The 144,179-nt window shown below is 45.6% G+C and overlaps 2 protein-coding genes across 8 annotated transcripts; both read right to left on the bottom strand.

The window, feature by feature from the left end:
- Positions 1-64,396: 64,396 nt before the first annotated feature.
- On the bottom strand, positions 64,397-64,882 carry PRRT2 (proline rich transmembrane protein 2). Its single transcript, XM_030210800.1, has one exon. The coding sequence runs from the start codon at positions 64,880-64,882 to the stop codon at positions 64,397-64,399; it is 486 nt and encodes a 161-aa protein (XP_030066660.1).
- A 6,743-nt stretch (positions 64,883-71,625) lies between these two features.
- Positions 71,626-139,285, bottom strand: MAZ (MYC associated zinc finger protein). 7 transcript variants are annotated; one of them, XM_030209854.1, is made up of 7 exons: positions 138,763-139,285; positions 138,469-138,591; positions 136,185-136,903; positions 135,966-136,029; positions 78,627-78,798; positions 74,769-74,976; positions 73,422-73,512 (listed from the first exon to the last, which is right to left on the bottom strand). In XM_030209854.1, the coding sequence occupies exons 2-7, from the start codon at positions 138,499-138,501 to the stop codon at positions 73,503-73,505; spliced, it is 1,206 nt and encodes a 401-aa protein (XP_030065714.1). In that variant the 5' UTR covers positions 138,502-138,591; positions 138,763-139,285; the 3' UTR covers positions 73,422-73,502. The 7 variants fall into 7 exon arrangements, with proteins under 7 accessions (XP_030065718.1, XP_030065719.1, XP_030065714.1 ...); XM_030209853.1 differs by having other exon boundaries at positions 138,803-139,285; XM_030209858.1 differs by lacking the exon at positions 138,763-139,285 and having other exon boundaries at positions 71,626-73,512; positions 74,822-74,976; positions 138,469-138,747.
- Positions 139,286-144,179: the final 4,894 nt, after the last annotated feature.

The following is a 144,179-nucleotide window of genomic DNA, read 5'->3' as shown; positions in this document are numbered from 1 at the left end:
TCATCGGTGCCATAGGTGCTGTCGGTACCGGGTATCATCGGTGCCATGGGTGCCGTCGGTACCGAGTATCATCGGTGCCATGGGTACTGTCGGTACTGAATATCATCGGTGCGTCGGTACCGAGGAGTATCGATACAAGAATCCCCTCGGTACCGGGTATCATCGGTACCATGGGTCACGTCGGCACCAGGGTATCATCGGTACCCATGGGTGCCGTCGATGCCGAGTGTCATCGGTGCCATGGGCAGTCGAACCTATCCAGGTACCAGGTATCATCGCCCATCGGTACCGAGTATCATGAGTGCCATCGGTACCATAGTATCAGGTATCGTCCTGGTACCGTGGATACATGGGTATCAGGTATCATGGATGCCGTCGGCACATGAGTACCAATCGATACCAGATATCATGACAGGTACCATCGGTGCCATGGGTGCCATTGGTACCAGGTGTCATGAGCACCGTCGGTGCCATGTGTACCATCGGTACAGTCGGTGCTGTTGGTGCCGGATATCATGGGTACCATCGGTACCACATGTCATGGCTACCATCCGGTACCAGGTATCATGGGTACCATCGATACCAGATATATGACTATCATCGGTACCAAGTACCATGGGTACCATTGGTACCGGGGTCCATCGGTGCCATGTTGTATCATCGGTACCGTCGGTGCCATGGTCTAGCAGTCTGGTTTCGATTCTCTTGCATTTCCAGACTTTGTCCTTGGCTTCGGGACCATGGGGTACCATTGGATGCCATGGGTGCTACCGCCTCCTGCGGCATCTAGCTTTTCACCTGGTCTCCTTCACCGATGCTGCCTCTGGTATGGGTGTTCGCACCCTACTGGGGCAACTTCTCGACCCATAGTAGCCTCCATATCGGACGTGTTTGGATCTGAGCTGCTCTGTTTGAGTAGTTAGTTCAGTTCAATGATGGTCATCTGACATTACAGTGGAGATTGTGAATCCCAATGCCCAGATGCTAGAGGTCCTGGACTACTATCTTCACCTGAGTCTTCTGCACTCAGAACAGATAGGAGTTCTAAGAACTTACTTCGGCGCCCCCGGGGCCAGAGCATACATCCTTAGCCTCTTTTGGAGAATGGCGTACCAGGCTGGCATGATCGCATCCCAAATCAAGTCTTGTCAGATCTTTACGAGCATTCCCACCGGAGTAGGCTAGACCTTTTCACCAAGTGGTCAGGTAGCACACGGTGTGTCGCAGGTTCTGTCCAAGGGCATTTTCGACACTTGTAATGTAACACCTAGATTTCTGCTCTAGGTACAGTGATGCGCAGACTCTCATGACTGTGTGCCTCTCTCCTGGAGGAGGAGACTCAGCAGAAAACTGTAGATATGCTGTGCATACACTTCCTCATCTTGGAAGTTCTTTAGAGAGAGGAGTAGTTTTCCTTGTGCCTTAAGGGGTCGTACCTATACTCCTACTTCTCGACAGCCGGTTCGGGCCATGCCTCAGCACGCTCGTTCTAGTCAGCGGCGTGCACCTAATCAGGCCCCTGCAGCTATTCCCCAGGAACCAGAGGGGTTTTTGACTGGCTCCAATTCAGTATAGCCACTAAAAAAAAAAAAAAAAAAAAAATGTCCGTACCGGCCAATCTGCCTGTCGGGGGGGAAGTTTACATTTTCTCCACCAAAGGTGACTTCCTTTATCCTCCAACCGGTGGGTTTTTTCAACTAGTTCGGTTAGGATACATTCTCAATCTGGAATCAAACCCTCCACATTGTTCATTGGAAGCTTAATCCTTTAGCTTCCATCAAAAGTGAGTACTTGCAGAGGAACTCTCTGCTTTTCTCAGCACCAATGCAGTCGAGCCCGTTCCACCAGGGCAAGAAGGGTTGAGATTCTATTCCAGGTCTTTCCTTGTGGGTTGCGTCCCATCATAGACATAAGGGGCCTAAACAGATTTGGTTCAGGATGCTTTCCCTGGGCATCCTTCTTCCCATACTTCAGGAAAACGATTGGTTATGCTCTCTGGATTTACAGGATACTTATACTCTCTTTGCATCCAGAGTATGTTTTTTTCCTAGTGCCTGGCTGTTGTTGCAGCGTATCTTCATGGACTGGGAGTGCATGTGTTCCCTTAACACGATGATTGCCCGTCTCAACAGATTACAGCACAGTACATATTGAGACTTCTAGACACATGGCTTCCACAGTTCATGTAACTCCCATGGCACTTTTGCACATGACATCCGCTCAGTGCATCCTAGCTTCCCAGTGGTATCAAGTTTAGGGTATCTAGAGGATGTAACCCAACTGTTCGCCAGTCTTCGGTATTCCCCTCAGAGGTAGTTAATTCTCTCTATTTTGATTCTGAGGCATCTTACTCAGTCAAAAGCTGCTGACAAAGGTTGCATCCCTCCTGGCTATCCAACCAAATTATTTTAATTCAACAAACAATCGGGTTGTGATGTACTCGATAACAAAGGAGTACTGGATCTTGCCCTCTGAGTCAGGATGCCATGCAGATGTAGAAGTGGGCCCGCAATGCGGCATGTTTTCTCCAAGCCACTTATCTAATTGGCGTAAACAGCAGTCTGGCCGACAGGCTGAGCAGGATAATGCTACAGTTGAGCATGCCTATAGTTCGAAAGACCCCTCAGTGGATCTTTTTGCTACTTAGTCCAATCGCAAAGTCCCTCAGTTCTGTTCCAGGCTGCAGGTTCACGGCAGGCTACCATCGGATGCCTTTCTCCTTCTTTGGGAGACAGGTTTTCTGTATGCGTATCCTCCCATACATCTGGTGGAAAAGACTTTGCTGATTCTCAAGCAAGATTGTGGAGCCATGATTCTGATTGCTCTTTTCTAGCTGCGTCAAATAGGATTCCCTCTTCTTCTGGAGTTGGAATGTTTTCCAGCTCTCATTACGCAGAACGAGGGGGCACTTCTACATCCCAACCTCCAATCTCTGGCTCACACGGTCTGGATGTTGAGAGTGGAGTTTCGTTGAGTTTTCCAGAGTGTCTCCCGACTCTTGCTTGCTTTCAGAAAAGATTTCACAAAGAGGTGTTATTCTTTTTCATGGAAGAGGTTTGCCGTCTAGTGTGACAGCAAGGCCCTAGATCCTGCATCTTGTCTTATACAGACCTTGCTTGAGTTCTTTCTACACCTGTCTGAGTCTGGTCTCAAGACCAACTCTGTCAGTATTCATCTTTGTGCAATAGAGCTTATCATCAACGTGTGAAAGGTCAGCCTTTAGCTGTCCACTTCACGAGAGGTTTATTTCTCCCCCAATATTGAGAGAATTACTTGTATGTGTCTAGGGGAGATTATTTCTGTTGGGCTTAGCACCCACAATAATTTTGACAGTTGGCTCTTATGCTTCGGTCAGAGTTCCTATCACTCCTTATCCAGTATCTTGGGGTCCCAATGTCGTTTTCATCCAGCTGCTGCAAGCTCAATTCGGGCCACTGGATTCCTGCCATCTGAAGTATTGGACCTGGAAGGTCGTTTTCCTTAGTGGCTGTTCCTTCAACTCGTAAGGTCGGTGAGCTTCGGTCTCTAGTAGCTCAAGCGCCTTACCTTACTTCTCATTTTAACAGAGTAGTTCTCTGCATGCAGACAAAGTTCTTACTGGCGCTGGTATCAGAGTACCAGCTGATCCAGTCAGTTGTCTTGCCAACATTCTTTCTCCCTCATCTTACAAGCCCTGGCGAAAGCAAGCTCCGCACTTTTTGCGTGGAGCAGACGAGCTCCCTCGGACGGTCCGCCCAGTTGTTTATTTCTTTTAATGCCAGTTGCTGTCGGAAACTGCATAATTTCTTCTTGGCTAGCAGAGTGCATCTCCTTCATTTTTGTCCAAGCTGGACTGACTCTAGAAGGCCATGTCACGGCTCACAAAATTAGAGCCATGGCTGAGTCGGTGGCTCATCTAAGATCAGTCACTATTGAAGAGATCTGCAAAGCTGCGGCGTGGTCATCAGTCCACACATTTTCATCTTACTACTGCCTTCAGCAATAGCCGACTCGTCAGTCGGTTTGGGCAGTCGGGGCTGCAGAACTTCTTTGGGGTTTAGAATCCAACTCCAACCCTCCTAAGCCCATTTTTGTTCTGTTCCAGGCTACACTCATTTAGATATTTCTTCTTTTCAGGTCAATTTTTATTCTGGCCTCGCCGTTGCGAGACTCAATTGACCACTGTTTGTTGTGTTGTGTAAGCCTGGAAAGCTAGGGATACCCCACTTGTGAGAATATCAGCCTGCTTGTCTTTGGAGAAAGAGTAGTTACTTACCTGTAACAGGTGTTCTCTGAAGACAGCAGGCTGCATATTCTCACAAACCCTCCCACCTTCCCCTTTTGGAGTTGTCTCCTCCATCTTTTGGATTTAACTGATGGGCGTGTCCGCACGGCGAGCGGGAAGAGGTGTGCGCACATGCGCAGTGCGTTCGCTCGCGCGACGGAACGCCGTAGAAGAGATTTTTAGATTTTGCTTTAAAATCCTCCGGGGCCGACGTGGCGTCACCCACTTGTGAGAATATGCAGCCTGCTGTCTTCGGAGAACACCTGTTACAGGTAAGTAACTACTCTTTATTTGAATGTTCTTCCATGCTGTCTATATTATACTGACATTTATCATATTTTTGTTATATGATTGTTCTGCAGGGCTTTTAAATTTGTATTTTTTGATACTGTTATGTTAGTTCTATTATTAGGTTTAAAATTTGCTATTTCCAAGATCACCTCATTTATTGTATTTATGTTTATATTTGGTCATATTACTATTGTTATTCAGTTAACAATGTTGTAAGTTTGATGTTAAACTGTACCTGCTGTACACCGCCTTGGGTAAATCTCTTTATAAAGGCGGTTAACAAATCTCAATAAATAAATAAGCGTGACTTCTATAACAGCAGTTCCACGCGGTTCTGCTTTTACAGAATACTAGCTTAAGTTCACATTCTCACGCCTAATTTTAGGCTGGTGTAAATGCTGGCACCGAAGTCCCGGCAGTTAGGCACAGCGATGATCGTATTATATAACCCCATGCCTAATTTCCAGCATGCCCCTGAACTGCCCATGCCCCTCCCATAGCCACACCTACTATGGAGATGAATGTGATAGAAATTAGGTACGGGGTCATAGAAAAGGGCGTAAGGTATGTGTAACTCCTAATTGGTTGCAATTAACGCTAGTTAAGGTCAATTGATCCTTAGCACCAATTCAGAACCAATTAACTTATTAAGTTATGCACAGAAATGGAAACCACATGCAGAATTCTGCACCTAACTTTGGGTGCCATATATAGAATCTGGGGATTAATAGCCATTGAACGTATCTCTTGTTACTGCAAGATGCCAAAGAGCAGAGCCCATATGCTGCTCTGGACCTCATCAGACAGCGAGGAGTTTATTTCCACGGTACATCTTGTCAAGTCTGAAGGCACACTAGCATGCCATAGTTTGGAAACACTGGTACAAAGAAATATGTATAGGCCACTAGAAATCTACTTACAGCCAAAATTGATGACACAGCAGGACACAATGATGACAACTCCTCCCACTAAGGCTACAATGCTGAGGAGCTTGGCAACACGGCCCAGTCTTTGGGCCCCATCCACATCTCCTTGCTGGTAGCTGTTCCGAGACTGCAAGGGGCACAGGAGAAGAGGAAGAGGGGTCAGAACTCATCCAGGGGTTTCACAGTTGAGCTAACTCAATGCAGCATATTATCATTTCCATAAAAGCTGCACTGGACTTCTGAAACCAGTCTGGACTGACATTTTAACAGTATTAGTAATGTTCTCATACAAACCACACTGGATTGACATTCCAGGATAAGCTTAGTATAACCATCAAGATGTTCCAGATATAACTAGTGTTAACAGTACAAAAAAGAGAGAAGAGCCTCACACGAGTGGACAAAAACTAAAAGGACAAAAAGAATGGGGGAAGACCAGCCAATTTCCAACACAAGTGTAAATGTTTATTAAAGTCAGTGCTTTTTTTGTGCCGGTACGCAACGGTACGGCGTACCGGCACCTTTTTTTTTTGCTCCCCCCCCCGCCCCGTGAGTCCATGTCCCGCACGCAGTGCCAGCCCCTCATTTTCCGGCCGCTGCTGCTTCTCCTGTTGAGCAGCAGCGGGCCGCTACACAAAGAAAAAGATTTTAAAATAAACTTCAAACCTGGCTGAAACGCAGGCACCCCGGCACTGTAGACAGCCATTAGGCATTGGCTGTTGCCCCGCAGCCGCTCCTCCTCTTGCCTCTACGTCACTGCGCTCCTCCGGGGTCTTCCTCCAGGGGCAGTGGACGTAGAGGCAAGGAGGAGGAGGGCCGGCTGCGGGGCAACAACCAATGCCTAATGGCCTGTCTACAGTGCCGGGGTGCCGCGTTTTCAGCCAGGTTTCAATTTTTTTTTTTTTAAATCTTCTTTTTCTTGTGTGTAGCAGCCGCTGCTGCTCAACAGGGAGTAGCAGCAGCGGCCGGAAATAGGGGCTGGTGCCGCGTGCATCGCGACTTTCGCGCCGTTCGCGGGAAACTTGGCAGGGAGAGGGAAACCAACAGAGGGAAGGATTGGGGAGAAAGAGGGAAAACCAACAGAGGGACGGATGGGGGAGAGAGAATCGAGGGAAAACAACAGAGGGAAGGATTGGGGAGAGAGAGAAAGAGGGAAACCAACAGAGGGAAGGATTGGGGAGAGAGAGAAAGAGGGAAACCAACAGAGGGAAGGATTGGGGAGAGAGAAAAAGAGGGAAAACAACAGAGGGAAGGATTGGGGAGAGAGAGAAAGAGGGAAAACAACAGGGAAGGATTGGGGAGAAAGGGGGGGAAAACGGAAGGATGGGGAGAGAGGGAAAAACAGATGGAAGGATGGGGAGAGAGAGGGAAAAACAGATGGAAGGATTGGGGAGAGAGGGGAAAAACAGATGGAAGGATTGGGGAGAGAGGGGAAAACAGATGGAAGGATGGGAAGAGAGAGGGAAAACAACAGGGAAGGATTGGTGAGAGAGAGAAAGGGAAAACAACAGAGGGAAGGATTGGGGAGAGAGAGGGGAAAACAGATGGAAGGATGGGGAGAGAGAGGGAAAAACAGATGGAAGGATGGGGAGAGAGAGGGAAAACAACAGAGGGAAGGATTGGGGAGAGAGGTGAAAAACATATGGAAGAATTGGGGAGAGAGGGGAAAAACAGATGAAAGGATGGGGAGAGAGAGGGAAAAACACAGATGGAAGGATGGGGAGAGAGAGGGAAAACACAGATGGAAGGATTGGGGAGAGAGGGGAAAAACAGATGGAAGGATGGGGAGAGAGAGAGAAAAACACAGATGGAAGGATTGGGGAGAGAGGGGAAAACAGATGGAATGATGGGGAAAGAGAAAGGGAAAACAGATGGAAGGATGGGAGAGAGAGAGAGGGAAAAACGATGGAAGGATGGGGAGAGAGAGAGGGAAAAACAGATGGAAGATGGGGAGAGAGAGAGGGAAAACGAAGGATAGGGAGAGAAAGAGGGAAGACGCTGGATGGAAGAATGCAGAAAGAAATAGGGGAGACACTGAAGGATGGGTGATAGAAAGCAGAGCGGCTGGATGGAAAAGGGGAATAGAGAAAGACTGGAGAATAAGAGAAGGGGGCATGGGGAGAACAATGGTGAGGAAAGTGAAAGCCACAGGTAGATGAAGGAAATTAAAGATGGATAGTAAGAATGAATTAAATCGGACAGAGAGAGAGCCTGAAAAATATTGAAGAAAGCAAAGAAAAAAGGAGACAAAAATGACAAATGGCACAGAAGAGTTAAGCGAAAACAAGGAAAGGAGATCACAGACTGGGACCAATATGGAAAGAAAAAACAGTCACCAGACAACAAAGGTAGAAAGAAATCATTTTATTTTCATTTTAGTGTTTGTAATATGTCCAATTTGAGAATTTACATTGGCTGTCTTATTTTGCACTGGGTATACTGGAGCTGTAAGAGCTTACAGAGATTATTTATAATGAAAAAAAAATCACGTTATTTTTTCTCCTATAGTACTGTAATATTTTCAATGATGTCTGTTTATATGCGCCATGGCTGGTGTAGGGGGTGTGGTTAATGTGGGTGTGGCTATCTTAGGGGTGGAGCCATATGTGGTGACCCCGCCCATAATGAGTACCGGCACCTTTTTTTATACAAAAAAAGCACTGATTAAAGTGTACAAAAACTGTATGGACTCAACGCAGTCCTGCATTTCGGCGCAACAAGCACCTGTTTTCACACAATTCTGTAAACAAACATTATAAAAACGTTGTAAAAATACATAATGAAAAACACACACAAAAAAACATGATGCATTAGAAATAAAAAAAGGGGTATTATCAGTGAAAATGATATATACAATAAAAAAAATAATAAAATCATACCGTTTTTTGTACACATTAATAAACATTTTACCCTTGTGTTGGAAATTGATTGGTCTTTCCGAATTCTTTTTGTCCTTTTAGTTTTTAATGTTAACAGTAAACATGGCTTTGGGCTGGTATCCCAGTACGTGCTCTGACCCCAACAAGGGCAGGCCTCAAGTCACCACAAAGCCTTAAAAGCATCCATAAGGCTACAACCTTAAAATCATCTCCAGGAAAACTGCATCTTCACTTAAAAAACCCCAGGGAATTCTACTGCAACAGAAAGAGAGGAAAACCACAGAGCACGTACCCAGAGCTAGAAGTACTGAGAAAAAGCATTAAATGCCTTCAGTCATTACTCTTGTAGGATGAATCGGTCAAAGAAACATTCCTTTTTCGCCAGCACTAGCTTTCTGGCATCCACCTAGTCTTCAGCAAAAAATTAGTGAGATGGAAGCTCTAAACAGAAACTCAGATGGAAAGAAAAATATTGATACAAACGCTGCAAGGAATCTCATTGCAAGCTATGCTAACAGCTTTCACAGGACCCCAAGTTAGTCACCTGGGGAAGACAAATGTGTCTTTTCCTCCATTTTAATGCATATCTGTTGTTGCTTTGTGAATGTTTTAATTGTACGCCATCTAGATCCATGGATAGACTGGTTAATACATTTTAAATAAATATACATATTATTTATGCCCCTCTTGTAATGTAATATCTATAATCAGTGCCGGAAATGGTGAAGCATGCTGCAACACAGAACAGAAGCTAAAGAACAAGATAACATATACAGAAACCAGCAAGAACAAGGCAAATACCTTGTAGAGAACTATTTTTCAAGACCAGGCCATTGCTTCTATGACTTTATTGTCAGGATACTGAAAGTGAAATTCAGAACTATCCAAGAACCCAAAATATTGAAAATATAAATGATCAGACACATAATAATTTAACAGAGACATGGGCTTTCTAACCAAGTTCAGTTGTTTCTCTGTCAGAGGGTCAGCAGAACATCTTTCTGGTTGTAGAATCAAGCAAACCAATTCCCCCCTTCCCCCCCCCCCCCAGAATCTCTAGTTGGTGATGCTGTATCAGGGAAAATATTGATGGGGCCCTGGCCCTTGTGACTCACCCCACACCTGCCTATGCTCTGTCGCCTTATCATTCTTCTAATACAATATTCCCTCTTCCTCCTTCTCCTTTACACCACCATTATAATGCAATCTGTAATTCACTTATATTTATTAATTAATTTACAGGTATGTCTTACCTGTATAAGTGTGTTGTTTAGGTGAAGTACAGGTATATTCAGGCATAGTTCTTTGTTTTGATCAGCTCCTTTGTTTAACATAAGCTAGTATCAAACCAAATGGTGGCAGATAAAGACCACTCTGTCCAGTTAAGATTCTGCCATTTTGGGTAGATGAGAATATAAATTCCCATATGCAACACCAGCTCCCTGTCATTCTCCATTTCAACGCATGTGTCAATTCACTGCTGCCTCGTCAGCTGTAGTGCAGGGGATGGATGGATGCCAGTGAAGGGGAAGAAGTAGAAGACAGAAAAGGGTAAGAATCAATGGGCAGATGCTGACAGAGAGACAGGGGATAGATGTCAGGGGCAGAGTTGGAGAATCAAGGCAGATCTTACATAAGTACACAAGTATTGCCATACTGGGACAGACCAAAGGTCCATCAAGCCCAGCATCCTGTTTCCAACAGTGGCTAATCCAGGTCACAAGTACCCGGCAAGATCCCAAAACAGTACAATACATTTTATGCTGCTTGTTCTAGAAATAAGCAGTGGATTTTCCCCATTTTAATAATGGTCTATGGACTTTCCCTTTAGGAAGCCATCCAAACCTTTTTTTAAACCCCACTAAGCTATCTGCTTTTACTACATTCTCTGGCAACAAATTCCAGAGTTTAATTACACGTTGAGTGAAGAAATATTTTCTCCAATTTGTTTTAAATTTACTACTTTGTAGCTTCATTGTGTGCCCCCTAGTCCTAGTATTTTTGGACAGAGTAAACAAGTGAGGTAAGGGCAGATGCTGGGGGGAGAGAGGAAGAGGTAGTGGGCAAATGCTAGGGGAGAGGCAGTGGCGTACCAAGGGTGGGGGAGGTCCGCCCCGGGTGCCAGTGGGTGGGGGGTGCTACGCTCTCGCCGCCTCCTTTAAACAAAAATCGGTGAAGCAGCGTCGCAGGCAGCGCCTCGTCTGCCCTGCTTGTGAAAAAATCAAATCTCTCCTTCTCCTCGTCTTGAAGTCGACTCGGGCCTTCCAATCAATCACTATGTCCCGCCCGGCGCCTGCCCTCGCGGAAGTTACCTTAGGAGGGCGGGACATAGTGATTGATTGGAAGGCCCGAGTCGACGTCAAGACGAAGGAAGGAGATTTGATTTTTTTACAAGCAGCAGGGCAGACGAGGCGCTGCCTGCGATGCTGCTTCGCCGATTCAGACAGTAGTGAGAATGGGACTGAGGTGGGGAAGGAGGGGCGAAAGGGACTCAGGTGGGGGTGTTTAGAGGGGAAAAGGGGAGGGGAGAAGGGGACTGGGGTGGGGATCTCAGACAGGGGAGGGGAGAAGGGGACTGGGGTGGGGGTCTCAGACAGGGGAGGGGGAGGGGAAGGGGAAGGGACTGGAGTGGGGATCTCAGATAGGGAAGGGAAGGGGAGGTGAGAAGGGACTGGGGTGGGGGTGTTCAAAGGGGAAAAGGGAAGAGGAGAAGGGGACTGGGGTGGGGGTCTCAGACAGGGGAGGGGAGGGGAGAAGGGGACTGGGGTGGGGGTCTCAGACGGGGGAGGGGAGAAGGGGACTGGGTGGGGGTGTTCAGAGGGGAGAAGGGGAGGGGAGAAGGGGACTGGGGTGGGGATCTCAGACAGGGGAGGGGAGAAGGGAACTGAGTTGGGGATCTCAGATGGGAGACGGGGAGGGGAGAAGGGGACTGGGGTGGGTTCAGACAGGGGAGGGGGAGGGAGAAGGGGACTGGAGTGGGGATCTCAGATGGGAGAAGGGAAGGGGAGGGGAGAAGGGGACTGGGGTGGTGTTCAGAGGGGAAAAGGGGAGGGGAGAAGGGGACTGGGGTGGGGGGCTCAGACAGGGGAGGGGGGGGGAGAAGGGGACTGGGGTGGGGGTCTCAGACGGGAGAAGGGGAGGGGAGAAGGGGACTGGGGTGGGGTGTTCAGAGAGGAAAAGGGGAGGGGAGAAGGGGACTGGGGTGGGGATCTCAGAGGGGAGGGAGGGAGAAGGGGACTGGGTTGGGGATCTCAGATGGGAGACGGGGAGGGGAGAGGGGACTGGGGTGGGGGTCTCAGACAGGAGAAGGGGAGGGGAGAAGGGGACTGGGGGGGGGTGTTCAGAGGGGAGAAGGGGACTGGGGGGGGGGTCACAGACAGGAGAAGGGGAGGGGAGAAGGGGACTGGGGGGGGTGTTCAGAGGGGAGAAGGGGGCTGGAACTGGGGGCTGAAAAAGGGGCAGAGAGAGAGGGGACAGATCCTAGATGGAAGGGGGAGCGAGAGGGAGGGCAGACCCTGGATGGATGGGAGAGGGAGGGCAAATGGTGGATTGAAGGGGCAGAGAGAAAGGGCAGAAGTGGAGTGGATGGAAGGGAAAGGGCAGACAGTGAATGGAAGGGGCAAGATAGAGGGCAGATGTGGATGGAAGGGCAGGGAGAGAGGGCAGACATTGGATGGAGGGGACAGAAGAGAGGGCTGACACTGGATGGCAGAGAACGAAGACAGATGCTGGATGGAAGGAAGACGGTGAAAAGAAGATGAGGAAAGCAGAAACCAGAGACAACAAACTGTAAATAATATATATTTTTGTTTTTGCTTTAGGATAAAGTAGTATTGTAGCTGTGTTAATAAATGTTTATAATAGAACATGTAAACAAGGTAATCTTTTTATTGGACTAATTTTAATACATTTTGCCTAACTTTTGGAGAACAAAACCCCCTTCCTCAGGTCAGGATAGGATACTGTAACAGCACTATACTGTACTGACCCGAGGACGGAGGTTTTGGCCTCTGAAAGCTAAATGTATTAGTCCAATAAAATGGTATTATTTTACTTTCTATATTTGTTTTATTTCTATTTGTTAATTTGTAAAGTGGTGATTGGTACTTGTTAGTTTTTTTCAAATTTACATCTGCTGTCTTTATATTTTGCACAGTACTAGGGGACAGTTTCTGTTTCTGTGGTGTTGCATTGTATGCAGAGTCTGGCATGGGGGTTCAGTTTAATTTTTGTCTAAATAGAAAGTTTATGATTACTTATTCTATAGTGGATTAGGGTGTATCTGTGTTTGTGAAAAAGACATGGCTTTCAGTTGGCATTGACTGTGCAGGATCTACGATCTGTACTATTCTGTCTGGTTTCGTTTTACAATAGGTGAATTGATGTTCTAGTGCTCACTGTAGTGTTTAAGATGCTTTCCTTTTCCTTGTGTGACTCGTAGAAATGACTGCTTATGGTATGGTAGAATTGCTCTATAGGTCCTGAGTGTTTTGTATTCGGCATGCCTAGTACTATTTTGGAGGGGGGTGTTAAAAAATGACCATCCCCGGTGTCAACTACCCTAGGTACACCACTGGGGAGAGGCATGATGAATGGATGCTGGGAAGAAGGCAGGAGGATGGATACTAAGAAGAGAGACATGGAAGGTTGGTGGTGGTAAAGGCTAACAATAGGACACCTCAACTCTACTCATTTGGAAAAGCTCTGTGCACCACAGTGGTGCTGTGCTGAGTATATATAGGAGTGGAGAAGTAGCCTAGTGGTTAGAGCACTGGACTTGTCATCAAATCTCACTGCTGCCTCTAGCGATCTTGGGAAAGTCATATAACTCTCCATTGACTCAGGTACAAATTAGGGGTCCTTTTTACTAAGCCATGGTAAAAAGTGGCCTGCGGTAGTGCAAGCGCGTCTTTTGGGCGTGTGCTGGGCCATTTATTTTTACCGTATCTAGGAAAAAGGGCCTTTTTAAGGGGCCAGAAAATGGACATGTGCTAAAACTGAAACCACAGCGTGTGTCCATTTTTAGCCAGAGACCTTACTGCCACCCATTGACCTAGCAGTAAGGTCTCACATGCTACCCGTGCAGTAAGCATGCAGCGCATTACCACTGGGTAGGCACCCCGTGATGGAAAATAGAAAATATTTTCTACTGTGTGTTCTTGGTGCATGCCAAATTCAGAATTTCCGGCCAGGGCACACGGCAGCCAGGCGGTAATGATGATTTGGCAAGCGCTGGACACACGTAGGCCCCTATGTGCCTCTGTAAAAGGGCCCCTTAGATTGTGAGCCTTCCAGGATCAGAGAAATACCTACTGTACAAAAGAACATAAGAATAGCCATACAGGGTCAGACTAATGGTCCATCTAGCCCAGTATCCTGCTTCCAGCAGTGGCCAATCCAGGTCACAAGTACCTGGCAGAAACAGAATTAGTAGCACCATTCCATACTACCAATCCCAGGGCAAGCAGTGGCTTCCCCCATGTCCATCTCAATAACAGACTATGGACTTTTCCTCCAGGAACTTGTCTAAACCTTTTTTAAACCCAGATATGCTAACCGGCAATGAGTTCCAGAGCTTAACTATTCTTTGAGTGAAAAAATATATCTCCTTCTATTTGTTTTAAAAGTATTTCCATGCAATTTCATTGAGTGTCCCCTGATCTTTGTAGTTTTTGAATGAATGAAAAATCGATTCACCTCCACCCGCTCCACACCACTCAGGATCTCTCTCTCTCTCTCAGAGGGAGGTGACGGACAGGAGGTATATATATATATTATATATTTAGACAGAGGGAGGTGATGGACAGGAGGTGAAGAGAGAAAAAGATGGTATGTTGCTGGGCAGAGTGAGAGAGAGAGAGTTTCTAGTAAAAGAGAGGGGTGGTAAGAGAAGAATGCTGTGCTGGAGTCACCACTGTTAAAGGAGAAAGCACTGTGCCAGAACTTCTACCACAAGGAGAGTGCTGTAGCTCCTGCTAATAGGAAAGCAGGGGTTAAGGACAGAGAGGGTGCAAGGCTGAAGATTTGCCTAGGGAGCCCAGAACCCTTGCGCTAGCTCTGCCCACCAACCTTTCCATGGAGTGAATTGCATTTACCAGTATCCTCTATTGACTATCACTCAACCAATTTCTAATCCAGTCTGCTACCTTGGGACCCATCCTCAGGCTGCTCAGTTTATTTCAAAAGCTTGGAGGGAATCCAAGTAAACACCAAGTGCACATCATTGATATAATTTTCTATTCACCAAATCAAAAATATCAATCAGGTCTGCTTAATCCAATATGCCTATGGTAGAAAAATAATTATACTGCCTTGGATTCTGCAAGCAACTGGATTGTAGACAGTTCACTGTCTGTTCATTTTCGCACCACCTATGTAAGATTAACAAGCCTGTAATTTCTCCTCTCTATTGCATCTTCCCTTTTCCAGTCTTGTGGAACCACTTCCGTTTCCAAAGACTCCTCAACAGTGAATCACCCAGCCAGCCACTCTGACCTCCCTTAGTATCCTGAGATGCATCCCATCCCATCTTGGTGGCTAGCATCATGGATCTGGAGTCTAGATTTGAGTATTTGCTTTTCTAAACCTAAGCTCCAGCTGAGTTACAGTCAGATTCAGTATATACAATACAATACAGTAAAATTTATATTCTGCTATTTTCCCACCAGGGAGCAATGCAGATCACAATAAAATAAAAGTAGGCCATCACTAGGAAAAAAAAGTTACTTGTACAGACACTATGTTAAATGAAAATAGATGAGCCTTCAACAGTTAACAAAATCTTAAATAAGAGCCTATCATTCTAAGCTCCAATGGAAGGGTATTCCAATATACAATATTGGCACAATATACAAAACTAGTACCATGATAGGTCTTAAAACTAACATTTGTCACAGCAGGAAATTTCAATACACGATTGGATCTAAGAGAATAGACCGAAAAATCTACTGCAAATAATTCCACTATATAATTGGAAGAAATCCATAAAATAGCTTGAAAGTAAAAATACAAAGTTTAACTTCTCGTCTCAACTGGAAGCCAATGTAAAGCACACAAAATAGGACTCACATAACTAAACCTGCACCCACCATCAATCAATCTGACAGCTGCATTCTGCAATATCTGCAATCGTTTCAATGATGACTTTGAACAACCAATATATAGAGCCTCTTTTACAAAGCCGCACTACCGATTCTCGGGGCGGCAAATGAGAGGAAGTCCATTCAATTCCTACGGCTTCCTCTCATTTGCTGCACGGGAATCACTAGCATGGCTTTGTAAAAGAAACCCATAATGCATTGCAGTAATCAATTTGAGACCACACGTGCCTGCACCATCGTCTGAAAATGAGTGGTATGCATCAGATGTTTTAAGCGCTGGAGTAGTCATGGTAATTTTGGGATTGCCACATGTTACCCATGTACTAAAAAATAAACTGTATTTTTTAGCACTGGGGGCAGAGAGTCGGCATGTTCCCTATATTACCACTTGCTAACTGATTAGCACATGCTTAGTACGTGAGTCCTTTTTTTTTTAATTTATTTTTGTAAATATTCACATTTCAAGAAAACTCTTGATTTGGAAAATAGAGGGGCATAGGTAATATAAGTTCAAATTATACAAATTAAACAAATATTCAAATTATAAGATATATGTTATTCCCCCCTCCAATCTCTAGTCCACAATCAGGCTCATTTTTGAAAGAGAAGGACGCCCATCTTTCGACACAAATCGGAAGATGGGTGTCCTTCTCACAGGGTCGCCCAAATCGGTATAATCGAAAGCCGATTTTGGACGTCCCCAACTGCTTTCCATCGCAAGAACGACCAAAGTTCATGGGGGCGTGTCGGAGGTGCAGCGAAGGCGGGACTTGGGCGTGCCAAACACATGGACATCCTCGACCCATGATGGAAAAAAAAGGGCATCCCTGATGAGCACTTGAACGACTTTACCTGGTCCTGTTTTTCTTACGACCAGGGACAAAAAGGTGCACGAACTGACCAGATGCCCACCGGAGAGAATCGAAGATGACCTCCCGTTACTCCCCCAGTGGTCACTAACCCCCTCCCACCCTCAAAAAAATCTTTAAAAATATTTTGTGCCAGCCTCTAATGTCATACTCAGGTCCATCGTAGCAGTTTTAGTGGGTGCAGTGCACTTCAGGCAGACGGGCCCAGGCCCCCCCCCCCCCACCTGTTACACTTGTGGTAAATGTGATTTCTCCAAAACCCACTATAAACCCACTGTACCCACATCTAGGTGCCCCCCTTCACCCGTAAGGGTTATGGTAGTGGTGTACAATGGTGGGTAGTGGGTTTTGGAGGTAAGGGAGCTATGTACCTGGGAGCAATTTTTGAAGTCCACTGCAGTGCCCCCTAGGGTGCCCAGTTGGTGTCCTGGCATGTCAGGGGGACCAGTGCACTATGAATGCTGGCTCCTCCCATGACCAAAGGGCTTGCATTCGGTTGTTTCTGAGATGGGTGTCCTTGGTTTCTATTATCGCCGAAAGTCAGAAACGACCAAGTCTAGGGATGACTATCTCTAAGGATGACCTAAATTTCAAAATTTGGGCGTCCCCGACCGTATTATCGAAACGAAAGATGGATGTCCATCTTGTTTCGATAATATGGGTTTTCCCGCCCCTCCATCATGAGGTTTTGCGAGGACGTCCTCAGCAAAACTTGGGCATCCCTTTCGATTATGCCCCTCCACATGGGAGAAATAAAACAAGGTACAATTCCATGAAATACGTTTTCTACTGATTAAAGCTAGGAAATAGAAAGGAGAACTTAAGTGCCATCAATAGCTATTACGGAGTAGATGTTACTAATACTGCTGCTGTAGATTAGAAGCAATCCTCGAATCTAAAAAGAACTCAAATGAGTGGGGTCATAGAAAATATATTTAACTGAATTAACTTTCAATACACATTACAGGGAAAATTAAGCCAAAATAAACCACCCAATTGTATAACCCAGGGACAAAGTTTTAGGAACAATTGACGCCTCTTTTGAGTTGCTCTTGCAATATCAGGAAATATTCTAATCTTGTAATTCATAAAGAGTTTGTTCCTATGACGGAAAAATTGTCGCAAAATCCAATCACGATCTGGTTCCAATACAAAAGTCACTATTAAGGTTGCTGGTGTAGTTCCCGTCACATCATCTTGAATTATTTGTGTAAGGTTCAACATATCAAATGAGACTTCTGCTCCTTGTTCAGCTTGATTGATGCTTTCTTTTTTATCCTTTTTATATGGTGGAATATAGTATATCTTAGAGACTGATGGATAGGCCTGCTCCGGGATTCTCAATACCTCTGATAGATATTTCTTAAAAGTTATTAAAGGAGCAATAGATTACCTGAAGGGTCAGGAGCTTCCTCAGATACAAGAGGCACAACGAGAAATGCTTAACGCGGAGATTAATGAGGAAGAAGTGAGATGGTGTATTAGAACTAGTCCTTTTTGCAAGTCACCGGTAGATGGCTATACATCCGAATTCTACAAATTAATGGTAAATGACATAGTATCATGCTTGACGGAGGTGTTTAATGCCATAGTACGGAAAGGGCAATTGCCGGAAACATTGCGAAAAGCACAGATCATTGTGCTGCTCAAACCAGGTCGAGACCCAGATAGAGCGGGCTCTTATCGACCTATTTCTTTATTGCCGTTTGAAGCAAAGCTGATTGCTAAAATCTTGGCAAATCGTTTAGCTAGAGTTTTGCCATCATTGATCGCAGAGCAGCAAGTAGGGTTTGTCCGCGAGAGGTCAGTAGCACGTAATTTGCGGAAGATAATATTAGCACTAGAGACAATCCATAGAGACTCCGTACCATCGTTGTTAGTGAGTTTCGACGCTGAAAAGCGTTTGACCGTGTTACTGGACCTTTATGTATGCGGCATTGGAGGCTTATGGGATAAATGGTTATTTTGTTGAAGCCATTAAGGCTTTGTACCGGGAGCCAGTGGCAGAAGTATTGATCAATGGAATAGTTTCGGATGTCTTTCCGATAGAGAGAGGCACACGGCAGGGTTGCCCACTCTCACCTCTCTTGTTTGTATTGGTCATGGATTCACTGATTAGAGACATAGTGCACATGCCAGAGGTGAGGGGGGTACAGGTGGGTCAGGAACAATTTAAATTGGCAGCTTTCGCGGATGACTTGTTGGTGATTTTGCAGGAACCTTGGATTTCCCTAGCAGCACTTTTGGAGATATTCGAAGAATTAGATAAATCTGAAGCTCAGACTTTATATATGTCTGATATAGAGTGGTCTCAGCTCAATTGCCCTCTGAAACGAACGGAAGAAGTCTTTAAATATTTAGGTATTCAATTGCCGGGGGATCCGCGGAGGCTGTATAAATTGAATATTACCCAGTTGTTCTCAGCTACCAGTATGCTTCTGGAGAGATGGAGAGAGCTGCCGGTGTCACTGCTAGGCCGAATTTCATTGTTCAATATGATCATCTTTCCCAAGTGGCTTTATTACTTTCAAACCTTACCACTATGCCTCACCAAAGCGATTGGAATAAACTGCTTGGTATGCTTTCAAAATTTTCTGGCATAGGAAAAGGCCACAGATTAGTATGGAAAATCTGATGGATGGATGGAATAGAGGGGGATTTGGCATATTGAACCTATGGTGGTATAATAGAGCCTGTATGATCCGACACCTGAGAGACTGGCTAAAGGGAGAATCACGTTGTACCCCATTGCAGATGGAGCGGATTGGTTGCGACCTCTGCATTTTAATTATGTACTGCAGGCTGAAGCTTTAGATCTGCCTATTTATATTCGTAGAAGTATGTTGGTGAAGCCGTTGCGGACGATATGGGGGGAGATGGCAAGGCTCTGGTCCTTTGATGCACATATTAGTAGATTGCTACCCATTAGAGGAAATGGAAACTTTAAACCAGGGTTAGAGAATAAACGTATCCGGAGCTGGGGTGATAAAGGACTTCACATGGTGGAGGACTTTGTAGACAAGGATGGGCGCCTTAAATCCATGGACTTCTTGAATCTCAATTCTAATACATGGGCAGATACATACGCCTTTAAACAGGTTTCTCACTACATTCTCACACTGCCTACACACTTTTTGGAAGTTGATGTGACCTCCAAATTTGACGAACTTTTTGATACGCCAACAACTGATCCAGCTTCTATCTCAATGTTGCACAAAAGGTTATTAATGAGTAGACCACCAAAGAATCTCGAAAAGTTGGCCAGGAAGTGGACGGCAGATATACAGAAACAGATTAGTATAGACGTATTAAGGAGCAGCTTGAGGCAGATCAGGGGACGGATTAGTAGCGCGGAATTGAGGGAATGCCAAGGAAGAAGTATTTACAGGGCATACACTTCATTGTCGAGATTATATCAAATGAGTAGGGCGGAATCATCAGCTTGAGGTAGGTGTGGAGATCCCAATCATAACTATTATCATGCTATGTGGGCTTGTGCAGCGATATCCGCTTACTGGGAGCAAATAGCGAAGTTCTTAGGCGACATCCTGGGGCGGAGGGTGACATTGACACCGGAGACGGCCCTTTTGGGGGTCGACTTACTGAAGGGGAAAGGTACCGTTAGTCATAACCTGCTAATCTTTAAAGCATGTCTCGTGGGAAAAAAATGCATTTTAGTTAACTGGATACATTTAGAGGCACCATCATTTTGGCAATGGCGCAACAGGTGGCATGCGTTGCTACTAATGGAGCTGCGAGATTCATATTATAAACCCAAAACACAGCGTAAATTCTACTTAATATGGGAATCATATATTAATGCTTTAGCCCCTAGGGCCCGAAGTTCCATCCTTAATCGACTGAGCTTGGACCCAGCGAAGTTAGCTACGGGTTTTAGATAGTGAATAGGTCAATTTCCCTGGGCTATTGGAGATATGTAGCTGCCTGGAAGGGGGGTGGACAAAGGGGGGAGGGAGGTTACAGGGGGGAGGAATATTAGAGGGGTAAGGAAGGGCAGACGGGGAGTTGCGGGGAGGGATATAGAGGTATGGATAAAAGAGAAATAGCTGGGAGTAGGGAGGGAGGAAGCTAAAGAGAAAAGTGATGGCTACCTCTATGTTATGATTACAAGTTGTTCATTTGTTTCCTGATGTATCTTGAACATAACGTATGAATATTGTATTGTTTGTGATAGGTCATCAATTAAAATTGTTTAAAACTAAAGGAGCAATAGATATAACTTTAGAAAAATTAATCAACCTTAGAGGTTTAGCCCTTAGTTGATTTTCTAAATTTTCATTTTTATAATAAGTACATAAGCATCACCATGCTGGGACAGACCAAGGGTCCATTGAACCCAGCACCCTGTCACCGACAGCGGCCAAAAGAACAAGCAATTTGTCCCGCCCATCCTAGAAATAGTGTATTATTCCCTTGTCCATTCAATAACATTCTATGGCTTTTTCCTCCAGGAAGCAGTCCAACTCTTTTTTGAAGTCCGCTAAGTTAACCGTCTTAACCACCTTTTCCGGCAGCGAATTCCAGAGTTTAACTATGCGTTGAGTGAAGAAAAGTTTCCTCCGATTCGTTTTAATTTTACCACACTGAAGCTTCATTGCATGCCCCCTTGTCCTAGTATTTTTGGAAAGCGTAAACAGACGCTCCACATCGACCCTTTCCATTCCACTCATCATCTTATAGACCTCTATCATATCTCCCCTCAGCTGCCTTTTCTCCAAGCTGAAGAGCCCAAGCCTCTTCAGCCTCCCATCCTCTGTATCATCTTTGTCGCCTTTCTCTGCACCTTTTCCAATTCCACGATGTCTTTTCTGAGGTGCGGCGACCAGAATTGAACACAATACTCGAGGTGCGGTTGAACCATGGAGCGATACAACGGCAGAATAATATCCTTATTTTGTTTTCAATCCCTTTCCTAATAATACCCACATTCTATTTGCTTTCCTAGCCGCAGCAGCACATTGAGCAGAAGTTTTCAACGTATCATCAACAACGACATCTAGATCCCTTTCTCGGTCCGTGACTCCCAACACTGAACCTTGCATGACGTAGTTATAGTTTGGGTTCCTCTTTCCCACATGCATCACTTTGCACTTGTTCACATTAAAAGTCATCTGTCATTTAGACGCCCAGTCTCCCAATCTCGTATGGTCCTCTTGTAGTTTTTCACAATCTTCCCGCGATTTGACTACTTTGAATGACTTTCATAGGCATATTTTCAAAGCACTTAGCCTTCCAAAGTTCCATAGAAACCTATGGAACTTTGGAAGGCTAAGTGCTTTGAAAATATGCCTCTTTGTGTCATTGGCAAATTTGATTACCTCACTAGTTACCCCCATCTCTAGGTCATTTATGAATATGTTAAAAATAGAGGTCCCAGCACCGATCCCTGAGGGACCCCGCTAACTACCCTTCTCCATTGCGAATATTGACCTTTTAATCCCACTCTCTGTTTCCTTTCAACCAGTTTTTAATCTACAGTACATAAGTACATAAGTAATGCCACACTGGGAAAAGACCAAGGGTCCATCGAGCCCAGCATCCTGTCCACGACAGCGGCCAATCCAGGCCAAGGGCACCTGGCAAGCTTCCCAAATGTACAAACATTCTATACATGTTATTCCTGGAATTGTGGATTTTTCCCAAGTCCATTTAGTAGTGGTTTATGAACTTGTCCTTTAGGAAACTGTCTAACCCCTTTTTAAACTCTGCCAAGCTAACCACCTTCATCACGTTCTCCGGCAACAAATTCCAGAGTTTAATTATGTGTTGGGTGAAGAATCATTTTCTCCGATTTGTTTTAAATTTACTACACTGTAGTTTCATTGCATGCCCCTTAGTACTAGTATTTTTGGAAAGCATAAACAGACGCTTCACATCCACCTGTTCCACTCCACTCATTATTTTATATACCTCTATCATGTCTCCCCTCAGCCGTCTCTTCTCCAAGCTGAAAAGCCCTAGCCTCCTTAGTCTTTCTTCATAGAGAAGTCGTCCCATCCCCGCTATCATTTTAGTCTCCCTTCGTTGCACTTTTTCCAATTCTACTATATCTTTCTTGAGATGCAGCAACCAGAGGAGTGGAGGAGTGGCCTAGTAGTTAGGGTGGTGGACTTTGCTCCTGAGGAACTGAGTTTGATTCCCACCTCAGGCACAGGCAGCTCCTTGTGACTCTGGACAAGTCACTTAACCCTCCATTGCCCCATGTAAGCCACATTGAGCCTGCTATGAGTGGGAAAGCACAGGGTACAAATGTAACAAAAAAAATTTGAACACAATACTCAAGGTGCAGTCACCCTACCTCCAATCTCATGTTCCTCTGTAACAACATATTTTCCTTAATCAAGTTGGATTGAGTTTGTTGAAGAGATTTTATATTGTCATTATTAATTTCTATTGTTTTTTCAATATTTAATATTCTTGTTTCCAAGACTGAATTTTTTTCCAAAGGCAATTTAGTAGTTTGAGTTACCAGTTGCAATTTCTGTGAAAGGGAAGTTTCTAAGCTCATAAGAGCTTCCCAAATTGAGTCTAGAGTAACAGTGGTTGGTTTTACAGGCAAAAAGGACTTACTGAGTGCAGCGAATTCAGCTAAGGTTTCACCCGATGGCTGCTTCGCCTCTACTGCTCTGGAGTCTGCCAAAACATTGGCTCTCCCCAGTATTTCTCCTCCGTTGCTGACATCCAGCGGCTCCATGCTGCAATCTGGCTCCACTGAAGGAAACACTCCTTGGTCGATCTCACAAGGGGTTTCCTGTCCCTGTTGCAGCTCCACTGCTGGCATTCTTGGAGGCCTCTGCTCGTCGGGGCTAAACAAGATCTCTGCCTCAAGTTGGGGGAGCGGGACACCTCCCACCGCTCCCTCCAGCAGCGAGGCTCCTGGTCCCGAAGAACTTCCAGGCGAAGCGGTCCATTGGCCTCGATGGTCTCACAGGTGTAGTGGGGCTAACACACTGTTTACCCCTCCTTTTTGGCATGAGCACAGGAAAAGAGTTTCAGCAATGAAGGTAATCTGGTAACGAACCGCCTTGCAGCGTTCTCCTCAAAACGCCATCCTGTTTAGTGCGCAAGTCCTTACCACCTACATAATGGGTGGCCAAAGGGACTCACGCACTAATGGCCACATGCTGATGTGGGTAGACCAAATGTATTTCCAAACAGTAGGTTTATTTAAAAAGCATAATAAATGTATTCAAATGACTCAACGCAGTCCTGCATTTCAGCGCTAATTGTGCCTGCTTCAGGAGTCAAACAAGATGTCTCTGTATAAACAACATGAACATAACTATTATATTAAGTATATAAAAAAATCAAATGATCATTAACAAATTACATAATTATAAAATAAAGAACAATGTTTAAAATAAGCAATAAAATATACAATGAACAAAATAATTTAAAGAAATAATTAATATGAAAAAGTCAAACATATGTATAATTATTAAAAATACAATGTGTAAAATATGTGTATTTATATAAGTTTGTATAAAATACTAAGCTTAGGGCCCTGTTTACTAAGGTGCACTAGTGTTTTTAGCGCATGCTAACACTAGAGATACCATTTATTCCTATGGGTGTCTCTAGCATTAAAATGTGCTAAAAATGTTAGCACGCCTATAGCGTAGCTTAGAAAACAGGTCTCTTAGTATTTTATATAAATTTATATAAATATATATTTTTTAGTTATGTTTTGTTTATGTTGTGTATATTTGAGTCATTTGAATGACTCTATTGCACTTTTTGCATAGACCTACTGTTTGGAAATACATTTGGTCTACCCTCTACTTTTTCTCTTTTTTTCACATTTTTGTGGTTTATTGTCAGGGGGATACTCATAGGCGGTCGGTGGCGGGGCGGGGCCAGGGGTGGAGCTTAAATCCATAATTGTCTGATAACACACAGAAAAAATAAATAAATAAAAATAAAAGTCACAATACCTTTTATTAAATTTAGATATTAGATATGTATATGTCAAAGAATAAGTGGTTGCTCAAAGCATATTCTAAGCACAATCGCTCAACTGCAAAACACTATGCACAACTTTGTGCAAAAACACACTCAGAACCTTACTGTACCATAAATATTACACTGGGCAGAACCTAATACACCAATATACCACCCATACGGAAAATGCAGACCGTCAACACTATGAAACAAGGGATCATATCATCACAATTCTCATGTAGAGCCACAAAACACCCTAATTCATGTTTAATGTGGGATAAAAGGCCATAAATAAGTAAATAAATATAAACTTTTAATGTTGAGCACCTGATTCTCAAAGTGGACATATTCCAAACACTATAATGAAAATAAAATGATCTTTTCTACCTTTGTTGTCTGGTGACTTCTTCTTATCATGCTGGTCCAGTATCCAATTCTGCTGCTACCTGTCCTCAGTGCAGGTCAGGAAGTCATCCTCTTTAAATATCTCCCTGGCAACCCAAAATGATGTGCTCAAAAAAATCATTGATTGTGATTGATATAGTAACACCCTACACAGATGTAGAGGAGTATTACAATAGAGGGCCACTGTCAAACCAGGACAGTCATAGAGAGGAGCCTTAGCTTGATGAAAAGCTGCTTCCAGGGGAGGGGGGGAGGGGTATAGCCCAGCCAACATATATCAAATAGTCATGGTAGTATGAGCATGCTCTATAATGTGGCAAAATGCGCAGACTACCCCTTCCTGAGGCAGAGGAAGTTCAAGAGCAGACAAAGGAGAATGTCAAACCACCTATACAGAAAGAGCTAGCCCATCTCTACCAGCTTGCCAGACAGCAAGCAACAAACTCATACAGAGGCATTTCCAATGAAGTTATATGCATGTATTTCTCCCCAATGGTAAACTGACTACTCTTCCCCCCTTCCCTTTCCCCATCTCCTACAATTCTTCATATTTCTACCCTCCACCCTCTGCAAACCCTGGTTCAGTCAACTCAGCACCTACCTCAGTCTGTCTCCTTTCTCCAGAAAAATCCAATGTGCTGCGCCTACGTGCCATTGTCAATTTTTTCTGGCAGGAAGTGGGAGGGAACATCACCAGAGACACTCTGTCTCTCTTCTTGTTCTTCCCTACGTGAGGCCCCTCCCGCGTGTTCCCGTCTATGCGGAGGGACGGGAGCGAGCGCTCGTAGGGAAGGCTCAGCTGACTCCTGAGTCCTGACTGGCTGCCTGAGGGCGAGGGCGAGGCAAAGAAGCACTGCAGCAGAGCCAGAGGCACAGGACCGTCCGCGGCGCACTGGTGTGAGAGCCCGAGCGCGGTAAGCCCCGGGCGGGCGGAACTCGACAACTGCTGGGCCTGGGCTGATGTATTGTAAGCCACACTGAGCCCGCAAATAGGTGGGAAAATGTGGGATACAAATGCAATAAATAAATAAATAAAATAAAATGATGGGATGGGATGGGATGGGCCGGGCGTGTGGTCGCGTCGTTGGCGTCGGTCCAAATCAGATCCTCACTGCGGCTGCCTGGGCCGAGGCGGGCGGAACTGGGTCCGGTTGTGTGGTGTGGGTGTCGCCGTCGTTGTGTGGGCGTCGCGTGATGTCATCAGGATCCGATCGTTCGGCTGGGGAGGCTTAGCCTCCCCAAGCCTCTGATACCGGGCGCCTATGGGGATACTTCTGCTTGTTGTGTGTGGTTTCATATGCTGATGGGAAAATTATTGTGTGGCCATTAATAAGAAAAATAGAACACACACTACTACTACTATTACTATTTAGCATTTCTATAGCGCTACAAGGCATACGCAGCGCTGCACACAGACATTTTACTCAGAGGTAAAAATGGCCTTAGTGTGTGGGAATGACCCATGAAAGGATGTGCTAAGGCTACTTTTTACCGCTGTTTGGTACAAGAGCCCCTAAGTTTTGTACCTGAGACAGCAGAGGATTAAGGGGTCCTTTCACGACACTGTGGCAAAAGGGGGCCTGCGCTGACATCGGTGTGTGTTTTTGACCACAGCGGGTAAAAGACGGGTTTCCCTTTTGTTAAAGAAATGGCCATGTGGCAAGTGAACCACTTGGCCATTTGGGGGAAGAAGCACTTACCACCACGCACTGAGGTGGTGATAAGGGCTCCCACGGTAACCTGGCAGTATCTGGGCATGGCGCTACAAAAGCTGAAATATTTTTGCAGCACCAGAAATGGCGCACACTGGGGGAGGGAACTACCGCCAGGCTTCTGCGGTAGCCCGGTGGCACTTCCCTTTTAGTGAGCGGTAAGCCTGCATTGGGTTTACCGCTGCTTCACAAAAGATCCCCTAAGTGACTTGCCCAAGGTCACAAGGAGCATCAGTAGAGCAAGGTAGTCCCAAAGAAAGTCTCGAATCTAAATGGTGTCGTATCTCCCTACTCCCATGCTGTATTGATGCTCTTCTCCAAACTTCTCCACAATGCATACCAAACAGAAAGATTAGTTTAGCATTTATGCTTTTCCCATGAGTCTCTGCACGCATTGCTCCTCGTTACTTTTCACACTTCCAATTCTACCTCTGACCTTCCTCTTTTCGCTCAAATGCCTGAAAAAAGTCACGTCACCTTGCTTTTACCTCTTTATTTATTTATTCTCCTTTCAATTTGCTAAGTCACAAAAAGCACTCTCAGTGTAGCACAACATTTAAAAACCGCAAATGGCATACCATTTTACAACAGCTGCAATTCATCATAAAACCTAATGCAACATGAACTAAAACCACAACTACAACTAAAAGTCATACTTCCCACCGACAGCACTAAACATATTGCCTGGGAAATGCATCCCTAAATAATTATTAGATCAATATTCAACAGCACTTATCTGTAGAGCAGCAGCTGCTGTACGGATAAACCCATGGATTCTATATAGCGCGCTTAAAGGTCTACACCAAAATCCAGGTGTATTCTATAATAGCGCACGTAACTTAATTGGCTTAACAAGCAAATCGGCATTGATAACAGCACTTAACAAGCAATAAGCATTAATTGATCATTAGAATTTACGGGCACAACTCGCTAAGCGTATTCTGTAATGGACTGCACCTAAATTATAATGCACACAGTTCAAAAGGGGCATAGCTATGGGTAGGGAAATGGGCATTTTATGGGCATTCCAAAATTTATGCACGTAGTTATAGAATATGGCCCAGTGCGTATATCTATGCATAGGGATTTACGCCATGTTTTTGTTGGTGTAAATGGAGCTGTGTAGTTTTAGGCACTGGGATATCAACTAAGCGTATTCTATATATCACGCCTAAATCTAGGCACCACTTATAGAATACGCTTAGGTGGAAATGTTTACCATACGGATTTTTTAGGCACCTTATATAGAATCTGGCCCAAAGTGCCCTATCTGTCCTATCTGGATAATGCCACTGAAAATTTTTAAAGATGATCCCGGCACTACCTGCATAGAATTGGTGTGAAGAAAAGGTGGATTGTGGGCATTCTGCCAAACTCTATAGCTAGTTTACAATATTCAGCCGCTGTCTGTACAATAATGTGGATAAATATAGACCTGCAAAATGGCTGCCCTAACTTAAACTTCACAACTATATGGATAGTGGCTGGGTGTCATTGCTATTCATAGAGCTAGCAGTAACCACTGCCCACGTACATTTAGGGCCAGATTCAGTAAATGACATCCAAAATGTAGATGCGTCGGAATAATGCATGAAGTGCTATTCTATAACAACACACGTAAATTTGATTGACACCATGATACATCTACACTCCTCCCCTGGCCATGCCCCCTTTTCAGCTATGCAAGTTGGAACATACACACACCTACTTTTAGAATATGCCTGAAAAGAAGCACACATACATTCCAATTAGTGATGATAATTTGTTGCTATTGACCAATCATCATCACTAATTGGCTTGTTACTCAATTGAGTAGTACACATAAAATTGGCCACATGCACAATTTAACGCGCACTACTTGCTGCGCCTTATATAGAACCTGGACCTTAGTGCTGCTGGCTATAACAGTAGCAGTGATGAATATACATAATAAATGTAAACATAGTGACTGGTATTTTTTTATTTAAACGGACTGTGGCACTTGAATATTGATTCGTACATCTCCGTTACTGGTGAAGTTGCATTGTCTACCTGTGGAGGCTGGATCATTTTTTTAAGCTGTGCACCTTTATTTTTGAAACAATGTATAGAATTACACCTAGTTATATGCAAGGACCTATCCAATTGTCAGATAGGAATGTTAATTTGCAGTCTAGGGATTACTTAACTCTTTCATTCCTAGCTGTAGGAATATTATTTATAAATCTTTACTTTCAGCCAGCTTTCCTTGTTTAGCATCACAAATCCGGTCTTTGGGAACTTACGAACTATTTCAAAAAGCGTTAAAATCTTTTTTATTCCAGAAATTTTTGGATCAATAATGTGACACTGTGGTTTTGTTTTTTACTATCTTTAAACTTTGTTGTGTTTTACCTCTTTCCAATTTATAGTTGTAAGGCCACACTGAACTTTACGGCCAATATGGGATAGAAATGGCAAAGTAATGTTTATGCCAAATAGTCCTAAAAGATCTGCAGTTCCACAGGGAGGGAGTTCCAAATAGCTGGACCCACACACATGAAAGCCCTCCCCCAAGATGGGGCAGATTAAACAGAAGGGCCCACTACTCGTTGATTGCATATGGTGGTGTTATCTATCTTTTCTTCCATTCACATGTTTGTTGCTTTGATTTCTTTCCTCTCTTCTTTCAGCTTTGTCTGATGTTTTTGCATATGCGTGTCTGTGTCTATATCCTGAGATCTTTTGTACTTTCTGAATGCTAATCTTTTCACTCTGACCATTTCAGTCATCTCTTTGAGGATCTGATGAAGGGAATACAGCTCCAAAAATTAGTCAAGGAAAAATTAAGTCAGTCCATTAAAACAGCGTCAACTTGTTTTTCAGTTGACCTTTATTTCTGCACATTCAGGTAGACTCACATAGCAACCGCACTTCTTTATTCAGAATAAAACAACTGTTGTAGTCAGCATAATTTCTAATCTTCCATTAGGCAAATTAGGTGGTTGCCTATATCACTGAGATACTGAGGATGGCAATAGGTAGTGGGCAGGTAATTTAAATTTCCTCCCTCTTGGTCTCTAACCTTCCCATGGCCAGCCAGGGCTTAACTCGGTGGCTTGGCCCTTGTGGCCTGCAGGAGTGAGGGTACAATAATCCTGTTTCTTCTTCTGCGCATCGTCAGTCTTGTGGTTTGAGATGCAAGATCCCATAACCTCAGCACTCATTCCGTAAGAATAGCCCCCCCCCCCCCCCCCCCCCGCATAACAGAGGAAGCTGGTGCATCCTTCCTCCTGCTGACTACAAAGTCGAATCAAGGATTGCAAGAGGGGCTGGAGCCAGGTGCAGCAGCATAGGGGAAAGAACAGGGAGAGCTCAAGATTAAAGTGCCAAATGTCCCTGCATAGACCCGTTACAAAGTGATTAGTAAGCAGAGACTGTGGGTCTCCCTGAGAACTGCTCTGCACTAAAGGCATTGTAAGATGACACTGAAATATATATAAGAAACAGGACAGAAAGCAAGAAAATCCCAAGAACACATACAGAGCAGATAGACAGAGATAGGAAAGACAAAAGACTAGACAGAGAAAGAAAAAATGATAGAGAAATTACAGATGAAACCAGACAGACAGCAGTAGAATATAGAGAGTGGACAGACAGACAACAGCATTCCATCATCATCCAGAGTGTGTATGCTAAAGACATAAAGAATGGTGGCAAGACATTTTTCAGGTATATTAGTGAATGGAGTGAGGCTAGAAATGGAATTATAAGACTGAAAGATGCTGTGAACCACTACATGGAGAACGATAAGGAAAAAGCGGACGTGTTTAACAAATACTTTTGTTCTGTCTTCACAGAAGAAAATCCTGGAGTAGAACTTCAATTGGTTGATAAAGGTACACATGAGAATGAGGAAGTTATTGCACCTTTCATGGAAGAAAGTGTTTATGAACAATTTGAAAAACTGAAGATGGACAAAGCCATGGGGCTGGATCTTGTTTAATAATTCCTTGGAGACAGAAGAGGGTCCACAGGATTGGAGAAGAGCAAATGCGGTCACTCTTCACAAAAATGGAGACAGAGAAGATGTGGGAAACTACAGGTTGGTAAGCATTACTTCAGTGTTTGAAAAGGTAATGGAAGTGCTGGTCAAGGAAAGGATAATGAATTTCCTGGAATCCAATGGGTTACAAGATCTGAGGCATCATGGTTTTACTAAGGGAAAACCATGCCAAATAAATCTGATTGATTTCTTTGACTGGATGACCAGAGAATTGGATTGTGGACATGAACTAGATGTAGTCTATTTGGATTTCAGCAAGGCCTTTAATACGGTTCCTCATAGAGGACTCATAAATAAATTCAGAAGGCTAAAGTTAAGACCTAAAGTGATGAACTGGATTGGAAACTGGTTGACTGACAGACAGCAGAGGGTAGTGGTAAATGGAATTTACTCAGCGGACAGAAAGGTAAGTAGTGGAGTGTCTCAGGGATCGGTACTGGGGCCGATTCTATTCAATGGTAATCACCATTACGGAAATATGTAAGCCACATTGAGCCTGCAAATAGGTGGGAAAATGTGGGATACAAATGTTGTAAATAAATAAATAAATATATTTGTGAGCGACATTTCTGAAGGGTTAGAAAGAAAGTGTATCTTTATGCTCACCGAGATTTGCAAAGAGTGGACACCCCAAAGGAAGTGGAAAACATCAGAAAGGATCTACAAAAATTAGAAGAATGGTCTAATGTCTGACAGCTAAAGTTTAATGTGAAGAAGTGCAAAGTGATGCACTTGGGGTGTAAAAATCCCAAAAAGCAGTATGCACTAGGGGATGAGAGACTGACAGGAACAGATCACGAGATGCACCTTGGGATAGTGGCGTAGCCAGAAGTCAATTTTTGGGTGGGCCAACAGGTTGGATGGGTGGGCACTAGACAGTGGTGTGCTGGTAAATGTTTAAGAACAGGCTCTCTCCCCGGTCCACCTCTGCGCTCCTCCCCCGTCCACCTGTGCACCTCCCCTCAAAATTGCAGAGCTGGCTATAGCCAGGGAGACAGCCTGGCCGGTGGGGGGGGGGGGGGGGGGGGAGGCAATGCATTACTCTCTCCAGGAAAAAAAACATTAAATGATCCCAGGTTCCAATCTAATTCATGATTAATGTGGGATAAAATGCCATAAATAAGTAAATAAATATAAACTTTTAGTGTTGAGCACCTGATTCTCAAAGTGGACATATTCCAAACACTATAATGAAAATAAAATTATTTTTTTCTACCTTTGTTGTCTGGTGTCTTTGTTTTTCTGATCATGCTGGCCCAGTATCTGATTCTGCTGCTATCTGTCCTCTTAACTCCATTTCCAGGGCTTCCTTTCCATTTATTTCTTTACTTTCCGCCTTCCTTCTTCATTTCTTGCTCTATATCCATAAGTAAAAGCTGGGCCCTCCGCAGACTTGACTGTCCAGTGGATCCAGCTTCTGCCTATTTTCTTCATCCATGTGCAGTTTTTCTCCTCTCTTCCTTTTCCCTTATCTCATCTCCTTCCTCACTCTTCCATCCCCTCCATCCATGTCCAGCATTTCTTCTCTCTCCCTTCCCTCTCCTCCATCCATGTCCAGCAACCCTCCTCTCTCCTGCCCTTCTCTCCATCCATCCATCCATGTCCAGCAACCCTCCTCTCCCCTGCCCTCCCCTCCATCCACCCATGTCCAGCAACCTTCCTCTTCCCTCCCCTCCATCCACCCATGTCCAGCAACTCTCCTCTCCCCTCCCCTCCATCCATCCATATCCAGCAATTCTCTTCTCTCCCCTGCCCCCCTCTATTCATCCATACCCAGCAATTCTCTTCTCTCCCCTGTCCCCTCCATCCATCCATACCCAGCAATTCTCTTCTCTCCCCTGCCCCCCTCCATTCATCCATACCCAGCAATTCTCCTCTCTCCCCTGCCCTTCCCTCCTTCCCATCCATCTCCTGCTCCTTCCCTCTGCTGTGCCCCATTTCTCCCAGTCCCATCCACCCTCTGCTCCTTTCCTCTGCTCATCACCCCTCCCAGTTCCATCCTTCCCTCTGCTCACCATCCCTCCCAGTCCCATCCATCTACTGCTCCTTCCCTCTGCTCACCACCCCTCCATCTGCTGGGCCCCACCTCTCCCAGTCCAAGTTGCACCCCGCCTGCGAGGTCCAGGATCGCGCAATTCCGTCTACCCCCTCTCATGGAACCAGGAAAACTAATTTGTGTCAAAAGTAAAGTGCCCTTGAATGTAAAAATAGATAAGAACGTGAAGTTCAAAGAAAACTATTTACAAAGTCCCCTTTTGAAAATACAGCTGGTGTTCACAACGTGGATACTAAAGTACCTACACACTTTTATCACCACATGAGCACAGGAATAAAACAAGCACATTTCAAAATTCAAAACAAACCTCATGAGTACTTCCTTTCCCAGGACCCGTCCCCAGCCAGGGGAGTATATACTGCTCCCAGCGAGCTTATTTCACTTTACACTCTAGGAGGGCGAGCCATTTTCAGAGGGAATCCTTTTGCAGGTAAATACCCGTTTAAAAAGGGGAAATGCCTCTGGAAACTGCCCCGCCATAGCCAACCGTCTTCTTCCTCCCTCCCTCCGGCACTGTGAAGTCTTTAATCTACCTGGGATCCCGGCAGCATTAGTGATGTATCCACGCTGCCTTCGCACTGCCCCGGAAGCCTTCTCTTCAACTTCCTGTTCCCGCATAGGTGGGACCAAGGGATGCTGCAAAGAGAAGGCTTCCGGGGCAGTGCGAAGGCAGCATGGATACATCGCTAATGCTGCCGGGATCCCAGGTAGATTAAAGACTGCAGCGCCGGAGGGAGGGAGGAAGAAAGGGGATAGAAGGAATCGCGATCGGCGGTGGCAAACTGTTTGGGGGGGTTGGGCTGCTGTCGGGGTCCGGGAGCTGACGGACTGTGCTTCTGGGTGGGCCTGAGTCTAAACTGGGTGGGCCTGGGCCCATCCAGGCCCACCCGTAGCTACGCCCCTGGCTGTAACTTCCTATTTCACAGGAAGTTGCATTAGAAGGCGGGAGTCAGCAGAGGAGGGAAGGCCCCAGTGCAGGGGACTCTCCTTGCATCACGATGGGGAGGAAGGAAGGGGGGAGGAGACATGCGGTAAATCTTAGTTTCTTACCTGTAATGGTAGTTTTCCGTGGACAAAGGATCTTCTAGCCACACCTCTGAATATACGCCATGATGACGTGCATGACCCAGCTATCCAATAGAGAATGCTTTAAAGTAAAAGTATCAAACTTAGCGCATTCCCGCTCATATATCCAGTATAATTACCGAATGACAGACAGATAAGTCAGTTTAATAAATATAGCTACAACAACTTTAGGGAGGGTAGGGAGGGATTGTGTGGCTAGAAGATCCTTTGTCCACGGAAAACTACCGTTAAAGGTAAGAAACTAAGATTTTTCCATGGACAGGATCTTCTAGCCACACCTCTGTAGAATAGCAAGCAAACACAGGTAGCATAACATGTCATATAACCATACATCAGTAATCAAAATAAACATGATTAAGACAATTGTTACCTGTGGTAGGAGGAGGAGGAAAGTTGTTGTTTACATTGCTTCCTGAAGAATCGACCGTCCAAAATTAGAATCTGCACTTGATGCCAAATTGAGACAGTAATGCTTTGAAAAAGTATGTAGGGATGACCGTGTAACTGCCCTACAAATATCTAAGAGGTACCCTATGCAAAAAAGCAGTTGAGGCCGCCATAGCACGCAACTTATGAGCTGTGACATGAGGCGGTGAAGCATGATGTTGATAACAAAAATTGATACAATGAGTAACATATGAAGAAAGAGTACGTTTAGAGATTGGATGTCGATTTCTTATATTGTAGGAAAGAAGCAACTGCAAAGGTCTATGAACACTTGACGTACGTTGTAAGTAGATCGATAATGCTCTAGTACAGTCCAACGTATGCAATCTACTTTGTTGAGGAGTCTGATGCGGAGGTGGGTAAAACACTGGCAAAATAATGGATTGGTTCATATGAAACTGTTCTGTGGGGATGCAAAGAGATCTACCTTAGGCATGCCCCAAAGACGAAAAAGGTCGTGAATAACTGTGGTCTTCAGAGACCACTCGTGTGGGTGAAGTTTCCTGCTTAAGACATCCGCGATGTGATTGTCCCGTCCTGGGAGATAAATCGCTTGAATAACAGAGTGTAGAGATAGAACTAGAGTCCATAGTCTGACAGCTTTGCGACACAAGCGATGTGAGCCCATACCTCCTTGCTTGTTTATATAAAACATTGCCACCTGGTTGTCTGTTCGTACTTGGATCACTTGTGAGTGAAGTAAATGTTGAAAGGTTTGAAAAGCCAATCTGACTGCTCTCAATTCCAGGAGATTGATGGTGTAAAAGCTCACTTGAAGTGTCCAGTGGCCTTGTGTTGACAATTCCCCCATATGTGCTCCCCAACCTACTTTGGATGCATCTGTTGTAACGATTCTGGTTGGTGGAGGTGACTGAAAAGGAGCTCCCACTAGGAGATTGTCTTGATGTGTCCACCACGAGATGGTTGGACAGAAGAATTTTTGAAGAAAGAGGATGTAAATACTGAATCCACCTTTTCTTTAAATACCACTGTAGAGGACGCATCTGTAGTCGTGCTAGCGGAAGAACAGCAACTGTTGAAGCCATATGTCCCAAAAGGGTTAGAATAGTATGAGCAGTAGTCTTGTTTACTGATTGAAGATGTTGAACTAACTGAATCAACAAGTGAGCTTGAGAGAGCGGTAACTTTGCTAGAGAATCCCTAGAAACAAGATCTACCCCGATGAATGTCAATCTCTGTGTCGGGATCAAATGTGACTTCCTGTAGTTTATCACTAAACCTAACTTTTCGAGAAGTTGAATGGTAATCCGTAAAGCTTGGAGATTCTCTTGCGGAGAATGAGCTACGATCAACCAATCGTCGAGATATGGAAACAGCACGATCTCTTGTTGATGTAAGTGAGCTATTGGTGCTATCACGCACTTTGAGAAAACTCTGGGGGCTGACGTTAAGCCGAATGGCAGAACTTTGTACTGGTAATGATGGTCTTGACACACAAAATGAAGAAAACGTCGTGATGACGTATGAATGGGGACGTGGAGGTATGCATCTTGAAGATCTAGGGCTGAAAACCATACCCCCTGCCTTAACAAAGGGAGTATTGTAGTTAAAGACATCATTCGAAACTTTTGTTTTAGGAGAAATTTGTTGAGCTTTCTGAGAACCAATATTGATCTTAGACCCCCATCCTTCTTGGGAATAAGAAAAAATCGGGAGTAAAAACCTTTGTTTCTCTCGTGAACAGGTACAGTCTCTATAGCATTGTGATGAAGGAGCCTGCAAACTTCCTCTTGCAACTGTAGAATCTGGGAACTTGGGACATGGAGATGTGTAGGTGATCGAAGCAGTGGGGGCTGTAAAAACATGAGGGAATAACCATTCTGAACTATATCCAAAATCCAACTATCTGTTGTTATAGATCTCCAAGCACTGAAAAAAATTTGAATTCTGCCCCTCACCGGACCCTGACACTGAGAAATGTCAAAAACTCGAAGCTAGTTTTTGATGTTGTTGTGACTGAATAGGATTCTGAGTACGCCTCTCTCTACCTGCTCTACTGTGAAAATTGTAACTTTGAGACTGAGACTTAAAATTATAAGCAGGACGCTGATGAGCAAAAGATTTACGCTATTGAAATCTGTTCCTAGAGGTAAAATACAGTAACCTCTTGTAATTCGATTTAGAAGGTTGTTGCTTATCCTGCTCCAAGGTATCAAGTGTGGTACAATCTTCCTTGAGACCTTCAATTAACTGTTTAACTCGATCCCCAAATAAGGAATCACCAGAACAAGGAGCTACCTTTTCATGAACATCTTCACCCAAAGCTGAAGCTGTTAACCAAGATAATCATCTGGAAGCAATTGAAGTAACTGCACTTCTGACAGAAGTATCAAAGTGATCTTGTGTGGTATGGATCATTTGCTTAGAAGTCTCCTCCAAACTTGTCATAATCTGCTGAAAAAGAGGCATATTTTGTTGAGGTATAAATGATTGTAATTTCGATAAATCTTCCATAATAGTATATAAATATTCTATCTGATGAAACATATGAACTGAAATCCGAGTCCAAAGCATAGAAGATTGAAAATGCTTTCTTGCCAATATGCCCATAAATTTTAAATCCTTAGGAAGAGGATGATTAGTTATATCCTTCTGCAACTTATGTTGACGCATCGCAGATTTCACCACCAGTGATGCGTGGGGAAGTTGAGTCTTACCATGACCCAAGAGTTCTTGAACTTTGTATTTATTCTCTAATGACCTTTGAGTAGGTCTAATAGAATAAGGCATATGGTGGTCCTGAAGCACTTGAGGTATAGGTAGGGCTATAGACTGCTTAACCAAATTTAAGTACTTAGTAACTGATCTTTTATCTTCTGAAATATCACCTTGAGGAGTCAGAGGAATATCCAATGCATGAACTAATTTTTGCAAAAACTCAGTATAAGACTCATCTTGCACCGCCTTCATCCTGATGAGTAGAATGCATAGAAGAAGTAGAAGGCATTTCCTGACCTGGCTGAATCAATTGAGTATTATGAAGTAAAGAAGCCAATGAATGGAGATTTGATTTGTGACTTCACAGACAAATTATCCTGTACAGAATTCGAAGGAGATACAGACCATACCTGCTGCCTCTGAGGAGTGTGAGGCAGAGAGGCTGTTTTAGATGAAAACAATTGAGGTGAACTAACTTGCTTAAATTGACAGGTAGAACCCGAAGGTTCTTTAACCATCTGTTGATTCTCTAGAAGTTTTGTGAGTAAATCCATTCATTTCAATTATGTAACAGAAGAAGAAGATGAGTGAGCCCTAGAAGAAGCACGAGAAAAAGAATGTCTAGATTCTCTACAGTCTGGAGACCCATGACTTCGTCGAGATTTTGCACGACTTTGTTTTCTTAGTGGAGCATCCGATGAAGAAGCTGAGGTTGACGTCGATGTTCGACACTGTGTAGATGGACGACCACGTCGAGAAGAATGACCATTACTACTACTACTACTTAACATTTCTAGAGCGCTACTAGGGTTATGCAATGCTGTACAAATTAAACAAAGAAGGATGGTCCCTGTTCAAAGGAGCTTACAATCTAAAGAACGAAATGTCAAGTTGGGGCAGTCTAGATTTCCTGGGTAGAGGTGTAGTGGTTAGGTGCCGAAGGCGACACTGAAGAGGTGGGCTTTAAGCAGTGATTTGAAGACCATGCCAAGAAGAACGTCAATGCCGAGAAGAACATCCATGCTCGACGTCTACGTCGACTCCACTGCACGAAGTCGACCCTGACGTCACATTCCGAGATCGACAATCCCGACTTCGACGTCGATATGGACGTCCAAGAGGAGAGTCATAAGACGACTTCAATGAACGTCGACATCCAGACATAGCATCGGAGTCGGGCAAAACGTCCCGAGATGTTTGCTGTCCATTAACTGAAGAAATGTCCTGATCCCCGGGCACTGAGGCAAGGGGGAGAGCAGGGATAATATTATCCTCCAGAACAACTGAAGCAGCTGATGCTGGCAAAGACATCACTGTTGAAGATTTCTTTGAAGAACTGACTGATGAAGATTCCGATTGCGAAGCTGTCAAATATTATTTCAGTTTCAACGCTCTAATGTCGAGCGATTTTTGTGACATATTCCTACAAGCAAAACAATTTAGTATATCATGATGTTCTCCCAAACAGCGGAGACATCGAATATGAGTATCCGTAAGGGATCATTTTCGTGTGCAGGTAGCACAACCCTTAAATTCCGTCTTTTTTTGAGACATAACAAATAATTTTTGTGATAAATCAAATTCCTGAATTTTGACTGACTGACTTGACTAACTGACTGAAGAGAAAAAATACCGGGTCGCTGTGTCAACGCGGAAAAAATAAAACTGACTTATCTGTCTGTCATTTGGTATTTATACTGGATATATGAGCGGGAATGCGCTAACTTTGATACTTTTACTTTAAAGCATTCTCTATTGGATAGCCGGGTCATGCACGTCATCGTGGCGTATATTCAGAGGTGTGGCTAGAAGATCCTGTCCATAAATATTGCAGTTTTTATTTTTTACTGTGGGAGCAAGACTTTTTACTGCTCCCGCGGGGGCGATAAAAGGTGTTGCTCCCACACTCGCAGTAAACCTTGGTAAATTTTACCTCAGATTTACTGCAGGACCCCGCCCCGTCTCATACTTTAATTCCTACATCTCTGAAACATGCTATCACACCTATTCTAAAAAGAAAAATCACTTAACAGTTATCAGACCTGTTAAATTTCTGCTCTGTCTCCAATCTTCCTTTCATTACCAAACTTCTAGAAAAACTTGGCCTTGATCAGCTTTCTCTTTTCTTACAGAAGATTTTCATAGTACATCCCAGACAGGCTGGATTTTGTTCTAGTCACAGATGTACAATTAAATTAGGTCCGCCATTGATTAATTCCAGATCATCATTGTAGTCTTCCTTGATTTTTCATTTACATTTGACTTAGTTGATCACAATCTCCTTATCCACTTACAGGAACTCGGTATCCGAGTCACTGTCCTTGATTGGTTCACATTATATCTTTCTAATTATTCATTTCAAATCCATGCCACTTCAACCTGTTTTCTTGTATTTTTCCTGCTGATCATGGTGTACCTCAGGTTGCTATTCTTGCTTCCACATTATTCAGCATCTTTCTAGCCCCCTCCCCCCCATCTTTTTCTCATTCAATCTCTGTTGTAGTCCCAATTGTTATGTTGATGATATTCAGATTCTTTTCTCTTTTCCTGCATTCTCCTCAGACAACAGGAAGTAGATAGCTGGCTAAAGGACCAGTGCCTATTTCTTGATTATACTAAGTGTGAAATGTTACATTTTCTGAGTTATCACTCCATCTTTACTGCTCCTCCCATTATCAATGATTGCCCTGTAGTCTTTCAGGACTCTGTGTGTGTGTGTGCTCGGCCTATTCTTGGATCCCAGACTTTCTCTTAGGCATCAAAGCGGTAAATAAATCCAAATAAATAAATAAATAAATAAATTCAATGGTTTGGTCCTTTTTTAAAAATTATTCTGCATTGCATTAAAGCAGTTTGTCACTTTTAGCTGTATATTTGATCAGAACTCTTCTATTATCGCTTGTAATTTAACATTTAGACTACTGCAATGCACTTTACAATGACCGACCACCTATATCCATTAAGCGATTATAATTAGTCCAATCAACAGGAAACCTCTCCATGCCATTCACCATTATGATCACATTCACCACTCTTAATAAATGAACATTGGCTTCCTTTCACTGCCAGTCTTAAATTTAAGATCTACTCCTTGTCTATAATGCTTATAAGCTACATTCCTCATTATACAGTGGTGGAAATAAGTATTTGATCCCTTGCTGATTTTGTAAGTTTGCCCACTGACAAAGACATGAGCAGCCTATAATTGAAGGGTAGGTTATTGGTAACAGTGAGAGATAGCACATCACAAATTAAATCCGGAAAATCACATTGTGGAAAGTATATGAATTTATTTGCATTCTGCAGAGGGAAATAAGTATTTAATCCCTCTGGCAAACAAGACCTAATACTTGGTGGCAAAACCCTTGTTGGCAAGCACAGCGGTCAGACGTCTTCTGTAGTTGATGATGAGGTTTGCACACATGTCAGGAGGAATTTTGGTCCACTCCTCTTTGCAGATCATCTCTAAATCATTAAGAGTTCTGGGCTGTCGCTTGGCAACTCGCAGCTTCAGCTCCCTCCATAAGTTTTCAATGGGATTAAGGTCTGGTGACTGGCTAGGCCACTCCATGACCCTAATGTGCTTCTTCCTGAGCCACTCCTTTGTTGCCTTGGCTGTATGTTTTGGGTCATTGTCGTGCTGGAAGACCCAGCCACGACCCATTTTTAAGGCCCTGGCGGAGGGAAGGAGGTTGTCACTCAGAATTGTACGGTACGTGGCCCCATCCATTCTCCCATTGATGCGGTGAAGTAGTCCTGTGCCCTTAGCAGAGAAACACCCCCAAAACATAACATTTCCACCTCCATGCTTGACAGTGGGGACGGTGTTCTTTGGGTCATAGGCAGCATTTCTCTTCCTCCAAACACGGCGAGTTGAGTTCATGCCAAAGAGCTCAATTTTTGTCTCATCTGACCACAGCACCTTCTCCCAATCACTCTCGGCATCATCCAGGTGTTCACTGGCAAACTTCAGACGGGCCGTCACATGTGCCTTCCGGAGCAGGGGGACCTTGCGGGCACTGCAGGATTGCAATCCGTTATGTCGTAATGTGTTACCAATGGTTTTCGTGGTGACAGTGGTCCCAGCTGCCTTGAGATCATTGACAAGTTCCCCTCTTGTAGTTGTAGGCTGATTTCTAACCTTCCTCATGATCAAGGATACCCCACGAGGTGAGATTTTGCGTGGAGCCCCAGATCTTTGTCGATTGACAGTCATTTTGTACTTCTTCCATTTTCTTACTATGGCACCAACAGTTGTCTCCTTCTCGCCCAGCGTCTTACTGATGGTTTTGTAGCCCATTCCAGCCTTGTGCAGGTGTATGATCTTGTCCCTGACATCCTTAGACAGCTCCTTGCTCTTGGCCATTTTGTAGAGGTTAGAGTCTGACTGATTCACTGAGTCTGTGGACAGGTGTCTTTCATACAGGTGACCATTGCCGACAGCTGTCTGTCATGCAGGTAACGAGTTGATTTGGAGCATCTACCTGGTCTGTAGGGGCCAGATCTCTTACTGGTTGGTGGGGGATCAAATACTTATTTCCCTCTGCAGAATGCAAATAAATTCATATACTTTCCACAATGTGATTTTCCGGATTTAATTTGTGATGTGCTATCTCTCACTGTTACCAATAACCTACCCTTCAATTATGGGCTGCTCATGTCTTTGTCAGTGGGCAAACTTACAAAATCAGCAAGGGATCAAATACTTATTTCCACCACTGTATCTAGTGAATCTTGTTACCTTGCGCACCCACTCTCTCTCTTTGTTTATCACAAGCTGATCTTCTCACCAATCCTTCTCTCTCTCATCTTAGGATAGATAATATCAGGGATACAGCCTTATTTTATGTTGGCCCTCAACTTTGGAACTTTCTCCTTTTATATATCTGTGCCAAAAGCTCTTTCTTAAAATATAAGAAAGCAATTAAAACTTAGTTGTTCCAACTAGACTTTAGAACAGCCATTTCCAAAAGCACCTAGGCTGATCAGGTACTCCCTCTACAACCCTTACTCCTCTCATTCCCATTCTATTTATGTCTCCACCCTCCCTCCATTCACAGCCATAGCCTATCCTCCCTTTTCTCCTTATCCTCTCTCTTTTTTTCTCCCTGTTTCTCCGTTTGTTTTAATTTTGTGAACCACTTTGCTGTGCATTGCGCTAAATTCAGTATATCAAGCTCATGTAATTAATAAACTAATAAAAAAGATGTGCTTCATAAAATGTATTATGCATGGGTGATGCTAGAGAGATTAGGAAGCTATATGTAGTTTCTTTCATGTTACATATGATTATTACACTTAGATATGGGAAGATACTTGACATATGTGCAGGACTGTACCAAGCTATAGTTGTGCTGTGCACCTTGCCTATTGGTGCCTCCCCCCCCCTCACCCCGCCCGCTTCGTCACTGCCAATGAGAGGAGATGGTGGCAGGAGCAATTTTTGTGCCTTTTGCAGTCACACCAGTTCCCTCAACCCTTGGTATGGTACTGCATACATGTCCTACAATGTTGGGCTTGATGGATAAAATTCCTCCATAGGGCCCAGCGTTGCCATTTTGAGATTCTGGGAACATTTGTTTTTGAAATGCCTCAACCTTGCCACTGGCTGTGATTTTCACAAAGGAAAGTAGTCTTTTGTTTACTAGAACAGATAACAACCCACTTGACTTTATGAGTTTACTGTTCAGATCAGTGGCATAGCCAAGGGTGGGCCCACTTTGGGCTCAGGCCCACTCAGTAGACACACACATATGGTGTGGCTGGCAGGGATTCCCAAGCCCCACCAGCTGAGAACTCCCAACAACTGTTCCTCCTGCATACCTTGTAAATAGCAGATGGCATGCAGGTGAGACAAGAAGAGACCAAATCACCTGTGGGACAGGGAGGGGTTCTTCTGCCCACCCATCTTGGGTTCAGGCCCACTCAAAGTTGGGTGTCTGGCTACACCCCTGGTTCAGATTGACTTTCTTTGTGCTTTTTAGGGCTTCCTCCCTCTGCTGTTTGCATTTGAGCTGATGGATCCCACCTCATCATCAAATTATGTTATCACCCAGACTGAATAAGGAAAGGCTTATTCAGGAATTTAAAACCAGGGCAGTGTTACATACACTAGTGTACAGGGGAGAAATATAGAAACAGGTCTCCAATCCTGAGTCCACATACTTTCCTACCCCTTGACCATCTCCCACTGCTATACCCCTTCTTGATTCCTCTCTTTCCCCTTCTTCTACCCTCCCCCAACTCTATGGCTCCTTATCAAGATGTTTCCCTTTTGGACCCACCTAATCTCTAGTGTTCCCCCATGACCATTTACTAGATTCACTCTCATCTACCACCCCCGGAGTCCCTTCCTGGGTCCTCTCTATCCTACTCTTTCCTGTGTCTTTTCCTTTCTACCACCTCTTGAGCCCTTCTCCCTGCTGCCCCCAATGACCCCTTCCCAGGTCCTTTGCCTCCTCCCCCTCCCATGGGCTCTTCTAAGGTCCTCTGCCTACCAAGGGGGGTCCCCTCTTCCTATTACCTTATTCCCTGGCATCTTCCCAGGTCCTCTCCCTTCTCCTTCTCCTCCTCCCCTCCTTCACCATGTGCTCTTCTTTTTTTTGTTTTAATTATCTTTATTGGCATCAATGCAGTACATGTGTACATTCTATGCTCTAACATATAAAACTTCAGTACTGTAGGTAACAAATACTATCGGTAACAAATTCACTCTGTGCTATGATATACGATATACACGTCTTCTGTCATACATGACCACATTGACATTTTCACTTTATACCTTCCCCCCCTACATACCTACATCCCTCTCTCAAATTCCTCCATGTCCTAGTTCAGTCAAGAGGGATACAAAGGGAAACTAATACACCTGCCCCCCCCCTAATCCCACCCTCCCCAGTATCCTCCTACCCTGCCTCCCCTCCCCCAACCCCTCTTCATGTGAACAGTAGCTTTTAAGGGTGAGAGTTACTGAACTACTTCTTCAAGCTTCTGCCACAACTGTGCATATTGTCTATATTCTGTATTTGGGGACTGCTTGTATAAGAAGTTCTCATACCTAGCCAATTCTGTGACTTTATTCAGCCAGGAATTATATGGCACCGGTTCCGCACTTGTCCAAAATTGCAAAATAACCTTTTTTGCTGCTAACGTTGTCATATACAAAAATCTCTGTTGTGGTTGGGAGAATCCCTGTTCAATAAGGTCTGCCTGGTCCCCCCAATAACAAAGCCTGGTAAGACCATTCTACCTTTGTCTTTAGCACCTTACTGTGTATCCTAAAAATCTCATTCCACAGGGTCAGTTTAGGGCATTCTAGAAATGTGTGAATAAAAGTACCCACTCCTACCTGACATTAGAGCACTTATCGGAATCCCACAGTTTCATTTTTGTCCCCCTCTCTCTAGTAATATAGGCCCTATGTAGCAGTTTAAATTGGGTTTCCTGCCAATCTGCAGACTTCACCATTTCAGCTAGTGTCACAAATAATGTGTTCAAATGAGGCTAGGTATACTGCGTTCCCAATTCCCCATTCCATTTGGAAACAACCCCCTCCTCTCCCGTCTCTTGTATGGGCATTTTCACTATCTTATACCAGTTAGATAGTCTGTTTCCTACCGGTGACATGCTCAGCAACATCTTATCCATGCTACCATAATTCCATGTGACTCCATGCTTCCCCCACATCTCCCGCCAATAATGACGAGCTTGCATATATTGTAGCATATGATTATTAGGAACTCCCCATTTCTCCTTCACCTGCTCGAATGTTAGGAAGCCATCTCCCTCTAAAGATACTAAGTCCCCCCATGTCACACATCCATTCTCCGCCCATCTCTTAAAGATTGAGGGCCCCATACCTGCCGGGAAATCTACCAACCCTACCATCCTCAAAAAAGGCGATGCCTTCGGGCTTCTATTCTGTCTGTTTCTCCACCATTTCCACGCGAGCGGTGTGAGGAAACTATATTGCCTATTTGCGAGTGTGCCCAACCCCGGAGGCGAGTGCAGTAGGTTTATAAATGTGTATGGGGAGCACCATCCCTCCCACCAATGGACTGGCATAAATTTTGCCTCTCCGACAATACCTCATAGACCAGGCGCATTAGCGCTGCCACATTATATAGGTGGATATCCGCCTATATAATGTGGTCGCTTTACTCATACTACCCCTCTCCTCAAGACCCTTCACTGGCTCCCTATCCGTTTTCGCATCCTGTTCAAACTTCTTCTACTAACCTATAAATGTACTCACTCTGCTGCTCCCCAGTATCTCTCCACACTCGTCCTTCCCTACACCCCTTCCCGTGCACTCCGTTCCATGGATAAATCCTTCTTATCTGTTCCCTTCTCCACTACTGCCAACTCCAGACTTCACGCCTTCTGTCTCGCTGCACCCTACGCCTGGAATAAACTTCCTGAGCCCCTATGTCTTGCCCCATCCTTGGCCACCTTTAAATCTAGACTGAAAGCCCACCTCTTTAACATTGCTTTTGACTCGTAACCACTTGTAACCATTCGCCTCCACCTACCCTCCTCTCTTCCTTCCCGTTCACATTAATTGATTTGATTTGCTTACTTTATTTATTTTTTGTCTATTAGATTGTAAGCTCTTTGAGCAGGGACTGTCTTTCTTCTATGTTTGTGCAGCGCTGCGTACGCCTTGTAGCGCTATAGAAATGCTAAATAGTAGTAGTAGTAGCAAATTGAGACCACCTTTCTCCTTATTGCGTATGAGTGTAGGGAGTGCTATTCTGGCCCTTTTTTGTCTCCATATAAAGGCTCGGATAGTGGACCTAAAGGCCCTCTCATCTTGTCGTTTAATCCATATAGGCATTGCTTGGAGTGGATACAGCAGCTTTGGCAATAGTACCATCTTGACCAAAGCTATCCTCCCACATAATGACAACGGGAGATCCTTCCACCTCGTGCATGTTTGTTTGATCTTATCTATATGATCCAGTATATTTCTCTTGTACATCACTATGTTATTTGTACTCAGGTAAATACCTAAATAGCGCATAGCCTGTTTCACTGGCAGGATAGGGAAGCTCTCAGCCGCAAGACTATTCTTGCTGCCTGACAAGAGCAATAATTCAGATTTATCACAATTTACTCTCAGGCCTGCTAGTCCTCCAAAATCCTGTACTAGGAGGAGTGCCTGTGCCAGATGGTTAGAGGCATCCTGTATATAGAGTAAGATATCGTCCGCAAATAGATTGATGCGGATCTCCCTCCCCCCCACCCACAGACCCAGGATCTTATCACTCTGCCTTATTTTTATCGCCAAGGGCTCGATTGCCAAGAGGAATAAGAGTGGCGACAACGGGCACCCCTGCCTCGTTCCTCTCCGCAAGTCAAAGCTTTCCGTTAAGGAGTCGTTTATCATCAGCCGAGCCCTTGGCCTGGTGTACAATGCTTTAACCCATGCAAGAAAACGACCTCCTATCCCGTATTTTTCCATTAACCAGAGCAAATACTGCCATGATATGCTGTCAAATGCTTTTTCCATGTCCAAACCTGCTATGGCTTCCTTTCACCCCGTGTTTTTATAAGTGTGAATCGCTGCTAAAGCCCTAATAAGATTCATCGAAGCATATCTACCGGGGACAAACCCTGCCTGATCCTCCTGAATGACCCCAGCCAATGAGAGATTCAATCTTTTAGCTAATATAGCAGCTAAATTTTTTACATCCTGGTTTAACAGGGATATGGGGCAATAGGACCCCACTTGCCCCGGGTCTTTACCTGGTTTAGGTAACAATATAATATGTGCCAAATTGTCATTCTGGAGTCCCCCAACCCCCGCCACCCCTCCCTTCATATTATTAAACATATTCGCTAGGGGGCTAGTTATCTCTTCCACTAATATTTTATAATATTCTGATCCGTATCTATCCGGGCCTGGGGCCTTAGTCAGTTTCAATGCCTTTATTCCTTGTCTTATCTCCTGCTCAGATATGGGGGCATCCAACCGATTCGATTGGTCTTCTGTGAGGGTTGGTATAGGGAGATCCGCAAAGAAAGCGTCTCTCTGCACCTGGTCTAGGTCTCTCTCAGCATAAAGAGACGTATAATATTGAACAAATTGTTTTTGTATTTGGGCCTCTTGATGATACTGTCTGCCTGCGCTATCTCGAATTGAAGTGACAACCTGTCTCTTCCTATAAGGTCTCACTAAATTAGCCATAAGACGCCCGGCTTTATTTCCCCATTGGAACATTTTGAATCTCTGAAAATAGATATCTTTCTCGGCCCGCATATTAAGCAAGAGGTCAATGCGCTTCCTAATCTCCACCATTTTTTCTTTATGCTCCTTTTCTATTCTCCCCATATGCTGTCTGCGTATTTGTTGGTATTCAGTGGACAGCCTTAGCAGCTCTGCCTCTGCTTTTTTCTTTTTCCCTGCTGTGTAGGCCAAAATATGACCCCTAAGCACTGCCTTGGCTGCTTCCCAATATATATCTGGACTCACCTCCGGGGTATCATTAAAGCTCTGATATTCCACCCACTTATCTTTTAGATAGGTTCTGAAGGCAAGGTCTCTGTACAGAGAAGGGGGGAATCTCCACACCCTCTCTTTTCCTCCCGCTGTATACGCTACCAGTAATGATATAGCTGAGTGATCAGACAGTATGTTGTCTAATATGTGTGCCGCCTTCACCACCTGAAACAGCGACTGTGACACTAGGAAGTAATCCAATCTTGAATATGTGTTGTGTGGGTTGGAAAAAAATGTAAATTCTATGTCTTGAGGGTGTAACACTCTCCAGATGTCCACCAGTCCTAATTGGTGAGCCAAGAAGTTGATCCCTTTTTGATGCCACCCTTTATTTTTTATTTTAGCTGGCTTACAATCGATAGTGGGATCTGCCAAGGTATTAAAATCGCCTCCCATTATCACTTGGTATTCCGGGTAGGAGGCTACTCATGCTGCTATGTCTGAAAAAAATTTATGAGTATACACATTAGGACCATAGATGTTACAAACACTAAGCTTCTGTCCCCAGAGTTCTCCCATGACTATAACATACCTTCCCTCTTTATCTTGTAATACCTTGTGGATATTTAGGGGAAGTTGTTTGTGTATTAATATAGCTACTCCTACTACTACTACTACTATTTAGCACTGGGGAGTGAATGCCATCCACATTTATAGATATAAGCTTTAAGTTAACCATTCCCAAACAATTGGCAATGTGTCACATACTGTCCATCTTTACTGTCCAGTGGGCCTCCCAGCTGAGCCCCCCAGACATCTTGTGCCCCCTGTACTACCACCCCTTGTATTTTGTGTTTCCTACCCTGTTCATGCGAATCATCTCCCCCCTCCCCTCCCCCCACCCGCTCCCCCCATCCCTCTCCCAACCCCTTCCTCTCCAATCACACTTCCCCCCTCTACCCTCTTGCCTCCTCCTGCCCCCCTGTCCCTATAAACCGTTACAATCCCCTTCTTCATCAACCTTCCTCTTCCCTCTGCCATATAGCATGCAACCATTAACAAGCTCTCCCATCTTTCCTCGCCCAAGTCCCCCCCCCCTCCCCGTCAGCCGATTAAGCCTAACACCCACAACATTTTAAACATGCCCATCAACTTAAACATAACATTTTGTGAAACTCCTGATGGTTCAACAAAAACTGTGCTCTTTATCCTGTTACTGCCCGCTCTGATATGAAGGGCCATCTGCTTCAACACGGAAGTACCCGTGCCCAGCAGCCACTCTCGTTCCCTCATTGCATCTCCACCAGGCCCATACAATACCCGATGCATCTTCGTGCTGCCTCTCCAAGCCCTCAAGTTCAAGTTCTACTTCATCCAAAGACGACCAGCCAAGCATATCAGCCTGTTGCAAGCTTTTTAAGTCCTTCTCCAGGTTGCTTGTTATACTCCATCGAGGCATGAATCCACCAGTCCTTGCCTGTTCAACTAGGCACTTTTTAAACAAGTTAGAAACCAAAAACATGAAGAATAAAGCCACCGCCAGTTTCTCCCTCCTGCCCTCTCTGTTGGCCGTGCAGCATCACAGTCACTGATTATGCTCTCTCGGGTCCTCTCGATTCAAACCCTCCATGAATGCCTTAGCCTCTGACACCTCTGAGAAAACCAAGCTCTTGCCTCCGTGCCACACTCTTAGCTTTGCCGGGTAGAGAAGCGAGAATCTGATACCCTTGTTGTAGAGCTGCGTGCAAGTTGGGGCCATTGCTCGCCGAAGCTGCGCCACCGAGGATGAGTAATCATTAAATAGTAGAAGAGAGTGGCTCTCGTACTCCAGTTTTGCCTGGCCTGAGCGGCTTTGCTTCAACAATGTTTCTTTCTCCCTCCAACTGGTAAAATGCGCAATTGCTGTTCGAGGCTTCCCCTCTCCTTCTCTTCTGGCCCCGATTCTGTGCGCGCGGTCACACTGCCATGCACCCGTGCCTCCCCCAAGGCCTAGCCGCGTTGGCAGCCAATTGCTAAAGAAGTTATATAAATCTGCTTCTTTTACCGCCTCAGGTAATCCAACAACCCTTAAGTTGTTACGACGATTTCGATTCTCCTGCTCCTCAACTTGTTCTTTAAGCGCTGCTGCTTCTTTTTGCAGGGCTACGATCTGAGCTGCCATGCTTTGTGCTGCATCCTCCTGCATCGATACTCGTTGTTCCACCTCCTTCAGCCTGCATGCCTGCGTGTCGAATTTTTCATTAATTTCTTCGACCGCCGAATGTATTTTATTTAAGCGGTCCTCTAACGCTGCTGTTACCGTCGATGATATTTCTCTCGCCCATTCTCCCGCGTTTTTCTCAGGCCCAGCCACAGGCTCCGGAGTCAGCGCCATCTTGTTCGGTTTCCACGCTGCTGCGGTTTTGTTTTTAGGCCACTCTGGTGTCTTGTGGGCGTACCGTCCTGCCCCTCGATCTGCAGGTGAGTATCTATCTGCGATTCACTCTCCCTTCTCTTTAACTTATCGTTCTTCGGGGAGTAGAATACTCTGGTATTTAGCCAATTTTTGCTTAGAAATCTGGGGAGCTCTTTCTGCTTGCTGCTGCTCAGGACGTGGTCATCACGTGACCCCACCATGTGCTCTTCTAAGGTCCTCTGCCTGTTATCCTTACCAAGACCTTTCCTGGGTCCTCTTTCTATTACGTTACTCTGTGGCCCCTTCCCAGCTCTTCTCCCTTTTAAATCTCATGATGCCTTTCTGGGCCCACTCTCTATTTTCCCAACCCCAAAGGCAGTTCTATCCTCAATTAGTTGGTCCTGGCTCCACAGAGGTCTTCAGGTGATGGCAGTATTGGCAATAAGAAGAAAAATTAACACAGAATATGTGAGCTGCTGTTCATCCAGACTCAGTAGCAGCCTTGCCCCCTCCTCTCACATGGGCTTCCTGTTATTAAAGAAGAAATTCACCTGAAGGATAGAACTACTACAGAATCTGTAAGCACTTGGCTGGTTCAAAGGTGCTGGACTGAATTTTCACCTTATTTCCACTGCCAGAAGACTTACAACAGGACATACTTCTTTCACCCCCAAGCTGGTGGTAACCCCAGGGCCCCCATGCAATTTCCTTGGCTATTCCCCTAACGCTGGCTCTGCTCAATACCTGCCCTTGCATATCCCATGTACTTAGACACAGAATCCTAGAACTGTTGCAGCAAATATCTGGAGTTGACATTTACAAGCAAAACTGAATATATAACAGGTACCCAGGAAGACTGACCTATATAACTAGATCCTGTAAAGATATACTGTGGAAAAAATAATCACTATAGGTAGATAAATACTGGAAACTATCAGGAAAGATACTGTATATAAATTGATACTGGATGTGCCTTCAACAACTATGTTGCTATATATGAGATTAATCAGGGGTGGGCAACCACAGTCTTCGAGGACCACGATCCACTCAGGTTTCCAAAATTGCCACAATGAATATGCATGAGATCTATTTGCATGCAATGGAACCAGTACATGCAAATCAATCAGCATATTCATTGTAGAAATCTTGAAAACCTGACTGGGCTGTGGCCCTCAAGGACCATGGTTGCCCACCCCTGAAATAGATAGATAAAGCCCCTGACCCTAGGAATCCTCTATCATTCTCCCTGCCTGTAGGTCTCTCTATAAGAAGCACAAAACTATCCCTAGGGCTTCCATACCTTGAATTAATTACTGTTAAAGAGCACATCACACTCCAGCAGTTGCCTACTACTTCTGTGGCTGGGAGATCTTGCATCCTGCTTAGACAGCTTGGTACACATTCAAAACAGCAGACGGAGTCTCAAGAGTAAGCACTTTCTAATTACTGCAGCAAACGCCTCCCTCCTTCATTGCCAGAGTTCTGCTTTCACTCCCTTATTCATCACAGCATACTCTATTTCTCTACCAGTTCTCTCTCTCTCTCTCTCTGCAGTATCTACCTGCAATATCTCTGGCTCTCTTTACAGCATTTATTCATTGCATATCTTTTAAAGTAACTGACTATGACTGAGCACTCTTGACACTTGGAGAGACATTTTAGAAAGGATGTCCATGTCAGAATTGGGACATCCTGCTCATAATGTAAAAAAAAAAACAAAACACATCCATTTCACAGGCATTTTCGAACAGGAAATATGTGAAAGCATCCAGAATGAACAGCCATTTCATAAACTAAAATGTCCAAATTATGAACGCCAAAAATCCATGGACAAGGACGACAATTTGGCAGCATTTTAACAGAAATGGCCACACCCTAGTGATCAGTGCAGTGGACTGTAAACCAGGGCACCCAGTTTCATACCCCCCTACGACTCTTATTTTAAATGCTGAGTCCCCCCAGGAACAGGTACCTATTGTACCTGACTGTGCACCACCTCAGTAGCCTTCAGACTTGCAGGTGTCATAAATATTTAGATACGGTAGGTATATGTCTGTTTCTGGAGGGCTCACAATTTAAAGTTAAAAAACAGAGGGCATCATTTACTAAGGCATGCTCACGTTTTTAGCGCAAGCTAAAATTGTGGGCATGCTAAACGTTAGAGATGCCCATAGGAATGCATTGGCGTCTCTAACGTTTAGCGCGCCCACAATTTTAATGCGTGCCAAAAACATGAGCGCGCCTTAGTAAAAAACCCTCAGAGAGAGCTGAACTGGGAATTGAATCTGGGTCCCCTAATGTACAGTAGTGCTGATAACTAGACTACTCTGTTGTGTTCAGAATGCCTATAATACCTGATGCTGTCATAGAGCCTGGTATTCCTTTCTGGTTTCACTTTCAGGGAAGAGGGAGGGGGACAGCAACCACTGAGGAATTCATGAGGGGTCATGCCTTTAATCCCTCCAGTGGTCAGCTGCTCAATCACAGCACTTTTTTATACCTGGGATGTGACAGAAACAGGTCCAACAAAAGACGTCCTTCTTTTTAGACTTGAATGTTTCCCCATTCGATTATTGCTGTTGGGCATCTTAATTTTGGGCCCTACCTAACTAATCCTGTCCAAAACATAACTCCTTGCTATTTGAAGTACAGTGTAGGACGCCCAAATTCTGCTGTTCCAAAATCACAATTTGGACGTTTTTGCATTTTAAGGTATCCATGTTCTTTGAAAATGAGCACCATTATCTCAATCTTATTCTATTTGTGGCTAAGTGCTCCTCTGTCTAACAGCTGTACTAATATCAGATTGTGATTGAGGGTTCATTACTATGCCTATCTTAAATCACCAATGGTATAGATATAAACAATATACTCTTATTGCACAATTGCAGGAACCAAGTCTAATTTCAAAGGAACTGCTTCTCAAGTGTACAATTACTTTAAAAATTGGGAGGAAAACACCCCATAACGACCCGAACCCACCCACCTTGCTGACTCAAATTCCAGCATTCAATAAATGTGGTTGGTCCATCGGTAATCATGGGTCAGAAAAACCTCCCTTGGAAAGTAAACGTTTAGTGGATCTAAAACACTTTTCAATTTTATTGTACTATTCACATCCACTAAAACAAGCAAAAAAAGTTTTTGAACTCATTTGAAATGCACAGCTGATTTTCCATCCGGCTGAGGTCCCGGCGGGAGTCAGTTTCGCAGCAGCTTGTTCTGGAGACTCAGCCAAGATATGTCCTGAAAAGAAATTCAAAGTCAAAAAGCAGGAATGCATATACTTGCAGCATTAAATCTTCTTTTCTATATTATTAGACATACTAATGCTGTGCGTTCAAGTTATAGCTATCTTACAGCAACATCTATGCTTAAAATGGCACCTGTAAACAACAGGACACTCGAGCGCAACAGATAGCTCAAGAACAACAGGAACCATCTGTGGATATAGCGAAGATACATACCTGCAGCAGGTATTCTCCGAGGATAGCAGGCTGATTGTTCTCACTGATGGGTCGGCGTCCATGGCGGCCCAGGAACGGCAATTTTCAAGAGCAAAATAAACAAAAACTTTGACAAAGCCTTCCAGCGCGCAGAGCGCACGTACCGCGCATGCGCAGCTGTCTTCCCGCCCATTGCGTGAGAGTCCCCGCTCAGTTAGGTCAAAAAGCAATAGCAAGGAGAAGAACAACTCCAAAGGGGGGGTGTGCGGGTTTGTGAGAACAATCAGCCTGCTGTCCTCGGAGAATACCTGCTACAGGTATATATCTTCGCTTTCTCTGAGGACAAGCAGGCTGCTTGTTCTCACTGATGGGGTATCCCTAGCACCCAGGCTCACTCAAAACAACAAAGAAGGTCAATTGGGCCTCGCAACGGCGAGGACATAACTGAGATTGACCTAAAGCAGAAACATCTAACTGACAGTGCAGCCTGAACAGAATAAAAATGGGCCTAGGGGGGTGGAGTTGGATTCTAAACCCCGAACAGATTCTGCAGCACCGACTGCCCAAACCAACTGTCACGTCGGGTATCCTGCTGAAGGCAGTAGTGAGATGTGAATGTGTGGATTGATAACCACGTCACAGCCTTGCAAATCTCTTCTATAGTGGCTGACTTCAAGTGGGCCACCGACGCTGCTATGGCTCTAACACTATGAGCTGTGACATGACCCTCAAGATTCAGCCCAGCTTGGGCATAAGTGAAGGAAATGCAATCTGCTAGGCAATTGGAAATGGTACGTTTCCCCGACTGCGACTCCCCTTCTGTTTGGACTGTCTGAAGGGACTTGTCCGCTCCACGTAAAAGGCCAATGCTCTCTTGCAGTCCAAGGTGTGCAACTGACGTTCAGCAGGGCGGGTATGAGGATGGGGAAAAATGTTGGCAAGACAATTGACTGGTTCAGATGGGACTCCGATACCACCTTCGGCAAGAACCTAGGGTGTGTGCGGAGGACTACTCTGTTGTGATGAAACTTGAGATAAGGAGCATGCACTACCAAGGCTTGGAGCTCACTGACTCTACGAGCTGAAGTAACAGCCACCAAGAAAATGACCTTCCAGGTCAAGCACTTCAGATGGCAGGAATTCAGTGGCTCAAAAGGAGGTTTCATCAGCTGGATGAGAACGACGTTGAGATCCGATGACACTGGTGGAGGTTTGACAGGAGGCTTTGACAAAAGCAAACCTCTCATGAAGCGAACAACTAAAGGCTGTCCAGAGATAGGCTTACCCTCTACACGGTGATGAAAGTACTAATCGCACTAAGATGAACTCTTACGGAGTTGGTCTTAAGACCAGACTCTGACAAGTGTAGAAGGTATTCAAGCAGGGTCCGTGTAGGACAAGAGTGAGGATCTAGGGCATTACTATCACACCAGACGGCGAACCTCCTCCATTTGAAAAAGTAGCACTTCTTTGTGGAATCTTTCCTGGAAGCAAGAAAACCCAGGAGACACCCTCAGAGAGACCCAAGGAAGCAAATTCTACACTCTGAACATCCAGGCTGTAAGAGCCAGAGACTGGAGGTTGGGATGCAGAAGCACCCCCTCGTTCTGAGTTATGAGGGTTGGAAAACAGTCCAATCTCCACGGTTCTTCGGAGGACAACTCCAGAAGAAGAGGGAACCAAATCTGACGCGGCCAGAAGGGAGCAATCAGAATCATGGCTCCGCGGTCTTGCTTGAGTTTCAGCAAAGTCTTCCCCACCAGAGGTATGGGAGTTTATGCGTACAAAAGGCCCTTCCCCCAATGAAGGAGAAAGGCATCCGATGCTAGTCTGTCGTGGGCCTGAAGTCTGGAACAGAACTGAGGGACTTTGTGATTGACCTGAGTGGCAAAAAGATCCACCGAGGGGGTGCCCCACTCTCAGAAGATCTTGCGTACGACGCCCGAATTGAGCGACTACTCGTGAGGTTGCATTATCCTGCTCAGTATGTCAGCTAGACTGTTGTTTATGCCTGCCAGATAAGTGACTTGGAGAAACATGCCATAACGGCGAGCCCAAAGCCACATCTGGACAGCTTCCCAACACAGGGGGCGAGATCCGGTGCCCCCTGCTTGTTGATGTAGTACATGGCAACTTGATTGTCTGTCTGAATTTGGATAATTTGATTGCAAAGCCGATCTCTGAAAGCCTTTAGCGCGTTCCAGACCGCTCACCACTCCAGGAGATTAATCTGAAGACCTGTTTCCTGGAGGGACCAAACTCCTTGAGTGTGAAGCCCATCGACATGAGCTCCCCACCCCAGGAGGGATGCATCCGTTGTCAGCACTTTTTGTGGCTGAGGAATTTGAAAGGGACGTCCCAAGGTCAAATTGGATCGAATTGTCCACCACTGAAGGGAATTGTGTAAATCAGTGGACAGCTGGATTGCATCCTCTAGATCCCATGCAGCTTGATACCACTGGGAAGCTAGGGTCCATTGAGCTGATCTCATGTGAAGACGGGCCGGGGTGTCATATGGACTGTGGAGGCCATATGGCCTAGAAGTCTCAACATCTGCTGAACTGTGATCTGCTGAGACGCCCTGGCCATGGAAACTAGAGACAGAAGATTGTCTGCTCTCGCTTCTGGAAGATAGGCCTGAGCCATCTGTGAGTCCAGCAGAGCTCCTATAAATTCCAGTTTCTGAACAGGGAAAAGATGGGACTTGGGGTAATTTATAACAAACCCGAGTAGCTCCAGCAGTTGAATAGATATCTGCATGGACTGTAGAACTCCTGTCTCTGAGGTGTTCTTCACTAGCCAATCATCGAGATAAGGGAACACATGCACTCTCAGTCTGCGTAGCGACGCTGCATCTACTGCCAGGCATTTTGTAAAGACCCTGGGCGCAGACGCCAGACCAAAGGGCAGCACACAATACTGGAAGTGCTGCAGTCCCAGATGGAATCGAAGGTACCTCCTGTGAGCTGGAAGTATCGGGATGTGTGTATAAGCATCCTTTAAGTCCAGAGAGCATAGCCAATCGTTTTCCTGAATCATGGGAAGAAGGGTGCCCAGGGAAACCATCCTGAACTTTTGTGGGACTAGGAATTTGTTCAGGGCCCTTAGGTCTAGGATGGGACGCATCCCCCCTGTTTTCTTTTGCACAAGAAAGTACCTGGAATAGAATTCCAGCCCTTCTTGCACTGGTGGAACAGGCTTGACTGCACTGGTGCTGAGAAGGGCGGAGAGTTCCTCTGCAAGTACCTGCCTGTGCTGGAAGCTGAAGGATTGAGCTCCCGGTGGGCAATTTGGAGGTCTGGATTTCAAATTGAGGGAGTATCCTAACCGGACTATTTGAAGAACCCACCGATTGGAGGTTATAAGAGGCCACCTTTGGTGAAAAAGTTTTAACCTCCCTCCGAGCGGTAAGTCGTCCAGTACAGACACTTTTACAGCGGCTATGCTCAACTGGAGCCAGTCAAAAGCCCGTCCCTTGCTTTTGCTGGGGAGCCACAGGGGCCTGCCTTGTCGCACGCTGTTGACGAGAACGAGCGCGCTGGGGATGAGCCTGAGAAGACTGTTGAGAAGGAGAATTGTACCTACGCTTGTTATAAGCATAGGAAGCATTCTTCCTTCCCCGGAAAAATTGTCTACTTGATGAGGTAGTAGCAGAAGGCGCCCGGCGGGAGAGATTGTCCATAGCAGTTTCCCGCTGAGTGATCTGATCAACCACTTGCTCGACTTTCTCACCAAAAATATTATCCCCCCGGCAAGGGACATCCGCAATCCGCTGCTGGACTCGATTGTCCAGGTCAGATGCATGCAGCCATGAGAGTCTGCACATCACTATACCTTGAGCAGCGGTTCTGGATGCAACATCAAAAGAATCGTAAGCACCCCTGGACAGGAATTTTCGACACGCCTTCTGCTGCCTGACCACCTCCTGAAAAGGCTTGGCCTGCTCCGGAGGGAGCTTATCAACCAAGTCCGCCAGTTGCTTCATCGTGTTCCTCAAGTGAAGCTCCCTACAGCGATGTCGACGGGGAGTTGACCTGGGTGGCAGGCGGCACCGGCGTCAGAGACCTCACCACAGGCACAGAGCCAGCTGCCACTTCCATCGATGGTACGGAGGGCGCAGGCACCCCCAGTACTGGAGCAGACTGATGCAGCAACCACTCCAGAAGACCTGGAAGAATGGTTCGGATGCGCTCGTCTAGAGTTGCTGTCGAGCAAGGCTGCGGGGTTGGTGAAGAAACAGCGTCAGAATCTGTGGAGGTCGAGGAGGCGGTACCGGGCTGCCCGAAGACCGATGCACCGACACCTCTTGAATGGAGGGTGAGCGGTCCTCCCGGCGTCAGCGCTTCACGGGTGCCAAATCCTTTGACTCCCCAGAGCTCCCAGTACTGTGCTTGGAAGGAGACCGAAGACAATGCTTCTTCGCCTTCGCTCGATGCACGTCATCGATACTCCTCGGTACCGATGAGGACGTGGAATCCACACGCCTCCTTGGGGTCGGGTCCGAGAGAGGTCGGTCCCGGGGGGCCTGCACAGCAGGAGACTTTGAGGCAGGTGGAGACCCACTCGGCGGCTCACTGCTCCCAGTGTGTGGTGGTCTCCGGACAGCCATTACCTGCGCTCCTGAAGTCAATGCCATCTTCGGTGCCGATATCGACGCCGCCGACCTCGGTACCACTGTCGACGTCGATGCTGAAGAACAGTCTGAAGCTCCAAAAAGACGGTCCTGAAGAGCTTTCCTCGGCGCTTGTGTCCGCCTTTTAAGGCTAAGAGACAACTTACATACATCTGGGCGATGGTCGGGCCCAAGGCACTGAAGACACCACGCGTGGGGATCGGTACCTGAGATAGACCGGTTGCACCGAGTACACTTCTTCAAGCCGCTGGGAGTCCTCAATGACATGGATGGAAAAATAGCGGCGGCAAAGTCAAAATTCTCGATTGTGCCAATTAAAAGGGCACAAAAAATGAGAAAACGCGTACGCACGGCCTAAGAGGGCCACGACGAAAACGAAAGGAAATTTAAAAGGGCCAAACTAAGAAATAAAGGACTTTTAAAAAAAAATTTTGTAGACACGGTAAAGAAAACAAAATAAGACTAAAAAGGGAGAAAAAACTCTGAAAAAGTCGTGAAAAATTAAGGCTCTTTCTCTGGGCTGAGAGAGACCGACGAAGCAGCCACTCTCCACCGTGAAAAAAGAAAAAACTGAGCGAGTACTCCCACGCGACAGGCGGGAAGATGGCCGCACATGCGCGCTAGAAGGGTCTGGCAAAGTTTTTGTTTATTTTGCTCTTGAAAATTGCCGTTCCTGGGCTGCCGTGGACACCGACCCATCAGTGAGAACAAGCAGCCTGCTTGTCCTCAGAGAAATTAGATATTTCCACGCTCTTGGAACAATACTACTACTACTTACTACTACTTAACATTTCTAAAGCGCTACTAGGGTTACGCAGCGCTGTACAATTTAACATGGAAGGACAGTCCCTGCTCAAGGAGCTTACAATCTAAAAGACAGGTGTACAACCTAATGACAAGTATACAATCTAAAAGACAGGTGTACAATCTAGAGACAAGTGTACAATCTAAAAGACAAGTGTAGAGTCAATCTGATAGGGCATACTATATTTCTCAAAAGGTTAGGTACCGAAAGCAGCATTGAAGAGGTGAGTTTTAAGCAGAGATTTGAAGATGGGTAGGGAGGGGGCTTGGCATATGGGTTGAGGAAGATTGTTCCAGGCATAGGGTGAGGCAAGGCAGAATGAGCGGAGCCTGGAGTTGGCAGTGGTGGAGAAGGGTACTGAAAGGAGGGATTTGTTATGAGAGCTGAGGTTACGGGCGGGAACATAGGGGGAGATGAGGGTCGAGAGGTAATGAGGAGTCGCAGACCGGGTGCATTTGTAGGTAAGGAGGAGAAGCTTGAATTGTATGCGGTATCTGATCGGAAGCCAGTGAAGTGACTTGAGAGGGGTGATATGAGTGTATCGGTTCTGGCGGAATATAAGACGTGCGGCAACGTTCTGAATGGATTGAAGGGGGGAAAGATGGCTAAGTGGGAGGCCGGTGAGGAGTAAGTTGCAGTAGTCAAGGCGAGAGGTAATGAGAGCGAGGACGAGAGTTCGTGTGGTGTGCTCAGAGAGGAAGGGGCGAATTTTGCTGATGTTGAAGAGGAAGAAGCGACAGGTCTTGGCAGTCTGTTGGATATGCGCAGAGAAGGAGAGGGAGGAGTCGAAGATGACTCCGAGGTTGCGGGCAGATGGGACGGGGAGGATGAGGGTGTTATCAACTGAGATAGAGAATGGAGGAAGAGGAGAAGTGGGTTTAGGTGGAAAGACGAGGAGCTCGGTTTTGGACATGTTCAGCTTCAGGTGGCGGTTGGACATCCAGGCAGCAATGTCGGATAACCAGGCCGATACCTTAGCCTGGGTCTCCGCGGTGATGTCTGGTGTGGAGAGATATAGCTGGGTGTCATCAGCATAAAGATGATACTGAAAACCATGAGATGAGATCAGTGAGCCTAGGGAAGAGGTGTAGATTGAGAAGAGAAGGGGGTCCAAGGACAGATCCCTGGGGAACTCCAACAGATAGTGGGATGGGAGTGGAGGAAGATCCATGAAAGTGTACCCTGAAGGTGCGGTGGGAGAGATAAGAGGAGAACCAGGAGAGGACAGAGCCTTGGAACCCAAAAGAGGACAGTGTGGCAAGAAGTAAATCATGATTGACAGTGTCAAACGCAGCGGATAGATCAAGGAGGATGAGGATGGAATAGTGGCCTCTGGATTTGGCGAGGAGCAGGTCGTTGCAGACTTTAGAAAGTGCTGTTTCTGTCGAGTGTAGAGGGCGAAAACCGGATTGAAGTGGATCGAGGATGGCATGAGAGGAGAGAAAATCAAGGCAGCGACTGTGAACGGCGCGCTCAAGTATTTTGGAGAGGAAGGGTAGGAGAGAGATGGGGCGGTAGTTGGAGGGGCAGGTAGGGTCAAGTGATGGTTTTTTTAGAAGAGGTGTGACTACGGCGTGCTTGAAGGTGTCAGGGACAGTTGCAGTGGAGAGAGAAAGGTTAAGGATGCGACAGATGGAGGGGGTGACAGTATGGGAGATGGTGTTAAGTAGGTTGGTGGGGATGGGATCGGAGGAACAGGTGGTGCATTTTGAGGAGGAAAGAAGGCGGGAGGTTTCATCCTTGGTGATCTCAAGAAAGGAGGAGAAAGAGGCCATGGTTGGTTGGTTGTTGGATGGGGCTACAGGCTGATGAGGAGGTGGTGGCTTGGTAGTGAATTCAAGGTTGATCTTTTGCACCTTGTCGCGGAAGTAGTCAGCCAGTGATTGAGGAGAGAGTGAAGGGGGAGTGGGGAGTGGGAGCGGGGGGCACTTTGAGGAGGGAGTTAAGGGTGGTGAAGAGACGACAAGGGCTGGAGCTGAGAGAATTGGTCAATTGGGTGTAATAGTCCTGTTTTGCAAGGAATAGGGAGGAATGGAAGGAGGATAGCATGAATTTGTAGTGAAGGAAGTCTGAATGGGTACGAGATTTCCTCCAGAGGCGTTCAGCGGATCGGGTGCAGGAGCGAAGGTAACGGATGCAAGGGGTCAGGACGGGAGGTGGATGGAGCGAGGGTGTCCAAAGCAGAGGAGAGAGCAGCATTGTAAGCGGAGACCGCTTTGTCTATAGTCTCAGAGGACATGATGGAGGGGAGGAGATTAGAGATACTAGAGGATAAAGTGGGGGGGTCAATAGCCTGGAGATTCCTGGAGGTGGTGGATAAAGTTGGACGGGGCAGAGGGGGGGCTGAAGAAGTGTGAATGTGATCAGGTGATGATCGGAAAGAGGGAGAGTAGAAGCGTGGAAATTGGAGGGTGAGCCGGAGGAGGAGAGGACGAGGTCAAGACAATGGCCGTCACGGTGAGTGGGGGTGGTGGAGCACAGCTGGAGGTTGAAGGAGGATGTTAGGGTGAGGAACCGAGAAGCGTTAGGGTCGGATGGGTCCTCAGCCTGTATGTTAAAGTCTCCGAGAATGAGAGACAGAGATGAGGGTTCAAGAAAGACGGAAAGCCAAGCATCAAAGTCGGTGAGGAAGGAAGAGAAGGATTTATCGGGGGGCGGTAGATGACTGCGACTGAGTGGCAGCGGGTAGAATAGCCGGATGGAGTGGGCTTCAAAGGATGAGAAGCAGTGAGACTGCGGTAGGGGGAGGGGTTGGAAACTACAGGAGGGCGAGAGTAGTAGCCCAACGCCTCCACCACGGCCAACTGGGCGGGGAGTGTGGGAGAAGAGATAGCCTCCATGGCAGAGGGCCGCGACTGAGGCCGAGTCTTCCGGGGAGATCCAGGTTTTGGTTAGGGCGAGCAGTTGAAGGGAGCGAGAGATGAAGAGATCGTGGGTGAAGGGCAGTTTGTTACAGACTGAGTGGACATTCCACAGGGTGCAGGAGAAGGGGAGGGAAGAGGGGGGGAGGAGGGGAATAGAGACGAGATTGGAGACATCCCGGAATCATTTACATGGATAGGATGGGGATAGGTGAGGGGGACCTGGATTAGGGTTAATGTCTCCCGCGGATAGCAGGAGGAGGAGCAAGAGAATGTGGAGGAGGGTGGGGGAGGTCGGGCAGCGAAGGCGACGAAGGCGAGGTGCACTTAGGAGGAATGGGGATGGGTTAATGGCAGGAAGGAATTGTTGAAGGTTAAGAGCTAGGAAGGAGGCGGGGGACAAGAGGGATGGTGAGGTGGTGGGGGATGAGGGTGAATAGGGTAGTGCCGTGGCGGGCAGGGCGGGAGGGCAGTGAGTTCTAGTGGTAGACAGTGGGAGTAGGGGGGAAAGAAGATTAGGAAGGGACAGGGCAAGGAAGAGAACATGGACGGAGGCCATAAGTAGTGACTGGGGTGTAACAGGTGACTATGTAGTGACTGAGGTGTTAAGCAGTTAACAGGTGTTAACAGGCGACTATGTAGTGACTGAGATGACTGAGGTGTTAAGCAGATAGATAGAGCTGGAAAGCTGGGTTTTGGACTGGCGAGGAAATTAAAACTAGAGCTATGCTTGTGGTCTCCTTTGTATTTCTTAGCCTTATTAAGACTTTATCTTCAAAAGACTCATTCTGAATTCCTGGGGGGCAAAGTGTCAATTTTTCCTGATATTTCTAAATGGAGTCAACAAAGGAGAAAAAAATTATTGGAAATGAAACAAGAGATTCTTTCACTAAATGCTCGTTTCCAGTTGAGATTCCCATGCAAATGCATTCTTTTCCTTAAAGACAAAAAATATGTGTTTTTTGAACCTCTTAAATTGCGTAGTTTTTTGAATTCACAGGGTAGTAGGGAGGAGAACCAAATGTTAAGCTGATTAGTTTAAAGGGTTGTAACTACCTGTATCTTTCTTTGTAATATTTCCTATATCCAACTTCCTTTGGAGGTAATCATGGATCCCTCTCTCATTTGTGGACTAAATAACCAATAATTCAATTTACAATTGTTACCTTTTTCAGATTGTATTTCTTTTGGAAATTGGTCTAGTCTTTCAAAGATCATAATATCTTTGTATTTAATTGAAAAGTTTTATAAATAAATAAATAATAATAATTAAAAAAAATGGCACCTGTAATTTAAAAGGATGCTGACAAAAATGCACCAATCAGAATGCTGCTTGGGTCAGCCAATCACATGAGGGCTGACGTCATAATCCAGGAACTCAATCAGTTGTTAACAAAATAAACTTTAAAAAATTTATTTAAAAAATATATTTTTTAAATGCATGCCATTGTAGTACAGTATTCAGACCACTGGGCTCTACAGTATTGAGGCGATGTATCCACTGCTGTTCTTGTTGTAGCAATGACCTGTCACCTTCTCATATGGATTGTTTAATGTAAGTGATAACCCAACACTTTAATGATTCAAATTGATGACCATAGTTCTTACAATGTGATGCTAAAGGAGCACCAATTTTATTGCAAATAATGCTGGATTTGTGCTACAGTTGAGTGAGCACAAATCCAGCATTATTCACAATAAAATTGGTGCTCCTTTAGCATCATATTGTAAGAACTATGGTGATCAATTTGAATCGCTAAAGTGTTGGGTTATCACTCATACTGAACAATCCATATGGGGAGGCGACAGGTCATTGCTATAACAGAAACAGCAGTGGATACATCGCCTCAATACTGTAGAGCCCAGTGGTCTGAATACTGTACTACAATGGCATGCATTTAAAAAATATATTTTTTAAATAAATTTTTTAAAGTTTATTTTGTTAACAACTGATTGAGTTCCTGGATTATGACGTCAGCCCTCATGTGATTGGCTGACCCAAGCAGCATTCTGATTGGTGCATTTTTGTCAGCATCCTTTTAAATTACAGGTGCCATTTTTTTTTAATTATTATTATTTATTTATTTATAAAACTTTTCAATTAAATACAAAGATATTATGATCTTTGAAAGACTAGACCAATTTCCAAAAGAAATACAATCTGAAAAAGGTAACAATTGTAAATTGAATTATTGGTTATTTAGTCCACAAATGAGAGAGGGATCCATGATTACCTCCAAAGGAAGTTGGATATAGGAAATATTACAAAGAAAGATACAGGTAGTTACAACCCTTTAAACTAATCAGCTTAACATTTGGTTCTCCTCCCTACTACCCAAAAGGAAAAGTTCCTGGATTATGACGTCAGCCCTCATGTGATTGGCTGACCCAAGCAGCATTCTGATTGGTGCATTTTTTGACAGCGCCCTTTTAAATTGGAAGCGCCATTTTAGGCATAGATGTTGCTGTCAGCTAGCTATAACATGAACGCACAGCATTAGTATGTCTAATAATATAGAAAAGAAGATTTAATGCTGCAAGTATATGCATTCCTGCTTTTTGACTGTGAAGTTCTTTTCAGGACATTTCTTGGCTGAGTCTCCAAAAGAAGCTGCTGTGAAACGGGTCCTCATTGGGGACCTCAGCCATACGGAAAATCAGCTGTGCACTTCAAATGAAGCTAAGTTCAAAACATTTTTTTGCTCGTTTTAGTGGATGTGAATAGTACAATAAAATTGAAAAGTGTTTTGGATTCACTAAACATTTACTTTCCGAGGGAGGTTTTTCTGACCCATGATTACAGATGGACCAACCACATTTATTGAATGCTGGAATTTGAGTCAGCAAGGTGTGTGGGTTGGGTTCAGGTAGTTGTGAGATCTTTTCCTCTCTATTTTTTAAGTAATTGTACTCTTGAGAAGCAGTTCCTTTGAAATTAGACTTGGTTCCTGCAATTGTGCAATAAGAGTATATTGTTTATATCTATACCATTGGTGAATTAAGATAGGTTCTACTCAATTTATGGTATATTGATTTTGAAGGTTGTTGTTGTGGTTCATTAATATGCCACCATTGTCCTTAGACTTGAATCCTGAGAACTCATTCCCCTATCTTATTAGAAAGAACCCACAGAATCTTTGGTACTTGCCAACAAAGAGTACACAAATCCCACGATGTTCACGGGCCACATAGGGCAAAAGCAGGACAGGATTGCCAGCAGCAGGTAGTCCTTGGGCTTCTCTGGCACATGGCCCTCTGCTGTGGCTGTGGATGGCTGCCGGCACAGGCTGGGCCTTGGAGAGTTGTGAGCAGATGAGTGCCCCATGGACCCTGTCAGGCTGGGAGACTGAGGCCCCCCATTGGCTGTAGCATGGCCTTTTGGGGAGGTGGGTTTGGTGATGGAGGTTTCTGGAAGGTTGTCAGTAGATCCAGATTTGGGAAGGACAGGGTCTCCATTCTGCTGTTGCTTTGACTCCTCTTGGATGGTAATTGTACTTGTGGTGGCTGTTTCAGGTGGGCCTTCAGCCTCAGAGGTTGCCAGGGGAGAAGGGCCCCGGTCCTGAACCTCCTCTTTAAACTCCACTCCTGCGTTGATGGCCATGGCATCCACAATACAAGAGAATTTGCAGGGCAGTGGACCAAAGAGTAAGGATGACAGGGGGAGAATCCAGTGATGGAGCTCTGAAACTGAGAAAAATCAGAGAATAAAAATTAATAAATTATTAAGGGTAAGAAAATAAACTACATCTATGAGAAGATTAATTCTTTATGGTGTTACATTTTTTAGCCCAGAGATAATATTTTTTGGCAATTTCATTACACTTAGTTAGGCTGATCAATCGGAGCTGGCCTGTGATGTTATGTACCTTAATTTGCAACTTTCTGGGGCAGTGACCTGCACTATTTTTCAGTGAAGGCCACCTTGTGAGACCTAGAGTTGCCACTAGATAAAGCAGCCAGTACTCTCCAGGGGCGTAGCCAGACAGCAGATTTTGGGTGGGCCAAGTCAAGAAGTGGGTGGGCACCAAGTGTTCTCCTCCCCCCTTCCCCATGCAATGAGGCTAGTATCAGCAGCTTACGAAGCTTAGACTGCTGAAGTGGAGAGCAGTGTTCTCAGCACCATCAGGTGGAGGTCTTCAGCTGGCGGAGCTTTGGATCCCCACTAGCTAGCATTAAATATGTGCTGCTGTTGGGTGGGCCTGAGCCCTAAGTGGATGGGACCTGGCCCACCTGTGGCTATGCCACTGCTCTAGGCAAGGGCCCCCTCCAATGACACAGATGATCCAGATACCAAATTATATCAGTCTGCTTCCTCACACTCTCTCTTCTCTCTGTCTTTACCGCTCTTCCTGCTCTCTCTCTCTCTCCCCACTTTCTTTCCCTGCTCATCTCCCCAATACTCTCTCTCCAGATATTCTCTCTCACACCCTCTTCCTCCAGTACACACTCTCCATCCATGCCAACCTAGCCAGTTCAACCCCCACCTACCTCTCCCACCAGTCAACCTCTACTATCCTGTCTCCTTCCACATTTCCTTTAAGTTGGCTCTCCTTCAAGTTTGCCAATCCACCCTCATCTTCTCTGGAGGTTCATTGCCAGCACTATCACAAAAACAGCTCTTCTCTTTTCTTGCAGCACAGTGCCGTGGCCAAATTCCTGTACTCACAATCTTGTGAGACTAGTGTAAGAATTTGGCACTGCATAGGTTACCCTTAACTGAGAGTCATACAGCACTGGAACGAAAAAGAACAGCTGTTTCAGTGGTGCTGCTGACAGCAAGCCTCTGGAGAGAGGAATAAAAGAGTGTGAGTGATTCAGGGAGCTGCAGTTAGGGTGATTTGGAGCCACCATTGAATCCCAAACCTCACGGTGAAGAACACTGACCTGGGGGATTTTTCCTATATCCCAGTCTACCATCGCAGTGAGTATCCTTTGCCAGAGGCCATAGTCTACCAGCAGTGGTTTTCAACCCAGTCCTAAGGGACCGCCTAGCCAGTTGGGTTTTCAGCAAATACACAATGAATATGCATGAGATATATTGGCATGTACTTCTTTCTTTGCCTGCAAATCTTTCTCATGCATATTCATTGTGTATTTGCTGAAAACCCAACTGGCTAGGCGGTCCCTTAGGACTGGGTTGAAAACCACTGCTGGTAGACTATGGCCCCAACTTGACATTTCGTCCTTTAGATTGTAAGCTCCTTTTAGCAGGGACCGTCCTTCTTTGTTAATTTGTACAGCGCTGCGTAACCCTAGTAGCGCTTTAGAAATGTTAAGTAGTAGTAGTAGTAGTAATATCCTGAAAACCCAACTGGCCAGGTGATCCTTGAGGACTGGATTGAAAACCACTGGTCTACAGCGGTGTTTCCCAAGTTGGTCCTGCAGTATCCCTTTGCCAGTCAGGTTTTCAGGATATCCACAATGAATATGCAAGAAATTGATCTGCACATAATAGAGGAAGTATGCAGATCAATTTCATGCATATTCATTGTGGATATCCTGAAAACTTGACTGGCAAGATGGTACTCCAGGACCAACAGCATTGGTCTACAGTTTTCTTCAAAACCTGGTGCATGCACACTCCGATTCTTGCCACTTGGAGTCACTGTGGTGCAAAAAAACCCCCAAAAACACAGATACTCTTTTCCAAAGGCTCTGAAGGCTGCTCTCATAAGATCCCCAGCTCTAACTGACCCAGGGTTGAACCCAAGCCATCCACACAGCCATGCAACGAACTGGGTCTCCAGACATTATTCTATAAGCACATGAATCCTTTGTAGGATGTCAGCAGATACAGAAAACTTTTAAGAAACAGTTGAAGGCCATTCTGTTTAGCCAAGCATTTGGACCAGATAATTGAGGCATCCATTTTTTTTTTCAGATGATTGTTTTGTTTCCAATGGCCCTTTAACAAGGATTTATTCTTTATCCCCTCCCTTGTTTGTGTGTTTTTAGTTTTAAATGTTGTAGATTGTTTTTATGTGAATTCTGTATGGCTTGTTGTAATCTGCATAGTTTTATTATGTGGAATGTAAGTGGCCATAAATAAATACATCTTGCTGCATTGCCTACCCTGCTCTTCTCAGTCGTGCCGTGCACGCTCATTTTAGTGGGACTGAGCATGCACGACACTTCGCACATGCTCAGTTTCATTAAAACGCGTGTGTATGAAGTGACTGAGAACAGAGCAGGGCAGGCAACACGAGACCAGCGCGGGACATACGCTTCAGCTAGCAGGGGTTGGGGACCCCCGCCAGCCAAGGTACCATCATATGGCTGCAGCACCGGGGGGGGGGCTGGTGGCCTAAAATGTGACTCCCCACTTTCGGCTGTCCCCCCTCCCCATCGAGGTCTGGCTACACCCTTGACCCACACATGCCCCTCCTCCATCAACACCCCCTTTGAAGATGTGCACCCTAGAATTTATGCCCCAAGGTTATAGAACAGCAAGTAAAGGCAGTGCACGCACAACTGAAAATTAGTGCTAATTAATTCCAATTATAGCCACTAATTGGCTGATAAGTCCAATTAACAAATATTATATTAATTTGCACAAACTACTGACCTTATTCTTTAATAGCACATGCAAACATGGGCACTAACTGCCGGATTCTATGTAGTACGCCTAAAGATCCGTGCCAAACTCCAAGCATATTTTATAACAGTGGAAGAGTGGCCTAGTGGTTAGAGCACTGGTCTTGCAGAGGTGGCTGGTTCAAATCCCACTGCTGATCCTTGTGATCTTGAGCAAGTCACTTAACCCTCCATTGCCTCAGGTACAAACTTAGATTGTGAGCTCTCCTGGGACAGAGAAATATCTAGTGTACCTGAATGTAACTCACCTTGAGCTACTACTGAAAAAGGTGTGAGCAAAATCTAAATAAATAACTTAATTGGCTTAATCAGCATTGATAACAGCACTTAACAAGCAATAATTAGAATTTAAATGCTTAACTCGCTAAGCATATTCTGTCATAAACTGCACCTAAATTCTAATACATGCTGTTCAAAAGGGGCATGGCCATGGGCATTCCCAAATTTAAACACATAGCTATAGAATATGGCCCAGTGTGCATAAATCTAGGTGCCAGGATTTACACCACATTTTTGTTGGTGTAAATAGAGGTGTGTAGTTTTAGGCACTGGGATATCAACTAAGCGTATTCTATATACCGTGCCTAAATCTAGGCACCGCTTATAGAATGTGCTAAGGCAGAATGTTTATCTTGTGGATTTTTTTTTTTTAGGGACCTTATATAGAATCTAGCCCTAAGAATCCATTTGTAAGAATCAGAGGGACACTGTGCATTCAAATACATCCACAGTTTCATGCACAGCCAGATCTATCCTCACAGAAACCCAGTCATCAAAAATCAACTTGCTAGGTTAATACCCCTGCAAAGGTTGTTACTTCCTCCCAAACACCTCTTCTTGCCCCCTTTTTTTGTACCTACTAGGAGTGTACAAGGCAATTCGTTTTAAACAATGTTATTGTTATTTGTGTGCCTTTAGTGTTTTTCTACAATTTGTAATTTCTGTGCACATCAAGTACTGTTTTTGCATGCATGAATTAGCTGTGCATGTGTATAGGTATACATATGCACAAGCGATTTGTATGTACTTTAAATTTTTAGGCATCCAAATACATGTTCACAAATGCACATTCCCAGTGCCTACCTCCTTTCTCCTACTCCTCCTAATCAGGAGAGTTATATTTTTTATAGTAAGGCTGTGAAAAACTTCCTGACCCACATAGAAGGAAGCCTGCACCCCTAATTCCACTACCTAGTCTCTTACCTCTCCTCCTTCTGATTCAGACAGTGCCAGTCCCTAAGGATTTTTCTGGGGAGCAATATCTCCAAATGGGTTAGTTTAGTGCATACCACAACATAATCAACCTCACTACAAAGCTAGGGTATGTGGCTCCTCTTATCTGTATGTAGTACAATTTGATGAGCTGTTTGCATTCTGGAGGAAAAATAGGTTGGGTTTGCTTTTAAATGACCAAAAAAGAAAAATCTTTCAGATCATGAAATTTCCCCTGCTGGGGGCTGGGTGCAGTCTGGGGATGTAGCAGTGGTCATGGCAAAAACTAGACAAAAGGTTGCAAAAAAAAAAAAAGGGGGGGGGGCAGATTTTTATTATAAAAGCTGTCCTTTGTACAGGGCTGCGGGAGGTGTTAAAAAATGAAAACCTGAAAACAAAGAATGGAGGGAAGGGACCAGGGTGTATCTCTTTTAAAGGTGGGGGAGGCAGCAGAGCATGAACGAGATTTGGGTGAGGAACATGGGCTCATCCTCAGGTTAAGGAAGGAGGAACCCTCTAAACTCCCTCCACACAAACACATTATACTACACCCCAGCAACAAAGGATAAAATTGATACAAAAGGAGAGGGGAAAAGAACCATCTTTCTGGAGGGGGAGAGTACTTTAGGGAGGTGAAGACACCCCCACACACACACACACACTCAAAACATCCCATAGAGATGCTCATTGGTATTCTTTCACATATTTGTGAAAGGCAAGGTAGCGACATGCCCCCCTCTATACTTCCAATCCCCCTCCCTATTGCACTTGGCTCCCAGCCCCTTTCCCTGCTCCCACTACCTCCACTCCTTGCTCCCCCATCTCTCATCCCCTAGAACTGCATACAGAGGTTCTGCATGCACTTACCTCTTTCAGTTCTGCCTTTTTTCAAAAAGGGTGGAGGTGGGAGGAGACAGGTCCAGAAATGCTCAATCCTGAAGAGATGGGAGCAAGCCCTGCTTCTCCCTTTCACCAGCAGTCCTGCTGTCCCTCTCCTGTTTACACAAGGCAACAGACAAATAAGCTTCTGCTCTAAAGAAAAATGAAGACAAACGGGATATGGGCTGAGGCAGCAGCTCTAGACCTTGGAAGCTTTCCTTACAATATGTGTAGCTGTCTCTGTCTGCCTCTCCAACCCACCCAATGTGAGGGACCACCTCCGTCCCCCCCCCCCCCCCTCACAGCCAAGGGAACCTCTCCCAGTGTCACATGAAGATATAGCTGCTGCAGACTGGCCGGGCTAGCAGCTCCTTACTCAGGCTAGCATCAATCAACAGCACTGGCAGGAGTAGAGAAGGGGCAAGTGAACCCCCCCCCCTAATGTTCCCTTACTGAGATCCCACATCCAGTTGTGAGAATACCTCAGTCCTACCCTACAGCACTTTCTACCACTCCAGTACAGAAAGCCACATACACAGCTCTGCCAATGCATTTCAGCCCACCCCTCGAGCATGCCTGCTGTTCCAGTATTAAAACCTATACACACTGCTCTGTAGCAGCTTTCACTATTCCATTCCCGAGATGCAGCATTTTGCTGGCAAACCTCAATCCTGCCCTGAAGCAACAAGATAAGAAGGAGTAAGGGAGAGAGTGCGTGTTAATGATACCACAGAGACCAGGATTGCATACTGCTCATTCTCTTGTCCCAGGATCTCACTGGTAGTGAAGTCTGAAGATCGTTTTTCCTTTAGACTAATCCACAATCCCAAGTATGTTTTCTCCCTCCAGCTGGTACATAATGCAAACAGATTTCTCCCTATCCCTGTCTCATTCATTATTTAACACCAGGCAAGCTACTGGCTGCAGAGGTAAATGCTGGATATTAACCCTCAAAGTCCTGCAGCATCACCCTAGTCCACACCAAGAGTGGCAGCATCGTGTAATATAACCACATCTGGAATTGCAACACAGGGCACATGTGAATTTACAACAGAAAGGAATGAAAGCCACATCTGGCATTACAATGCAGTAGTAGGATAGCCACATTTAGAATGCTGCAGTCATACTGGTTATCATTTTTATTGTATTATTCCATCTTGTAACCACTTTCGGTTGGGTGGTACTGAAATGCAACATAACGGCAGAGGCATAACGCAACACCTGGAACAGAAGCACAACATCTGGAACGGTACAGGGAAAGAACAAAGCCCACCTATAAGTGAACCTCTGATTCACTAGAAGCAGCAGGAGCTGCATTACTGGCAATGACTGGGTTGCTCATTCCTCACTAGACTCTCCCCTCCTGTTTGTTAAAACTCTTCTCTGACCCGCACTTAAGCTGTCGGCAGTGCTGGTAGGAACTGTCTGGTGACATTATCGAAGAGCCTGCTTCACTGCTGTGATGCCATACACAGAAACACAGCTGCCGGAATACCACTGGCTCAGACACAGGTGTGCAAATGAACCACTTCTGCTGGCAGTTCTCCTTACCCACATGGGGGAAAGGGCAGTCCTTCTCCAAACCTGTTTCTTTGACTATTTATTTATTTTTTTATTTCCCACCAGAAACTAATGAAAATCAGAGACAAAGTATTGCATTTAAAAGTTTTACTAAAATCTGACATCAGGGTCACACAGCATCAATAGAGAGAAACAAGGAAGAAAGAAAGAGAAAAGAGATAGAGAGAAGGACAGAGGAAAGATATCCTCTTATTACAGATACCAAAACAACATTCTTTGCTTTTCTTTTTTTTTTCTTTTCTGCTTTGTATTATACTCATGCAAACTACAGGAACTGGATGAAATGTATATTTTGTACAACAGAAGGGTTTTGTTTTATACAGGACTGAGGGGCATCATGGAGAAAGTTTCAGACTAATCATTTTTTCATTACATTTACAGAGAAAAAAATACAATAAAATTGTCAAAACTTAATTAAAAGCAAGAGACAAAATAGGTTTTAAAAACTTCTAAAGGAAAAATAACATATCAGACAAAACATCTGAGAACTTTAATTTTTTTTTGTTTTGTTATACTTTTTCGAAGGAAGGGAAGCTTTTCAAACTATCTCAGAGCTTGGTGAGAGTACCTCCTGCTGGTACCAGGAAGGACACTGCCATCCTCTGCAGTCAGTACTCTCCCCACCCCTGCCTGATGACACCTCCTGCTGGTACCAGGAAAACATTGCCATCCGCTGCAGTCAGTTTTCGCCCCACCCCTGCCTGATGACAGTAGCTCCTGATGTTAGCAGGGAGATTTCTTTCCATTCTCTACACTCTCAATCAGTGGAAACTCCTCTCCCATTGCGCTGTCTGTGACTCCTGAGCTTTGGTACCAGCACCTCTTGCTGGTACCAACGAGACTTGTCAATGGTCCATTAGTATGATGAGAGTGACATCTGCTGGTGGTACCAGGAAGACATTCCCATTGTCTGCCGTGCAGACTTCTCTTCTGCAGCTACACTAATGTTGAAGCTCATACACACAGCTCTACCAGTGTAGATCTGTGATGTAGTGTTTACACACCTATCCTGAAACAGCAGCAGGGACAGGGTAAAAGCGCAGGGGACCTTGCAACAATCAATCATAAAACAGGAGCAGGGGACTCTGCAGAAGAGCTGAACATTCCAGTAGCATACAATGGTTGCAAAAGCCTCCCTTCCTTAATACATACCATCACACAATTTCTACAGAGGATCGCATAACAAATTTTTCAGTGGCCTCAGAGGATGGCCATCAGCTCTTGCTGGTGGCCGCACTGACAATTTTTCCTAAAATACTCAGTTAACATTAGCTAATTCCTTCATCTGCAATGGCCACAAAAAAATCCATTGGTAGGCCGCATTCGACAAACACTGTTCTAAGGGGCAGGTTAGGCCCCTGGCTCTCTATACAGTTCTTTCACCAAAAATACAATTGTTATCCTGCTTAACAAATATACAGCAACCTACTCCTTCCTTCTCCCTCCCTTCCTCCCCCTGGTGCTATGACCACACCAGAGAAGACAGAGTGGGGGGGACGATGGTGTGGACTTCTGTAAGCAGCAGGCACTGTCAGAGAGAAAAGGTCCAGAAACTGCAAAACTATTCAGGAAAATAGTGTCTTTTTTCCTCTCTTCTGAATTTTACTAATTTTTTTTTCAATTTTAAATAACTTTTGTTGCTTTAGTTTTCTTTATGCTTTTCATTTGGAGGAGGGGAGGTTCCACACTCGCTCCCCTTGCCAAAATATTGAAATGTCTCTCCTGTCTCCCCTCAGTTTGATTCCTCATGGCAGTCATGAATTGGGCACCAAACGTAGATGAGATTTGAATGATTTCTTTCCCCTCCTCTTTTTTTCTCCACTTCCTAGTGATGTGTGGTATGCTATCACCAAGGCTGCGAGGGCAGAGGGAGGGGCTGCGTGACCACAGGGGCCCCTTCCATGGGGACCACCGTCACGGCCATGGAGGTGGCGGGAGCTGCCAGGGGACACAGTTCACCGGTGCCTGGAAGACAGAGAAAGAAAATGAGTGGACAGATGAACCTAATGCTACTGCCCCCATTTGTCACTGTTCTTATTCAAATACATATTTCCTCTTACATCCCCCTGCCAAGCAGCAACCGCAGTCCCTCATACAATAGAAGTAGCAGCGACAACCCTATGCAGGCCCCTCTGTGCCCTAAAAAGCAGGCCCCACATAATTCTCTCTCCCCTGGTATAGAACCAACAGTCCGCTCTTACCCAACCCCCACACATAGTCCCCCTTCTCCTAACTTTCCCTCTATAGCTCTCCTTTGCTTATTCCTTTCCCCAAAATTATCTTTATTTTTCATCTGTAAACCCCTTAGATTTACTGAGGTTGGTGATCTATCAAATATACTTCCTCCCGTCCCAAAGCTTCCTCTCCCGTACAGAAACTCCTCATACAGCCACCATATGCCTCTGCAATCCCCAATACAGACCCCTGCCCCCATATGCAACCCCTCTCCACCATACAGAATCTGTATGCCCTCATACAATATCTCTCTAGCCTCCTGCAACAATATAAAAGAATATTTTGCAATTTCTTAAGTAAAACATGCTAATTAGAATTTCAGGCTTTGAAGTAGCCTCGACTGCCTCCTCTCACACCCCTTCCCCAAAATCTACATGTCTGTCTTTGCAGTAGTGAGAAATCACCTCAAAGAGCAGCACAATGAGAATTATAAATTTAAAAGAAGACACTAATGTTTTCTGTTTAAAGCCTTCTAAATCCTTTTTCTGGGGCTTCACGCATTCCCTAAACCCTGCCCACACGGGAAACTCCCTGCTTGCCCCCATCACGCAGTACTTCTTGCACAGACATTCATGAGCATGGAACTTGCTAGCCACTGTTAGCACACACAGTGGCCTGACCCCATACCCAAGGCCACTTGTGAGAAGCAAAGAAGACAGGTAGTGTCAAGAAAAGCAGCACATGGATGGAACAGAAAGAGCATTATGGACTTTACATTGCCCAATTCTCTCTCTGCCCATCTCCAGCCTGCTCCTTAATCTTGGGGAAAAGAAGGAATTGGAAATACAACTGTGGAGCACAGTGGTGCACTCACACATATATAAGACTATAGATGGGCTTCATTTCTGCCTTACTCAAACCCCTTTTTTTTGTCCCTCTGCCCATCTCCCTCCTATAAACAAGCCCTGGATGAATGGGAGAAAAGAGAGATAGAGGAACGGGGAAGTGGGGGTGGGGGGGGGGGGGCTTGCCTTGTTGAGCTTCACCTGAGTGGTGCAGCCTCAGGGGCCCCTCCGGGAACGGCGCTGGGGGTCCTGACCTCGCTGCCGCAGTGTGTCTGCATGTGGCCGCTCAGCTGGGCCGGGGTCTTGCAGTGGACGCCACACAGCCTGCACAGGAAGTGGTCCGGACGAGGGGCAGACAGCCCGTGGTGCTTCACCGCATGGGCGCGGAGGTATGCTGCCGTGGTGAACCCTACGGGGGAGGGGGAAGGGAAACAGCGATGGCTTTAGCTACGCATGTTCACTGTTCCCCCTAAAAACTAACACCTCTCTCCCCCCCCCCCCCCCCCCCCCCCCCCCATTGCTTGTCCCTGAGCTGTGGCTGGCCAGCCAGCAGCTGGCAGTCAGCAGTCTACAGGTACCAGTAATAATAAAATTGTTCACTTTTTCCCCAGCACACCATAACCTTTTCCCACCGCTAAGCAAGAGAGTAGTGCCCTACCTGGGATGACAAATAAAGCTGTAAGCCTTCTCTCTCCCTCCTTTCCCTAAGGCTGTCCTAAACCTCTCTCACTCCTAGTACAACCTTCCAAAATCACAGCAGCCATCTGCGTATATACAGCACATTCCCAAACAGTTCTTAATTTCGTGCACTTGTGCACACTCTGATGCAACAGTCATTCCCAGGTGAAAAAAAAAAAAGACTCTCCCCTCCTCACTTGAAAGGACCCCAATGTTCTGCTCTGTAAATCTAGCAACTGCACGCCACTGTGGACCTTCCTGAGATAAAGGACCAAATAGTGGGATACAGTCAGCAGTGCACAGCATGGAGCCTGTAGAGTGTGGATTGTGTATACCTAACAACAGCATAAATGGTGAACAGCCTGCTGTTTAAAGGGCCACACTTCCCCAAGCTGTGCACTGCTACTAAAGGAGATCTCCTCCAATGCTTCCTATTGTTCTGGAGGGGCAGGCTTCAAGAAAAATTATTTAGCACAGAAAAACCTAAATGTCACCAAAATGTTCTGATCTTTCTCAATATCTTTCTCCACTCCAAACCAAAACAAACTCTAGAACTGAGGTTGTCTTAATGGGGAGAAGATGGAAACCAAGCATTGGGTGTCTCAGCTCAGAACAGAAGTGAAATAACTTTCTTTGTTCTTCAAAGAAGAGATGGGAGGCAGGCTAGATGGGCCACTTTGGCAATCATCTGCCATCATCTAGGTTACTAGGAACCAAGAATCAGAGACGGGGGATAAAAATTGGTGACATGGCAGAATGCTCCGAAGGAGAACTTATTTGAAACAGGGATGTGAGAGAAAGAGACTGATAGGAAAAGAAAATGGAAAAAGAGAGACAGACACACACAAACCCTCAACCCTGATGTAACAGCACTGAAAAACATTCTAAAAAGTTATGTCCTTATACATGAGAAAGCTCTCACCAGGTCAAATGGCCCCTATGCCTCAACTCGAAGAGCTGCTATCGCTTCAAAGGCCATTTGATAAAATGTATCAATAAGATTAGAGAAAACCAAAGGACCAATATTCAGCCTGTGACAGTCAAGTGGTTTTTAAGTCACTGACAGACAAGGGCTGCATTAAGCACGAATATTCAAGGCTAGGCCTGGTCTAGGCTCCTTACCCTGGTCTATGTAGTTGCCTGGAATTTAAGCCAGCACCGGACAATATTCAGGTAGGTGCCTGGTTAGCTTGGCAGATAAAGTTACGACAGCCTTTTTGCTGTCCTAACTTTTTGCGCTTACTTAACAGGTTAATGGACTGAAAAATGCTGCTAACCAAGCATTTCCCCAAACTGTGCCCTGCAGCAAACACACAGGGGTGCTGCAGAGGGAGATGTATAAGCACATTTTGCGCAAAACGTTAACTCTGCTCTGCCACCAGCCATGGGTCGGGTCCTTCTTACTGTGACAGGAAGAACGACTCGACCCATGGCTGGCGGGAGAGCAGAGTTAACACGTTAACACACGATAACTCGGGTCCCGGCACCCTGGTGCAGGAGACAGACCGAGGGAGCATAGCAGAGGCAGTAACCTGGCAGCAGTGAGTACAAGGCAGCTCTTTCTATGCACAGGGGATTAAAGGCACACCCTTCTCATGAAACTTTCCCCCCACCCCCCCAGAATACCTTTCGAGGGTGGGGGGGTGTTTGTGCCATGAAAAATTGCATGGACACTAAGGGCGCCATTAACTGAAAAAGTTTGGGAACCACTGTGCTAACCGGTTTAAAGTGTCAGCTCCACCCACTGACCACCCCAGCACTTAACTGGATAGTACTGCAGCGGCCAGAGCCAATATTCAGTCGCACTGTCTGGTTAAGTGGTGCTGAATATTGGCGCTCGCCTGCTCAGCGTGGTTTAATCTGGCAGAAGCCTCTCCTACCCACTTAAACCACACTGTATATCGACCCCCTAAGTAACCTCAAGTTCTTGGTGCATACAGTTGCCCATCTTCATTTCTTACTGGGATTTCCCAAATAATTTCCATAAGTTCTTCTAAGGCACTCTCCCATTTTATGAATTAAGAACACTCTAATGTCAGGTTTTTCACCAGAGCGAGTCAGGTTTAGAGACTGCTGCTGGAGGTCCCAGAAGCCATTTTGACCAAGGACCGAGCCAGGGCAGGAGCAACTGCCCTAGTTAGCCACTACACCACCACCAAAAGGTAGAGCCAGGGGAGGGAGGGGCATTCCTTCTATTCGGTGTGGGGAGGAGGAGGAACTCCTTTTGTTCAGGGGAGGGAGGCGGGGGGCTACACAGCACAGTTTTGGTTTCAGATGAAAATGCACTGGCATTTTCATCTGAAACAAGGCTGAATACCAATTTCGGGCCAGTTTGGGCACTGAAGCAGAAACTGAAATTCAGCCGGCCTCTAGTCAGGTTGTTAGGATGTGCCCAGCGAACATCTGCATGCACTGGAAACCCAGAATATGCATCGCCTGCAAATACATTGTTGATATCCTGAAAACCTAACTTGCTGTGGAGTTGCTAGGACAGGTTTGGGATGTTATGTTCTACCTGTTCTCCTTTCATATTGTTTACATTTTGGTTATTTGGTGACCGAACAGGACTATCTACATACTACTAGGGAAGACATTTACAAAGCTTCTTAAAAAAAGGATCAGGAATAGAGTGTGCCATTCTATAATTTCAAACAATTAACAATCAACATATAGATATTTTAACTTAGGAGGCTGGGAAAGAGAGAGGAGGACAGGCAGGAGAGGAGACACGTTTGTGGTAAATTGAGCACAACTAGTCACTAGTCACCATTTTCCAGAAGTCACTCCAATAGCTTAGCAGTGTGCTGTACACCGCTATATGGACATCCAGATTCAGTCCTTCAGCTAGATTTCTGCTCTTTAGGCCAGCTGGAGCTGGTACAAATGCAGTGAACCAACCACTGCACAACAGTGACACCTACTGGCCACACTGGCTGGTCTGTGATCCCCAGCCAAGAACTATCACCACAGGGTCTGAGCTAGAAAGGTGGCGATTAAAAAAATGGAGAAAATCCCTGGGTAGCTGTGAATAAAGGCTCATGGTACTATTCAGGCTGGTACCCACTGAGCTGTAAATTGAAGGAACAGAAGAAAACTGGGAATGAAGGCCAAACCTCTTCTCAGCTTCTCAGGCAAAGTAGTAACTTGCTCCCTGAGCTAATTCTCTCCAGCTTCTGTGTTCAAGCTGACCTGACACAATCTATTTAATCCTATTTCCTAGCTCAGTCTTTCCCAGGTTAAAACTATCCATCTTTACAGAACAATTTTCTTTATGCTCAGTGTTGCCTATTACCCAGCCCTGGCTCCTAACATTCCTTCAGACCCATTACCCTATTCCAGTGGTTATGAGTGCGGGATGGTACCCTGGAGGACTCCACTAACCTTTGCTGCAAAGCTCACAGACATGGTTGGGCCCTTGGTTATGCACCTTCATGTGGTCAGTGATATAGGCAGCACTCAGCAATTTGCCACAGACATGGCAGGGTACCTTCTCCTCATGGCGCACCATATGGGCTCGCAGGCGGTCCTTTGTAGCAAAGGCAGCTTCACATGTCTAGAAGACAGAGGGCATCAGTGAGAGACAGAGAAACAAAGAGAACAAAAGAAAAGCTAACAAGACTGAGGAGTCTATACCAAAGCATGTGTATTGAGGGTGAGGGAGATGACTACTCTGGTTTCCAGCCCAGTAATGCAGTGGAAGGTGAAATTAGGCCTTACCTGCTAATTTTCTTTCCTCTAGATCCTCCAGACCATTCAAGACGCTTGGGTTATGCACTTCTACCAGCAGAGGGAGACTGAGAACACTAAAACTTCTTATACAAGTAGCCTGTGCAGACCTTCTACTAACCAGTAAAACAGTAACAAAGCAGAGGAACAAAACACCTCCACCTAAACAAAACCACTGAATCCACACTCAGATCTCCTCCCCTTAAGACGTGGGAATTCAACTGCAGATGGGCACAAACGGTACCACAAACTGCCCTTAGTAAAACTCCAGGACTCAAATCACAGGAGCTACTAGAAATATCAGCAACTGAAATCTAAAGAAAATATCATACTGAACTGTCCGATACACTGGGTGGGCTCTTGAACGGTCTGGAGGATCTAGAGGAAAGAAAATTAGGAGGTAAGGCCTAATTTCACCTTCCTCAGCAATCCTCCAGACCGTTCAAGACGCTTGGGACGTACCAAAGCAGTAAACACATCTAAGGGTGGGACCTGCGAAGCCCAGAGGACAGGACTGCAGCTCCAAAACTGGCATCCTCCCTTGCCTGTACATCCACTCTATAATGTTTGACAAAAGAATGCAGGGAGGACCACACCGTCGCTCTACAAATGTCCACCGGTGAAACAAAACTACTCTCTGCCCAAGAAGCCGCCATCCCCCTAGTGGAATGTGCCTTGAGCCCCACCGGCACCATACGGCCATGCAATATGTAAGCCGAAGAGATGGCATTCTTTAACCACCGAGCTATAGATGCCTTAGAAGCAGCCGCTCCCTTCTTGGGCCCCCCATGAAGGACAAATAACCTGTCCGAAGACCTGAATTCCTCCGACCTGCGCAAGTAAACCTTCAACACTCTGCGCACATCCAATTTTGCCAAACGACGCTGAGAAGCATCCCCCGTCCGGTCCCCCAAGACCGGCAACGAAATCACCTGATTGACATGAAAGGAGGATACCACCTTAGGCAAAAACGAAGGGACTGGACGCAGCGAAACCTTTTCCTTAGAAAACCACAGAAACGGAGGCCTACATGAAAAAGCCTGAAGTTCCGAAATCCTACGAGCCGATGATATAGCTACCAAAAAGACCACCTTCATAGTAAGGTCTTTTATCGAACAAGACTCCGAGGGCTCAAAAGGAGAACCTGCCAAAGAGTCAAGAACGATATTAAGATCCCACTGAGGAACTACCGGCCGCTGAGGAGGACGAAGCAACTTCACCCCCCTCAAAAAACGGACCACATCCGGGGAAGACGCAACCGACCTGCCCTGCACCTTACCCCGAAAACACGTCAAAGCAGCCAGCTGCACCTTCAAAGATGACAATGAAAGGCCCTTCTCAAAACCATCCTGCAAGAAATCTAAAATGCACGACACAGAAGCTGTCGAAGGGACACAAGCCCGGTCCCCACACCAATCTTCAAATATGCACCACACACACACATAGGCCAAAGATGTCGAACATTTGCGAGACTGCAGCATCGTCTGAATCACCTGAGGGAAAAACCCTTTCCTTCTCAACCGTTCCCTCTCAAGGGCCACACCGTAAGAGAGAACCGAGCCGGATCCGGCATGACAATTAGACCCTGACACAACAGCACCGAGCCCCCCAGCCGCAGAGGCTCGCCTTCTAACAAGTGCATCAGATCCCCGAACCACGGCCGATGCGGCCAATTCGGAGCCACCAACAACACCAGACCCGCATGACATTCTACCCTCTGTAGGATTCGACCTATCAAGGGCCACAGGGGAAACACGTACAGCAACACCCGCTGAGGCCATGGAAGGACCAACGCATCGATCCCTTCCGCTCGCGGATCCCGACACCGACTGAAATACCGAGGAACCTGAGCATTCTGTGCCGACGCCATGAGATCCACTACTGACATTCCCCACTTTAACTATCTGGTCGAACACCGACCGGTGCAGAGACCATTCTCCGGGGTCCAACATGTGTCTGCTTAGAAAATCCGCGTTCACGTTGTCCACCCCGGCCACGTGCGCCGTCCAAATTTGAACTAGATGCCTTTCCGCCCAACTCATGAGCAGATCCGTCTCGATTGCCAACCGCGGACTCTTTGTACCGCCCTGCCGGTTGACATACGCTACCGCTGTCGCATTGTCGGACATTACTCTTACCGCCTTTCCGACCACACTTGAGCGAAACGCCAACAGAGCTAGCTGAATCGTCCTCGTCTCCAACCGGTTGATAGACCACTGAGCTTCCTCCGTCGACCACCGCCTCTGCGCGGACCAACTGAGACACTGAGTTCCCCAGCCCAGCAGACTGGCATCCGTTACCAAAATCACCCACTGAGGAGGTTCCAACGGCATGCCCTTTTTCAGATGGGCCGAGCACAGCCACCACTGGAGACTGTGCCAAGGAGCCCCCCTCAATGGCAACCGCAACTCCAAACTGTGTACCTGGGGAGACCACAGGGACAACAGAGCCGCCTGAAGCTGACGCATATGTGCCCTGGCCCATGGTACTATCTCTATTGTCGCTGCCATGAGGCCCAGAACCCGAAGGTACATTTGAACCGTCGGACTCTGAACGGACATTAACAGCCGGACCTGCTGCTGAAGAGAGGCGATCCGAGAATCCGGCAGAAAAACACGACCCACTGCCGTGTCGAACCGCACTCCAGACTCTGCGATGGGATCAACTGACTTTTGACCACATTCACTACCCATCCGAGTGATTCCAGAAACACGACCACCTGAGCCGTCGCCGCCACACTGTGAGCCCGAGACTTCGCCCGGATCAACCAGTCGTCCAGATTCGGATGCACCAGAATTCCCTGCCTCCGCAAAGCTGCTGCTACCACCACCATTATCTTGGAGAAGGTGCGTGGAGCCAGACCAAAAGGCAGGGCACAGAACTGAAAGTGCCTCCCTAAAACAGCAAAACGAAGGAAACGCTGATGGGCCTCTCGAATTGGAACGTGCAGATACGCTTCTGTGAGATCCAGTGATGTGAGAAATTCTCCCTGACGAACAGCCACTATGACCGAGCGCAGAGTCTCCATGCGGAAGGATGGCACCTTGAGCGCCCCATTGACCCTCTTGAGATCTAAAATGGGTCGAAACTGGTCCTCCTTCTTCGGCACCACAAAGTAAATGGAATAACAACCCATTCCCTGCTCATGCCGAGGAACGGGTACCACAGCTCCCAACTGGATTAAGCAACCCAGAGTCTCTTGAATAGCCTTTTACTTGAATCAAGAGTGACAAGGAGAGGGAAGAAACAGATCCGGCAGCGGGTGCTTGAACTCGAACGATTAACTGTCGCGAACGACCTCCAGCACCCACTGATCTGAAGTAATTTGGGTCCACCCCTGATAAAACAGACAAAGTCGCGCCCCGACCTTCACCAGAGGCTGGACCCACACACCTTCATAAGGAGGACTTATTACTATTTCCGGCACCTCTAGAGGAGTCCCAACCTCCTCGACAACCCCCTCGAAAGGACTGCGTCCGCTGGAAAAAACGGCTTTTAGAAGGAGACACAAATCTGCCCGGCCTGTACCGCCTCGCGTCCTTAAACCGACCTCTAGCCGAACCACCTCGACTAGCCGCCTTAGGCCGTAACTCCGGCAACCGTGAGACCTTGGTATCCCCAAGACCACTCATCAGTTTATCCAAGTCCTCTCCAAACAACATAGAACCTTTGAAAGGTAGAGAACACAACTTTGCTTTAGAGGCCGCATCTGCCACCCAGCTCCTAAGCCAAAGAGCCCTGCAAGCCATCACCGCCAGAGTCATATTCTTAGCCGAAGCCCTTACCAAATCATAAAGGGTGTCCGCCAAAAACGAAGACCCCATCTCCAATTTGGCCAGGTCCTGATCCAAACCAGTCCTATCTAATGCAGGCTCATCCAAGAGCTTCTCCGCCCAACAGAAACAAGCTCTGGCTACCAAGTCCCCACACACAGAGGCTTGAAAGGCCAAAGCCGACAAATCAAAGCTGCGCTTCAGAAAGGACTCTAGCTTCCTATCCTGAGGATCCCGTAAGGCTGTACCGCCATTCACCGGAATGGCCGTAGCCTTAGTAACCGCCGTAACCACCGCTTCCACAGTAGGTGGTTTCAGCAGGGCCAAATCTTCCGGAGGCAAGGGATACAGCCGAGCCATAGCCCTAGACACCTTACAAGCAGCCTCCGGCACAAACCATTCCTGAAAAAACATGTCTCTAATGTCTGAATTCATGGGAAAGGAACGGGAGGCTCTCCAAATCCCCTTAACCAAGGGATCTACCTGGGGTCCCTCTGCAGAGGGAGTGGCCGCCGGAGCAAACTTCAAAGTAGAGATCACCTGATCAATGAGCTCTAACAACTCCTCCTTATGAAAAATGTGAACCACTGAAGAATCTTCCCCAGGCCTTAGCCCATCCTGACCCTCAGACTCATCTAAGAGATCCTCCTCTCCTGGGTCACTCCAAACCTCCGACCCAGGCAGAGAAAGTATCTCCATAGGCTCCGAAATATCCACCCATGGGCGCTTAACTCCCACTGAGCTAGCAGCCTCCGGGGAACAAACAGCCTGATAGGGGCCAGCTCTCCAGGCATTATACAGAGACCAAACAAACTCAGGGAGGAAACCAGAGCCCCCCCCCCCCCGACGCTGAAGCCCCAACACTTCCCGCAGTCTCTGCGACGGACCCCCTCGCTCCCGAAGCGGCAGGTCCATCACGTGATCCGCAGCTAAACTAGGCGCGCTTCCCGCCACACACGGGTCCCCCGGCGCCGGTACGGAATGCGCGGCCAGAAGGGCCATGCTTCCTGCCAAAAACGGCTCTGTCGAGGCCGACCCGGGACGCGCAACCAAAATGGCCACGTTTCCACCAAAACCGGCCCCACCGTTGCTGGCCCAGAATGTGCGGTCAAATCTCCGCCCAACACCTCCGCCGACTCAGGGGAAAGCATGGGGGGCAAGAGCGCTGACAACGTAGGTTCCCCACAAAATTTACATTGGCCATCTTTCAGTTCAACACCGCGCTTCGTGCAAAGCCGACACCTCGCTGGCTTAGACATAATGGCCACAAACACAATAAAAACAAACAGTTGCTTTGTGCTCTGACAGAATAATAGGCAAAACCGCCTAAGGCAAGAACACCCTTGAAGACGTTTTATCTCTGGACTGCCACAAGAATGGCCAAAATAGCCGCCTTTTAAAAACGTTTTTTTTTTTTTTAACCTCGTTGCTGATGCCTAAACCCCTCAAGGGTACAGAACGAGGTCTGTAGCCGAGGTCAAGCAGTCCTCCAGAGGAAGAGCACAGGGGGAGGGCCCCGGCTACCCGGGTGTGACACCCCACAGGGAATAAGAAGCCCCTTAGGACTTACACCCTGTAATAGAGATCCAAGTGTGGGTTCTCTAACATTTACAACCCAACCTAGAAACGGGCCTACCAGACTGAGTACACTGCACAGGCTGCACACATCTACCCTCTGCTGAGACTGAGAAAATACTGGTTAGTAGAAGGTCTGCACAGGCTATTTGTATAAGAAGTTTTAGTGTTCTCAGTCTCCCTCTGCTGGTAGGAGTGCATAACCCAAGCGTCTTGAACGGTCTGGAGGATTGCTGAGGAATTACCCATTTCTCAAACTAGGTCTTAATCTTAGGCATCTTTACATTTTTACTCCTATTATATTTTTATATATTTTTAAAAATTTTATAAAAAATTGTATAGGTTTTTGAGTTACTGGAAGACTTGCTTCTTGGATTACTACCTACCTAAATTTTTTTGTAAATAATATCTTCTCCCTGCAATACCAGCTAAGGACAGCCTAAACTAGTCAGATCTCAGAAGATAATTTGGATCAGGGATGTACCCTGGAGGGTCATCAAGAATATCAGGAGGCAGGCTGCAGAAGGCAAAGTCAAATCTCTGCAGAATTCAGGAAAGAAATGCCACAAAGCACCATGGTGGGGCTGTGACTGCCTCACACCCAGATGAGAGTAGAAAGAGAATAGAACAAATGTTTCTCAGAGGTGCTGTGTTCACACAGATATTCTGGAGGCTGTAATGTTGCCCCCACCTGTGTGCAACTCGCTAGAAGGAAACAGCTCAGCCGATGGCAGAATTAAAAGGGTAACGGGATTTGATATACCGTCTTTCTGTGGGTACAACCAAAGTGGTTTACATATATGCCGGGACTTTCTGTCCCTGGTGGGCTCACAACCTGAGTTTGTACCTGGGGCAATGGAGGGTTAACTGACTTGCCTATGGTCACAAGGAGCTGCAGTGGGAATCAAACCCAGTTTCTCAGTCCATTGCACTAACCATTAGGCTACTCCTCCCAAAATCCTGAAGTACATGGATTATGATAATTCAGGTATGATAAAGAGCTGTATGTCAGACAAACATCCCTAAACACCACCATTATACAATTGTCACACAGTGTTGATAATAAAGAATTATACAGAGTTGGAGGTAAAGGCCCACCATAATAGAGCTCAAAATATAGTGCCTGAGAATCTCAGGAAAAGACAGAATATCCTTCTGCTGGGGGAGCCTACCATCAGAGGAACAGATCGTCAAGCAGGACCGAAGACAGGCAAAGATTAAACGCCTAACTGGATTCACAGCTAACAGAAGCACAAAGTATATTCTTGGGCTTGCTGGAACAGAAAACAGGGAGAGAGAGACCGATTGGTGGCAGCTTGAAACCAAGTCAGAATCGTACGTGAATTCAGGAAGAAGAGGCTTCAACAACTGCCAAGAATAGTGACGTTTTCTTAGGTATCCATTGTGTGCAGCAAAGGGGGCGGACAAGATATGTCGCATCAGTACGATCAACACATGGCTTAATAGCTGATGCAGAGAAGAGGGGTTTAAATCTCCTTCGAATTAGGGATATACCTAAGGGATAAAACGGAGGAGTAGCTTAATAGTTAAAGTAGAGGGCTGAGAACCAGGGAAGCATGGTTCAAGTCCCACTGCGACTCCTTGTGATCTTAGGCAAGTCACTTAACTCACCACTGCCTTGGACACATACGACTGTAAGCTCCATGGGGACAGGAATGTACCTATTATACCTGAATATAACAACTTAAAAACTATACCTAAAAAAGGTGCAAGCTAAAATCAAAATCCCTTTCCTTAGTAATGATGGTGTGCGCCTGCCTAAGGGGGCATGACAGTCCCAGGTTAACAATTTGGATCATACATGGGCAAGGATTAAAACCAGAGGAAGGGGTGACAGTTGGGGAGATGGCTAACTCAAACTGTCACCCACAGGAAAAGAGAATATACAGACTAGTAAACAACAGGAATAAAAAGTACTCAGTCCAGGCAATAACATCTCAGACTTGGAGGCACAAGAGGGAGACAAGATCAGAATGAGACCTGTAACTGGGACATGATCCTATTAGAGCACGGTGGTAGTTCTCAACCTGGTCTTTCGGACACACCTCACCAGTCAGATTTTCAGGGTATCCACAATGAATACAACCCCTATTCTGTGTAAATGAGAGAGCTGCACAGAAGCAGGAATCCCATGGGGATCCCCCTCCATGTCTGCGGGGATCCCGCGGGGATGGATCCGGGTCCGCGAGAATCCCATGGGGATGGATCTAGATCCTGCAGGGTCCTCGTGGATGTGCCTTCCCTCCCCTGAGCACAGGGTGCCCTCCTGGCACATACCTTGAGGTAGCCTGGTGGTCTAGTGGCTTCTTTGGGGCAGTCAAGATCCCCACTCTTTCCTGCCTGTTGCCGCAACGCTGATCCTCTTCTCTCTGCTCTTTTAAAATGGCTGCCAAGACTTCCAGCGGCGGCCTCGTGAGCTTTCCACGGAAGTCTTACGAGGTCACCGCTGGAAGTCTGGGCAGCCATTTTAAAAAAGCAGAGAGAAGAGGATCAGTGCCACTGTACCAGGCAGGAAAGAGTGGGGATCTTTCCAGCCCCAAAGAAGCCATAAGACCACCAGATTGCCTCGAGCTATGTGCCGGGAGGGCACCCAGGGTCGGAGGGGAGGTGGATGGATGGAGTCGGGAAGGTTACGACTGATAACCTCGACCTTTTATTTATTACTGAAACCTGGCTCCATGATCAGAATGACCCCATAATTTTAGATTTATGTCCCCCAGGTTATAAAATCACTCATTGGACAAGAAACGAAAAACGAGGTGGAGGCATAGCATTAATCCATAAATCCCAATTCATCATAACAACAGCAGCTGAGTCTATAATGCCTTATCTTGAAATAGCATCAGTAAGAATTCATCATACATCCTTGCTCGACCATCTAAATGCTGTTCTGTTCTATAGACCTCCAGGCAATTGGCACGAATGCCAACCACATTTCATGGACTTTATAACGAATACACGTGTAGCTAATTCCAACAGTCTTATTATAGGGGATATAAATTTACACTTAGATGATCCTAATTCAACCAATGTAAATGATTGCAAGGAGTTCCTCCAACTATATGACCATAATTGGCCAAATATACAAGCAACCCATGATAAAGGACACACACTCGACCTTATTACATACAAACTAGCCTTAGATCTAAACCTAATTCTAGCAGATACAAAATGGAAAGAAATGCCTTGGTCAGATCACCATAAATTAAACATTTCCTTACAATGGCGAAGAAAAGGTTCATGCCATAACAAAAAATGTTCAACTTACACTTCAAGAGACCAAATTGATCCTACAACATTTTGGCACCAGATTTACAAGGATGAATGGACAATACAAACAGACTCGAATAATTATTTACAAGATTGGGACAATAGATGCAGAAATACACTAGACATTACAGCACCTTTACAAACAAAAACCTCACGAAGACAAAATTGGATACCTTGGTTTAATGAAGATCTGAAAAAACTAAAAACTCAAGTTAGGAGACACGAATGAGCATGGAACAAAAGGAAAGACGAACACACACTAAATGCATGGAAACAAGCACTAAGGAAATACAAATATGCTATACGACATACAAAAAGATCTTACTACAAAACCAAAATTGGACCAGACTACAAAGATACGCATAAACTACTAACTACCACCCCAGTCACTACAACTACTTTAGATACCCCCTCAGCAGATAGTCTTGCTAAATACTTCAATGAAAAAATTGTCAAGATTCGACTCACATTACTATCTAAGACAACTGACCACGAAATGTTCTTCGATTGTTTAGATCCAATTCCAGAAGAATATCCGGCTGACAGAATCTTGTCTAATTTCGATCTCCTTACTAATGAATCAGTCTCACAAGCGATCAACAAGTTTGCTAAATTCCATTGCAAGCTTGACACATGCCCCAACAACCTAATAAAATTTGCCCCACAACGCTTTATAACAGACCTTATGAATCACTTAAATCACATATTACAACATGGATTCTTCCCTAACGATAAAAGAAATATCTTACTTACACCAATCCCTACTACTACTACTACTATTTAGCATTTCTATAGCGCTACAAGGCGTACGCAGCGCTGCACAAACATAGAAGACAGTCCCTGCTCAAAGAGCTTACAATCTAATAGACAAAAAATAAAGTAAGCAAATCAAATCAATTAATGTGTACAGGAAGGAGGAGAGGAGGGTAGGTGGAGGCGAGTGGTTACAAGTGGTTACGAGTCAAAAGCAATGTTAAACAGGTGGGCTTTCAGTCTAGATTTAAAGGTGGCCAAGGATGGGGCAAGACGTAGGGGTTCAGGAAGTTTATTCCAGGCGTAGGGTGCAGTGAGACAGAAGGCGCGAAGTCTGGAGTTGGCAGTAGTGGAGAAAGGAACAGATAAGAAGGATTTATCCATGGAGCGGAGTGAACGGGAAGGGGTGTAGGGAAGGACGAGTGTGGAGAGATACTGGGGAGCAGCAGAGTGAGTACATTTATAGGTTAGTAGAAGAAGTTTGAACAGGATACGAAAACGGATAGGGAGCCAGTGAAGCGACTTGAGGAGAGGGGTAGTATGAGTAAAGCGACCCTGGCGGAAGACGAGACAGGCAGCGGAGTTTTGAACCGACTGGAGAGGGGAGAGGTGACTAAGTGGGAGGCCAGCAAGAAGCAGATTGCAGTAGTCTAAACGAGAGGTGACAAGGGTGTGGATGAGGGTTTTAGTAGAGTGCTCGGAAAGAAAGGGGCGGATTTTACAGATGTTGTAAAGAAAGAAACGACAGGTCTTGGCGATCTGCTGGATATGATCAGAGAAGGAGAGAGAAGAGTCAAAGATGACCCCAAGGTTTCGAGCTGAGGAGACAGGGAGAATGAGAGAGCCATCAACAGAAGTAGAAAACGGGGGGAGCGGGGAGGTGGGTTTGGGGGGAAAAATGAGAAGCTCAGTTTTGGTCATGTTTAATTTCAGGTGGCGTTGAGACATCCAGACAGCAATGTCAGACAAGCACGCTGAAACTTTGGTTTGGATGCAAGGTGAGATATCAGGGGTAGAAAGGTAGATTTGGGAGTCATCAGCATAGAGATGGTAGGAAAAGCCATGGGATGAGATTAATGAGCCAAGGGAAAAAGTGTAGATAGAAAAGAGGAGGGGACCAAAAACAGAACCCTGAGGTACGCCGACAGGCAGAGGGATAGAAGTAGAAGAGGAGCCACCAGAGTGAACACTGAAGGTGCGGAGGGAGAGGTAGGAAGAGAACACGGAAAGGACAGAGCCCTGGAATCCAAGTGAGGACAGGGTATCGAGGAGTATGCTGTGATCGACAGTGTCAAAAGCAGCGGAAAGATCAAGAAGAATGAGGACGGAATAGAGACCTCTGGATTTAGCCAGTAATAGGTCATTTGAGACTTTAGTAAGCGCAGTTTCGCTTGAGTGGAGAGGGCGAAAACCAGATTGTAGTGGGTCAAGAATAGCATGTGAGGACAGAAAATCAAGGCAGCGGCGGTGAACAGCACGCTCAAGTAATTTGGAGAGAAAGGGAATGAGGGAGATGGGTCGGTAATTAGAGGGACAAGTAGGGTCGAGTGAAGGCTTCTTAAGGAGAGGTGTGACCACAGCATGTTTAAAGGCAGCAGGGACAGTCGCAGTGGAAAGTGAGAGGTTGAGAATGTGACAGATAAAAGGAATAAGAGCAGGAGAGATGGCATTAAGAAGGATGGTGGGAATGGGATCAGAGGAACAGGTGGTACATTTTGAGGAAGAAAGAAGTGTAGTTTCCTCAATAGTAACTTCAGGAAAGGAAGAAAGGGAATGAGGGGAAGGAGAGAGAGGGGAACGGACTAGTGGAGGGAGAGCTGGCGAGGTAGAGAATGCAAGGATTATCTTTTGAACCTTGTCGTGAAAGATACGCAAGGACATAAAGAAAAAAGCTAGTGATATAACCAACTATCGCCCAGTAGCATCCATCCCTATAGCAGTCAAATGAATGGAAAGCATGGTAACCAAGCAACTTACTGATTACTTATACAAGTTCTCAATATTACATGAAGCACAATCAGGATTTCGATCCAACCACAGTACAGAAACTGTACTAATCACCCTCCTAACCAAATTTAAGCAAGCAATTGCAACTGGAAACAGTATACTTCTCCTGCAATTCGACATGTCCAGTGCATTTGACATGGTCAACCACAAAATACTATTAAACATTTTAGAATATTTCGAAATTGCAGGAAACGTACTTAATTGGATCAAAGACTTCCTAACAGAAAAAAACATACCAAGTAATATCTAATTCAATTATATCACCACCTTGGAAACCGGAATGTGGAGTACCTTAAGGTTCACCACTCTCACCAACCCTTTTCAACCAAATGACGACACCACTAGCCAAAACTCTATCCAATCAAGGCCTCAATCCTTTTATCTATACCCCGTTTAAACATGACCTAACAGAAATTACTAAAGAAATCAATTACAGCTTCCAGATTATGAACTCATGGGCGGACGCTTTCCAATTAAAACTCAATGTAGACAAAACACAGTGTCTCATCCTCTCATCACAATACAACAAGTATAAACCTACCATTCTAAGTACCCCAAACTTTACCCTTCCCATCTCTGAGAGCCTGAAAATTGTGGGACTCATTATCGACTGATACCTTACACTGGAAGACCATGCAAAAAACACAAGGAAGATGTTTCATTCAATGTGGAAACTCAAAAGAATAAAAACATTCTTCCCAAGAGAAACATTCTGTAGACTGGTACAATCATTGGTATTAAGCCAACTAGACTACTGTAATGCAATATATGCCGGTTGCAAAGAACAAATTATTAAAAAAACTCCAAACTGCACAAAACACGGCAGCTAGACTTATATTTGGCAAAATGAAATATGAAAGCGCAGGACCCCTAAGAGAGAAACTACATTGGCTTCCACTAAGAGAACGCATTGTGTTTAAGGTCTGCACCCTGGTTCATAAGATCATACACGGTGAAGCTTCAGGATATATGTTAGACCACATTGATCTACCAACCAGGAACTCTACTAGTTTATCACGTACGTTCCTGAATCTCCATTATCCCAACTGCAGGGGATTAAAATATAAATTAACATATGCATCCAGTTTCTCCTACATAGGAACGCAAATATGGAATGAATTACCAAAATATATAAAAACAACCCATGACATAATTAATTTCCGTAAACTACTGAAAACCAATCTATTCAAGAAAGCATACCACACTAATCCATCCTAAAATGTCAACTAAGAAAATTTACACTTGGATCCACACAACACGCAACTTTTATTTCTTAATTGTCTATGCTAATTTTGTTTATGATTGAAGCTAAATATTACTGATTGTCCAAACAAATGTTTCACAATAGAAGATCAATCAAATATCTCTTATTTGCTGTTATAGTACATGAATACCTAATCCTCTCTGTCTCCATACCTTTAACTATGTATTTCTCTTTTCCGGAACTGGTACTCACCATTACGGAACAATGTAAGCCACAATGAGCCTGCAAATAGGTGGAAAAATGTGGGATACAAATGCTACAAATAAATAAATAAAAGGGCGAGTGTTTCCCCTTCCTCATTCTGACTTCAAAGGTCTTACGTTCTTGTATGGTTTTAAAGTTACCTTTCAGGATTCTCACTGTGAAGTCACTGGTACAGTGTCCTGGTTCTGTAAAATGCTGACCAACAGGGGTGGGAGCCCTGAAGTCAGAATGATTGAATATTTTAACACCCAACAGAAAGGACTTAACAAGGATCTGGGGTTCCTAGCCCATTATAAACCATAAAGCTGTATTTCTCTGTTGATCACCCCACCCCTCACCTATCCACACCCATCCTGTTAGAATATCAATGATATGCTTTGATGTCCCCATGCATACCTCCTACCCACCCCCATCCTCCCACCCTGTCAGACTGTCATAGTAATGCTTGAATGTTTTCACTTATATACACTGTCAGCTAGCACATTTGCTTATTTCCGATCTGACGAAGAAGGGCAACCTTCGAAAGCTAATCAAGAAATGTATTAAGTTATGTCCAATAAAAAAGGTATCATCTTATTTTCTTTTCCATGTTTTATTTTGTTTGATTTCTAGCAGTGACTATGAAATCCGCTAAAGAATGATACGGGCTCTGTCCTTATCTGCACAAGCCTCAAATACTCATGATTTAATATTTAAATCTTTTTATTAAAGTATACAAAATGAACAATATTCTGTACAACTGATGTTTATAAATCACAAATAGAAAACAAGAATAACAATAAGCAACTGAAATAACCCTCTCCCCCACCATCCAACCCCAACAATATCTCTTCTACTACTTCAAGAAATCCTAATCCACCATGTTTAAATGTCCAGGGGTACAAAATACAACCAGCTCTGTATGCTCTAGCAGGGGAGAAATATTCCCTATGAAGCACTGTTATGATGTTTTAATCTGTGGATTAATAACAAGTCATCAACAATCTCAGGATTCAGTCTAGCTCTCCTGTCTTCCATGGTCCTTCCCACAAAGCCCTGCTAGTAAGCAGGAATGCACAGAAGCCCCTGTGCAAGTTTTGCCAGTTTGGGCCAGCACTTTTGCCTGTTTTTCCAAAAAACTCAAAACACAGTCGTCTGCATTAGAGAATGACACAGGGACAGTTTGTCCCTGTGGGCTCTGTCCTTGTCTCCGTGAGCTCTGTCCCTGTCCTCGTGCCTGCAGTTAACCACGTGTCCCCTTTCCCATGTCATTTTCTAAATGCCGCCTCTTGCCTCCCCTCCCTACAGCCACGGGGACCCCTAGGAGAGTGGGGGCTTGTGTGTCTGCTTAAGGCCCACCCTGCCCCTCACCCCAGCCTTCATTCAGTCTCTCTCATCTCCCCCACCCAGGTCTATACCAGTCTCTTGCTTTCTCCACCTCCCAACCCTAGTCTCTCTCTTCCCCCTCCCCCAACAACCACACCAGTCTTTATTCAATCTCTCTCAAATACCTCCTACCCAGTTCCCACCGCACACTCTCGCTCTCTCACATATTGCTCCTATCCATGTAACCATCTATCCTTGAAAGACTTGAGATCATGAGCCCAGCCTGAAATTGCTGAACCACACAGTTCATACTTAACAGAAAACCAAATGAAGGTGGAGAGCATAGAATATTATTTTCTTTTGACAGCGGCCGATTAAAAATAAAGAAAGAAAGAAAAAGAACCTCAAGGGCATAAAATTCAGGCAGCAGGGTGCAACCTCTAGGTGTCACTGGGACCTTGATCCTATGATTTCTCAAGCCCTTGCCCTAATGCATACGAAATTTGCATATGAATCTCTCTCTTGCTTGTTTTTGAAAGGCGGTATATCAAGGACTACAATAAATGATAAACGATATCCTGAAAACTGACCATTTGGGACCCTTGAGGACTGCAATTTGAGACTCTTACCACAGGAAAACAGTTTTGTTTAATTTATTTGAATATTTGATACACTGTCCTTCCCAATAGTAATGTCCGAACAGTTTGAACTTTTTTTTATAATAAGGTGGGAAAAACACATTACATAGGACAGTCACAAAGAGACCTGGACAGGAATGGGGTTCGCGGTAATCCCGCGGAGGGGATGGAAGCAATTTCTGAGGGGATCCCGTGGGGACGGAAGCAGTTCCTGCAGGGTTCCTGTGGAAGTGTATGCTGCACTTGTGCCAGCCTCTCACCTACCAAGTACCAAGTTCTTTGAGCGCTCTCCTCCTCCTCCTCCTTGCTTTAACAGCACAGATGTGGAAAGTCTCCATTAAGGAGGTGGTAGAGACACAAATAGTGACAAAATTCAAAAAGGCATGGGATGAACACAGAGGATCTCTAATTAGACAGTGGATGTGTTGAGTGACGCTTAGATGGCGACTCTGGCTGTGATGAACTAGGGCTGAAAACAGGCAGACTTGTACGGTCTGTGTCTCATATATGGAAATCTAGTTTAGGATGGGCTGGAAAGGGCTTAGCAACTTTTTTGGCTGGAACATGAGGACAGTGCTGGACAGACTTTTACGGTCTGTATCCCGCAAATGAGAAGATGAATAGGCTGGAGTGGGGTTCGAGGACAACTCCAGCAGTTGGAACAGAAGGATTGGGCTGGGCACACTTTTATGGTCTATCTCCCAGAAATACCACAAAAAGACCATAATCAAGTATATAATATCAAATTCATTGTTGATTTAATCATGAACTGATAATGAGCGTGACTATTGGGCAGACTGGATGGACCATTCCGGTTTTTATTTATCTGCTGTCACTTACTATTTTACTATTAATCCTCTCTGCTCCCGGGTAATGCGCAGACCTCAGCTCTGACATAGGCACGAGCATCAGATGACACCTGACCTACAAGTGTGTGCATGTGGCGACCTATTAGAACACAGTGCCAGTGAATCAGAGACAAGTCTTACATGTGCGCACCAGAGTGTTCCAACTTCCGTTCCTTCCTTGCCTGCAGTGCTGCGGCTCAAACCCAGAGAGACACTGAGAGAGCAAACAGGATTTTTTTTTTTTTTTTTTTTTTTTTTTAAGTACCATTAAATTCTTGCAGGACTGGGTGGGGACAGGTTAAATTCTTGTAGGGACAGCTTAAATTCTAGTGGGGATGGGTGTGGTTAGGGTTACCATATGGCTCCAGAAAAAGAAGGACACATTGATCCAGTCCGGGATTTGCTTACGTTGAAAGCAATGGAAGTAAAACCCAGACTGGCTCGATCTGTCCTCCTTTTTCTGGAATATACAAGAGAGTTGCAGGAACAGGACGTAGGTCGCCCGAACAGTGATAGAGATTTGCCACAGACCCTGAAGAAGGTTGAAACTCTGGCCATAGTCGGCTGTGGCTCTCTGACTGCAACGGACAGCTAACATAGACAAGTTAAGTACATTAAAAAGATAAAAAGAAAAAACTAAAAGAGAAACCTGGAACTATTTAAAAGACTAAAACCATAGGGAGGAGGAGGGGTTGAGCCAATGATGAGAGTAAATGCTCCCAGTTGAAGTAGGCTATGTCACAATAAAAAGGGTGCACTTTTGAGGCGTCTTCATCCTCCATATATCCTTCCTGTTTCAGTCTAACAATCCGATAGATACGGATGGTATTAATTGATGTCAACCGTTATAAACTGCTAAACTAGGAAGAGGATTATTGAATTTGAATGCTCCTTTTTCTGGAGCCATATGGTAACCCTAGGTGTGGTCAGGTAATATTCCAGCAGGAATGGGTGAGGACAGGTAAGGTTTCTGTCCCTGTGCAACTCTCTAGTTCACAGTCAGGGATTTTATATAAGGGAGATCAAAAAACAAGAGGCGGGAGTATAGGATGGTTTACAGTTTCTGCAAAAGAAGAAAATACATTGACAAAACACAGCAGCTGATTCAACAATAGGGATTAAGTGAAAGAGGGGAAACAGAGAACCATTAGCCCTCTGGGGTCCAAACCCCACCGAATGCCTTAGCAACGTAAAGCATTAGAAATGAATGTAAAGCATTTTAAATCTTTCTTGAATTTAGTTTGAGGCTTTCCTTTCCTACACAGGTCAACAGGGAGAGATTCCACAGAAGAGAGGCTACATAAATGAAAGTAGTTTGATATATTGTTTCGTGACAAATACGTGTTACCAACAGAGGATGACAGATTTTCATATGAGATCTTAAGAATGACTCAGATAACAATGTATGGCAATTAAAAACCTTCTTGACCACACTGCAGTTATCTGATTCTACACTAGTTCAGACCCAGGTCATTCTTTGAACTTTATAGTTTTTAATCTTTCTTATATTGTATCTAATATGGCTGTACTGAATATTTGTATTTGATTAGGCCTCAAATAGTACCTCCAAAACATTATTCATATTCAGCAGAACATAGTGATTTAAATTCAAATATGAATAATCCAGGACTCTACTGTGTTAAATCCTACTGAAATAAACACTTGATCTCTGATTTCATGTTGCTTCTTTTATTATTTGTTATGTTACTTGTATTTGGTATTCGGCCAAATAATATTTTTCAATATTCATATTCGGCCGAATAGTAAAGTATGCTATTTGGTACAGCTTTAGCTAATACTACCTAGCAATCGGTTTTATAGTCTTACCATTTCTTCCTGTATTTAATTTAAATATTTGTATGTCTAAAGTGCACTCTACTCCTAAATTTGAATCTGTAACTACTAGAAAAAAAGATAAAGACTCATTTCTGCAATCTGTTTCTAATGCTTTGCTATATCACTTATCTGATCCAAGTGAAATGTTGTTCAACTGGGACTGCTCTGTTGATGGAGTATTAGATAGGGTCGTACCTTTGCAAAAAAGGACTAACGTTTTTCTGAATCTTGGTATGTTATTAACAATGAAACAGGAATGTCACCGTTGTCGTCTAGAAAAGAGCATGGTGGAAAACTAATAATTGGGATATTAAGCAGTCCTGGAAATTCTTGATGGCACAAAAATTGACTAAGGAAAAAAGATCTTACTATACTACCATTATAGTATCTTCTCCTTTGACTTCAAAGATACTTTTTCAGACAGTCAACAAATTAATTGAACCCCCTAAAGTTGAGAAGATAAGGATGAAATTAGAAGAGATATAAGCTCTCACTGTAATGAACAGAGTATCGTCACCTTCCCTTTTGCGTAACTAAATTTTTGTAGTTTGGTTCTGGTCATCTTTTCATTTAATATCATCTGATGAAATCACTTCATTAGTCTGTAAACTCTCTCAAACACTTAGGGGCTCATTTTCAAAGCACTTAGACTTACAAAGTTCCATGGTTTAAGGATTTGCTAAGCAATTGCTGTTATTTTATATTGAAGCAAGGTGAAAAATCTAAGCCTTGACTCCTGTATGTGGGATACCACAAGGATCATCTCTTTCTCCTGTTTTATTTAATATTGTCATAAGCACCTTAAGAACTGTAATTTTGACACCAGGAGCCCATTTGACTTTATGTGCAGATGATATTTTTCATCTGGTTTCCTATTTCAGATACTCTGGATTTGACTTATACTTCTATTTCCTTCTGAATTAATAACATAAAATCCTGGACTACTAAACATATGTTGAACATTAATGCTGACAAAAATTTTTTTTATGGTTTAGTAATTCTTTCCATTCTATTCCTTCTTAGATTTCACTAGAGCAATCTAACTCTCCTGTGGCACAAACATAGTGAGTCCTGAGCATTATTTTTGATTCTACTCTTTCATTTGAACCTCAAATCAATAGTCTATCAAAAAAGATATTCTTTAAATTGAAACAATTGAGATTAATCCATTCCTATTTTTATCATAAGCATTTTACTCTTCTGGTTCAATATTTTATACTTTCTCAGCTAGATTATTGTAATTCAGTTTACGTTGGACTTCCATAGAAGCAATTTGATAGATTACAATTATTGCAGAGCAATAACTGAATTAAAAAAGGGAAGAAGGAAAGCCAAACGACAGTCAGCATGGTTAAAAAGTGAGGTGAAGGAAGCTATTAGAGCTAAAAGAAAATCCTTAGAAAATGGAAGAAGGATCGATTGAAAATAATAACAAACAGCATAAGGAATGGTAAGTCAAATGCAAAGCCTCGCCTCACCCTATGCCTGGAACAACCTTCCTGAGCCCTTACGTCAAGCCCCCTCCCTGCCAATCTTCAAGTCTTTGCTTAAAGCCCACCTCTTCAATGCTGCCTTCGGCACCTAACTCTTACCTTCAGGATATCCAGACTGCCCCAATTTGACTGCCCTTATCGAACTGACTATTCACTTGTCCTCTGGATTGTAAGCTCTTTGAGCAGGGACTGTCCTTTTATGTTAAATTGTACAGCGCTGCGTAACCCTAGTAGCGCTTTAGAAATGTTAAGTAGTAGTAGTAAAGCGCTGATAAGGAAGGCAAAGAGAGACTTTGAAAAAAAGATTGTGATGGAGGCATAAACACATAGTAAAAACTTGTTTAGGTATATTAGAAGCTAGAAGCCGGCAAAAGAATCAGTTGGACCTAAGGCATAAAAGGGGCACTCAGGGAAGACATGGAGGGGCATAATTGAACAAAAACGTCTATCTCCATGGGCGTTTATCTCCGAGAACGGGTCAGTGAAGGGGCGGACCGAACCGTATTTTCGAAAAAAAATAGACGTCCATGTTTTATTCGACAATTTGTGAGCTGGGTGTTTTTGTTTTTCAGTGATAATGGAAAATGAAAGCGCCCAGCTCAAAAACGAATAAATCCAAGGCATTTGTTCGTGGGAGGGGCCAGGAGTCGTAGTGCACTGGTCCCCCTCACATGCCAGGACACCAACCGGGCACCCTAGGGGGCACTTTTACAAAAAAAAAAAAAAAAAGGTAAAAGAGCTCCCAGGTGCATAGCACCCTTCCCTTGTGTGTTGAGCCCCCCAAATCCCCCTCAAAACCCACTGCCCACAAGTCTACACCATTACTATAGCCCTAAGGGGTGAAGGGGGCCACCTACATGTGGGTACAGTGGGTTTGGGGGGGTTGGACGACTAAGCATTAAGCAGCACAATTGTAACAGGTGGGGGGGATGGGCCTGGGTCCACCTGCCTGAAGTCCACTGCACCCCCTAACAACTGCTGCCAGGGAGGTGGGTATGACATTTGAGGGTGAAAATAAAAAGTTGTGAAACATCATTTTTTTGTGGTGGGAGGGGGTTAGTGACCACTGGGGGAGTCAGGGGAGGTCATCCCCGATTCCCTCTGGTGGTAATCTGGTCATTTAGGACACTTTTTGGGGCCTTATTCGTGGAAAAACAGGGTCCAGGAAAAGTGCCCTAAATTCTAGCTACAAACGCATACTTTTTGTCCATTATCGGCGAAAGGCGCCCATCTCTCCTCGGCCGATAACCACGCCCCAGTTCCACCTTCGCCACGCCTCCGACACGCCCCCGTTAACTTTGTACGCTTCCGCGATGGAGTGCAGTTGAAAACGTCCAAAATCGGCTTTCCATTATACCGATTTATTCGTTTTTGTGAGATAAACGTCTATCTCCCGATTTGGGTCGAAATCTAGGCATTTTTCTCTTTCAATTACAAGGTGGAAAGTCATTGTGGAGAGACTCTGCTTTAGTCTTCACCGAGGAAGATTTTGGAAAGATACTGGTGCCAGAAATGGTATTCAAAGCTGACGAGTCAGAGAAACGATCAAATCTCTGTAAACCTGAAGATGTAATGGGGCAATTTGAGAAACTGAAGAGTAGCATATTGCATAGACCGGAAGGTATTCATCCCAAAGTACTGACAGAATTGAAAAATGAAATGCAGAACTATTGCTAGTAATATGTAATTTATCTTTAAAATCAAGCATGGTACCGGAAGATTGGAGGGTAGCCAATGTAACGCCCATTTTTAAAAAAGGTTCCAGAAGTGATCTGTGAAATTATAGATTGGTGAGCCTGTCAGTGCAGGGCAAAATGGTAGAGACTTATTAAAAAGAACAAAATTACAGAGCATATTCATAAGCATGGATTAATGAGACAAAGCCAACATGGATTTAGTGAGGGGAAATCTTGCCTCACCAATCTAATACATTTCTTTGAAGTGGGTGAACAAACGTGGATAAATGTGAGCCGGTTGATATTGTGTATATGTATTTTCAGAAGGCATTTGACAAAGTACCTCATAAAAGACTCCAGAGGAAATTGGCGAGTCATGGGATAGGAGGTAATGTCCTATTGTGGATTAAAAACTGGTTAAAATATAGAAAACAGAGAGTAGGGTTAAATGGTCAGTATTCTCAATGGAGGAGGATAGTTAGTGGGGTTCCCCAGGGGTCTGTGCTAGGACCGCTGCTTTTTAACATATTTATAAATGATCTAGAGATGGGAGTAAATAGTGAGGTAATTAAATTTGCTGATGACACAAAGTTATTCAAAGTTGTTAAATCACAAGAGGATTATGAACAATTGCAAGAGGACCTTATGAGACCAGGAGACTAGGAATACAAATAGCAGATGGCGTTTAATGTGAGCAAGTGCAAAGTGACGCATGTGGGAAAGAGGAACCTGAACTATAGCTACATGATGAAAGGTTCCACATTAGGAGTCACCGACCAGGAAAGGGATCTAGGTGTCAACATTAATGATACGCTGAAACCCTATGCTCAATGTGCAACGGCTGCTAAGGAAGCAAATAGAATGTTAGGTATTATTAGGAAAGGAATGGAAAACAAAAATAAGGATGTTATAATGCTTTTGTATCGCTCCATGGTGCAACCGCACCTCGAACACTGTATGCAATTCTGGTCATTGCATCTCAAAAAAGATATAGTGAAATTAGAAAAGATACAGAGAAGGGTGACGAAAATGATAAAGGGGATGGGACGCCTTCCCTATGAGGAAAGACTAAAGCGGCTAGGGCTCTTCAGCTTAAAGAAAAGACTGCTGAGGGGAGATATGATAAGAGGTCTATAAAATAATGATTGGAGTGGAACAGGTAGACATGAATCGCTTGTTTACTCTTTTCAAAAATACTAGGACTAGGGGGCACGTAATGACGCTACAAAGTAGTAAATTTAAAACAAATCGGAGTAGAAGTTACCACTGCTGGTTGCTCCCACCAACCTCAATCTCCACAACTCTTACCACAGATGAGAAAGAAACAGGATTAATACTTTGTCCCACACTCTCCAGGAAACCTTTTTCCTTCTCTCGCTCTCTTTATTTTCAAAAGTTGTTGTGCTGAAAAAAAGACAGCTCCGCAGGAAACAAGGGAGAGGTGAAGGGAGGGAAGAAGTAAATTCACGGGGTACCAGAAACAGGGATATGAAGACCTCCAGATATGACTCTGCAGACTCAAGCCACCCGCAAAGCTCAACTGGACCACTTGACCATCTGGACCAGAAGCAAATCACGCCTAATCAAATGTTGAAAAGTGCGTCCATTCACCTGCTAGAGATAGAAAATACTGAGGCACTGGACTGGACTGGACGCTAAGAGAGGTATGTTTTCAGTTCTTTATCTCCACCTATTGGTTGATGGACACAACTATCCCACAAGTTCTGGATTAGTGGGAAGCTATGTAATGGAATTTCAAATGTTGGTATCATCTACCAAGAGGCAAACTTACTAGACAGTCTTCTACAACATTGCTTACAAAATTTTTAAAAAGAATCAGACCAAGAACCAATCCCTCTGGGCACACCACTGGTAACATCCCTTTCCTCAGAGGGAGCTCCATTTATCACTACCCTCTGTGTCACCTTTAACTCAACCAGTTCCTAATCCAGTCAGTCATTTTAGGGCCTATGCTGAGGGTACTCGGTTAATTTATAAGCTGCTCATGCAGAACTCTGTCAAAGGCTTTGAAGAAATATACGTATACCATATCTAGCGCTCTCCCTCACTCTCTGATCATCCAGTGAAAGAAACTGAAATTCATCTGACAAGACCTACCTCTAGTAAAACCATATTGCCACTGGTTTCCAAAAACCGCACTATCATCTATTTTAGAAGTGTTTCCATTAATTTACTCAAACTACCCATTCTGCAGTTCCAAGCCTGAGTTTATCTATCAGGATCTTGTCTCTTCCTGGCAGTTAGGGCTGTCTTATATAAGAATAGCCATACTGAGTGAGCCCAGTGGTTGATCTAGACCACTATCCTGCTTCCAGCAGTGGCCAATCCAGGTCACAAGTTCCTGGCAGATACCCAATCAGTAGGAACATTCCATGCTACCAATCCTAGGGCAAGCAGCAGCTTCCCCCATGTCCATCTCAATAACTGACCATGGACTTTTCCTCCAGGAACTTGTCCAAATCTTTTTTTAAACCCAGATACACTAACCACTGTTGCCACATCTTCAAACAGCAAGTTCCAGAGCATAACTATTATTTGACTGAAAATATATTTCCTCCTATTTGTTTTAAAAGTACTTCCATGTAATTTCATTGTGTCCCCTGGTCTTTGTACGTTTTCAAAGAGTGAAAAATTGATTAACTTTTACCCGTTCTACACCACTCAGGATTTTATAGACCTCAATCATATCCCCCCTCAGCTGTCTTTTTTCCAAGCTGGAGCCCTAACCTCTTTAGCCTTTCCTTATATGGAAGGCGTTCCAGCCCCTTTATCATTTTGGTTCCTCTTCTTTGATCCTTTTCTAATTCCGCTATATCTTTTATTAGATACGGTGACCAGAATTGAACGCAACACTCAAGGTGAGGTCGCACCATGAAGCAATACAAAGGCATTATAATATTCTTGGTCTTATTTTGGATCCCTTTCCTAATAATTCCTAGCATCCTGTTTACTTCTTTGGCTACCGCCACACACTGGACAGAAGATATCAGCGTATTGTCTAAAATGACACCTAGATCTTTTCTTGAGTGCTAACTCCTAAGGTGGACCCTAGCATCAGGTAACTATGATTCGGATTATTCTTCCCAATGCGCATCACTTTGAATCTGTCCACATTAAATTTCATCTGCCATTTGGAAGCCAAGTCTTCCAGTTTCCTAAGTTTTTCCTGCAATTTTTCACAATGCACATGTGTTTTGATAACTTTGAATAATTTTGTGTTATCTGCAAATTTAATCACCTTACTCGTAATTCCATTTTCCAGATCACTGATAAACATGCTAAATAGCACCAGTCCCAGTACAGATCCCTGTGAAACTCCACAATTCACCCTCCTCCGTTGAGAAAATGTCTGTTTAACCCTACCCTCTGTTTTCTGTCCAATAACCAATTCCTAATCCATGGAAGGACATTGCCTCCTATCCCATGACTTTTTAATTTTCTCAGGAGTCTCTCAAGAGGAACTTTGTCAAAAGCTTTCTGAAAATCCAGATACAGTACAACCAGCTCACCTTTATCCAATTTTATTTACGCCTTCAAAGAAATGAAGCAAATTGGTGAGGCAAGACTTCCCTTGGCTGAACCCATCCCATTAAACCATGTTTGTCTATGTGTTCCGTAATTCTAATCTTTTAATAGTTTCCACTATTTTCCCTGGCACCAAAGTCAGGTTTACCAGTCTGTAATTTCCCAGATCACCCTGGAACCCTTTTTAAAAATTGGCATTACATTGGCCACCCTCCAATCTTCAGATACTACGGATGATTTTAATGACAGGTTACAGATCACAGCAATTTCATGTTTGAACCCTGGAGTGTATGCCATCCAATCCAGGTGATTTATCACTCTTTTAACTTGTTAATTTGGCTCAGTACATCTTCCAGGTTCATTGAAATTTCTTTCAGTTCCTCTGCATTGTCACCCTTGAAAACCATGGTACAGGTAGATCTTGCATCTTCTTCCGTAAAGACCGAAGCAAAGAACTCATTCAATCTCTCTGCTACGGCCTTGTCCTCCCCGAGTGCCCCTTTTGCTCCTTCATGATCTAACGGTTCCATGGATTCCCTTACAGGTTTCCTGCTTCTGATGTATATCAAAATGGTGTTACTATGAGTTTTTGTCTCTGTGGTTAAGTTTTTCTTCATATTCTCTTTTAGCCTTTTTTTTATCAGTGCTATGCATCTTGCTTGACACTGCTTATGTTGCTTCTTATTTTCTTCATTCGGATCCTTTTTCCATTCTTTGAAGGATGCTCTTTTGGCTCTAATAGCCTCTTTCACTTCCCCTTTTAACCACGTTGTCTGTCGTTTTCTCTTCTTTACACCTTTGATAATACGTGGAATTCATCTGGTCTGGGCTTCCTTGATGTTATTTTTGAACAATGTCCACACCTGATTTAAATTCCTAACCTTTGCAGCCAACCCTTTCAGCTTCTTTTTAACCATTTTCCTCATTCTGTCATAGTCACCCTTTCAAAAATTGAATGCTGCTACAGTAGATTATTTTAGTGACTTCAAATTTGATCATGTTATGATCACTGTTTCCCAGCAGCTCCAACAACGTTACCTCTCGTACCATGTCTGCATTCCAGTAAGGACTATTTTTAAAATAGCTCCCTTTCTTGTTGTTTTTTGGACCAATTGCTCCAAGAAGCATTCATTTATTACATCTAAAAAACTTACCTCCCTAGCACTCCCTGATGTAGCATTTATCTAGTCAATACTGGGGTAACAGAAATCACTCATTATTATAATCCTGTCCAATTTGCCAGCTTTCCTAAATTTCTGTAAACATTTGTCTTGTGAGTAGTTTCACCGAGAGAAAAGGATGGAGCATTTTCCGTTCTACTTGAACATTACCCATCTAGTTGTCCGTATAGACTAGGACAATATTCTGGCCAGCTGATTTCTGAAATCTTGTAGTGTTCAGAACTGCATGTTGCTCCAGTAGGCTAATGTGCAATTTCTGGAAAAACCAAGAGCTCAGACTGCAAAGACCTTGTAAGATTTCCAACCCATTTGTTGAGGAGGGATTTGGAAGAGTAAGCTCTAGATCATAGTGAAACAGAAGAATCACCAAGACAGAAAAAACATGAATGGCCTGGTTAGACTGGGAATTTAGGTTTCACTGTACTCCTTTCATACAGAGAAGTGACACAGGAGTTATAGTAACTGTGGAGTTATAAGGCCTAACACTGTTAGAGGTCTTCAGTTTCTGAATTGCTCCTTCCACTGTAGTCACTATATTGCTGGCCTTGTTAGTAGGGGATAAGTCATGGCTTTTGAAAATCAGCAGAGCCCTCATAAATTAAAATTTGAGATGCTAGGTTCAGAATCGCTCTGCATGGATTTGTTTGCGCCTGCCTGAAATTAGTTCTTGACCAGTCAACCATCCAAGGAAGGAAACAAATGAATTCTCAGATTGTAAAGGAACACCAGAATGACTGCATTTGTGAATACCCAAAGGGCTGAGACTAAGGCAGAAGGCACATTGTGGTACAGGAAGTGTTTCTTTGCATCTCTATATGAATGAATATCCCCTTAAGGACCAGAAAACACAGCCAGTCTGCTTTCTTAAAAACAAAATTACAGAGCCCAGGGTAGCTATCTTGAATTTTTATTTTTCCAACAATGTGTTTAAGGCCCTTGCATCCAGGATGGGAAGGAATCTTCCTGATGGAGCAGGAAGCCACTACAGTAAAATCTCTACTGTCCCATGATGAGACAGAACTGGCCTGCAAAACGGAGGAGAGTTAAAAAAAACCTAATGCCATTTTGGAAGAAAGTATGAGGGAGTCCCTTATGATGCAGAAGAACTAGCTGTCTCCAGGTTACAAGGAAAAATTAGTTCTTACCTGTTTATTTTCTTTCCATTAGTCCCAACAGATCAATCCAGAGACTTGTGGATTATGCCCATCTACCAGCAGGAAGATATAGAGAGAATGCCAGAGACCTGCTATACATGGTCCTGTGCAGCAGCCTTTATTTCAGTATTGTTAATACCAAAGCAGTGGTGAAAGGATTCTAGAACCAAGCAATCTCCTGCCTCCAGAAAGGAATCTTCACTGCCCTCAACTCTTGAAGCACGAAAGCACTTGACTGTGGATTACTTCTTTTCCCTTTTTTTTTTGTCTTATTTATTTATTTTTAAAACTCTTAACAACAAGAAACACAACAACCGAAGTCTGATGAAGGGAAACACAGAGCACACATCAATGACCCAAGACCCACAACAGGACTAGTGAGCAGTTGGGCGGGCCTCTGGATTGATCTGTCAGGACTAATAGAGAGAAAATTATCAGGCAAGTTTTTCCTTCCACAGTGTCCCACAGATCAATCCAGAGAGACTTGTGGGATGTACCAAAGCAGTTCTCAAGTAGGGCGGGAAACGGCAATCCCAGCCACCAAGTCCGAGGCCCCAAAGGCCTCATCCCCATCCACCAAGACGTCCAAGCATAGACACAGGACAAAGTGGCCAAACAGCAAATCTCATCGATGAACACAGATTGAGACTCAGCAAAGAAGGTCAGTTGCGTCCTACAGGAATGCGCCTGCAAAAGCAGCGACGGTGGCCTCCCTGCCAGTGTGTAGGCTGAACCTATTGCTTCTTTCTGTCAAAGTGCCACAGTGGCCTTAGAAGCGTGGTCCCCTTTCTTGCGTCTAGTAAACAGCTTGATCTGTGGGAGTGATATTTTTTATGATTCCTGAGCATATCCTCTGACTGAACCAGAGACTGTGGGCCTGGTCATCACAGCCTAGCTACAGCAGTTGGTACAGCTCTACAGTCCCCAGACAGAGCCTTTAGCATCAGCATTCAGTTCAGCTCCACTGCCCACGCATTAAGCCTTTGAAACCTATTTTCTGGCCCAAGCTACTGTGAGTGACAGCCTTGATCAGATGCCACAGCTTGAGTCACTGTGGCTTTGTCCTAGATACTCAGGTACTTGCCTGGAAAGCTCTCCAGGGAGAAGTGATAAAAAAACAGTAGAAGAATAAAGGGATTATAATAGGGGCATTAGAAAAATTTTAGATCTACAGCATGCCATAAGGGTCCAGGTATCCTGTGGCTATCAGTTTGAATATTGGTTTATTCACCTTAGTAGGGGGGAAAGGGGGTGGGGTTAACAATATAAATATGGCTTTGTGGGATTATTTTATTTCTTTTATTTTTGTTACATTTGAACCCCATGCTTTCCCACTCATGGCAGGCTCAATGCGGCTTACATGGGGCAATGGAGGGTTAAGTGACTTGCCCAGAGTCTCAAGGAGCTGCCTGTGCCTGAGGTGGGAATTGAACTCAGTTCCTCAGGGCCAAAGTCCACCACCCTAACCAGTAGGCCACTCCTCCACATCTCAAATTTTTGGTTCTTTGATCTCATCTGATTTGTTACTGTTTAAATAAAGAAATTTAAACAAATAAAACAGTAGCAAAATTCAAAAATGCCTGGAACTCTTAGTGGGAAGATAATAGAAATGAAGCACCAGGGTAACCTGCAAGGAGCAGCAGTTACACCCTAGAAGAGCACAGAAGATAACCAGGGCTGGAGTAACCACTAGGCAAAGGGAACCTACAGTCAAAACTATACAAACTCCAAGAGCCATCAGTGTGTACTTTAACCTACAGGAAGGGTGGGCAATTTTCAAATAGCCCATTTAACCTGGATAAATGGCTTTTGGAAACTGTCCTTATTATACATATGTGTGTTTTAGATATAGATTCAGATTCCTCAACAACCTGCTTATTCCCTATAGAGTGGAGGAGTGGCCTAGTGGTTATGGTGGTGGACTTTGGTCCTGGGGAACTGAGTTTGATTCCCACTTCAGGCACAGGCAGCTCCTTGTGACTCTGGGCAAGTCACTTAACCCTCCATTGCCCCAGGTACAAATAAGTACCTGTCTACAATATGTAAGCCACATTGTGTCTGCCATGAGTGGGAAAGCGCGGGGTACAAATGTAACAAAAATATATAAATACCCAGCTCCATTGTCTCTGCTCCGCAGACAATAATCTCCTTACTCCCCCCCCCCCCCCCCCCCCCTTCTTCATCTCATGGACTCTTCTTTCAAGTATATTGGTGTCAGGTTCTCAGGTTCAGAGCCCGCGGGGCCGGGCTCTGGAGCAAACGTGAGCCCTTCGGCTGCTGACGAGGAGCAACAGCAGCAGGCAAAACCCACCAACCAACACTGGGTAAGCACACCGGCAGGGACTGCAGGCACTGCCCAGCGAACCGGAACACATGGACTGGAATCCCCCGGACTGGAGGACACAGAACTGGAACCCTGGACTGCAATCCCCCGGACTGGAACACTCGATTGGAATCCCCCGGACTGGAGGACACAGGACTGGAACACCGGACTGGAGCACACCGGACTGGTCCACACAGCTTCACCTGCACTTAGCTACTAAGCCCCCTAGGAGTTGAGCTCCTAGGTTCGAGTAGCCGACAGGACTTACTGGATACCGGATGACATAGGGACCAGGACTGGAAACAGAAGTGCTCCTAAACCTAAACTGATCTACGTGCTCCCAAGCCCTAAACCAGCAGGAGTGTTCCTAACAGTAAACTGACAAAAGGACTTCCTAAGCCCTATACTAAACAGGAGCTCCTAATCCCTGCTCAAGAAAGGGACTTCCTAAGCCCTAAACTAACAGAGCAGGGAACTAAACACAAAGCTAACACAGGTGCTACTAAGCACCAAGCTACAAGCAGAGCTTTACACTAATAAGCTAAACACAGAACTAACCAGCTACCTAAGCACTGCTCTAGCAAGCTAGATACAACTAACAAGGTGCTTCCTAAGCACTACTCTGGCAAGCAACCAGAAGAGCTCCTAGCACTGAAAGGGAAGAAAGGGGAGCCACAAGGAAAAAGAAGGGAAGCTAACACATAAGCCAAAAGTGATTCTAAATCACCAAACACCAACAGCAAAGACTGCAATGCTCCCAATAGCACAAACACCAGAAGTACTTCTAACAGCAAACTCTGCAGTGTTCCTAACAACACCAAACCCTGAAGTACTTCTATCAGCAACAGAGCTTCCAAAGCCCTACACACAGCAATGCTTCCAAAACCAAGAGGGAAAAGCAGGGGACCCATAAGGGAAAAGCAGGAAAGCTAAACACACAGTCACCAGTGCACACTGCACTAACACTAACCTGGACCTTAGCAAAAGCAAGCAGGGAAACTAGACACAAGGTCAGAAGTGCACACTGCACCACCCTACCTAAAGCAAACACCACTGTTGCAAAGGCCCTGAAGGAAACAACACCACTTCCTTATCAAGGCCCTCCCTGATGATGTCACACTCCCTAGACCTAGGCAAAAGCACACTGACCCAGAGAGGCCCAACCCACACCAATGCAAAACCGTGAAACACTTGAAGCCAGTACACCCAAAGAGAGTTAGAGCAACTCAGACTACCCACACAGGTGCAGTATAGTGAAACAATTAGAGCCCTGCTGCTGGAAGCTGCCAGCACAGAGAGACAGAGCCAGCTCAGAAAGGACAGAGAAAGAAACAGAAGCCAGCTAAGAAGCTGACTCCCAGGAAAGAGGTAAGTTTGAGAGGGGTTCAGACCCCAATCATAACAGCACCTCCCCCTCAAGGCTCCCGTGTCCCCACGGGAGCCCCAGGTCTCAAAAGACAATTTAGGTCTCCATGGGTAGCTGTGATGAAATCTCCCAATGGGTTTCACAACATAAATCTGGGCGGCTGGGCAGGACGTGACAAGTACATCTGGAACTAGGAAACCAGAATGGCTTTGGCCGCCACGAGGCTCTGTAGAACGGCTGCTAGGCAGGATCAGAGTCTTGGATGCAACAAGTGGAGTTCTATTCAACAGGAACCATCTCCTGAAGGAGTCCACAACTTCCTTGACTTCCTGGCACTCCACTGTAGCAGCCAGAACTGGGCTAGAGCCCACACCCATCCTGGAATCTGAAGCCAGACAGGAACTTGAACTGGACTTCAGACTAGACCTTGCCCCTTGGCTGGAGCTGGAACTCAGAAAGAGTTCAACATCTTGGCTGAAATGGGAACTCGGAGTAGACTCAGCATCTTGCCTGAGACTGCAACCTGGTCCGGCCTCAGCATCTTGGCCGGAACTGCCACTCAACTCGGACTCAGCATCTTGGCTGGACTTGGTACTCAGCATAGACTCAGCATCTCGGCTGGCACTGGAACTCGCTCCGGACTCAGCATCTTGGCCGGAACTGCAACTTGACCCGGACTCAGCCTCTTGACCGGGACTGCAACTTGACCCAGACTCAGCATCTTGCCTGGGACTGGAACTCCAGCTTGACCCGGACTCAGCATCTTGCCTGGGACTGGAACTCCAACTTGACCCAGACTCAGCATCTTGCCTGGGACTGGAACTCCAACTTGACCCGGACTCAACATCTTGACCGGAGTTGCAACTTGACCCGGACTCAGCATCTTGCCTGGAACTGGAACTCCAACTTGGCCCGGACTCGGCATCTTGGCCGGGACTGCAACTTGACCCGGACTCAGCATCTTGCCTGGAACTGGAACTCCAACTTGACCCGGACTCAGCATCTTGGCCGGGACGGCAACTCTCACCGGACTCAGCATCTTGGCCGGGACTGTAACTTGACCTGGACTCTGCATCTTGCCCGGGACTGTAACTCAATTCTGATTCGGCATCTCGGCTGAACTCTGCACCCGGTGCAGACTCAGCACTCATCATGGACTCGTCACCTTGGCTGGGCTCTGCACTCGGTGTAGACTCAGCACTCATCGTGGACTCATTGTCTCGGCTGGACTCTGTACTCAGTGCAGACTCAGCACTCATCATGGACTCATCACTCGGTGTAGACTCAGCATCTTGACTGGAACTACAACTCGCTCCAGACTCAGCATCTTGACTGGAACTACAACTCGATCCAGCCTCAGCATCTTGACTGGAACTGCAACTCGATCCAGACTCAGCATCTTGACTGGAACTACCACTCGATCCAGACTCCGCATCTTGACTGGAACTGCAACTCGATCCAGACCGCATCTTGACTGGAACTACCACTCAATCCAGACTCAGCATCTTGACTGGAACTACAACTCAATCCAGACTCAGCATCTTGACTGGAACTACAACTCGATCCAGACTCAGCATCTTGACTGCCAATGCTGCAACTCACTCCAGACTCAGCATCTTGACTGGAACTACAACTCGATCCAGACTCAGCATCTTGACTGGAACTGCAACTCGATCCAGACTCAGCATCTTGACTGCCAATGCTGCAACTCACTCCAGACTCAGCATCTTGACTGGAACTGCAACTCGATCCAGACTCAGCATCTTGACTGCCAATGCTGCAACTCACTCCAGACTCAGCATCTTGACTGGAACTGCAACTCGATCCAGACTCAGCATCTTGACTGCCAATGCTGCAACTCACTCCAGACTCAGCAACTTGACTGGAACTACAACTCGATCCAGACTCAGCATCTTGACTGGAACTGCAACTCAATCCAGACTCAGCATCTTGACTGGAACTGCAACTCGATCCAGACTCAGCATCTTGACTGGAACTCCAACTCGATCCAGACTCAGCATCTTGACTGGAACTCCAACTCGATCCAGACTCAGCATCTTGGCTGCCACTGCTGCAACTCGGAGTGGACACAGCATCACGGCTGGCCTCAGCACTCGGTGTAGACTCAGCCCACAGTGTGGACTCAGCAGCTCGGCCAGGACTGCAACTTGACCTGGACTCAGCATCTTGGCTGCCACTGCTGCAACTCGCTTCGGACTCAGCATCTCGGCTGCCACTGCTGCCACTCGATCCGGACTCAGCATCTCGGCTGCCACTGCTGCCACTCGATCCGGACTCAGCATCTTGGCAGGCAAAGCCCTTCAGGCTGGACTCAGAAGTTTGGCGGGAAAAATCAGGAAGCCACCTTCTTTCAGCTTGGGCTTCAGGAGTATCCCGTAGGGTTGGCTCCGAGAGGAGTTGGAAGCGGTAAAAGAACAGCTTGGTACAGGGATCAATAGCAGAAACTGGGTTTTCTTCGAACCCAAGCCAGGAGACACGCCTTCTTTCCGCTGCAGCTTCAAGAGTATTCTTCAGGGCTGGATCAGACAAAAGTGCAACCCGGTAATCCTGGAGTGTCAGAAACGGATCCAGATCAAAAATGGGGTTGGAACTGGGATCCAAACTGGTACTAGGAGGCCTGGTTTGAAGCGCCACTTGAACTGGACTCCGAGGCTTGCGTGGAGGCGCCATCTGGACTGGCACTGGAGGCTCGGTGAGAAGCCCCTCTCGGACTGGAATCGGAGGCTCGGCCAGCAGCGTCCCACAGACTGCACTCTGAAGCTTGAGTGGAAGCGCCACTTGAACCGGCATTGGAGGCTCGGTCAGAAGCGTCCCTCGGACTAGACTCTGAAGCTTGGCTGGACGTGCTGCTCGGACTGGATTCAGAGGCTTGTCTAGGCGCGCTGCTTGAATGGGACTGGACCCCTGCTGGGCCCAGAGCGTGGAATTCCCAAGACGTCTCCTCTCAGCGACAGCTTCAGGAGTATCCCACAAAGCTGGATTCAAGACCAGGCTGCGGCGATATTCAGCGAGCGTGATAAAAGGGTCCATATCTGAAACTGGGTTTTCAGCAATTCCAAGCCACCGGATACGTTTTCTCTCAGCTGCCGCTTCAGGGGTCTTCTTCAAAACAGGATGAGACAAAAGTTTCCCACGGTACTGACGAAGAGTCATAGAAGGATCAAGAACAACGATGGAGCTGGACCCCAGCTGGGTCAGCTGGGCGGGGGTTCTTGCCGGGCTCATGGCCTTTGCAATCTGTCAGGCTCTCAGGTTCAGAGCCCGCGGGGCCGGGCTCTGGAGCAAACGTGAGCCCTTGGGCTGCTGACGAGGAGCGACAGCAGCAGGCAAAACCCACCAACCAACACTGGGTAAGCACACCGGCAGGGACTGCAGGCACTGCCCAGCGAACCGGAACACATGGACTGGAATCCCCCGGACTGGAGGACACAGAACTGGAACCCTGGACTGCAATCCCCCGGACTGGAACACTCGATTGGAATCCCCCGGACTGGAGGACACAGGACTGGAACACCGGACTGGAGCACACCGGACTGGTCCACACAGCTTCACCTGCACTTAGCTACTAAGCCCCCTAGGAGTTGAGCTCCTAGGTTCGAGTAGCCGACAGGACTTACTGGATACCGGATGACATAGGGACCAGGACTGGAAACAGAAGTGCTCCTAAACCTAAACTGATCTACGTGCTCCCAAGCCCTAAACCAGCAGGAGTGTTCCTAACAGTAAACTGACAAAAGGACTTCCTAAGCCCTATACTAAACAGGAGCTCCTAATCCCTGCTCAAGAAAGGGACTTCCTAAGCCCTAAACTAACAGAGCAGGGAACTAAACACAAAGCTAACACAGGTGCTACTAAGCACCAAGCTACAAGCAGAGCTTTACACTAATAAGCTAAACACAGAACTAACCAGCTACCTAAGCACTGCTCTAGCAAGCTAGATACAACTAACAAGGTGCTTCCTAAGCACTACTCTGGCAAGCAACCAGAAGAGCTCCTAGCACTGAAAGGGAAGACAGGGGAGCCACAAGGAAAAAGAAGGGAAGCTAACACATAAGCCAAAAGTGATTCTAAATCACCAAACACCAACAGCAAAGACTGCAATGCTCCCAATAGCACAAACACCAGAAGTACTTCTAACAGCAAACTCTGCAGTGTTCCTAACAACACCAAACCCTGAAGTACTTCTATCAGCAACAGAGCTTCCAAAGCCCTACACACAGCAATGCTTCCAAAACCAAGAGGGAAAAGCAGGGGACCCATAAGGGAAAAGCAGGAAAGCTAAACACACAGTCACCAGTGCACACTGCACCACCCTACCTAAAGCAAACACCACTGTTGCAAAGGCCCTGAAGGAAACAACACCACTTCCTTATCAAGGCCCTCCCTGATGATGTCACACTCCCTAGACCTAGGCAAAAGCACACTGACCCAGAGAGGCCCAACCCACACCAATGCAAAACCGTGAAACACTTGAAGCCAGTACACCCAAAGAGAGTTAGAGCAACTCAGACTACCCACACAGGTGCAGTATAGTGAAACAATTAGAGCCCTGCTGCTGGAAGCTGCCAGCACAGAGAGACAGAGCCAGCTCAGAAAGGACAGAGAAAGAAACAGAAGCCAGCTAAGAAGCTGACTCCCAGGAAAGAGGTAAGTTTGAGAGGGGTTCAGACCCCAATCATAACAGCTGGCCATAAACTATGGAATGAATTGTCCTGTAGCCTCAAGAAACAATCATCACTTCCAGCTTTCAAAAAGGCCTTAAAAACTCATTTGTTCTCCTCAGCTTTTCCTCAATTTCACTGATCTCTCCAATGCTACCCACCGCTCTCCTCTACTCTCATCTGCCTCTACTTTTAACATTGTAAACCACCTAGACGCCTATGTGTAGGCCTTTGGTGGTATATCAAATGTAATAAACAAAATATAGATATAGAAATACATATATCACTTTTACAGTCACATGTATATATACATATGTACAAAACAAGGTTTATTATTTAGAAGTACTATGCCCAAACATATCTTTACAAGACTGTTCGGGAAAGAGTTGAGATGAATCATCACATCCTGATTTTTTTTTTTTTTTTTTTGGGGGGGGGGGGGGGGCACACAAAGCTAAAGGTCCATCTTGGCTGCCTAATACTCCAACGCCAGCTCCCAGGAGGATGTGTACAGCGTGGCAGCTGCAAGTCTAAAACCCGAGGATCCACAAGAAAGCACTGGAGGTAATCTACATGGAGCAGCAGTTACAATCCTCAAAGGCAACAGTATTATTTTAATAGGATGGTTGAGAGAGACACTGTGGAGGTTCTGGATTCTGGGAGGTGGGTTCTATATGGGAATTTATAAGCTTTTCTACCCAAAGTGGAAAAAATTGATGCTGGGCAAACAGATGAGCCATTTTGGTCTATCATTAGCTTTCTGTGCTGATATGATACCTGCAGCAAACCTTCTGACGATCAATGACACACATATTCTATTTGTGTTTGGGACGGATTTTGAAGCCACTGGTACACTTTTCATACAGAGTAAGGAAAAGTTACAAAACAAAATCAAAGGAAGAATTAAGACAATCCAAAGAGGACACCATATTTGGCAAGGTATCCTGTTAGTAAGGCAACAGTAGTAAAATGCACAGGCCAGCTTGGTAGGACGCTCAATGAAGAAAATGAAAACGTAGAAATATACCAAAGCTTTAGCTAGGGAAAGAACTAGCATCAGTTATTTGTAACCTGTCATTAAAATTGTTCATGGTACCTGAAGACTGGAAGGTGGCCAACGTAATGCCAATTTTTAAAAAAAGTTCCAGGAGTGATCCAGGAAATTACAGTACAGTAAAAGCAATGTTACTGTCGGACAAAATGGTAGAAACTATTACAAAGAACAAAATTATTGAACACATGGACAAACGTGGTTTAATGAGACAGAATCAACGTGGATTCAGCCAAGGGAAGTCTTGCCTCACCAATCTGCTGCATTTTTTTGAAGGAGTGAATAAACATGTGGAAAACGTAGAGCCAACTGATGTAGTTTATCTAGATTTTCAGAAAGCTTTTGATAAAGACTTTTTAGAGCAGCCATTCCCAACCCAGTCCTCTGGGCACACCTAATCCCATCAGGTTTTCGAGAGATCCACAATTAATATTCATGAGTTAGATCTGCATGCAATTCAGGCAGTGCGTAAAAATGCATATTCATTGTGGTTATTCTAAAAACCCGATGGGTCTGTGCCCCGAGGACTGGGTTGGGAATGGCTGCTTTAGAGGCTCCTGAGATGAGGACTTGGCGAACAGATCTAGGCGAAACAACTTGCGATTTGTGGGCTTACTGGAGGAGTTGGGAATCAGAGACCTGAGAACCTTTTTGGATCCCTGATTAATGAAAGAGCTGGCACTCCCAGCCTCGTTGGTTCCACTGCAGTTAGAAAGAGCACACCGGGTAGGACTCAAACAACCTGGCTCTGTCAGACCACGAGTGGTGATTTGCCGCCTGTTAAATTTTAACCACAAAACAGCAATCCTTCAGGCCCTCAGGGGAGGAAAGGAACTCAGATATGCAAATCATAAAATCCTTTGCTTTCAGGATTACTCTGCGGTAATGGCGCAGCGACAGAGGTTTTCGCCTATTTGTTCACAATTGGTGACCCGCAAGATCAAGTTTGCACTCCTTTATCCTGCTAAATTGAGGATTACTTACCAGTCCATTACAAACACTTATACATCAGTGGAAGAAGCACAGACATTCATGAGTCTGCTGAGCCCTGCGAGTCCCCATGGACAGCACGCGAACAGTTGAATCAAGTGGAGAAACGGATTAATTCTACCTATGGATTTACTAACAACGTTTGATATGCTGCTCATACAGAGCAGAGTTCGAGGGTTGTATTGTAATTCAACCCAGGCAGGTGTGTGAAAGTTGCAGCGTTTTTTTTGTTTTTTTTTAATTTACTGCTGTGCGAGTGAAATAGGTTATGAGCAAATGAGTCATAAGCGGGGTCTGGGGTGGGGGGAAAGATGGATTTGATAGTATGTAGTAAATGACTGGGGTTTCCCACTTTATTTGGTGTCAATGGCAAAACATGGACTGAGAAGACCTTCACGTGGTCTGCACGCAGGCTTGGACTTGCTTTTTGTTTTGCAGATAAATAGGGGTTGCTGTACTACCCCACCATGGACTGACACCTTAACGGGTGAGAGTCATACGCCCTCCAGCAACTGAACTCTGTTAAATCTTTTGGAGGGAGCTGGGCTGGAGGATTTGTGAGCTGGTTGGGCTATATAAACTCGGTGTATGTGGCTATGGGGCAACTTCATTGCTTACAGGGTGTACTTTGTGCTTGTCTTGTTGGAATGTGTTTGTTGCAGTTGTAGGGAGGGTGGTGGGGAAAGAAAGCGAAGTATAAGAGGGTTTTTTGTTTTTTAAATATACAGTGGTGGAACGATCCAAGATGGCCGCAGTCTATTGAGGCGCTGTGAGTCGCGATTACTTTTGTTCCTAAAATGCCTAAACGACGAGGGCGAGTAGCAGCCAGAGCCCCGCTATCTACTCCCTCCTTACCTGGTCCTCTTGACCGCTTCGTTCGACCACAGAGTGTTGCTTTTGAAAGCGGGACGTTACCAGTCGGGATGTCCGGCATGTTAGGAGATTCGGTCTCCCCTGGTTTGGAAACCACCCTCAGTCCCGCTATGCGGACTCCGCCTCCCCAGCCGGTCGGAGCAAGCTCCTTTCTTGTTGACTCGATCGGGTTTCCCAACGAAGGTGAGAGGGACCCGGAAGAATATCGAGTGGAGGACTCGTTATCATCTCAAGTTGGGGAAACGCTACCACCGTGGAATGCGGGGAGAGGTCCCGAGGAACAGAGAGAGATCCATGCGACGGCATCTGAGAGGTTTGAAATGCCTAAAGAACTAATTGTTAAACCAAAAGAGGTAACTTTAGATAAACTATGGGATTTGGTTTCTGCCTTGGGACAAACTTTCCTGAAACAAGCTAATGAAATTGCCCCAAAGGTAAACTTATTAGAGAAAGACTTGGGAAAACTGGAGGAAAAAACTAAAGAAATGGATAATAAAGCTGACAAGGCTGAGCAAAGAATTGCAAAAATGGAAACATTACAACCTTTGATGATAAATGACTTGGCTAATCTTCGAAAAAAAATGGAAACATTTGACAATTATACTAAAAGCCATAACTTAAGATTTGTAAATTTTCCCAAGATACAGACAATACCTCCTCTTGATATGCTAAAGAGATATTTCCGTGAAGTTTTGAATGTATCAGACCAGAACTTGCCACCATTTACTTCTGTTTATTATGTCCCAGGAAAAGAACTGAATCCAATTCCTGAAACTCCAATAGATGTATCTCTTTTGCTTGAAACTTCTGATTCTGAATTAGCAACGGCCGCAACCTTCGTTGCTACCGTTGCTTTGTTGCCGGATAAGGGTTGGATCTTCCGTCTTTTCTTTCGTAACAGAGAAAAACCCTTTTTGGGTTATAAGATATTATTATTTCCTGATGTCTCTAAGGAGACAAGGAAACGGAGGAAACAATTTTTGCTCCTTAAGTCTGGCATAATACAGTTGGGGGGTACCTTCTTTTTAAGATACCCCTGCAAGTGTATAGTAAGACTTGATGGAAAGAAATATGTGTTTACAGAGCCTACGCATGCATCGGCTCTTATAGCCTCGAGGAAAAAGGACAACGCTTAATAAATAAGTAATACACCTCAATGGCATTTGCTTAATCCTGTTAATTTTTTTTTAAAATTTAATTATTCTCCTTGTATTCCTCAATCTTGGATTCTTAGTTTATGGACTTGAGTACTAATGATTTCTTTACAGATTGTTAATCTTTATTGTTATATGATATTTTTTGTTTTATGTTCTTTTCCGATCAAGATGTTTTCTTGAATGTTTGATGAAATGAATAAATAATAAAATAAAAAAAATATATATATACAGTGGTGGAAATAAGTATTTGATCCCTTGCTGATTTTGTAAGTTTGCCCACTGACAAAGACATGAGCAGCCCATAATTGAAGGGTAGGTTATTGGTAACAGTGAGAGATAGCACATCACAAATTAAATCCGGAAAATCACATTGTGGAAAGTATATGAATTTATTTGCATTCTGCAGAGGGAAATAAGTATTTGATCCCCCACCAACCAGTAAGAGATCTGGCCCCTACAGACCAGGTAGATGCTCCAAATCAACTCGTTACCTGCATGACAGACAGCTGTCGGCAATGGTCACCTGTATGAAAGACACCTGTCCACAGACTCAGTGAATCAGTCAGACTCTAACCTCTACAAAATGGCCAAGAGCAAGGAGCTGTCTAAGGATGTCAGGGACAAGATCATACACCTGCACAAGGCTGGAATGGGCTACAAAACCATCAGTAAGACGCTGGGCGAGAAGGAGACAACTGTTGGTGCCATAGTAAGAAAATGGAAGAAGTACAAAATGACTGTCAATCGACAAAGATCTGGGGCTCCACGCAAAATCTCACCTCGTGGGGTATCCTTGATCATGAGGAAGGTTAGAAATCAGCCTACAACTACAAGGGGGGAACTTGTCAATGATCTCAAGGCAGCTGGGACCACTGTCACCACGAAAACCATTGGTAACACATTACGACATAACGGATTGCAATCCTGCAGTGCCCGCAAGGTCCCCCTGCTCCGGAAGGCACATGTGACGGCCCGTCTGAAGTTTGCCAGTGAACACCTGGATGATGCCGAGAGTGATTGGGAGAAGGTGCTGTGGTCAGATGAGACAAAAATTGAGCTCTTTGGCATGAACTCAACTCGCCATGTTTGGAGGAAGAGAAATGCTGCCTATGACCCAAAGAACACCGTCCCCACTGTCAAGCAAGGAGGTGGAAATGTTATGTTTTGGGGGTGTTTCTCTGCTAAGGGCACAGGACTACTTCACCGCATCAATGGGAGAATGGATGGGGCCATGTACCGTACAATTCTGAGTGACAACCTCCTTCCCTCCGCCAGGGCCTTAAAAATGGGTCGTGGCTGGGTCTTCCAGCACGACAATGACCCAAAACATACAGCCAAGGCAACAAAGGAGTGGCTCAGGAAGAAGCACATTAGGGTCATGGAGTGGCCTAGCCAGTCACCAGACCTTAATCCCATTGAAAACTTATGGAGGGAGCTGAAGCTGCGAGTTGCCAAGCGACAGCCCAGAACTCTTAATGATTTAGAGATGATCTGCAAAGAGGAGTGGACCAAAATTCCTCCTGACATGTGTGCAAACCTCATCATCAACTACAGAAGACGTCTGACCGCTGTGCTTGCCAACAAGGGTTTTGCCACCAAGTATTAGGTCTTGTTTGCCAGAGGGATTAAATACTTATTTCCCTCTGCAGAATGCAAATAAATTCATATACTTTCCACAATGTGATTTTCCGGATTTAATTTGTGATGTGCTATCTCTCACTGTTACCAATAACCTACCCTTCAATTATGGGCTGCTCATGTCTTTGTCAGTGGGCAAACTTACAAAATCAGCAAGGGATCAAATACTTATTTCCACCACTGTATACATGAGAGACATGATTGAACACATTGTTGGTGTATCTGGTTCATGGGGCCTTGGGAGAATGCCGGAGAATGGGTGGGGTTTGTAAGGGTAGGTAAGTTCAAGAGTTCTTATTTCCAGGTCTGTAATTGTTTGTTGCTAAAGGGATGTGGGGGGGGGGGGGGGGGCATTAAGTGTGACCTGTTCCTTTGGGAACTATTTTCAGGAATTGGGGGGGGGGGGGGGGGGGTAGGAGGGAGGGTAGGGATTCAAGAGGGATTGTTAGTAGGGGGTTGTACTCAAGGGGGTGAGAATCACAGTACTATTAAAAGGACCAATGATATGTTGACGGTGCCTTTGTGTTTCTTTTTGGGGAGCTTGACACCTGTTGGGGAGAGGGTGCGGCCTGGGATGGCCTCTCTCCTCTGACAGATGTTTCCTTTGGCAGATTGGGTGCCACCATGTCCCTTAATATGATTAAGATAGTCACTTGGAACATGGGGGGCATTCATTCCCCCATAAAACAATAAAAAATCTTGCAATATCTACAGCACATTCACGCAGTGTGAGGAATAAGGGGCTGTCCTATCCTGAGTATGCCACTAGGTGGCGCTGTTCCCAAAGAAATGGGGGAAAATGCCCAGGATGAGTCACTAGAGGGAGCCAGTAGGGGAATGTCCAGGTGGAAGTTGCTAAGACCAAGGAGAGTCCTGGGCTGGAAACAGGTGTAGGTGGTTAGGGACTGGGTCCTGCCTGGAATTAGGGGAAGAGCCTAAAGGGGTGGAGAAGCTAATTAACCACCCTAACCTACCTGTGTGGTGAAAGAGAGGAGAGGAGCTGGAGACCTGGCAGCTGGAGGAAGAAGATCCCCTTGAAGGTACTGGCTGTGGACTTTTGAAGCTCTCTGCTGAAAAGGTGACAGCTGCACTACCCTCTGAGAGAGAAAAGTAAATGCTTTTTGTTTGGCTGTTTGAACTGGGAAAGTTTGAGGAACTGCTTTACATGTTTGAATTGAAGAAGAAATGTTTAAGTTAAAGAAGGAATAAGCCATGAAGATTATGTTAAATGGCAACTAATAAAACCTTCAGTTATAAGAAGCCTGGTGTTGGTGAACATTTGTGAAAGGGGAAGAGGAGGCAGAGAACTCCCCTGTGGCTGAGGCAGAGTCCTGGTGAATTACTGAGAAGTGTAGAGCCCAACCGTGACTGTGTGTGAAGGAAGCTAAGCAGGGTCAGCCCTGGCCAGAGCCTGGGAGGATGACCAGCTCACAGCAGACATTGCTTTATTGCAAGAAACGCATTTTTCTGAGGTACAACATGATAAATTAGTGAAATGGTGAGTGGGGGAATTTGTGGGCTCTCCTGCAGTGGGTAAGAAAGGGGGAGTGGCCATTCTTATTAGGAAGGGTTTGACAACTCAATTAAGTAACATTGTGAAAGACCCTGAGGGCCGTTTTATTTTTTTTGTAAGGCCATAATAGCTAGGCAGCGAGCTCTGCTGGATAGCATTTATGCCCCCAATCAACTGGACAACAACTTTTATAAGTGATTAGTAATAGTTTTGGTGGGGGAGAATTCTGTGCCCTTGATTGTGGGGCAGCTTGATAAATCTCACCAGTCTCCCATGACGAAGTCTTGGTCAACAAGAGGCCTACTGAATTTTTGCTCCGTTGGACCTTTTAGATGTGTGGCGTGTTTTTCACCCAGTAGACAGAGATTACACACATTTGTCGAGAGCACACAGCACTCAATCCTGGATAGACTATCTGCTGGTTTCTCGTTCACTTCTTGCGGAAATAGGTGATGCTCAGATTGGCCCCTATCTAATCTCGGATCATGCCCCGGTTTGGTTGCTTTGGCAGTCGGGGGGGGGGGGGGGGGTTGAGAGGGACGACTAGGTCTTGGTCCTTTCCCAGCTTTCTCTACCGTGACGAGAAGTTTTGGGAAGGCTTATTAGCACACAGGATAGAATATAAACATTTCAATGAGAGGACTACGGCAGATGCCACTCTTTTTTGGGAAGCAGCGAAAGCGGTGTTGAGAGAAGAGATTATAAGCTACTCCAGCCACTTTAAGAAAGCTAGAGATAGGGAAATACTGAGACTGGAGAAACAAGTGATGTTTTTCAGAAGGAGGTTCGACAAACACCCGAGTGCCTGCCTGAGACAGGAACTATTATCGGTACAGATTGCCCTTAATTCTTTATTACATGAGAGAGCAGTTAAGTCACAGACCTTTTGCAAATATCAATTATATAAATACAGTAACAAAGAGGGCAAGTTGTTAGCTAGGTTGATAGCGCGGAAACAGGCGTCTAGAATCACTGTCTCCATAAGAGATTGATCTGGGAAAATGCTTCATACTGATGCTGGAATCCAGGATACTTTTAAGACCTTTTATCAAAATCTATACAGAGCTGTGGAGTCAGACGGTCTTCCGGGTAATCTTTATCTGGATGGGCTGGAGATCCCAAGGCTAACTCAAACAGAACGGGACGCTTTGAACGCATCAACCCTGATGAAATTAGTTGGTCGATAGGTTGCAGTCAATTAGGCAAGACCCCGGGGCCGGATGGCTTCTGAGCTGAATTCTACAAGATATTGGGAGAGGCTATTGTTCCATCTCTAACACAGGTGTATAATGCCTGGGTTGAGGCGCGTGTTACCGGGCCGGCTGAACCTAGCTCAAATTATAGTGCTCCCAAAGCCAAATCGTGATTCAGCGTTACCAGAGTCATACAGACCCATTTCCCTTTTGAACACTGAAGTAAAACGTTTTGCAAAAATCAATGGCTAATAGAACGGGCCGGATCTTGTCCAAGTTCACCCACGATGCACAGGTGGGATTTGTTCAAGGTTGATCCGTAGCAAAAACTCTTAGGCGTATACTGGCCTCTTTGGAACGTGTGGGCGCATCTCGGGAGCCTTGTTTGATTAGTTTTGATGCTGAGAAGGCTTTTGATTGTGTCCAGTGAGATTTCTTGTTTGCAACCCTGAAGGCCTATGGTTTTGAGGATTGGTTTATGGAGGCGGTCAGAACCTTGTATACTTCTCCACGAGCTAGGGTTATGGTAAACAGTCAGGCATCAGACGATTTTGAGATCGGCCGTGGGACTCGTCAAGGATGCCCTTTATCGCCATTACTTTTTGTATTGTATCTTGACCTTCTGGTATGTGATATATATTCGAACCCTGCAATACATGGGGTTAAAATAGGGAGGGACAGTTTTAAACTAGCTGCATTTGCTGATGATCTCCTAGTAATGCTTATGGACCCTTGGGACTCACTGCAAGCTTTGTTGGAGGTTTTTGCAGAGTTTGGCGATTATGCTGGATTTTGCTTGAACTTAGATAAATCTGAGGCTTTGGCCTATCCACTGGAAGTTTGTTTCTCTTGGCAGGGGAGGTTTCCTCTCCGATGGACAGAAAACTCATTTAGGTATTTGGGAGTTCTCCTCACCCCAAAGGTGGGAGATTTGTATCGTCTTAATATTAAACAAATGTTGGTCCAGACAGAACAGCAGCTGGAGAAGTGGCAGGCGTTGCCACTACCGTTGATTGGGCGTTGTGAAGAATAAGGGGCTGTCCTATCCTGGGTAGGCCACTAGGTGGTGCCGTTCCCATAGGAATGGGGGGAAATGCTTATGCTTAGGTTGAGTCACTAGAGGGAGCCAGTAGGGGGAAGGTCCAGCTGGAGGTCGCTAGGACCTGGGAGAGTCCTGGGTTGGAAACAGGTGAAGGTTGTAATGGGCTGGGTCCTGCCTGGAATTAGGGGGAAGAGCCTAAAGGGGTGTAGAAGCTAGTCACCCATTTTATACCTGCCTGAGTTTGGAAAGGAGAAGGAGAAGAGAAAGGAACTGGAGAGCTGGCAGCTGAGGAAGGTACTGGCTGGGCTCTAGAGAGACTGTTGTTTTAATCTGTTGTATATAGAACTGTGTAAGAAGACCAAGGAACTAGCAGCCAGGGGCTGGAGTACAGAAGGCTGTTAGCACTGAGCCCAGGTGTCTTTGGGTGTGAGGCTCAGTGGGAAGATCTGTGAAAGAGTTTTAAGCTTGTGGTCATGTTTTAAAGCTGGAAGAAGGGAAGTGTTTTAAGCTGGAAGAAGTGTGCCCCAGGGGGTTGAAATAAAGAGCTGCTTGGTGAATATGCTGTGTTGAACTTGAGTGATTTGCATCTAATCTGCATATTTCCTGCAAGCTCACCCTGAGTGAAAAAAGGGCCCAGGATCTTGAGGTTGGAGTGTTCAGGATGCTGGGAAGAGACCAGCTGGAGTCCTGCTTGGGAGCCAGAGGCCAGTGGGGCCTGCTGGAGAGTGGGAGGAGAAGCCTCGTCTTCACAGTGTATATGCCTTGTTAGAATGGTGATACTTCCTAGATGGCTATATTTGATGCAGACTCTGCCTTTGCGCCTGTTAAGAAAAGACATTAGACAATTTTATCAATTGGTTACCTGTTTCTGCTGGGCGAAGAAAAAAGCAAAGGTGAGACATCAATTTTTGCTGGTGGGCCGGGCTCAGGGGGGGCTGGGTCTACCCAATTTGAAGCTTTATAATCTCGCTTGCCTTTTAAGACATGTCCGTGACTGGTTATTCTCCTCTAGCCATCATACGCCCCTGGCTTTGGAGGTAGCATTTTTTGCCCCATTTAAGCTAATTTCTCTTTTGCAGGTAGACAGATCCCTAATTCCCGGTCACTTGAGATGTAGTGTTCTCTTGGGTCCTTTGAGAGAGGCCTGGTGGTTCTTGGGGAATTGTCTGGGTGGGAACCCAAATATCACGGAACTTTTGTTTATTAGGGGTAACCCAGCCTTTTTGCCAGGTTTAGATAATCCAGCTTTTGTACAGTGGGAGGAATTGGGGTTAGATTGCTTAGAATCGGTACTGGGAGTAGATGGAGGGCTGCGCCCATTAGACCAGTTGAGGAATCCAGAGGCTACACAATGGGGGCACACATTTGCATACTGCCAATTAAAACATTTCATTAGATCATTAGATGAAGAGGCTTTGCATCTCAAATTAGGAGCTAAAATTAGGTCATTTTTTGAGGAGCTTTCAGATAGCGCTCCCACAGTACCGGGCATCCACAAGGCGTTGTGGGTTTTTTTGGAGGTTTGAGGTTTTAGAACAGATTAGAGCTAGATGGGAGCAGGATTTGAAGGTGAATTTGGCTTCTTGGGATATATTGGCGCACATCAGAGGCGCTAGTTATCAGGAGTGTGCTTTTCGAGTAATACATAGAACTTATTTTGCTCAGGTTCAACTATTTAAGGCTGGGGGCACGAGGACTCATCTCTGCAAGTGTAAATTGTTAGATAATACTTTTTTTCATGATTTTTGGACTTGTGAGGTAGTTCGACGCTTCTGGCACCGGGTGGTGGAGTATTTATCCTTTTTGTTTTCACAGAGAATTGAGAGTACTCCAATTCAAGTGCTGCTTGATTGCCCGGGGTCTTTTAGAGCGTCATCAGCAGAAGGTACCTTATTGTTTTGCAAATTGTGCCTGATGGCGAGGAAATGTGTATTGCGGTCTTGGTCCTCAGAGGGCATGCCTGAATATTGGCATAACCTTGTTCACCAGCTGATGTCTTTGGAGGCAAAAGAGTCCAGGGGTTCCTACAAACATAAAACCCATTTTTTGAAAATTTGGGGCACCTATTTGGACACACTGTCTCAATGGGGCAGGAGCCTCGTTCTTAATGGACTGTGAGCAATCTGGGTGGATGTCTATAGGGAGGGCACACCCCCTTGAGTAGGATGAGGGTTAGGTGGGGGGGGGGGGGGGTTGGGATTGGATGATATTTACCTTATACATTAGTTTAGCTCCCATAAGTGCAGGAGAGCCTCAAGAACTCTGATGTAATTGTCAGGATGGGGGTAGTGGTAGATTCTGTATGAGGCGCGTTTCAGTGTTTTGGGGGAAGGGGATTTAGAAAGGGGAAGGAATTGGGCTGTTGCTTTTTTTTGGGGGAGCACTAGTTACATTTTGAACTTTTTCTAGGTTGTGCAGACTGCAATTGTACCTGCAAGTTTGTATTTGTTATCCATTTACTTCATAATAAAAATAGTTGAAACATAGATGCTCCTGAGAAAATTAAAAAAAACAAACAAACAAAAAAACACAGGATAGAAGGCAATGTTCAGTTGTGGATTGGGAACTGGTGAAAAGATAGAAAATAGAGAGTAAGGTTAAATGGCCATTTCTCTCAATGAAGGAAGGTGCCACAAGGATCTGTGGGGGTCTTTTACTAAAGCTTAGCTCGAATTATCTGCAGCAGGGCCCATAGGAATAAAATAGGTCCTGCTGCAGATAGCTCGAGCTACGCTTTAGTAAAAGACCCTCTGTATTGGGTCCAGTGCTTTAACATATTTATAAATGATCTGGAAATGGGGACGAGTGAGGTGATCAAACCTGCAGATAACACAAAACTATTCAAAGCTGTTAAATCACATGCAGACTGTATGAAATTGCAGAAGGATCTTGGGAAGCTGGAAGACTGGGCATCCAAATGGCAGGTGAACTATGTGGACAAATGCAAAGTAATGCACATTGAGAATAATAACCTAAATTATAGCTACATTAGGAGTCACTATACAGGAAAAGGATGTAGGTGTCACTGTGGACAATACACTGAAAGCTTCTGCTAAGTGTATGGCAGCAGCCAAAAAAAGCAAACAGAATATTAGGAAGTATTAGAAAAATAGAGAATAAAACAAAGAATATTATAATGCCTCTGTACTGATCCATGGTGAGACTACACCTTTAGTATTGTGAGCAATTCTGGTCACTGCATCTCACAAAAGATGTGGTGGAACTGGAAAAGGTACAAGTAAGAGCGGCCAAAATGATTAAGGGGATGGAAGGACTCTCATATGAGAGGCCAAAGAGGTTAGGGCTTTTCAGCTTGGAGAAGAAACTGCTGAGGAGAGATAGGACACAGGTCTATAAAGTACTGAATGGAATGGAATAGGTACACGTGAATTGATCGTTTACTCTTTCAAAAACTACAAAGTCAAGGGGACACTCCATGACATTACATAATAGCACATTCAAACAAAAAGGAGAAAATACTTTATCAGCCAACCTACAGTTAAGTTTGTGACGTCTCTGCTGGAGCAAGTGGTAAAAGCAGTTAAAGTAGCTGGTTTTAAAAAAGCTTTGGACAAATTCCTGGAGGCAAAGTCCATAAACCATTATTAAGTTAGAACTGAGGAAAGCCTTTGTTTATCCCTTACAGTTAAGTAACATGGAAATCTTGCTACTTTTTGGGACTCTGCCAGATACTTGTGACCTGGACTAGCCACTGCTGGAAATAGGATAATGGGCTACGTTGACCTTTGCTCTGACCTAGTATGGCAACTCTTGTGTTCTAGAATACTTTTGGCCAAAACTAGAGGGGAAAAAAAAAAAAGAGATGATCTCTTTAGAAACTCTGTGGAGCTACAGAGGTGATGACATATCCACCAGTTCTATAAGTCTACAAGCGCCCCCAGTTTCCTGAAGCAACTCAATGGTAGATTCTGCAACAAAAGTTAAGAAAAGTCTACAGAAAGGTATCTGAAATACTGAAGCCGCTAAGTGGCACATTTGTATAAGTTTGTACATTTAGGGGCCTCTTTACAAAGCAGAGCTAAAAAGAGGCCTTAGCATACCCTTACAGTAAAATGGCCACACACTATTGTTGCCATTAGTGCATGGCCATTAAAAAAAGATTAGTGCATGAGCCCTTACTGCCATTTATTTTGTAGGCAGTAAGGGCTCAAGTACCTAATCAGTTAGTGCATGGCAATGTAGTTATGTAAACTGATTACTACAGACATGCCTACTCTCCACTTCCAGGCATGCTCTCTCTGCGTCAAAAATTTAAATGATTTTTTTTACCGTGTGGTGTGCACACACTAACCCGGAACTTACTGCAGGATGCCACAGACCAACGGTAAGCCTTTCTAAGCTGTGGTAAGCACGCAAGTGTTTACCGCAGCCTGGTAAAAAGACCCCTAAATACATGTAAAGCGAATGATACATACCTGTAGCAGGTGTTCTCCGAGGACAGCAGGCTGATTGTTCTCACGACTGGGTTGACGTCCACGGCAGCCCCCTCCGACCGGAAGAAAACTTCGCGGGAGGTCCCGCACGCAGGGCACGCCCACCGCGCATGCGCGGCCGTCTTCCCGCCCGTGTGCGACCGTTCCCGCTCAGTTGAATGACAAGCAAATGAATGAGGAAAACGCAACTCCAAAGGGGAGGAGGGAGGGAAGGTGAGAACAATCAGCCTGCTGTCCTCGGAGAACACCTGCTACAGGTATGTATCATTCGCTTTCTCCGAGGACAAGCAGGCTGCTTGTTCTCACGACTGGGGTATCCCTAGCTCTCAGGCTCACTCAAAACAAGAACCCAGGTCAATTGAACCTCGCAACGGCGAGGGCATAACAGAAATTGACCTATGAAGAACAACTAACTGAGGGTGCAGCCTGAACAGAATAAAATCGGGTCCTGGAGGGTGGAGTTGGATTCAAACCCCAAATAGATTCTGCAGCACCAACTGCCCGAACCGACTGTCGCGTCAGGTATCCTGCTGGAGGCAGTAATGTGATGTGAATGTGTGGACTGATGACCACGTCGCAGCCTTGCAAATCTCTTCAATAGTGGCTGACTTCAAGTGGGCCACTGACGCTGTCATGGCTCTAACACTATGAGCCGTGACATGACCCTCAAGAGTCAGCCCAGCCTGGGCGTAAGTGAAGGAAATGCAATCTGCTAGCCAATTGGAGATGGTGCGTTTCCCAACAGCGACCCCCTTCCTATTGGGGTCGAAAGAAATAAACAATTGGGCGGACTGTCTGTGGGGCTGTGTCCGCTCCAGATAGAAGACCAAAGCTCGCTAGCAGTCCAATGTGTGCAACTAACGTTCAGCAGGGCGGGTATGCAGTCTGGGAAAGAATGTTGGCAAGATGATTGACTGGTTAAGATGGAACTCCAACACCACCTTTGGCAGGAACTTAGGGTGAGTGCGGAGTAGTACTCTGTTATGATGAAATTTAGTATAAGAAGCATGAGCTACCAGGGCTTGAAGCTCATTGACTCTACGAGCTGAAGTAACTGCCACCAAGAAAACGACCTTCCAGGTCAAGTACTTCAGATGGCATGAATTCAGTGGCTCAAAAGGAGGTTTCATCAGCTGGGTGAGGACGACGTTGAGATCCCATGACACTGCAGGAGGCTTGACAGGGGGCTTTGACAAAAGCAAGCCTCTCATGACTTGAATGACTAAAGGCTCTCCAGAGATGGCTTTACCCTCTACACGATAATGGTAAGCACTAATTGCACTAAGGTGATTCCTTACTGAGTTGGTCTTGAGACCAGACTCTGATAAGTGCAGAAGGTATTCAAGCAGGTTCTGTGCAGGACAAGAACGAGGATCTAGGGCCTTGCTCTCACACCGAACGACAAACCTCCTCCACTTGAAAAAGTAACTCTTTTTAGTGGAATCCTTTCGAGAAGCAAGCAAGACACGGGAGACTCCCTCAGACAGACCCAACAAAGCAAAATCTACGCCCTCAACATCAAGGCTGTGAGAGCCAGAGACTGATGGTTGGGGTGCAGAAGCGCTCCTTCGTTCTGCGAAATGAGAGTCGGAAAACACTCCAATCTCCACGGTTCTTCGGAGGACAACTCCAGAAGAAGAGGGAACCAGATCTGACGGGGCCAAAAGGGCGTGATCAGAATCATGGTGCCATGGTCTTGCTTGAACTTCAGTAAGGTCTTCCCCACCAAAGGTATGGGAGGATAACCATACAGGAGGCCGTTCCCCCAATGGAGGAGAAAGGCATCCGACGCCAGTCTGCCGTGTGCCTGTAGTCTGGAACAGAACAGAGGCAGCTTGTGATTGGTCTGAGAGGCGAAAAGGTCCACCGAGGGGGTGCCCCACTCTCGGAAGATCTTGCGTACCACTCTGGAATGGAGCGACCACTCGTGCGGTTGCATGACTCTGCTCAGCCTGTCGGCCTGACTGTTGTTTACGCCTGCCAGGTATGTGGCCTGGAGAAGCATGCCAAACTGGCAGGCCCAATGCCACATCCTGACGGCTGCCTGACACAGAGGGCGAGAGCCGGTGCCCCCCTGCTTGTTGATGTAATACATTGCAACCTGATTGTCTGTCCGAATTTGGATGATTTGGTAGGACAGCCGATCCCTGAAGGCCTTCAGTGCGTTCCAGACCGCTCGGAGCTCCAGGAGGTTGATCTGAAGACCTTGTTCCTGGGGGGACCACACCACCTGGGTGTGGAGCCCTTCGACATGAGCTCCCCACCCCAGGCGAGATGCATCCGTCATCAGCACTTTCGTCGGCTGCGGAATTTGGAATGGACGTCCCAGGGTCAAATTGGTCCGATTTGTCCACCAGCGCAGCGAAGTGCGGCAACTGATGGACAGGCGGATGACATCTTCTAGATTCCCAGTGGCTTGGCAACACAGGGAAGCTAGGGCCCATTGAGCAGATCTCATGTAAAGACAAGCCATGGGAGTCACATGGACCGTAGAGGCCATATGGCCCAGGAGTCTCAACATCTGCCGAGCTGTGATCTGCTGAGATGGCTCTGGTCTGGGAAGCGAGGGACAGGAGATTCTGAGCTCTCACCTCGGGAAGATAGGCCTGAGCCGTCTGTGAATTCAGCAGAGCTCCTATGAATTCCAGAGATTAAACTGGCTGAAGATGGGACTTCGGGTAATTTATCACAAACCCCAGCAGCTCCAGAAGGTGAATAGTGCACTGCATGGACCGAATAGCTCCTGCCTCTGAGGTGCTCTTCACCAGCCAATCGTCGAGATACAGGAACACGTGCACCCCCAGCTTGCGGAGATACGCCGCAACCACCACGAGACACTTCGTGAACACCCGTGGTGCAGAGGCGAGCCCAAAGGGTAGCACACAATATTGAAAGTGACGTGTCCCCAGACGGAATCGGAAATACAGTCTGTGGGCTGGCAGTATCGGGATGCAAGTATAAGCATCCTTTAAATCCAGGGAACAAAGCCAATCGTCTTTCTGAATCATGGGGAGAAGGGTGCCCAAGGAAAGCATCCTGAACTTTTCTCGCACTAGATACTTGTTCAGGCCTCTCAGGTCTAGGATGGGGCGCATCCCCCCTGTTTTCTTTTCCACAAGGAAGTACCTGGAATAGAATCCCTTGCCTTCCTGCCCGGGTGGCACGGGCTCGACCGCATTGGCGCTGAGAAGGGCGGAGAGTTCCTCTGCAAGTACCTGCTTGTGATGGGAGCTGAAGAATTGGGCTCCCGGTGGGCAATTTGGTGGAATGGAGACCAAATTCAGGGTGTATCCGCACCGCACTATTTGGAGAACCCACTGGTCGGAGGTTATAAGAGGCCACCTTTGGTGAAAAACTTTCAACCTCCCCCCGACCAGCAGGCTGTCCGGCACGGATACTTTGATGGCGGCTATGTTCCCATGGATTCAGTCAAAAGCCCGTCCCCTGCTTTTGCTGTGGAGGCACAGGGGGCTGCTTAGGCGCACGCTGTTGACGGGAACGAGCGCGCTGGGACTGTCCCTGTGCCTGAGGAGGCCTTCGGGCCGGCTGGGTGTACCTGCTCTTGCTGTAGGCATAGGGTGCAGCCTGCCGGGCCCGGGAAAAACGTCCACCTGCTGAGGTGGATGCTGAAGGCGCCCGGTGGGAGACCTTGTCGAGAGCGGTTTCCCGCTGGTGTAGTTGGTCCACCAACTGCTCAACCTTCTCACCGAAAATGTTATCCCCCCGGCAAGGGACATCCGCCAGCTGCTGCTGGGTACGGTTGTCCAGGTCAGAGGCACGCAGCCAGGAGAGTCTGCGCATCACTATACCTTGGGCCGCAGCTCAAGATGCCACATCACAGGTGTCATAAATACCCCTGGACAGGAACTTTCTGCACGCCTTCAGCTGCCTGACCTCCTCCTGAAATGGCCTGGACTGCTCCGGAGGGAGCTTGTCGACCAGGTCCGCCAGTTGCCGCACATTAGTCCGCATGTGGATGCTCGTGTGGAGCTGGTATGATTGGATGCGGGTCACGAGCATGGAAGATTGGTAGGCCTTCCTACCAAACGAGTCCAGAGTGCGAGACTCCCGCCCAGGGGGCGCCGAGGCGGTATCCCTCGAACTCCATGCTCTCTTGAGAGCAGAGTCCACGACCGCCGAGTCATGAGGCAATTGAGGCCGCATCAACTCTGGGTCTGAGTGGATTCTGTATTGGGACTCCACTTTCTTGGGGATGGTGGGATTAGATAGTGGCTTCAACCAGTTCCAAAGCAGTGTCTCCTTAAGGACATTGTGCAGCGGTACCGTGGAAGACTCTCTAGGTGGCGATGGATAGTCAAGGACCGAGCATCTCCGCCCTCGGCTCATCCACAGTAACCACTGGGAAGGGAATGCTGATAGACACATCCCTGACAAAGGAGGCAAAGGAGAGGCTCTCAGGAGGCGAGAGCTTCCTCTCCAGTGAAGGAGTGGGGTCGGAGGGAAGGCCCACAGACTCCTCTGAGGAGAAATATCTGGGGTCCTCCTCCTCCCCCCACGAGGCCTCCTCCTCGGTGTCGGACATGAGCTCTCTCAGCTCAGACCGCAACCGGGCCCGTCTCGACTGCGAGGAACCACGTCGAGCGGTGGACTCCCGCGCCGGCAGGGACGAAGCTCCCTCCATCGATGTTGACAGGGACTCCACCTGAGTGGCGGTCAGCACCGGTGCCGCAAGCGGCGTCGGAGGCCTCATCATCGGGCCAGAGCCCACCGGCGCCTCCATCAACGGTGCCGGGGGCGCAAGCACCCCCGGTGCCGGTAGAGCCTGGCGCATCAGCCCTTCCAGGATCCCGGGAAGGATGGCTCGGAGGCACTCGTCTAGGCCTGCTGTCGGGAAAGGCAGGGGAGCCGGTGTGGGTGCCGGTGCTTGAAGCTGCTCGGGTCCAGGAGACGGTACCGAGATACCCGCGGACCGGCGCAGCGACACCTCTTCGACCGAGGGGGAACGCTCCTCCCGGCACTGCCGCTTCCTGGGTGTCGAGTCCTCCCTCGATGTCCCGGAGCTGCCAGTCACCATGCGTCGTGGGCGACCAATGACAGTGCTTCTTGGCTTTCGATGCCCGTCATCGGCGCTCCGTGGAAGGGACGAGGAGGAGGTGGAGCTCCCCCCGGCCTCGAGGTATCGGATCCGACAGGGTTCAGTCCCGATGGCCCTGAGCAGCGGGAGTGGCCGGGGCAGACTGCCCGCGCGGCTGCTCACCACCGCTGTCGCCAGCAGGCCGGCGGGCCAAAGGTACCTGTGCTCCTGGGGTCGATGCCATAGTCGGCGCCGTCGACATCAGTATCGACACCGATGACGTCGAAGGGCCGGTGTAAGTTCCAAAAAGACGGTCCCGCAGAACTTGCCTCGCCACTTGCGTCCGCTTCCTTAAGCGGAGGCACAAGGTGCACGTCTTGGAATTATGCTCCAGGCCGAGGCACTGGAGACACCAAGCGTGAGTATCGGTCTGCGAGATCTGCCGGCCGCACCGACCACACTTCTTGAATCCGCTCGGGACCATCGAGGACATTGACGGAAAAATCGCGTCGGAGAAGTCAAAATCATCGATGGTGGCGGTGAAAAGCACACCCAAAAAAGAAAGAAACGACCGCGACGACGCGCCCTCGCGACTAAGAACGACGAGGAAAACTCTTTTTGGTTTTTTTTTGAAAGAAAAAATAACGCAAACGCGTACACTAATAAAGAAAAACCGCGGACTAGGCCGCGATCCGGTTTCTGGGGCTGACTAAGAGAGGGACGTGAACATGTCTCTCTCCAGCGCGAAAAGGAAAAAACTGAGCGGGAACGGTTGCGCACGGCCGGGAAGACGGCCGCACATGCGCAGTGGGCGTGCCCTGCGTGCGGGAACTCCCGCGAAGTTTTCTTCCGGTCGGAGGGGGCTGCCGTGGACGTCAACCTAGTCATGAGAACAAGCAGCCTGCTTGTCCTCGGAGAAACTATTTTATTGTATAAAATAAAAGTTGTTTCTCTTTCTAACATTTGTTGTGTCCACTTAAATTTACTTGGCTTTCTTTTTTTTTTGTTCCCTAAAAAAGGGATTTAGCAATCAGTGTTCTGATCCCCATACACACTTCTCTTGACCTTGAGCCGTGGGCCATTTCCTCTTCCCCTGCTTTTTGGCACCAGTGTTATGGTTGAACCAAGCAGGACACTACAGTACTGATGGTTCAAATCACAACAGTCCAAGCCCAACAGCAGCGAATGAAGATGCAGCCAAGGTGTCACAGTGCTGCTGTCTTCCTTCCTCTAAGCCACTACTTCCAATGTTTCTGTCCTCAATTTATTCCAGCAGTTCCACAAGGAACGGGGAATACTGTGGGAGAGGATGGATTCTGCCACCTCTTTCTACTGAACTGATACAGAGAAAGGTGACACAAATGAGGAAGGGGGCTCTTCAGCCTGAAGAAGAGATGACAGAGGGGATATGATAATGTTTACAGAATTGAGAGTGGACGGAACAAGTATCCATATCTTCCCTTTCAAATGGCACTAGGACTAGACAGCATTCCATTAAACTAATTGGTAGTACAGTGGAAATATAACAAAATGTAAGACAGCATTGAATCAGGCCACACTTTTAAGCTGGGGAATTTATTGCTAGATGGTGTGGTCAGGGCCGGGGGGGGGGGGGGGGGGGGGGAAATCGGTCTATTAACCATGGAGTGCACTTCTCACTGCAACAATGAATGTTTCTCCCCACTAAGACATGCTGGGTACTTCTTCCAGGTAACTCAGACTAACCAACATCAGAGACGGGATACTGGGCTCCAATTCAGCACAGCATGTCTTACGCTCCTACGCACTTTATGAACAAATGATAGGCAATTCTATAACTGGATGTGTGCAGTTATACACAGAGAAAAGCAGCACTTATGCCCTATCTTATAGAATAATAAGCAAGTGCTACAGTGTGTAACTGACAAGGGGGAAAACATGTGGGTGGAGCATGGGGGTGCCTCTGACCTATGTGAACAACTTACAGAATACAATAAGTTATGCACGTTGCATTGTGCTCTTATATTTATGCTGGCCACTGACCTGGTGTAAATGGTCACACCTTAATTTAGATGCGAATCTAGGAACAACCTCCATGTAGACAAATCCAACCAAACAGGAGTAGAGGATGGATAATGGACACTCCAACACAGGAACTGGTGCTTAAAAGATGCTTTATTCAATGCTTGAACAGAAGGACCCGACACAGCCCATGTTTCAGCGTACTCAAACGCCAGGGTTCACAATGATGTTCAAACAGATATGGATAGATAAGACTATCCAAAAAACTCCGTTTGGACTTTTTTTATGAACAGAGTTTTTTGGATAGTCTTATCTATCCATATCTGTTTGAACATCATTGTGAACCCTGGCGTAGGCGTTTGAGTACACCGAAACATGGACCGTGTTGGGTCCGACTCATCTAGGCGCGCATACTTAGAATACCGCTTAGCTGGAAACTTCATATATATATGTAAGTGACTTGAATACCGGCATTTACATGTGATTTTGCCCCCTAAAACTATTTGGTTCCTTACTGAATTACCTCCTTCATATCTCTTCCAAAATGAAATCATCTCAATGATTATAAGTGGAACTTTGGGGCCAGTCCAGGCTGGATCTTATGAAGTGGTGTTCACAGCCCCTGAAGGCAGGGAAAAAGGAAGGGACATCAGTGCCATTGCTCAACGGATTTGGGCCCATGATGGCAGGGAACAGAAAAAGCCCTGGCACAAAGCCCCCCGCTAAAGAGGGTCCTGCAACCCTAAGTTGGAAGAATATAAATTTGATCTGAAAGAACAAAAATGCACGAGCGAAGAAGTGTGAGATAAAATAATAGGGAATTCTTACTAATTTGTAATTGCTAAGCAGGTTAATACAATACACAAAGAAAACACGTTTCCCTAAGCAATGGTCCTTGAAATAAATGGCCTACAGTAAAAGCCTAGTCACACATGACAGAAAATCAATTACTTGCTTCTTATCATTAATTAGAAAATAAAAAAAATAACTTTACAAATAAAAGAATAGAGTCAAAGAAAACAGATTTGATTAGGAAAGCATGAAGTGTTCAGTCACTGTATTTCAGAAATAGGCTTGGGTGGTCAGCCATACACAGAAAATGTGAGGTTTGAAGAAAGACAAATGTGAGTACCTGACATTTAAAGGGCCTCTCCGTGGAATGCACCTGCCTCACGTGGCTGTTCAGGTGGTCTGGCCTGCAAGGAGAGAGAAAAACAAACAAACAGTCTCATCAACAAAGACATAAGACATAGTGACCAACAACACTGTGGCATTCTATTCTCTAACCACTAGCACGATCCACAAACAGGAGACACTGTGACAGAGAATGCTGAGGCATTTTATTGCATACCGAGAAAAACCCTTGCCACAGTGGCTGCAGATGTAGGGCTTGTGGATGCTGCCGTCATGGGAACGGACATGGTAACTCATGCGGTCCTTCCTCTTGAAACGCTGCTGGCAGACATGACACTCATACGGTTTCTCATCCGAGTGTGACAGCTTGTGGCGGTTGAGGTGGTAGACATCCCGGAAGGCCTTGCCGCACATCTCGCATGCGTGATTCTTCCGGATGCGCTTCCCAGATGCCGTTGTGGTCACTAGCCCGCCTTCGCCACAAGAGACGGTAGCTGCAGGGATAGGGACGGGACTAGACACACCTCCAATGGCTGCTGCTGCTGCAGAGACACTGAGGAGGCTAAGTGGGACCATAGTGGGAATCTTCATGGCGGAAGAGGCGGAGTTACCACTGCCACCGCTGCGTGGTTTCACACCAGTGTGAATGGCCTCATGACGTCTGAGATTGTAGCCGTTCTTGAACTCCTTGGAGCACAGGGCACAGATGTAGGGCCCCTTGCTCTTTGATTTCTTTTGGGCATCGGGCTGGCCTTGGGCCCCTAGAAGCCCTTGCTTTAGTACTGCAGTGTCCACAGTAGAAGCCTGAGGCCCAGATGGTGCTGGAGAGGCCACAGCAGCAGCTGCTGCCACAACAGCATCCTGTGCAGCACTCACAGAGGCAAGGACCGGGAGCAGCTCCACCGGCAATGGCTCGGCTGGAGGAGGGGCTGGTGTCTGTACAAAAAAACATGGGAGAAAAGTTGACTGAGAAAATGCTAGCAAAGCAAGAAACAAATATCAGTGAATGACTTATATAGTGCTGATAGTGTGCCCATTACTAAATGCAAATTTTCTTTTAAATATTGTTAAAATGTGTGTGCAGCAAGGTACAACTTCCAAATATAGTATTATACATGGTACAATTTGGGGATAGGGAATGGGATTTGATATACTGCCCTTTTGTGGTTACAAAGTGGTTTACCATTTATATATAGGTACTTATTTTCCTTTTGCACCTGGGGCAATGGAAGGTTAAGTGACTTGCCCAGAGTCACAAGGAGCTGAAGTGGGAATCAAACCTGGCTCCCCTCATTCTCAGGCCACTGCACTAACCATGTTTCACCATATTACATACAGCTAAGGGATAGCACAGTACCGTATGAGGTAGAATTTCCCACCCATCTCGGAATCTCAGCTGTTTAGGCAAAATAGACAGGGAGCTTCGGGGAAGCCTCACTATTCCAAAGGCCAGTCAGCCACCTCCATCTAGGAAGCATCCTCCATGCCTTTCTCAGAGACTTCTGTATTAGCAATATCCATCTCCCTCTCTCACCTGACTGCCTGTGCTAGCACTACAACCAGGGCCAACTGGGGAACCCAAACTAACCAGAATCTTCAGCCCCAAATTATGACAGTTTTCCCTACAGTAAACAGCATGCAAGTTAAATTTCTTATTTATTGTTTGTGGTGCTGGCAGTGGGCAATTTTTTTGATTTAATGCTGACTGTGCATGCGACACATATTTTTGTTTTGTACTGACAGCGTACAAGGCACTATACAAGACATAATTATTATTTTGTTTTTAAATATTTTATAGGCAGTGTGTGTGTATAGAATGCTTCCTGATATAATTGATTTTATATAGCACTGACTGCGTGCAATGTTTAATACAAGACTTAATTGTACTTTTATAAAGCATTGTGGGAAGTACAACTATTAGATTATAATAATTATCCTAATGCCTCTGTTCTTTTTTTTCAATCGTGTTCTCACTGCTCATTCTTTATATACACCACAGGAATACCAGGTATCTTCAAACTTACTGTGAGGCATCCTCATTAGGGGACCAACAACTGATCATTAGCTCTATCAATGCGGCACAGTGAAGAGTCCACATTATATTATTTCACTATGTTATTTGTGCATAATGTGGGCCCCAAAGGCCGTCCTTGAATAAGATAACAGCTCCCTTGCCCTATGAGCTTACATCCTACATATCTGTCTAGCACATACTTGCAAAGAGGCAACACTGAGGATCATAAGCAGAAATCAATGGAATAGGCATGAATCCATGTTGGTGCTGGGCTTGCAGAGGTGCTTCTGCAGGGGAGGGGAGGAAGAGGAAGGGAGGGGGTCTGAGGGGATCGGCAGCCCCCCACCCTCCTGAGTACAGTTTCCTTGCACACATTTAGTAAAATGCATGCCCTTTTGCTGATCAGATCCCGACACACACAAGCAGATGCCTCTCCCCCTCCCTCTGCTGCAGCAAAACCAGTGGTCTCCTGTCCTTCGTTGCTTACCTGGAATATAAAGCTGCTCCAGTTTGCATCCATGGTCCCCCTCGAAAAATAATACAAATTCCACCTAGTCTGCTCCCCCCCTTGTCTCCACCACGGGAGGTATCAGATCCCAACCGAAGGCAGCTGCAAGATTTAAAGAAAAAAAAAACTTTTAGAAGGTGGTGGTGGGGGAGGGGTACAAAAAGCGAAATCTATGACGTCAGGTCTGCTCTCTTTTCAAAAAATGCCCATGTTAAGAGTGCAAAATTTTTTTTTATTTACAAATCATAATATGGCAGCTCCATGCACTCTCACCCCTGAACTCTGACCTCCTCCCAAATATCCAGGGACGTACCATGCAGAGAGGGGGAAAAGCTGGGATTTGGATTTTGTTGTTAGGTTTCTGAATAGGCATTAGAATTTTCTTGTGAAAACAAATAAGCAAGTTGTAACGGTTGAGGAGGACAAGCACACCGCAAGGAGAAGAATTAAAAGGAAGGGGGGGATTCTTGTCCTTTTTTTTTGCATCAGATGTAAATTACAAATGGTTTTTCGAGCAACTGCAGCCCAGCCTCCTGCTTTCCCAGGGCGGCCATTGTTTGCAAAGCCACACGAAAGAGAAAAATAATTAAAAAATTAAAACTGTAATGGTCAAGAGAGCTGTAGAATGAATTTGCACACAAAATAATGTTCGATAGCCAGTCATCCAGTCGAAAAGTGAGCGATCTGTGCGCCTTTACAGAGAAGTAAAATAACAACATATAGAAAAAGAGGAGAGAATTTGCAAGGTGCGCCTAGATTTTTTTTTCTCCCTGCCAGGACCCTGCTGGGGTCTTAAAGGGGAGTTTTCAGCCGCGTTTACCCCTCCCCCTCCCAGCACTGCAGCTCCGTTTTGCCGGCGTTTATGCTGCTTTTCTTAAGGGCGCAGATGCTTTGATTTCATTGTGGCGCTTTCCCGAAAGCGAAAGTGCATTAATTTGGCCGATGCAGCGTTGCGCCGGTTTTGTCCCAACAACTGTTGCTGGTCTGCATCATGGTTTCCTACGACCATTTTCGAAACGAGAACGGTTGTGAGAAGGTAGTTTGTTTAGAAAAAAAATATATACTGTAACTACAGTTTTGCAAAGAATAAAGTGTGGTCTCGCGAAGATTAAACTATGTCTAAGTGATAGAAAGGAAAAAAGTTTGGGCCCTGATAATACCAGTAATAATATTTAGGGACTACAGTTTATTAAGATTTATATAGCACTTACCGATTGTAGGCAGTTATTAAGTGGCATAAAATACACACATTGACTTGATGGTGTATACTTTGCCAGTAGGCGTGTACAAAAGTGGAGTTTGCAGATACACATGTAGATGGATTTACATGGATATTTACACTACCACAAATGCTACAGAAATTGCACCTAGACTGAATGCCCTACTTGTGAGCAAGTATAAATGTACACAAAGTACAATACATTAATAAATTGTGACGCCACCTAAACTCCACCCTGAACACACCTACTGTATAAAAAGACACCAGCTTACACCATGACTGTATTTTATGAGTCCATTTATGTATGTAAAAATCAGCATTTTATGTGTAAAAATGGAGTGGAGAAGCCTAATGGTTAATACAGTGGGCCAAGAAACGGGAATTGAGTTTGATTCGCACAGTGGCTCCTTGTGACACTGGGCAAGTCACTTAATCCTTCATCCAGGTACAAAAAACACTAGGGACAGGGAAAGTTCGCAATACATAAACACTTTTCATAGACCCAGAGCCCTGTTGCTCAAATACAACCAATTATACAGCCCAACTCCAGGAAGGAAGGAAGAGCCATGCAACCCAATGCTGCCATTTCTGGCTTACAAGTAGTGTCTGGTTCTAGTTCAGGTGGCAAATAGATGACATACCAATTTTGGGGGGTGGCACCTGCCACTTTGTACCACCCTGTAGTGATGCTATGGGCCACATATATCACAGATCCCTGAAGACGTTCCTCCGATGCCCAGGTTAGGGTCCTGCACATAGCGTGGGGGACATGACAGGGGAGTATCATACATCTCATAGTTTCTTCATTTACAAGAAAATTACCTGTGCATATATTGGACACATCATGGTAACAGGCATGAAATGGGGTTGAATTAGAACAAGTTTGAAACTTATGTAGCAGGCTCCCAAAATATGCTTTCTATGCAGTTCTAGGAAGAATATTCTGGCCCCTGCTCCAGAAAGGTGGTCTGTTCTGAGAAAATGGCCCAATACCATTGAAGCTTAAACTTTTAGAGGGAAATTTGAGTTCAGAGAAGAGTGTTATCTTTTCTCCCCTAAAGATGGTCTAGTAAAGAGGATGTAGAACTACAGGAGACCCCATGCTGGAGCCTACAAGAACCCTGCACAAGGGGCTAAGGAAAAGGAGACACCAGCACAGGGGTTGGCTGTCTGGTTCACACTATTTCCATGATGCAAATTTAGAGGACAGAGGCTTGTTCCCAAAAAAAACTGAACAAATCAGGGGTTGTCAGTTTGATCCACTGCTGTTCCCTGAGGTGCACTGTGCCCTAAAAGAAGAGGGATTAGTCATAGGGGGGACCTGAAAGCTGGAAGCAGTGGAGCTCATGAGTACTGATACCTTAAATTAACTGGAGATAGAACCCACCCAGGGTCTTATTAATTTAGTGTACCTGTTCTGAAGGGACAAATAAGCACTAGGGAACACAGACCCACCAGGGAATGAGAGGGAAGATTGAAACTTGAGTGGAGCACACAGAGGATCTGTTTGCCAGAGAGAGGGAGGAGTAACATATTGGATGTAACCACTGCCCAACAGACCGTTGCAGCTGGTAAAGGTGAGGGATATTAAATAAGCTGAAGGATGATAAAGAGTAAAGTTATGCAGTTTGCAAGGAGCAGTGAAAGACACATGAGTTTGAAGCAGAGTGTACTGTTCAAAGGAGATGCAGTCCGAGACCAAGAAAGCATGGCAGAAATATTTCCCATCGTTTTGGGTGCCACAGGCTTGACCAAAGAGAACTTCCAAGTGCACTTGGATAAGTTGCCTGTACATGTTACATCTTATGAACTCCAGAAAGAAGCTCTCTTGGGCAGAATGCAAGTACTACAGCAAGCTTTAGCAGTAAGTTTGAAAGACTTGAGATCATACCAGGGGCGTAGCTACGTGGAGCCACAGGGGCATGGCCCCTGTAGATTTGGCCGTGCCCCCCCCCCCCCCCCGCCAACCCCTTCGACCCCCCCCCTCCCGCTGCCAACCCTCCCCCGCCACCATCAGGTACCTTTGCTGGCGGAGGTCCCCAACCCCCGCCAGCCGAAGTCCTCTTCTCCGGTGTGGCCGCATTGCTGATCTGCAAGGGCAGGCTTCTGTTTCTGTGGGTCTGATGTCCTGCACAGAAAGAGAAGCCTGCCCTTGCTGATCAGCAACGCGGCTGCACTGGAGAAGAGGACTTCGGCTGGTGGGGGTTGGGGACCCCCGCCAGCAAAGGTACCTGATGGCGGGGGAGGGTTGGCAGCGGCGGGGGGAAGAGGGGGGTCGAAAGGGTTGGCGCTTGGGAGTAAAAAATGGCGGGGGGGGGTTGGCGCCGGGGGGGGGCAAAATGTGCCCCCTCACCTCGAGCTCTGCCCCCCTCCCGCCAAAGTCTGGCTACGCCCCTGAATCATACTCCACATACCCTGACTTAGGAGTGAGGTTAATTCCTTTCATGGTATGCGTAAAGCTAAGCCATCTGGAAAAATTGTCCCAGAGACTAAGAATTAAATCCATTGAGACTTTTTGATTCTTTTTGCAAGTACTTCACTTTGATTTTGTAAACCATTTTCCCCATTTTTTTTCTGTTACTATTTTTGTACATTATTGACAAATCCATATAAATCAAACCAAATAAAACATGGAAAAGAAAATAAGATGATACCTTTTTTATTGGACATAACTTAATACATTTCTTGATTAGCTTTCGAAGGTTGCCCTTCTTCGTCAGATCGGAAATAAGCAAATGTGGTAGCAGATAGTATATATAAGTGAAGCATCCAAGCATTGCTTTGACAGTCTGACAGGGTGGGAGGGTGGGGGTGGGTAGGAGGTAAGCATGGGGACATCAAAGCATTTCATTGATATTCTAACAGGATGGGTGTGGGTAGGTGAGAGGAGGGTGATAAACAGAGAAATACAATTTTATGGTTTATAATGGGCTAGGAAACCCAGATCCTTGTTAAGTCCTGTCTGTTGGGTGTCAAAATATTCAATCATTCTGACTTCAAAGGTCTTACGTTCCTGTATTGTTTTAAAGTTACCTTTCAGGATTCTTACTATGAAATCACTGGTGCAGTGTACTGGTCTTGTAAAGTGTTGGCCCACAGGGGTGGGAACCTGACTGGCACTGGCTATCTTCATGTGGTGTCTGTGCAGATTGACAAATCCAATAAGTGGGAATTTTATTATAACCAAAGGTCTCCCAGCTACCTTTTTGCTATGAAGTTATTGTGGCCTATTATTAATTCTCAACATTTAAGCCTGCCATTAGAGAACCCTTATTAATTTGTGCATGGTGAGAAAAGATTTAGAATAGGAATGCATTTTGGTCAGACTTTGGTTCTGTACCAGCCTCAGGTATCTCTCAATGCCAATATCTGAGAAGTCTGCTACCCTTGTGAGCAAGTGTTCTAATAGGCATCAATCCTGGCTACTGTCCTTTCATATACAATCATAGTAACATAGTACATGATTTATTTATCTGTTACATTTGTATCCCACATTTTCCCAACTAATAGGCTCAGTGTGGCTTACATAGTTCCGGAGAGGTGGTTACAGACTCTGGAGTGAACAAATACAGGTGAATAGTATAATTAAATGGATCTGGTGTGGTTCGCCCTATGCAGGTTGCATGGGTAGGATCGTGCGGTTAAAGATTTGAGTATTGACCGTTTCCTAGTTTAGTTATTGTGTTTCATTGTTCGGTTTTTATGTTGGTTCTGTGGGGTATGCCTTTCTGAAAAGGTGAGTCTTTAGTTTTTTACAGAAAGACTTGCATGGTCCATCCAGTCTGCAATCATTATACAATTATCTTAAGAAACAAATCTCTCTCTAGAGGGCAGGTATATTTTACATTTACTTACCCCCTATGCCTGGATCAGATATAGCATAGAGCGGAGGAACAGGGGTTGAGCAGGGAAGAAGCCCATTTTAAAGTAGCTGAAATGCTCTTAGAGAGATGTAAGGCAAAAATCACAGAAAATATACCAAGAATTAAATATTGCCACTGATCCTTCGATCCCACCTTGAGTAAATATAATTTTTGTACATGGACAGCTTGTGGAGCACAGAGATTGGCAGATGTTATCACTGATGGTGGTGTCTGTAAGTCCTTTACGGATCTCTGGACAAGAATATTCTAAACAAGTAGTGCAAAGTTTAATAGCGCAGTGGGACACAGAGCTTTTGGCTCAAAGGTGGCTGAATGACTTTACAAGTCCACTAGCTCTTACAGAAGACTTTCACTTATTAATGAAATGACTGCCTTCTTTAACACATTCTGCAGTTTTACAGGAATAGCACGCCAAGCAGAGGCAGCAGGTTTTTCACCAGATGGATAGAAATCAAACAAAATAAAACATGGAAAAGAAAATAAGTTGATACCTTTTTTATTGGACATAACTTAATACATTTCTTGATTAGCTTTCGAAGGTTGCCCTTCTTGTTGATTTCCGATCTGACGAAGAAGGGCAACCTTCG

Source organism: Microcaecilia unicolor, chromosome 7 (assembly GCF_901765095.1).
Source record: "Microcaecilia unicolor chromosome 7, aMicUni1.1, whole genome shotgun sequence".
Taxonomy (NCBI): Eukaryota; Metazoa; Chordata; class Amphibia; order Gymnophiona; family Siphonopidae; genus Microcaecilia; species Microcaecilia unicolor.
This window is presented reverse-complemented; position numbering and strand designations above follow the sequence as displayed.

Excerpts from the sequence above, each read along its gene's own strand:
- MAZ (XM_030209854.1), bottom strand. The coding sequence starts at position 138,501 with ATGGATGCAAACTGGAGCAGCTTTATATTCCAG. Across the intron at positions 78,799-135,965 it reads AGAGGCCCTTTAAATGTCAG|ACATGTGAAGCTGCCTTTGC; the intron begins GTACTCACATTT and ends TCTGTCTTCTAG. Across the intron at positions 74,977-78,626 it reads CTGTGAGCTTTGCAGCAAAG|GGTTCACCACGGCAGCATAC; the intron begins GTTAGTGGAGTC and ends CCTCCCCCGTAG.
- PRRT2 (XM_030210800.1), bottom strand. The coding sequence starts at position 64,882 with ATGGCCATCAACGCAGGAGTGGAGTTTAAAGAGGAGGTTCAGGACCGG.